Source organism: Micromys minutus, assembly GCF_963924665.1.
Source record: "Micromys minutus genome assembly, chromosome: 20".
Taxonomy (NCBI): domain Eukaryota; kingdom Metazoa; phylum Chordata; class Mammalia; order Rodentia; family Muridae; genus Micromys; species Micromys minutus.
The window spans coordinates 23,563,167-23,685,240 of record NC_137955.1 but is presented as its reverse complement, the minus strand read 5'-3'; the positions used below and the strand labels follow the sequence as shown (position 1 = coordinate 23,685,240).

At 38.6% G+C, this 122,074-nt stretch overlaps 1 protein-coding gene across 2 annotated transcripts; it reads right to left on the bottom strand.

The window, feature by feature from the left end:
• Positions 1–9,640: 9,640 nt before the first annotated feature.
• RICTOR (RPTOR independent companion of MTOR complex 2) lies at positions 9,641–101,526 on the bottom strand (the record flags this gene model as incomplete). Of its 2 annotated transcripts, XM_080933872.1 has the most annotated exons (39): positions 9,641–10,336; positions 10,466–10,604; positions 11,678–11,801; positions 12,121–12,279; positions 16,140–16,373; positions 17,323–17,407; positions 18,358–18,535; positions 20,374–20,445; positions 20,716–21,724; positions 24,781–25,010; positions 25,334–25,440; positions 25,827–25,919; positions 26,744–26,831; positions 27,230–27,339; positions 29,231–29,309; positions 30,194–30,270; positions 30,416–30,580; positions 31,105–31,231; positions 31,593–31,792; positions 32,302–32,437; positions 33,529–33,575; positions 33,683–33,784; positions 34,387–34,552; positions 36,188–36,288; positions 38,195–38,275; positions 38,375–38,441; positions 38,537–38,627; positions 39,052–39,139; positions 40,358–40,440; positions 43,262–43,329; positions 44,010–44,077; positions 49,232–49,401; positions 53,182–53,308; positions 54,931–54,994; positions 59,232–59,363; positions 60,412–60,476; positions 72,653–72,750; positions 101,257–101,304; positions 101,478–101,526. In XM_080933872.1, 39 exons carry the CDS (start codon positions 101,524–101,526, stop codon positions 10,262–10,264), a joined length of 5,202 nt encoding a protein of 1,733 aa, XP_080789998.1. In that variant the 3' UTR covers positions 9,641–10,261. The 2 variants fall into 2 exon arrangements, with proteins under 2 accessions (XP_080789998.1, XP_080789999.1); XM_080933873.1 differs by lacking the exon at positions 20,374–20,445.
• Positions 101,527–122,074: the final 20,548 nt, after the last annotated feature.

Here is a 122,074-nt window from a genome sequence, read left to right as displayed (position 1 = left end):
TTGGCTTTTTTTTTTCTTTTTTTTAAGGTTTGATACTCTGCATTAAGGTCTTATTAGTTACAATGAGCAAAAAGTACATGTAAAACAGGGTGTAACCCCGAATTAGTCAACGTTTTCTTAGTGTGTAAGGATTGAGCATGACCTTTTTGTTTTGTTTTGTTTTGTTTTTTTCTTGAACTTCACACAGTCTGTGAGTTGTTTCTGGGGCAGTACGAGCTTCTGGGGTTAGCATCCCACTATCAGTGACTACATATTATGTCTGTTCTTTTGTGACTGGGTTATCTCACTCAGGATGATATTCTCTAGATGCAACCATTTTCTTAAGAATTTGATTAAGTCATTGTTTCTGATGGCTGAGTAGTACTCCATTGTGTAAATGTACCACAATTTTTGTATCCATTCATCTACTGAAGGACATCTGGGTTCTTTCCAGATTCTGGCTATTATAAACAGAGCTGCTATGAACATTGTGGTGCATGTATATTTGTTGTATATTGGAGTGTCTCTGGGGTATATGCCCAGAAGTGGAACAGCTGGATCTTCAGGTAGTACTATGTCCAATTTTCTGAGGAATCGTCAGACTGATTTCCAGAGTGATTGTATCAGTTTACAACCCCACCAAGAGTGGAGAAGTGTTTCTCTTTCTCCGAAACCTTGCCAGCATCTGAGTTTTGGATCTTGGCCAATCTGACTGGTGTGAGGTGGAATCTCAGGGTTGTTTTGATTTGCATTTCCCTGATGGCTAAGGATTTCGAGCACTTCCTTAGATGTTTCTCAGCCATTCGATATTCCTTAGTTGAGAACGTTTTGTTTAGCTCTGTACCCCATTTTTTAATAGGACTGTTTCTCTGGTGTCTAGCTTTTTGAGTTCTTTGTATACCTTGGATATTAGGCCTCTATCTGATGTGGAGTTGGTAAAGATCTTTTCCCATTCTGTTGGCTGCCGTTTTGTTTCCTTGACAAAGTCTTTAGCCTTACAGAAACTGCAATCTCATTAAGTCCCATTTGTTAATCTTTGACCTTAGAGCTTGAGCCATTGGTGTTTTGTTTAGAAAATGTTCTCCTGTGCCTATGTGTTCTAAGGTTTTCCCTACTTTCTCATCTAATAGTTTCAGTGTACCTGGTTTAATGTGGAGATCTTTGATCCACTTACACTTGAGCTTTGTACAAGAAGATAAGAAAGGGTCTATTTTCATTCTTTTGCATGCTGAGTGCCAGTTGGACCAGCACCATTTGTTGAATAGGCTGTCCTTTTTCCATTGAATGTTTACAGCTCCTTTGTCAAAAATCAGGTGACCATATACGCGAGGGTTCATTTCTGGATCTTCTATTCTATTCCATTGATCCACGTGCCTATTTCTGTACCAGTACCATGCAGTTTTCAGCACAATTGCCTTGTAATATAGCTTGATGTCAGGGGATAGTGATTCCCACAGATGTTTTCTTGTTGTTGAGGATGGATTTCGCTATTCTAGGTCTTTTGTTATTCCATATGAAATTGCACATTGATCTTTCCAACTCAATAAAGAACTGGGTTAGAATTTTGATGGGGATTGCATTGAATCTGCAGATTGCCATTTTTAAAATGTTGATCCTTCCAATCCACGAGCATGGGAGATCTTTCCATTTTCTGAGACCTTCCTCGATTTCCTTCTTTAGAGGTTTGAAGTTCTTGTCATACAGGTCCTTCACTTGCTTAGTTAAAGTCACACCAAGGTATTTCATAGTTTTTGTGACTATTGTGAAGGGTATCTTTTCTCTAATTTCTTTCTCCAGGTTTGTCCTTTGAGTATAGGAAGGCTACTGATTTGTTTGAGTTAATTTTGTATCCAGCCACTTTGCTGAACTTGTTTGTCAGCTGTAGGAGTTCTCTGGTGGAATTTGTGGGGTCACTTAAGTACACTCTCATGTCATCTGCAAAGAGTGATGTTTTTATCTCTTCCTTTCCGATTTGTATCCCCTTGATCTCCTTTTGCTGTCTAATTGCTCCAGCCAGGAATTCCAGTACTATGTTGAATAGGTAGGGGGAGAGTGGGCAGCCTTGTCGAGTCCCTGATTTTAGTGGGATTGCTTCAAGTTTCCCACCGTTAAGTTTGATGTTGGCTGTTGGTTTGCTGTATATTGCTTTTATTATGTTTAGGTATGGACCTTGGATTCCTGTTCTTTCCAGGACTTTTAACATGAAGGGGTGTTGAATTTTGTCAAATGCTTTCTCAGCATCTAGTGAGATGACCATGTGATTTTGTTCTTTGAGTTTGTTTATATGGTGGATTACATTGATGGATTCCCTTATATTAAACCATCCCTGCATCCCAGGGATAAAGCCTACTTGGTCATGGTGAATGATCGTTTTGATGTGTTCTTGGATTCGGTTTGCAAGGATTTTGTTGAGTATTTTTGCATCAATGTTCATAAGTGAGATTGATCTGAAGTTCTCTTTCCTTGAAGGGTCTTTGTGTGGTTTAGGAATGAGGGTTATTATAACCTCAAAAAAAAAAAAAAAAGGTAGTATTTCATCTGATTCTATCTTGTGGAATAGTTTGGAAAGTATTGGTGTTATGTCCGCAATAAATGTCTGATAAAATTCTGCACTGAACCCGTCTGGACCTGGGCTTTTTTTGGTTGGGAGGCTTTTGATGACTTCTTCTATTTCTTTAGGTGTTATGGGATTATTTAGATGGTTTATCTGTTCCTGGTTTAACTTTAGGATCTTGTATCTGTCGAGGAATTCATCCATTTCCTCCAGATTTTCCAACTTTGTGGAGTATAGGCTTTTGTAGTAGGATCTGATAATTTCTTGAATTTCCTCAGTTTCAGTTGTTATGTCTCCACTTTCCTTTCTAATTTTGCTAATTTGTATACTCTCTCTTTGCCCTCTAGTTAGTCTGGCTAGTGGTTTATCAATCTTGTTGATTTTCTCAAAGAACCAGCTCTTGGTTTTGTTGATTCTTTCGATGGTTCTTTTTGTTTCTATTTGGTCTATTTCTGCCCTGATTTTGATTATTTCTTGCCATCTACTCCTCTTGGGTGTATCTGCTTCCTTTTGTTCTCAAGCTTTTAGCTGTGCTGTCAAGTTGATGTAATCTCTCTCCAGTTTCTTTTTGGAAGTGCTCAGGGCTATGAGTTTTCCTCTCAGTACTGCTTTCATTGCATTCCATAGGTTTGGGTGTGTTGTGTTTTAGTTTTCATTGAATTCTAGAAAGTCCTTAATTTCTTTATTTCTTCTTTGACCCTGCTATCGTTTAACAGAGCGTTGTTTAGTTTCCATGCGTATGTGGGCTTTTTGTTGTCTTTGTTGTTGTTAAAGACCAGACTTAGACCATGGTGATCTGAGAGGATGCATGGGAGTATTTCAATCTTCTTATATCGATCGAGGCTCGTTCTGTGTCCAATTACATGATCAATTTTCGAGAAGATGCCATGGGGTGCTGAGGTGTATTCTTTTACTTTAGGATGATATGTTCCGTAGATATCTATTAATTCCAGTTGGTTCATAGTCTCTGCTAGTTTTAGTGTCCTTGTTCAGTTTCTGTTTCCATGACCTGTCCATTGGTGAGAGTGGGGTATTAAAGTCTCCCACTATTATTGTGTGGGGTGAAATGTATTTTTTGAGCTTTAGTAGGGTTTCTTTTATGAATGTGGGTGCTTTTGTATTTGGAGCACATATGTTAAGGATTGAGAGTTCCTCTTGACAGATTTCCCCTGTAATGAGTAAAAAGTGTCCTTCCTTATCTTTTTTGGTAACTTTTGGTTGGAAATTTACTTTATTCGATATTAGAATAGCCACTCCAGCTTGCTTCTTAGGGCTGTTTGCTTGGAAGTTTTTTTCCCACCCTTTTACTCTGAGATAGTGTCTGTCTTTGTCTCTGAGATGAGTTTCCTGTATGCAACAAAATGCTGGGTACTGGTGTTGCCAGGTTGTCTTGGTTTCCTTGGGATATGCTCTTTCGCTTTCCTCTTGCCATCTTGTTGTGATATGTTTTTGCCTTTTCCTTGTATCTGGTCTGTGTCCCTGGATCTCCACTGGTCCAGGTGGCGGATGGTCCGAGCCCTTGTTCTATGCCCCAAAGCCGCCGGGTGGGAACAGAGGTCCCAATGCTGGGTTCCTGGTCCCTGGATCAGGCAGGGCCCACACCTCTGATTTCAATGTATGTAAAGTTAATTTGTAGAAGGAAGCAGCCATCTTTGAAAGTGGTGTCTATTGAGATAAAGCAGTGAGTCAGAGAAAGATCTGATGACAGGAAAGAGAGGTGACTTTAGAGATTAGGGGAAGAAAGGGGGAGGAAGCAGTTTTACAGGGACAGTGTAACAGATACGGGTTGCAGGTGGTGACTGAATCCAGAAGATTAGAAAATAGTGTTAGAGTTAGTTTGAGGCAAAGCAGAACAATTCATTCTGACACCAAGAGATGTCAATTTGAATCAGTCAGCTTGGAAAGTCTTAGCCAGAACAGCTGAGTTAGCCAGCCAAAGTTCAGAAAGAACTAGAAAGGTGAGCTTATTTATTTAGTAGTAAGCCTCTGAGACAATTATATCTGGCAAATACGTTACATTTACATGTCAGAAATAGTACCATGGGTCTGGATTAAAAGAAAGCTGTAAAAACAAGTGCTAGAAACTATGATTACACATTCAATGGAATTTCCATAAAATTTCAAATTGCATTCTTCACAGAACCAGATGAAAAAAATTGCCAAGTTTACATGGAAGTAAAAAGGATCCTGAATATCGGAAGCAATTGACACAAGGAGCAAATGTTGGAGACATTGTAATACCCAATCATAAATTATTATAACTTCCAGGCCATAAAAACAAAACCATATAAAATGGGCACAAAAAGAGACACACATAGACTAATGGTATACAGCTCAGGACTCAGAAAGAAACCCACTCAGATACAGCCACCTAATACTTGACAGAGGTACAAAAATATCCATGAAGACAGACTCCAGTAAATGGAGCCAGAACTGAAATTTCCCATCCTTATGGTTCAAATTACATCCCATTTCGTTCAACCCATTTTTCTGTACAAAAATCAAATGGATCAAACACTCCGATGTAGACCTGAAACTACTAAAAGGAAAAACCAAAATCAGTTTATGATATAGACACAGGCGAGCATTGAAAAGGACTTTTAACAGCACAGGAGACAATCTCAAGAACTGATAGGTTCTGCATGAACTAAACACTCCTGCAGAACAAACAATCAGCAAAGTGAAAAGGTAGCGCACAGAGTGTAAGATGAGATTCCTGCGGTTCACAGGCCAGAGCCTAGTCACCATCCAATTCCATTGAGAAACAGTCCTAAAAGGATGACAAGACACACACGTGATGTTGGCCTTTATATGTGCATAAAGATGTCTGTACAGTCGGACTGCATGTATCAGCCTCACAGTTGATCTCATTTGCTAACTATGTATTTATAGGAAAACTAAGGTGAATTAGACTAAAGGTCACATCAATAAACTCTGTTGACTAAGCTTGCTTTGTCTCAAATGGTTTAGAAAATACTGAAATATTTCTAGAACCCAAAGGGTAAAATAGTCAAACAAGATCCTGAGTTCCATCTAATTCTTAGCTCTAAGTGTATGAAGTTGGCCTAGTGCTCCAAATAAGCTAAGAAAACCACAAAGCTTTGGAATATTGTTTCACAAAATATTCATTAAAAATTTTAGTACAGTGACTTATTTCTCAGCTGGCTTTTGTCCTGTGGTGTGATATCCTGTCCAAGGTGGCAGAGGCTATCTGTTCAGGCCAGTGTGTGCAGACTACTGGCATCACACCTTACACGGCACTGTCTTACTATCTATGTCGAAGTCCTTCACAAAAGTGATCTGAAATTAAAAAGTATATCATACTAAATGTGGAAGAATGCCAAGAAAGTACAATTGGTACAAGACCATCCCCATTTAGACTCAAAAGCTGGATTTACTGAAAATCACACCTGTCAACATCAGCATCATGTGATTCATATCAAGGTCCAGTGAAACACATTGAACTTTCAAATAACGCCAACACCACCAGAAGATTAAGAATTTTAAGTACATTTTATTAACAATGAATCCCTTTGATAAGATTATGTTTCAGGAGGCTTTAATGCCCTTAACATAAACTGTACACATTATACAAAAACAATACAACCACAATAACAACAACAACAAAAAAATCAAAGTGAGCAAAACCATTTGGGGACAAATCTTATTTAAATTATACACAACTCAATGAAATATTCTTAAGGAAAATATATAAATACTTTTTCTTTCTATGTTACAGTTATACAATATAAATCAGATTTCAATGTCTGTTCAGTGACCTACAAACACCAGAACCTCCAAAAATGTAGCAGCGGATTATTAAAAAAAAAAAAAAAAAAAAAAAAAAAAAAAAAAAAAAAGGAAAGAAAAAGGTCATGTGGTCAGAGAGCATTAAGTCTGAGATTCTCTTTATGATCTCTTACCACTTTCAAAGCTAATTTAATTAACATCATTTGTTTCACAATGCATTGTTAGGGTTTTTGACAGGCCAGTAATGGAACATTTTCAACAATCATACATTAAAAATTTTTACCACTCCCACTCTGCCCCAAGACTTTGCATTTTGTGCTAAATCAACCTAGGTAAGTGGAAAAATTGTAAGAAATGTTTCCTTTTTGGCATAAATTAATTGTTCATACTAAGTATTATAGAGTCAAAATGTGCAATTCATGCATCTGTGGCAGAGTTACCCACCTAACTATAAAACTATCAAAGGGGAGGAACCCCTCATTCTGTGAGTCAGATAAATGTACTTTAATGAACCCCCCTAGGGACCTGAAATGAAAAGAAAAAGGCTCTTGAAAAGACTTCGCAGACTTCTGTCTTCCTAAGCACTGCCCTCAGAGTCACTAGCAGGCCTGGAAGTGAGACTCAGTGTAGTGACACTCTCCAAGTTAAGGGAGTTAAGATGGGAACAACAGGCTTTGTCAGTAAGGAGAGAAAGGAGACCTCTCCCAATCCACACTCAGGAAAATCTGAAATGTTCATGCAAGCACTCTTCTGAGAAGTCTCCCAATCTATTCTACTTTTCTTTCATGAATTGTGAATTTGGGACAAAATGGAATTAAAAGGAGGAGTAAAAACGTTACTTCCAAAATGTATTTCTAAAGTGGTCACACGTTCTTACACAAAATTAGCACCTAACTCTTACCACAGAAGAATAATCACAATTATAATTTGCATAACAGACAATTTTGTTTTCTTATTGCTTAATAGTCTGTGCTTTGAATGGACATCAGCGGCATCCTCTGAAGAGACTGAAGGTGCATGGAGACAGCACCAGACAGTCTACACACATGTGAGCATCCCACTGCACACACTGGGCCACGGGATGAATTCAGCTTCAACTGTCTCAAGCTCTGGGTAGGAGAGGAATGCTACTGAGAACTGGCTCCCGGTGACTTGGATACATCACCACAGTAACAGTGCACGTACTTCCTAACAGCCTTGTAATGCCACTGTCTTACGGGATGTCTCTATTCTCACTCTTTATTAGAAACACTTAAGTTAGGGAGAACACTTTCTTCCTCCAATATACTCTAAGCAGAAACAGAAAAGCATAAGAAATTTTAGAGCCTATTTTCTTATAAATACTAAATTTCTCATTTTTTTGTCAGTATTTCCTTAGTATGTGAAGCTGAAATCTGTTCTTGAAAAAATTTCAATTAGAAATGACAATTAGAAATTCACAGTTTACAACCAGCTTAACTGTCCAAACTCCTCCAAATTATTAAATAATTATTAATAGTATAAATTTATATGACTAAGATTAATTCTAAACTCTTGAAAAACTACAGTATTGACCTTTTGGTAATATCTAATATTAATAGACAATTTTCTCAATGATTTCTTTTACCATTGACATCATTCATAACCTTCTATAATTTAATAGTCTTAGACACCTATGCTAATCACTTGGCACTGCATGTAGTTTTTGTCATAAAAGTCTTTTATACATGTACTTAAGGAAATGTATTACACCTGTTGGTGAAACCATGGTTAAACCAAATAGCACTATAAATTTAAGCATGGACAATTTTCCCCCAATACACTGATGATCACAAAGCTCTGATATCTTCCCAAAGTAAGTGCTGTAGGCAGATATAATATCTCTCTCTCTCTCTACACACACACACACACACACACACACACACACACACACACACACACACACACACACCCCTTTCAGAGTAACAGTCAAAAGTCAAAACAAAACACACTAGGGCACAGCCTCAATTTCAGGATGGCTGACTCAGGTGCGCAAGGATGGGCATAGTTTTTTGTGAAGAAAAACAAACAAGAATAGTTGTTGTTAAGTTTTGAGGGACGAAACCACAGATTTTATACTCTGTTAACTGAGGTAGTGTTTAAAATGAATGTCTAAAATGTTAATCCCATTTATGAATAAGACTACATTACTTCCTTTGGAATTGTAACCACTATTTGGTCTAGCATCTCTGACATTTGGTTCTCTGGAAAGGCAGTTTTATTATCCAACCAAAGACCAAGGTGACAGGCATGCTCTTAGAAGCACAGCTGACATTTAAATGAACATGGGTTCAGTGACAAAGGTGAAAACAAAGTTTTACCCTCACCGAATCTTCTGAGAAAATGAGAACTGTGTTGTAACGTGAGCAGCAGCTAAGAGCCCTTGTCTGCTTTGTTCTCATGGAAGTTGCTACACAGTGCACACAAGAACAACTCGCTGAAGTGCAGTCAAAGGAGTTAGGAAGGGAGATGAAATGCTTCATCCCAGTGCCAACTTTCAGTGCCAGCAAATTATAAGAAGAATCTCTGTGAGTTATGTTTTCTAGTTCACAGGGTACTTTACATCGATCTTGTAAATAAGACCATCATGAGAAGGGTGTACAACATGGGAAATGTGGAGCGATGTCTATGACGGTGTAAAGCTGATGTGCATTGAAAGATGGGCTACAGAAAGCAATTACAAAGGGTCCCAGTCAGTCCAGCTGGATGGTTTGTTCTATATATGATCTCAAAAAAGATAACCCTTTCACGGATAAGCATTCTAGTAATGATGTTCATGCTACTTTATGTACAAATTTGCATATCTGTTTAATTCCTGTAAAGATCCCCAAGTATCCTTATACATACACAAATTAGACAGACAAAACCTTGCCTTCATCAACTTCACAAATGTGATAAAGGCAATGACTATACTTTTAACTCACCTATGACTGCAATTTATGCAAAACTGGACACTAACAAAAATTAAATTATCGCTGCTTTAAAATTTAGTAATTAAGGCTTTTCACCACAATTTTTATTCTTAATGAGTCTCAATGACTTAATAGGACATATGGCTCTTCCTTTTTCTCATGGAATGTGTAAATTGAAGACAAACTTGAGTTTTCCTTGAGTAACTGCAGTATCATTTAATGCTTTCCTTTGCTTTGGGTCCAGACTACTAATGCTTGTTCAATCCCTTTAAAGCAGTGACAAGGTTGGAAGGTCACTGGGTATACTGTGTTCTGAACAGAAGTATTTCAAATTTAGTACTTATTTTGATCACAACTGTAGTGAAAAACCTTAATTAGTAAAAATAGCCTTTAACAACATATTGCAACAAACCTGAAGAGGAGGAGAACGAATAAGCATCCTTATGCCGTCTGGCATTGTAAAGTAACTCCTAAGTTCCGAGTGTGGAGGCTCTCCTGCTTTGAAGTTATAAACCTCTGAAGTAGTGTTACAAACATTAAGGAAATGTGGAAAGGCCAGCGTGTTCCTCTAACACCAGCAGTTACAGCCCACAGGATAATAGGATGCAGCCTCAGAGTCAGTGACTCCTGGTTTCCACAAATTAGTTGACAAACAAGGCATCTTTTGTATTTACCCTTGATTAAGAAGCATTCAGAAACAACTGTGTGAAGGATGCTTCTTCATGTCCTGTTTTGTTCCACTGCCATTATGCTTTTAAAATAAAAAAATAGAAAACCTATGTAGGTATTCAGTGCTTGGCTCTTGCATATGATGGTAATGAATTAAAATCGTGGTAATGAATCACCAGCCCTAAGAAGGGCCCAACATGGGAGAGAAGTTGGCTTGGCCGGGACACCAGCAGTTCCAGCTGTTCTGTACCAGTAACTGCTCAGTGTCCAAGATTTTCCTGCCTCACTGTCAGCCAGTCGGTATTTTGTGAGGTTTTTAGGAAATCCACATGTATGAATACATATATAGTATCTAGCTACAAACATCATAAATATGAGGTCAGGATTCGGCAGATTCATCAACTATAAGTTGATTTGGTGGAATTGCCAACACAGCCTCTGCTTCTTCATGCATCTAGGAAAAAAGTAATAAATTGTCAATTTTTCTTTAAAAATAAAAATGGCATATAATATAGATACAACCTTTCAACTTCAAATACAGATAATTCTGGGAGACAAATTTCAGAAATATAGTCTTACTTACTTGTAAAAACTGTACATCCTGAAATAGCTCTTGTATGAACCTCCGGCACTGAAGTCTAAATGTGCAGTGTGATAACAGGTGAGAAACTTCAGAATAAAGGCATATGTCATCAAACGTTTGAGGATACTTCTCTTTAATGCTAAAATGAAAAGAGAGACTATGTCATGATAAAGATAGAACCCATTTATTCATTTTACCCCCCAAAATGACACTTTCTGCTAATTTTTCTCTCCAGATACTTGATTAGATGGAACGCTAGGAATGGTGGCTTCATAGTCTAGACAGAAGTCGGTCTTTCTCTTTTCTTCCAGCCTTGACCAATGCCTCCGTACCTCACACACTCCAGACCCTCCTGCCTGTCCTCCAGTGCCAGAATTACATGTGTGTGCCACCATACCCAGCTCGTTCCGATGTATATCTAGTTCACACTTTAGACAGTTCAAGTTTCTGCTTTCAAAGATTATCAAAATCTGAATGCTTCTTGTAAAGTTATTTTCCAATAACACAAGGAAATTATTAATTTTATCAGACTAACATGACTATATAACATGCTCATATTGTAAGGCACTTAAAGCTCATTTCAAGTTAATAGTTACCTCTGGCTGACCAGAGCTAGCCGTGTGGGTGGGAGGCTGGGCTGAAGGCTCACTTACAGCCCACACGCACACCGCATAGACAACCACTGCTTTAACCATGAAAATAAAGATCATTTGCTCACAATTTTCATTCATCAGATTTTGATAAACACAATCCAATCAGGAAATTCCAACAGTGTATTACCTAAGCACGCTTCTCAAGCATTTGGTCCTTAGGTCTTCAATGTTTTTGAAAAATCTAAAAAGCTTTTTTTTGTTGTTAAGTGAGTTATAGCCACCAGCAATCACTTCAGAAACTAAAATTTAGATTCTATAGGTTAATAAATAGCAAGTTATTTCATTAAAAACCCCAAATTTTATCAAAACAAAAAAGAAAGATGTGTAAAAGTGGCCCTGCTTTTTAGATAGTTTTCTAGTTTTGCAGATTTGTTTAGAAGTCTGGCTGATCCTCACTCACTTTTGCCTTCAATCTTCTCTACAGACAATGTACCACAGCGAATCACCTGTAAGGCCGACCCACAGGTGGGAACACAGCCCGTGACCGAGGCTATGGAGAACAACTATTTTTACAACTTACAACATACAACAAGCTAACAACCTTCATGCAGTTACTCACGTCAAAAGCCCGGTTTCGTGACACTTGGTGGAAACTGAACTACTCAAATTGACGACTAATCTTAGCACTTCTTTACGAAGTAGGATGCGGCACATTGGCGTATCATCTGGAATGGTTTTAACACCTAAAATAAAGACATCAGTGTGAGGTCCCTTATCGAATTACAGTGTAGAATGATTACAGTCTATGGAATTTATTTTCAAACTACATAAGCAACTAAAACTGGAATCTGCTACATATAATCTGCTAATGATCTTGGAGCAAAGTTCTAGAAGCAGCGACCACACAGGGAGCCTGCGAATGCATGATGCAGGTGGAGTATTTAAGAGTCTGCTAAATGCTTCCACTAATTAGACAACTCTAACTTACACTGCATATGCTAGTAAGAAAATCAACTAAAGACTGTTTTATTAAGGAACAGGAAACTGAACCCCAAGACTCACCCAGTAAGAGTTCAGTGCTTTTGGTGCTGCTAGCTGAGCCTTCTTCCTGAGATGCGCCATCACTGCATCCAGAAATCCCTGAGAACTTAGAGGGAACCACTTCTAAGGGATTGTGGATGGTCTGCTCACACCAATCAGAGTATGGAATATCTTGAAGGTCTGAAGAGAAAATTGGAGTAAAAGCTTTACTCTTGCAATAGCACTGCACACATTAAGATAGCTCCTTTCCCATTCTCAGTGATTTCTCTTCAGAAAGATTGTCAAAGTAAATCTAGATTGCTCAGTGATGAGCATTCAAACAAGGGAACCTGCTTGTTCTAGAGTTGGTTTTCCTAGTAACAAAACACTGTAGGAATCTGTGTGACTGAAACTCCAGCAGTTATATAAAAAAGAGAAGAAGCCTTGCTGTTCTCTCTTGAGCCAGCCCATCCTCTCTACCTGTCTGAACACCTTGCCTGATAGTAAATATAATTACAAGTAGAAGGTGACTTCAGAGCTCTTCCTAGAGTAAGTGTCCTTTTAGTTCGTCTGTCCAAGCATGGCTAAGGCCCCCACAGTGGCATTTTGAAGTCAACCAAACATGTAAGATTTAAAAATGTCAAGGGCGTGGAGCAGCTGGATGACCCATGGGTAGAGAGGCGCTGCTGCTTTGCCGCCTTCTCTGAGTCCAACTCCAAGACCGAGAGAAAGGAGAGAACTGACTCCCCTCACTTGTCCTGATCTTCCAGTGGGCCCCGTGGTACCTAACATTGGCACACATGTGCAAGTGTGGTACACAACACACTTAGGAACAAATAAAAAAATGTAATAAATTTAAAAATTTTTCTATCAACTAAAATCAATGAAAACAAATGGAAAACAAAACAAAAGAAAATTGATGATTATCCCTTCACATTAGACATCCTACAAAAGTTACACAAGCTTAGTACTATACAACACAGTGAAAATAAGTTAAGCATTTCACTAGGGAAAAAAGGACATTGAGCTAGAAAGTAAAGACCTTTGCAAAGCTGGCCTTCTTTACAGTATCAATGGAAAAAGGAGGTTCAACTTCATCCCATCTTGGTTCCTACAAGATAAACACTACACTACATCTTATTCCATCTCTAAGAACCGCTAATATTATTTTCATTAAGTCTACTGCACTAGTTTTATGTTAACCTGATAAAAAATAAAGCCAGAATCTCAATTTAAAAAGGAATTCTTCTATAAAACTGGACTATAGGCAAGCCTGTGAAGCATCTTTTAAGCTAGTGATTGATAGAAGGGCCAGCCCATTGTGGCTGGTACTGGGTTCTGTAAGAATGCAGGCTGAGCAAGCCATCAGGAGCAAGCCAGTTGTCTTAGTTAGGGTTTTATTGCTGTGAACAGACACCATAACCAAGCCAAGTCTTATAAATAACAACATTTAATTGAGGCTGGCTTACAGGTTCAGAGGTGCAGTTCACTGTCACCAAGACAAGAGCATGGCAGCATCCAGGCAGGCATGGTACAGGAGGAGCTGAGAGTTCTACATCTTTATCCAAAGGTAGCCAGAAACAGACTGAGCATCCTCAGGCAGCTAGGAGGAGTGTCTCCAAGCCCACCCCCAGAGTGACACACTTCCTCCAACAAGGCCACACCTTCTACTAGTGCCAGTCCCTAGGCCAAGCATATGCAAACCATCACACCAGTAAACAGCCCCCCTCCATGTCCTGTGTGCATCTCCTGCCTCCATGTTCCTGCTGTGCTGAAGCCCTTGTCCTGACTTTGATGATGAACAAGGGTGTGGAGATCCATCCGCCCTCTGCCTCCCTAGTGCAGGGATTCAAGGTATGTAACATTATGCCAAATCTGTAGTTTGCAAGTATTTGTTTGATTTCTATAGGTTCTTTCATTCATTTTTACTCCATAAAAATATCTTACACTTTTTCACTCTTGCTTCCTATAGGATTTTCTGCAGTGCATGCAGCAGGTAGTATGTGGATTCCAAAGAGTCCTCACCCAACTGAAAACTATGAAGCATTTCTTCAGTGCTTTCAGTTTCAGGCTCCCACTTGAGGCTTTAATCCATATGACTTTTATTTAAAGTTGGAGACATGTTCTCATTATTTCCAGAAGATTGTTTTCCTTTCATCAAAAATACTGTACTCCCTCCAACAGGTCTCCTTAGCCTCTGTGCTGAATGTCAGTCAGCTGAGGACACAGAGCTTCACCTCTTGCTTCTCTATTCTGTGCAATCCATCTTTATGTCTGTGTTACTGCTAACCTCATGATATGTTCGTTACTAGAGCTTTGTAAGGATTTTGCAGTCAGGTGTAAAATTCTGGTTGTGTTCTTTAATTCAGACACTTTTGGTGGTTAGACTTCCTGTGATTTTCAGAACTATAGAGAGCTCTACAGAAGGTGCTTCACATATGTTGAGTGTCTAAAGGAAGATAACATGGAGGCCCTAAACCACGAAAATGGTGCCAAATGATGTAAGATGCCCTCCTTTATTTTGTTCTTTTCTTTCTTTCTCTTTCTTTCTTTCTTTCTTTTTTTCTTTCTTTCTTTCCCTCCCTTCTCTCTTCCCTCGATCCCTTCCTCTTTTAAAAAAGATTTATTTATTTATTGTATATGAGTACACTGTAACTACTCTCTTCCAACATACCAGAAAAAGGCATCAGATTTCATTACAGATGGTTGTGAGCCACCATGTGGCTGCTGGGATTTGAACTCAGGACCTCTGGAAGAGCAGTCTGTGCCATCTCTCCTGCCCCAACTTTTTTCTTTTCTTCATTTGTCTTGTTTATTTGTTTTTCAAGACAGACGTTCACTGCTTATCTATATTTGGACCTCACCCTGAACTAAAGAATCTGCCTGCTTCTGCCCCCTGAGCGCTGCAACCAAAGGCACGAGCCACTATCGCCAGCCATTTGCCTTCTTTCCTATGGCGTGTAGTACAATTAACGTTTCACAAATGCTCTAAGATAATCACAAATAAAACGTTTGTAAAAACAAAAACCCATCGCAGTTTTCACAGCCCCAAGGGTCCTGAGTGTGAAAAGCCTCATTTAGGAATCTCTCCAATTGAGGCTGGGCCATGAAACCACTGAAAGAAGACTGGTTGGTTTTTAAGCATTCCCAAACTATCTGTGGCAAGTGACAGCCAGCCCATTGCTGACTAGTGTCTCTCCAGTCTGTCAGCAGACACAGTCACAAGCTGGGAAGTAATGAAATCCTAGGGACACTTCAGCAGAGTCTACCAGTTGACTCTGGTACCACTAGACTGCTCAAGTCTGCTAAGTGATACTTACCAAGAAAAGGCATAGGCATGGACACCTTAAACACTAGCTGAAAGTTAGTGGGTGATCATGTTAAAGAAACTCATTACTTGTATCCACTTACTTCCTTCTCTAATAAGAATATGTGGAAAGCCTCGTGTACAAGATAGCCACTCTTGCCAGAGACATAAAATGAAGAGACGACAGCTCACACTCCAAGGAAACTCAGCATGGGGAGGTTAGGAAGTAACTGAGTGACAATCATAGTTATAAAGGATCTGTCCACAGAGGACAGAGAGAGCAAAAAAAGCAGCTCCCACACCTGGCTCAGGAATCAGGACACTCTCAGATAAGACACTAATGAGGCAGAGTTTCCAGACAAATTATGTGTGTTTATGTAAGAGCGCACACATGTGTGTCTGTGTTTGTGTGTGTGTCTGTGTGTTGGGGGGGCATGGGGAGAATAGCTGGAAAAAGTCTTCATTTACAGCAGCTGTTGAGAACTTAGACATGGTCTACCAATGGTAAGAAATGAGAAAGCACAGTCTGATTATCTGTGGGGCTACAGACTCAGTAAAGAATTAAACAAGAGTAATCTTAAACAACATGTTAAAATAATCAAAATGAAAGGTTGAAATACTAATAGTACAATAGGCAGATGCTGAAGGCAGCCATGTCTGAGGTGGAGAGATGGATAAGAAGGCCGTCACAGCAGTAGTAAGGCTGCTGGCTGGCTTGTGGCTAGAGTGGAGAAAAATAAAGGACACTACTCACCGGAGTGACTACAGATTGAACTTAGCTGGTTACTGGGCTGGAAGCCCAGGATTTCAATGCAGACGCAATAGAGGCAATTGTCATCCGTGTGTTCCTGCAGTCCAGTGTCTTCTGTGCTCTCTAAGAAGAGAGAAGCGTCCGAATGGACAGAGTTCATTATTTCTGTGAGACTCATCTGCTGCCGTAGCAAGTGAAAAGAGTTCTTTACAAGACCGCCAGTTCCAGATGAAAGACCTACATGTTTAATAAGAACACAATCTGATAAAGACACCATTGCTATCTTTCCCATGTCTTAAAATAGTACTGTTTAAAGATAAATATTTAGAATTCTCTGTTACCTAATATCTAATTTTTATTAGGAAGGAAAGAGAATACTGTATTTTAAATTCTGAAAATTAAAACGGCACATATTCCTTTATGATTTCAATATAAGGTTTTTCAAATACAACTGAAACAGATTACTATCACAGTATTTCAGTTACCTCTCATAACTGCTTCAACAGAATCAGTAATTCTAAGAGGCGTAAGTTAAAATGAGATCATAAAGCTATTGAGTCTGTGCTTTGTATGTACATGTTCACTACAATTCACAGCACAGGATGCAATGTGTGACTAGTAAGCAAATCCTCACCTTCTTTCGTTCTGAGCAGCTATGTCTCTGGCCTATAAAACTGGTTTTAACATTTCTCTTGCACTTAAAAAAAAATGGGAGAACTACTGTGGATTTTTATCAACTTTAGAGGCTGGGATCCTCACTGTAAAAATATTTTCTTAAAAAAATGTGGTTTACTGTTTCCTGTACGTGGAATGTGTTCTTCCAGCTGGGCTGCCTTGTCTGGCCTCAGTGAGAGAGGAAGCACCTAGCCCTGCAGAGACTTGAAGTGCCAGGGTGGTGGAGGATACTGGGGGAGGCACCCAGGCATTCACAGAAGGGGAAGAGCGATGGGAAACAGTTGTGGGAGGGGTGACTGGGAAAGGGGCAATGTACAGGATGTAAAGTGAGTAAGTAAAAAAATAAAAAATTTTAAAAATGTGCTTTAATTTTTAGTTGACTGAATTATTTTGGTTTAGTGTTTAAATAAACCCCAGAGCTTAGCACACCTAATTTTTAGTGTTATCTCACTAAAAAGAGCATTTCATTTTTAAAGGAAGAAGTCTCAGGAGCACAAGGAGCACACATTACCTCCTCCATCGTGGGAAAACATTCTTGCACCTCTGTCATCTGGTGGAGGCACGTGCTTTGACTGAAAATAAGGAATATCCTTTACCTAAAATGCATATAAATCATGGTCAGTTTTACCATATGAAGAAATTTATCTTATGACTATTAATAAAATTAAAGGAAATGTAACAGAAATAGAATAACTATAGCACATAAATCTAGAAGACAAAGTTTACTAAAGAAGATTAAAATTACCAAAATATAACCAAATACTAGTCTCTTAATCATGTTCCTGGTAAATTAAGTGGGCATTCAAATAATTTATTGTGTACCCGAAGTAGCTAGAAGGCTGGGGACGGTTCCAGTGGGTTAAGAGTGTTTGGTGTGCAAGTGTGAGACCCCAAGTTTCAATCTCCACCGTGCACATAAGATAATAGGTGTGCTCATGGCTACGTGCTTGTCAAAAAGGGCTGTGAAGGATGGACAGAGCTGCCAGCCATGCTCCAGATTCTAGGAGCAACCCCGTAACAAGGGAGTAAAGCAAAGAACTAAGCAGGATGATTTATAAGTTTTTCTGTTTCCTGCAGGCATGTGGACTTACATATACATAATGCCCCACAGCACACACACTTCTACTGTGCACACAGAGAGAAGTCGACTGAGGAAATAAAACAGTCATCTAAGAAAATATGTATTCTCCAAGACGGTTACATGCAACTAGAAACTGTACTACCTCATGGGAGCAGGGCTACTGCGTGTACATGGACATAAGTGGCTGCTCGGGAAAAGGGTCAAAGCCCAAAGCACACGAGTCAGACAAGAGCTGCTCTAGAGACTGAAGCCTCCAAAGAGGAGCACGAAGAGTGTGGACATAGCAGCTCAGAGTGTGGACGTCTCATCATAATACATTTTTAGATGAAAAATCACATCCAAAACCTATTGTTCCCTTAGTATCCACTATAAATTACAATTTTTAATAAGGAACTCCAGAATATTTAAAAACAGAAGAAAACAAACAAGAAACCAGTTCATAGAAAACAGCAGCACTCTGGATACCTGGAATATGTCATTGATGTCTACTGGAAGAGCAAGTCCAATGTAGTCATCAGAACCTCCATATGTAGCACTGGATACCATAGACCTGACTGAGGAGGATCGCTGAAGGGTATTTTGATTAATAGGACTTAATAAATCTTCTTTATCTAATGATGCATAACTTAAAGCTTTCATAAACCTGTAACATCACACAAAAAAACCTTACATTAGCTTCTTGTTTTACACTAGTAAGTATATTAAAAACAACAACAACAACAAAAAAAAAAAAACCAATTTATACTGCTATCAAAGTAGGTAGTCAACCAGCAAGCAGTAGCACCTTCATCTACTCTGATTACATAAGCACTGTAACATTAGCTGCTATGTATCAATGGCCAGGTCAGCAGTAATGATCACTGTTGCGAAGAGAATAACTGTATGTCCCCAAGTAAAGCTGAAAAGGCAGGCAAAGAGACTATGTCAATATTCAGAAGAAAGGAAACTAACCTCAGACAAGTACAGCTCAAAGACTGTCTTTGCAAGCAGCAGAGATGTATCTACTAACACAAAGTAACATATTTTTGAAAAGTACGAAAGTTGCTTATCAGTTTTGTGTGCTAATCAATGCTATCATTATTACGTATGATCTCTGTGATACAGAAGGTACACATACAGCAGTAAAATCCTATCATTTGTAAATATTACAAAGGATATTCCACAGAACACTAGTCTTTCTTTACAGGCACTCTTAAAATCACATAACCTTGGCATATTAAGTTAAACTCTGTCATACTCATCACTATTCATGCGACAGACACAGTTTACTGTGTATGCCTTGTTAAATATATGAAACACTATTCAATGTCTCACATTACTAACTGGAAACCCAAGTCTGAAAAAATGTACAAATGTAAATCAAAGGATTATTTCACACAAAACATATGAAAGAAGTATGTGTATGAAATAGTAGCCATTGAGTGGGTGAGAGGAAGATCATCCTCACCGAAGCAGAAGGAGGGGGGGATCAGAAAAGGGGATAACATTTGAAATATAAATACATAAAATACCCAATTTGAAAAAAAAAGAAAGAGGAGCCATTAAGTTTATAGAAGCAAAAACAATTTCTAATTTCCAAAAAAAGTACTTGCTTCTGATCTTTATAGATTTTGTGAAAGAGGTAAAATATTCAAGGTTAGGTCGTTGATTCTACAAAAGCTCTTCAGGGATGACTGGAACTGGGAAAATGATGCCAATGTTTCACTTTCCAATTCTAGGTCAAGTTGGAGCTCCATTTTGAACTGCACTATTTATTGGGTTTGTATAGATATCCTTCAGCAACAAAACATTTTTTTTTTCTGCTAAAAAAGTAACATCTTAAAAGTTTAAATCCAATATCTAGCCTAGTCTCTAGTAGCCAAGCTTACAGAGGTCCAGATAACCTAATACCCCAGTTCTGCTGGCTTGGCTGTAGCCCTCTATCCATGTCTCATGTCTGTGTTCTAGATTCATAAAGACAGTAGAGACAGTGACTTCCAGTTATAACAACCATTATTGCAATTGTTTTAAAGAGGGGACAAAATTCACTGTCTGCTACTAGGACCTTCTTTATTCTGACAGAGAGAATATCCCGTAAATGAGGGCTTATTTTTTCTTTCCCAGATAGTGGGGTAACTACTTGACATCTAGCAGACTGCTTAAAGAAGTATAAATCACTTAAATGGATATAATTCAACTATGAGAATTCCAACAACAAATAAAGGTGCAGAGCTTTTTACAACAATCAAATTTCAAAGTGTATCATTGTAAAGAACAAACCTAAATTATACTGTTACTAGCTTGATATAGCCTAAATATGGAATGTTAAATATAAAATTAGAAATGCCTGTTTAGTTTTGAGGACCCAGGAATTCATTTAGTGTTTATTAGGTTGCTATTTAATTATGTGTAATTAAGGCAAATTAAAATAATTTAACTGAAGTTTTCAGTTATTTTAAAAAATATTAAGAGGTCAACTTTTGGAGCTTTAAATTGACCTACCTGAAAAGGTTGTTTGTTATTGTAGGTCTTAAGCTCCTGACTCCCCCGACATGCTTCTTTTTAAAATCGATCCTTGCAGAAGCGAGAAATAAATAAAAAAAGCTTGTGACTTGTGTAACCTTGCAAAACATGTTTATTTTCAGGGTCTAATGGATTTTCCCCCCTCGCAGCTGCAAGAATCCATTTCAAATCCTATCAGGTAATGAGGAGCTCACATCCTACTGTGGTAAATGGGTCGGTTCTTAGACTTGGCTTCTATAGTGCTTAAGCTGACTAATGTCTTGCATTTCAATCTGTTAAAACCAAACCACTTTGACTTATCTTTTAGTGCTTACTGCTCACCTGCTTGGTGTCAGTCTGGACTCAAAGCTGTTGGCCTTCATGGTGATGGTGTCGGTAAAGAGCACATCTTTTGCTGGTGATGCCAGAGCTTCAGAGTGAGACAAGGACGGGTGCATTCTTTGCTGCTGTAATCTTTTCAATGTAGCATAGCCAAAGGCATCTCTAGAACTTGTGTAGCTAAAGTTGCAATCTGCTAGACTTTTTATTGTTGCGATGGAGGGCGCTTTAAGGGACTGTGCTCTTCTTGGAAGGGTATGAGAAGAACCTGGTGGCACCAGGGACACGGAGTTCGATTTGGAGAGAGACAGATGGTTAGACTGAGGTGTCAGATAGTGGCTCGTCTTAACAGTTTTCGTACTTACCACAGTACTCAGACTTCCACAGTCCGTGTCCATAGTTGTAGGGTCTACACCAACTGTCTCTCGGGAGGGACTTGAGCTCATTGAGCTGATGCCACTGGTTGTAGTGTCTGTGTTAAAGCTTTGGCTGCGGATCTTCATATGTGAACTTGCTGAGCTTTCAACAACCAGCCTTTCTCGGCTTGTGTTCTCTCTGTGGTTCTCTGTGCCAAAACTCTTGGGGAATTTTAAGTCATTCTCTCCAATACTTGGAGTGCTGCCAGTGTCTTCAAGGTGCTTATTCCCAACAAAGGAAGTTTCTAGCTGTAACGTTTTCTGTGCTGGAGACACGGTTGTGAAGTCGTCACTGTGATTAAAGTCAACACTGGGCTCTGTCAGCGTTCTTATTCGCCGGTTGCTTGTCTTATGTTCAGATGACAGTTTTCCCCCTTTTGGATCACTGCTACTGCGGTGTTTTTTAGTAGGCAAAGTAAGTGAATTTAAGATGCGATTTTTTACAAGTTTGCTAGAGGCAAAAAAGGGAAATGAATTTTTATCTTTTATGGGCCCAGGTCGGTCATAAAATGCTGGCTCGGCATCTTCATTGATGTCAAGGAAAAACGTACTGGTAGAGCTGCTGCCAAAGCGGTCATCCTCCAGTATGAACATGCCTGTGATTGAACAATCAGCTATTAAAGCATACAAACATGAAGAATTCACCACAATGCTAAGTGCTAACATATCTTTTAACCAGTCTTGGGGAAGAGAGTTAATTGATAAAACTGCTTCCCTGAAGTTCAGAGTTAGGATGTGAATAAAAGAATAAAAAAATGTATTCGTATCATGATGAGGATCTATAGAGAAAAACTACAAGGCGCAACTTGGTATAAAGTGTATGAAGTTTCTATTGATTTTTGCAAACATTCAAGATAAAATGAAAGGACCCTGCAGCACGGACGCTCACTCTGCTGGACAGACGCAGCATGGCGTCTCCTTTACATGGCAGTGGCAGGAGACACTCACCTTAGAAGAGATGAGTTTCTTAAACTCGAAGTACACTGCAGCCTCCACAGCAGAGTTATGCACAGATGGGTTCAACTAACCAGAGACCAAAACTATTCGTGGAAAGGTGTTTATATTAAACACATACATGTATCTTTCTTGCTATTATTTCTTAAGCAATTAAGACCAAAATTTACTACTGAGCATCCAGATCGGGCATTAGAAAGGATCTAAAGATGGCAAACTATTTAGGAGATCTGCGTTAGAATTAGTGGGCTCTGGTTCTGAGGGGGAGCCTGCGATCTCACAGACAGAAAAAAACAAAGGCACACCTGTAAGACTCACTACTTTATTGTGCTCACTGTCCATTTCACCTTATATGCAATTCTGAGTGTCTAACTGTGATAGATCAATTAACCTAGGTGTTTGTCTAATGGTACTTGTAAGATTTATTCTTTTTGTAACTGTTCTGCTTAGTAATTATTAAGAACTTAAAATATACTTTGGAAAAAAAGAGAGTAAAACCCTAAATAAGTGTGCAGATTACACTGGCTTTCCAAATTTTGCAACTCGCAGATACACCTTTCCATGAGTCTCTCAGCTCTCAGATGATACATCTCTTCATATGTGTGACGGTTTGCATATGCTTGGCTCAGAGAGTGGCACTATTAGAAGGTGTGGCCTTATAGGAGAAAGTGTGTCACTCTGGGGGTGGGCTTGGAGACACTCCTCCTAGCTGCCTGAGGATGCTCAGTCTGTTCCTGGCTTCCTTTGGATGAAGATGTAGAACTCTCAGCTCCTCCTGCACCATGCCTGCCTGGATGCTGCCATGCTCTCATGATACTGGACTGAACCTCTGAACCTGTAAGCCAGCCCCAATTAAATGTTGTCCTTATAAGACTTGCCTTGGTCATAGTGTCTGTTTTCAGCAATAAAACCCTAACTAAGACAATATGGAATCTCTCAGGAATTAACCATGTCACAAGAGTATGGAGAAGTGTAATGGCCAACATTTTTTCTTTTTTTTCATTGGAATACAAACATTAGTACAGCTTATAATTCAAGGCATCAGACTTGGGGTGAAATATGGTTCAATAAATGTATGATTATCTTTATTTTTTGAGATTTGATTTTACACTGCAGCCCATCTGGCCTCAAGTTTACTGTGAGCTCCAACTAGTCTTGACAATCTCTGAGCCTCAGGTTTAAGTGCTGGGGCTAAAAAGGTGTACTCACAGACCCAACCTCTCTCCTTTCTTTACTGGTACTGAATACAAACCTCATTTAGTTGTCCAAGAGTGTTGGACTTATCCTGTAGCCTAGACGGGCCTTGTGATCTTCCAGTATGAGCACCTTAAGGCATGTGCGACCAGGTCTAGCTTGTGTTATCTAGTTTATTGTTGCTGCTGCTGTTCTGAGACAGGGTTTCTCTGTGTACCAGCCCTAGCCATCCTGGAACTTGCTTTTAAGCCAGACTGGCATGTAAAACATGGAGACCCACTTGACTCTGCCCCCTCCCCCCCAACTGCTGGGATTAAAGTGTGTGCTACCTTGCTCACCTGTGTTATGATCTTAAAGCAAAGGTATTTGCCTTCACTGCTGTCCAACTCATAACATCAACACAAACTCGGAATCCATCGCCTGTTTCACACATCATTTATTTCTAACATTCTACCTTTTTAAAAAATGTTTCCTTAGGTGGTAGATTCATTTTTTAAGGATTTATTTATTTATTTATTTATTTATTTATTTATTTATTTATTTACTATCTATAAGTACACTGTAGTTGAAGAGGGCCTCAGATCCCATTAGAGATGGTTGTGAACCACCATGTGGTTGCTGGGAATTGAACTCAGAACCTCTGGAAGAGCAGTCAGTGCTCTTACCCACTGAGCCATCTCTCCAACCTGACATTCTATCTTTTTAACACTCCACCAATTTCCTTCTCTTTCTAGTTCTGAGACCCAGTGCTTTAGAGAACAGTCAAGTGCTCTACTACTCACCAACACCAGTGGCTCCCACACTATCTTAATATCTAATAGTGGTATTTTAATTTAATGTTCAAATTAACTAGTACATTCTCAATTAATAAGGAGGGGAAAAAAGTCCATGTAAGAAAAAGCCAAAAACCTTAAAATTAAGATGTGCTAGGAGTAAGCAAATTTGTTTTAGAATGGAAACAAATGCGTAAGGAGACATATGACTCTCTTAGCAAATACGTTCTAGTTCAATTATGAATATATTAAAAAAGGGGAAAAAGTAAATGAAGGTAGGTTTTAAAAACCTGCTAGACCTATCTGTTCTGATAGGAGCTGGATGTATGATCATTTCTGATTACATAATCCCTAAAAGCAATCTAAAAAGCAAGGGAGAGAACAAGTTAGTTGGTGGTTACAGTTGTGAAAAGAAATGCAGCCTCTAGTAGGGTATGACCATCAAGATATTATCTTTGAAAATGGTAGCATTGGATCTAGGTATGGCTACATACAAGTATCCCAGCACTCAAGAGATGGAGGCATAAAGATCAGGAGTTCAAAACCATCCTTGGTTATTTAGCAAGTTCCAGGTCATACAAGACGCTTCCTCCCCAACAGCCCAAAAATTAGTTAGAAAAGAGAATAGTAAACTCAGAATGTAACACATTCATTTAAGCTTTGAAATCAGAAATAAAAGTGCCAAGACTGGCTCTGGGGATCATTTAACGTGAACCCATCATGGTACTCACTTGATGGTGCAGACTCGCTTTCACTGTTATGTCTAGAACTGGTAGACTCAGAGTTCAAGCTCAGGGTGCTTGGGACAGATGAGAGCTCATTGCAGAGCTGTTCCACGTCATCTGGAACCACTGGCCACAGATGCTTGCGACTATGTCTCACAGAATCCCAGCTGTGACACTTTAGAATATCACAGCCTTGCTTGGTTTTAGCTATGAGCCCAAGAACATATACACAAGTCCTGCATGTAAAAATATGTGGTAAATACAGTTTATAATTCCAAGGTGAGATTTCTTAAATAGCCATAAAAAATCTACTAGACGAATATTTATATTTTCCTTAAAAAAGACTTAAAAAATTGTTCAGCTTGTGATTAAATCTAGTAGGAATATGTAAACCACAATGAAAACCATGTCTCTCAGTAAAAATGATTAAAACAAAAAGAAGGCCCTGCAGGAAGGTCCTAGAACAGCAAATTTAAATCAGCACTTAGGGCCTATGAAACACTGCCTTATCTCTGAGTATGAGCATGTGCACTGAGAATACGTGAGGAATGTAACATACCCTCTGATGGAGAGGACCTCACACTGCTTTGCAAGTTTTAGTATATCTGGAATCACATTTTCTTCCTGTAGCAAATTAAGCCCCCAATTTGATGAGCCAATGTTTCCCTAAAAGAAATAATGTTAAATACTTATAAGACTAATATTTCGAAGAAAACTTTAAAATCTAACAAGAAATATATTGAAATATGAGAGAAGAAAAAAAGTCCATGCCAAAGAAAAACCCCAAACATAAAATAAGGTGTGCTCAAAGTAAGCAAACAACCTATGTATTTTAGAAGGAAAAAAAAGTATAAACAATAGTAGTTTAATCCTCCAACATGTATTTCTTCAACATACAAATAATCTTTAAATTGGTAGGAACAACCTGGTCTTTAATTATTAACCTAAGAACAAGTTCAAAGTAAAGTAATTTCAATATTTAGTATTAATGGGAAAAGCCAAAACACTAAAACCCATAAACACTGAAAATACCAGAAAAGTTTACTACAAACCAAGGCCCAAAGAGAGGCTTTCAGCTTTTTAATCTCTTCCCACTTATCCAAGTCTGGAGTGCGAACATTTTGACAGAGTTCTGTGATGATACTCTGGAGAGAGACAGAAGTACCATGTAAGCATCTTATGCTTCCAAAGTTCTATCCTCTGGCACAAGACATCACTTCTGCACACTAAGAACTTTAAGAGTAATGTTACACTTAGCCTTTTCAGCAGGCTCAGGTTCCGGGTTCATATTCTACACTTCTCACTAATCTACACTAAGTTCAGCTCAGCTTTTGATGCAAGGAAGAAACTTAATTTTTTTGTGTGATTATTTTCTTCAGTGAATCATTAAGACCACAGATCTTAGCTGAGACTAAAGCTACCCAAGAAATTAGTTATTCAAGTTACATTCTTATGTCTTCAATTCCTAATCTGTAAGTGATAAGAGAATCTGTCTTACAATGTCTTGTGAGTTAATAAATAATACATATGAAGTACTTACTGAAGTACATAGTACCTATTTATAAGTCGTAAATATTAATGTTTTAAAAACACTGTGTTCGTGCGTGCGTGCGTGCGTGTGTTACAGCACCCTTGTAGATATTAGAAGAAAACCCATGTAAGTTGGATCTTTCCTTCTATTCCATGGCTCCTTGGGAGCAAACTCAGGATTATCAAGCTAGACAACAGCTGTCATTGTACCCACTGAGCCGTCTTGTATGTTTGTTTCTTTTAATTAGAAAATAGCATCTCCTTAAAATTAATGTTTAGATTTTATTATACTATATGATTATGACGCCAAGCAATCTAAATACTGGAAAAGTCAGTTACAAAACAGCTTTTGAGAAATCTTGGCAAAGAATTATTTTAGCATTAGTAGGATTTTTCCTTTTACTCTTTTTACAATTTAGAATGCAAATTACATTTTTACCTGTACTTCCAGTAAATGGCAGCCTGTTTTGTGGTGTACCAGTTGTCCATAAAGGTGTACCGGCAAATAGACATGAGGTCGCTGAAGTCTGGTGTGAGGAAAGAGGGCTGAGAAAGTCACTAGCATACTTCAATGCACTAAGTGAGTGAACAACACTAAGAAGCTAGCAGAACCCTCACCACTGCAGAGGTACACACAGCTATCACGGTTTCTCTGGAAAAACCTGTTCAGGTCTCAAACTTTAATGGTAACAAAGTTGGAGTTAGAAAAGCATACTGGGTTGAGGACATGGAGTGTGTCTAAGTGGGGTGACATGAAGCATGTTTAGCATGCACTCACTACATTCCATTAGAAACTTGGAGCCCCGCACAAGCAAGAGTTTTCCTGTATCAGTGTACAGGAGTCCTCAAGAACGTCCTTTAAAAGCTGCTTTTAATTTTGGCATTTGACAGACAGTAATACATGGACTCACTGACTGGACCATACCTTTGATTACTTCGACGAACATAGTTATCACCATCAACAGGCTTCCTGTATGTAGTGAGGGCTTCGTTAAGTTGTTCCTCAATCAAGTCAACATACTTTGAATTATATTCCTAGAAGATAATACCGTTTTAATTCTTCTGTTTTCATAATGACCTCTACTACATTATGTAAGATATTTAGCAAATATTAGAAACATAAATATAAGAAAAATAAAAGGTATGCTCATAGGTTTTCAGAAAAAAAAAAGCTTAAGTTATGAAGGCAAATGTGCAGCTATCCCATCTAAAAGAGTTCTGTTTAGCTTCTCCTCCTTCCAAAGTGGGCAAATGTTTTTTGGCACATTTGAATCCTCATTAAGAAATTGTCTTAACATTAAATTCTGAAGACATTCAGTAGAAATTAAAAAAAAAATTAACTGAATTATATAATTTCCATATTATTAAATACAATTGCTTACCTTACTAATTTAAGTCAGGTCAAAACGAAAATTGATTTTACACATACCACTGAAAAGAACTGTAGCTCAGTGTTTTAGGGTGAGTGTGCCATATTGCTATCTCCATCACAAAAGATTTCATTTCAAACTGTCAGCAAAAATCAGTAAACCCAACTTGGAATGCAACTTAGCAGTATTAATTAGAAATTAAATTCAAATGTATTTGTATTAATAGTTATATTTTAAAAACATAATCTAATTTATATATTTTCAGAACTATGAAATATCTATCTATATATCTAGTAATAGTAAGCAAATACAATTTATTTAAAAAGTTAGGTGTGTCAGGCACAATCTAAATATATGTATAGTACCAGAATTGGTAAAATTATGTAGTTCTTAAAAAAAAAAAAAGAAAGAAAAGAAAGAAAGAAAAAAAAGAAAAGAAAAGAAAAGGAGGGCTGGAGAGATGGCTCAGTGGTTAAGAGTACGGACTGCTCTTCTAGAGGTCTTGAGTTCAATTCCCAGCAACTACATGGTGGCTCACAATCATCTGTAATGGGATCTGATGCTCTCTTCTGGTGTGTCTGAAAACAGCTACGATGTTCTTACATATAATAAATAAATAAATCTTTTTTAAAAGTTAAAAAAAAAGACAAGTATTTGAACTTTCTGCAGGGTTATTTATTGTCCATGCAAGTATATATACTCAATGATCTTTTATCAGTGACAACTAAAACCATTTCTATACCATTGCTAAAAGTTATGAAATGCTTAAATTTCTGAAGAAAAATGTTGACCTGGAAGGTCAAGGAGACACTTCCATCTCAAGTGTGGATATCTACTGCTAGGAAGTGATACAAACAGGCGGAGGAGATGTAAGGGCAAGAAGACACACTCCTTCATGCCTTTGTAGCTACTACAAGATGCAGCTAGCGGATGTTTACCGCTGCCCTTGTCTAGAGCTGTAAATGAGAGGCCCATGAAAGTAGCCCCCAAGAAAGACTCAACACGAATCAGCTCATTTAGAGTCAGCAAACCCATCTGAGTTTACCAAGAGAGAAAGAATGTTCCTTCTTCCTGTTTCAATTCTGGAACGGTATGAAACTTATAATCCAAATATAGAAGAATGTGCTAGAGAGATGGCTCACTAGGTAAAAGCAATGGCTACTGTGAACTAAGATTTGATTGTCCGCATCTACATGGTTGCTCACAGTCTTTATGACTTCAGGGAGAACAAATGGCTCAAGTAAACGTGTTAGCTACCAAGCCGAATGATCTGAGTTTGAGTCCTGCGATCCACATGACAGAAGAAGGGGGCTAGTTCCCACAATTGTCCTTTTATGTTCATGTGCCTGTCATGACATGCATTATCATACAAGCACACAAAACAGATCTAACATTAAGAAAGTAGAAAATATACAGTGTATAAAAATTAACATAATTTAGCATTAACATGAATGATTTAGTTTCTGTTTGTTTTCACAGACAAGGTCTCATGTAATGAAGGCTGGTTTGAATTTCCAACAGAAAAAAGTTTATCTTATTATTTCATAAGAAGTTACCTTGTGCCATTTTTCCAATTGTTTTGCAACATAACCCCTTTCATTCAGGTAGGAAAATCCTTTTGGAATGGAGAGAAATCTGTAAATTAGAACAACCATAGCTGAGCATTGAGTCCAAAAAAAAAAAAAAAAATTATCTAAACTTGCACAAAGAATATCCTTTAGAAACATTTGCACAAAGAATATCCTTTAGAAACAAAGACCTAGGAATATGTCCTGTATAAAATAAAAAAGTTTTCTGTAATTTATTAAAATTTTGAACACAATGACTTCCATTTCTTCTTACATTTGGAAGTTATGAAAATAAAGCCACTGATGTACTTTGTAATCTTTTTTAGAGAGACCCACTGAAGGACACCCTGACCACCACACCTGACTCGGCCATTCAGCTGTCAGAAGAGATCAGCCATCACACAACTACGTTACTGGATCTCAGGATCATGCAACCCTGTACCTTATATGTCTACCTGATTCAGAAAAGCTCAACAACTGCCTTTCACTTCAATTTCTAAGCACGCCTTCCTTAAAACGTTTGGGCTTTCTTTCTTTCAAGCTTCCCTCCCCAGTACGTGGCTGCTTGCCTGTGGTGCATCTGACCTCCATTCCTCCCCAGGGCGAGGCTATCTGCCCCCCTCTCCTCCACAGTCTCCCTCCAGGCAGCTGTTAAGGTTTTGCAGTTTGTCTGCTCTGGAGTTTTATCTTTTAAAGTCTAATAAAGTAGTCCTTGACCTTCCTTCCAATTTGCAGATAAAGTCACACTATTTGCAACCAGACTGAAGGCAGAAAGTGAGGAAAATGTCCTGACAAGCATGAGCACAACGCTTGCATACAGGAGGCCAGAGCAGCTCTACAGCAAGCATGGTGCAGACATTCAAAGTAAATTCAGAGGATTTCCTACTCAGATCTGTATCTAACATTAATACACATGACCAAGGGGGCGCCACAAATGTACTTCCTACTTACCTCAGAAGGAGAAGCAAGCCCTTGTCTCCAAGGTGGGATAAGGCTGGTTTCATCTGAATGAGAGCATGAAGATTGGCCTAAACAATGGTACCAAGTTAGTAATTATGCAAAGGTAGCATATTTTCTATTCCAAAACACTTATGCACACTGAGCTTTTGTAATGCTGCCAATTAAAATGGAATATTTTAATAAAATTTTGCCTAAAATAAAACTCAACTTTACCTTGTCTTCACAAGCTTCATCAAGAATATCCAGGGCTTCAGAAGAAATTGTTTTGTTTTTATCATGTAGCTGAGTTACTAGTAACTCGATTCCCCAATTGTTGAAGAATTCAACATTAGCTCTCAATAAAACCCTTAAATGTTTTGTTGCATAGAGTCTGCAAGCCTATAGAGATAAAGGAACACATGAAAAGTAATCACAGACTATTTGCTATCATTTTGACAACAAAAAAGCTCTTCTACTTGAAAGAACTAGAAGTGAGGGTAGAGTTATTATCTGATTGATACGAATATATCCCTTCTAACTTACAGCCTCATCCTTGTACCTAAAAAAGTTCTAAATGGAGCTCCTCAGAACTCATTTTTTGTTTTGTTTTGTTTTTGTTTTTTAGAGAATATGTGAATGCAACCCCCAACTATTAATTATGTATCAAATTTCTGAAGCCACAGGGGTCAGCATATGTGACGTACATGGCACCCTAGAAATAACATCTTTGTGACCACAGAATGTCACCTGCCAGGTAAGTACAGAGACGAAAGCTTACGGTTAACTCAATTTTCATCCCATATTTTTAGTTGACTCAGCTTATAGTACTGGCATGGGCTGGCTACCGTGACTCAGCCTACAGTTACTAAGTACTGGCATGGGCTGGCTACAGAGTACAGCTTCCCCTCCTATGTTATACTCACATCTGTAGCTGCCGTGAGGATTTTTGAAAGGATGACTCTAGCTAATCCATCTCTGCTATAATCTAGGCTAGAAACGGTGAGTTTTAGCAGGTGATCTTGGTTTTTCAAGGAACAAAGATTAAGGAGACTAAAAGAGAAGAATTATTATAAATTACTGTGTTGGTTCATTAACATAATTTTTCAATAGCTTTGTTGAAATATGACAAACAAAACGATGTATATTCAAAGCAGAAAACTTAATTAGATATAAATTTAACCCATCAGGTGACAAATTCATTAACAAATCCATTAGCACATATAATTACTGATTTAAGAATGGGCATGTAAAATCAATTCCACATGCATTTTTAAAATCGTACATAAATAAATATTTTTGATAAAAATTATTTACCAAACACACACACACGTAAGACTAAACAACACATGGTGCATCTGGACTCTGAAATGAAAGTTTAGGTTCATAACACAGCCAATCTGACGAGGCTCACCACTGAAAGACACTGCATTTTTCCAGCATTTTGACCCCATGAGGATGACAGGAGAGTGTTCCGATAAATAAGAAGTAGTGCTGACTGAGAGTGGTCAGTAAACCATTATTCTGAAGGCTTCTTTCAGGTTTCATTCCAGAGGAAGCATTGAGCCACTGAACAATATCTTTCACAAGATCTTCTAAGTATCCCTGCCCATCCTGTAATTATAAAATCATCTTTAATAGCCAAAAAAAAAAAAAATGTAGTGATGGTGATCACTGAGTGCCAATTTTAACCCTCTCAATGAAAAACAATGTTACCTGGAGACAGTCTTTATTTCCCATCTCTCCATCTTAACTGAGGGCAAACTAATCCACCTAGAGGGCAGATGGTTCCCTAAGGTTTTATAACTAGGTAGGGACTACATCAGGATTCAGATACATGCCTAATCTTATATTTCAAACAGAACTCATACAAACTAGAAAATAAAAGTAAGCCAGAAAGGCAAATATGGTAGGGGTACACATTAATCCCCATAATCTAGCAGGCAGAGCATTAAATTCTAGGCCACCAAGCACTACGCAGTATGACTTGACTTTTTAAAAAAGAAAAAGTAAGGAAGAAGGAAAGAAAAGAAAGAAGAAAGAAAAAACGAGAGGGAGAAAGTTGTGTGTCACAGAGTAGTAGAGGGAAAGGAGGGTGCTGCTAAAGTCCTTGGAAGGCTTACCTCTTCAGACTCGAGAAGAAATTCTGTAAACTGACAACCAACAACTGTGAGCTGCTTGGACTTGGCAAAGTCCAGATCCAGACTGGCGTACAGTTTACTGCTGGGCTTGTAAAAGTAAAGAAGTCTGCGCACAAACCTAAAATTAAGGTGAAATTAGCAACAAAGTAGGAATCCAAACAATTACTAGACAATAGCTTAGGAAACCTTGGTACTTTTCAAACATTTTGTTGGTTGAGTAAGAATGTTACAGTAAGACCTGGTAGGGAGCATTCAGACATGGGCAGGCAAGGAACGTACACTTTAAGCCCTCAGCACTCAGGAGGTAAAGGCAGAAAGAGCAGTAGAGCTCAAAGCCGGGTTAGACCACATAATGGGTTTCAGGTTAGCCTGGGCTACATAGCACACTCCGGCCTCAAAACCGGAACAAAACAAACCCAACCCAAAAGAGCAACATAAAACTCCACAAAGCACAGAGAGCACAGGCTAGGGAGACTTAAGGAAGCCTCTTAAACACTGGTTTAATGGAATTCATTTACGTATTTCGATAATTTTCAATATTGTGCTCACTAAATATATAGAGTTCAGCTTAACTTCATGCATTACAGTATAACACAGAAAGGGGGCAGGAATTACAAACCAAATTTATTAAGATATCATTCTTTTGTTTCTTAAAGGTTCTCAAGAGTACCATGCTTCTTAATTTCACTGTAACTTGTTGGTTCTGTATTTCTTAAAAACCTGACAGAAACAGTTACTTGTCATTATATATGATTACTATAAGAAATGTCAATGACAGGAACGTCTCTAAGACACAGTAAGGCCTTTTTATCCAAAGAGACTGGTAACAGTGGAGACTGGTAACAGTGGTTACTGTAACTCAGAAGAAGGCACACAGGGGCAGTAGAGAGCAGAGGCTCTGCGTGCTCTGTGTGGTGAGCTGGGAAGAGGAGACTCTCAGAAGACAGTGAGTAGAAGCACCGTGGCCTAATACAACACACACCTTCCTAATGCCATCCTTCATACAACACTACCCCACAGTAACGTATATCAAAAGATCAGAGCTAGAAGCAAAAGAAGTAATGAGAAATTTAGCTGAGGCATTCTGATTATAAAACTGCACATAAAAATATCATTCTTTCAAAGAACATATCAATCATTACTTTTAAACTTAATACAAATTTAAGTTTAATAGATTTAATAATAAAATTTTCATTATATTTTACATACCTGTGCAACTGCTCATCTTTATAGTTTCTTAAATTTATATTTGGCCACTGAAAAAAACATAATATAAAGCATGTAAGTATAATATAAAGTATCTAAAAGTAACAAAATAAAAGGTACTTGGCAATCTCCATGAAATACTCTATTTCTATCATACCTTAAGAATGGTTCCAATCAGATTCCAATTCCATTCAAGATTCTCTTTATGTTGAAGGACTTGGCTATCCCTAAGGTTTATTAAAAGAGCTTCCTCTGTATCCTGTAATCACCAGACAGTAAGGACAATTAGGCAGTCTATGCTCACATCAATTAATTACCAATTTTAGAGAAAAAAAAAGAGTGGTATTTATAATTGATCTTCAAAGATCCTCAGTGATTATTTTCAAGAGGTTAATAAGACAACATCAGTAAAGTGCCTGCCATACAAGCATGAGGACCTGAGTTCAAGCCCCAGAGCCTACACACGCTGGGACTGGGACACACTGGCTGCCCTGGCACTGTGGAAGAAAGGGAAGGAGAGTGAGTGCTGCAGCTGGGCCTCACCTATGGGGAGAGTTTTTTGTTAGTAAGAGACCATGTTTCAAAAACAAACAAAAATGAAAAACTCAAAGCACACGGTCTCTGAGGACAGCATAATGAATGCTGTTGTCTCGTCTCCACATACATATGTACACATTCACACAAACTCCTGCAACACATTCTACCCTCACATCCGCACGTACACTGCTCAAGGATTCCCGTTTATGCTAAAACTTGTCATTCGAAAACCAATCTGCTTGTGTAAAATTGAAAATCCAGATAATCCAGTGGCTGAGAATTTGGGAAACTAATTAAACTTATGTTCATTTCTTATGTCAGTACCTTAAGAACAAATATATCTTTCTGAACTCGAAGGTATTGATCCCGTTTCTGGTGTGTTGCAATTGCTTTCTGAATGATGTGATCTAAATGAAGGCTGTAAGGCTTAGGTCCTCGCTTCTTCATTTCATGGAAGCGTTTTAAACAGTTCAGGGCTGCACTGGCTCGCCTAATGGAGAAAGACAAATCAATGCTGAGTAGGTCTAGCATACTTTTCAAGCAATGGCTGCTAAGTTACTTAAGCTTACATAAACTCAAAACAAACCAAGCAATATTAGGTTGAGCATGGGAGCATAAAGACAGCAGGTCAGTACTGCTAATGTACATAAAGAACCCTATTGTGGGGTCATACTTTTTTCTGCTAAGGTGGTAGGCCCATTTTGTATATTGGTTTTAAGAAATCCTTACGGTGTACTGGCAAGATGGGTTAGTGGGTTCATTTGCACAAGGAGTACCTGGGTTCGGAACCCCTAGTTCTCAAAATGTAGGCACTACAGTGTGCAGCTGTAGCTCAGGGCTAGAGGTGAACATTATTAAATCCCAAGTCCCAAGGCTCACTGGCTACTCAGCCAGCCTAGCTAGAAAGGTAAGGTGAGCTCCTGCTTCAGGAGAGACCCTGTTTCATAATGTCAGGTAGAAATTACTAGAAGGAGACATCTGACTTCAAGCTCCTGACTTCTCCATAGATGGCCAGCATGACTCCCCTCCACATACAGGATACACAAGTGTTTAAGTCAGGAACCCACTTTTCTTCCAAAGTGTTAATGCTTTGTTTCTCACCTGCAGTCTTTATTCTACTTGAAACTGATTTGATGAAGCTGCAAAAACCATTTCACTGTCCATCAGTATCATAAGCCATGATCCTCGTACCGACTGAACTGTCTCTATCTTCTGCACTGATTGATCATCCTAATTAGAATCTTTTAAACTTACTTATTATTTGCTATATACAAAAGTACAGTTTTCAAGAATTTAGCACCAACCAAGTCTCAGCTTTATAACTCATGTTAAATAGTCTAAAACCCTTAGGATACAGTTAGACTGGCAAGTATGTGATCTGTCAGTAAAGACAACTTAGAGAGCTAAACAAACAATTCAAGACTACTACCATTTCAGTTATTTTAATCACAATTTTTAATCCTAATGAGCCCCGAGACTTGTGACCTTAATTTGACAGAGTTTAGAACTACCACCACGTTTTGAAAAAGTATTCACCTCAATCATGGAAACACTAAAATAAAACTGTATTATACTATAAGCTTCTAGTTAGAACCATGATGTTCTGTTAATGCCTCAGTTAAACAATGTCTCTAGTCTATTCATTAGGAAAATTAAAATGAATAATTATTATTTATTGATAGTACACCCATCTATAAACATATACATTACTATAGCAAATTAAAAATTTGAAGAATGTAATTTTAAACAAATGTTCACAGTTCCAAAGAGGACGTGAACTACATTTCGCTTACAGGAGGGTAATGCCATTGACATATATAACTTTTCCCAGATCATAAAAGCAAACAAATTCAAACCACAACAGAAAAACTTTCTATTTCAGCCGTGCAGCCTTGTTGAGAAGCAGAAGGGAAAGACATCAATCTACCCCTTACTAACACTTAGAGCCTCAAATACAAATCATTACAATTTTGAGAACTTTAACTTTCCCTGCTTGGGGTTTCCAAAGGGAAGTGCCAAACACAACCCATCAACACTACTTGTTTTCTGTCCTCGCTTGAAGGAAAGGCTGCCCAGGCAGATGCTAAGTACATCAGGCATAGTTTGCTGAGGCTCGAACACTTACAGTCTCTTTTCCTTGGGGATGTCGAAGGACGCAGCCATATTCATAAGGGTCGGCAGGCAGTGCAAATGATGGCTATGCGAGTGAGGAAGGATGGTGTTTGCCTACAGGGAACATGGTGCTCATGAGACTTGAGGAACAGATAGTTATTTACAGACATAATACAGTGTGCAAGGTTTTCCATGAAAATAGCGTAAGTATTTCTGCCTACACATAACTATAATTTTTAATCCCATCAAATTCATTAAGAATGACCAGTTGGAACAAATGAGACAACTCTGCAGGATAGTTATTTGCCATTAAGTATGAGTTTTATCCCAGGATCCACATGGCAGAAAGAGAAAACCAACTTTTCCAAAGTTGTCCTCTGACCCCCAATGCACCATGGCACAATTGTACATACACATATGTGTGCATACACAAACACACATACACTATAAAGTATTTTAAAGAATAAGAATAAAAATTAATAAAGCTACTAATCATCACATATCCGCTATTATTAAATATGGCTTCTGAAAGTTGCCAATCTCACTTCTTAAATGACCTGGAGAACAATGTAGGAAAGCACTGTGTCTGAGAAAAGTGCAGGGCAGTGCTGTATCTACCTCAGAGCACACTGGTCCCATATAGCACCAATTCTTAAATAGGAACATTATCCCCTGGTGCCAGGCAAACTTCACTACCCAACCAGCCCTCTACGAATAAATAAATTTATTAAATGTAAAAAAAGACAAGATATGATTAAAAACACTAAGTTAATATTACTATCATTTAATCCAGCCTGCTTTTATCTTTCATAGGAATCACAGAATTCTGGTGGTTAAGGAAAAAGGTTAAATTCCTATCAAGACTCCTTCATATAAAAGAAATGAATACCAATGTTTTTATAGGAAATGGTATCTGAAAACTAACATACAGCTCATCTGACCTGAGAGTCTGCCGTAATGTTCAGTGCTTTACCAACAGGCTCAATGAGATCCGAGCAAGTGGCTAAGTCACTGTTTAAAAAGACAGACTGCATTCTGTTGAATACTTCACATACACAGCTCAACCAGTCATGTAGGAGGAAAGAGATGGGAAGACAGGAGACAACACACTTGTTTGGTTTTGGTGTCTGAGATGGTATCTGTTACATAGCCCTGGCCGCTCTGACGGTCACTATGTAGACGAGGTTAAACTCGAAGTCAGAGATTCTCTTGCCTCTGCTTCCTGAGTACGGAGATTGAGATCAAAAGTGCACTATCATGACTAGTCAGAAATACTTCAGAGCAGGGCAGGGGTTGGGGTACTGTTAACTCTTGCCAATAAAAGTAAGCCACTGGGGAGGGGAGGAAGGGGATAACATTTGAAATGTAAATGCAGAGAATATCCAATACAACCAAAAGAAAGAAAAAAGTCTAAAAAAAAAAAAAAAAAAAGTAAGCCACTGATATGTATAAAAAAATGTGTAAAAAAAATCACTTCCTTTGGACTGGAGAAATGGTTGAGTGGTTAAGAACACTGGCTGCTCTTCTTCTGGTATGTCTGAAGCTACAGTGTACTCCTATAAATAAAAATAAATAAATCTTTAAAAAACCCACTTTCTTCTAAACAAGTTTAAAGTGATTTTTACTTAGTATGTACTAACTAGTAGTGATCCAAAAGTTAGTACGAGTACAGAAAGGTCATGGAATCATGGAGCTACCCAAGGCCTTGCCCTAGAGTCTCACTCTGTGAACCTAAACTAGTTTATTGAAATCACTGACAGTCAGGTTAAACAATTATATTTAGAACTTAAAAAAAAAAAAAAGAATCAACATTCAGAATTTTATATTTTCCACACTTTTTCAAAACATATTTACAAAAAAAGTTAATACAGACAACATAGAAATTTATCAGGAATAGGTACCAAAGGCTTTGGCAAAATAAAAATGTGTTCTATGAACTACCAAAAAGTAACACCGTTCAATGGAACCTGTTTTATCATTTAAAACCTAAAAGTCCGACACGGCAGGAGTCCGTACTCACCATATGTAAGAGCTCTCCTAACAGGATAGTCGCCCTCACTGAAATGTGCTTGTCACTGTTCGTTATCACTTCGACCAAGCCCTAGGAAGCAGAAGGAAGCAGCAGTGTTGGAGAGCATTGCAGGTAACACAGTTCTGCACCAGACCTGGTTTGCACTCATATAAGGTTTGTAAATATTACCTCTAAAAGTCCATTACGAATAAATGCAGAGAGTATCAGTGCCAAATAATTGTCCATGAGGTCTGGCCTGGAAGCAAAAGCACAGCAACAATTCAAATGTTTCACATGACATAAAAGCAGTGAAGGTGACAAGTAGCAGTCATTTTTATATCTAAAGTCTACCTGGATCTAGCACGATGGGGAAGAATAGTTTTTGCCTCAGCTGCCACAAAGCCATCTGAAAGCCTCCAACTGTCCTGGAACCTTCCTGGATCTAAGAGAGTTAAAATCAGGTGGTTAGCCAATTAGGCAACACTGAACAGACGCGCATGGGACTATCAAGATAGCCAGGCTACAAACGCTGCAAAGTGGTTTTAAAATAACACTTGGGGAGAGGTGGACATTGTCATGGCTGGCACGGGTGTGGCTGCCTGGACTTGTCAGGAGGCATGTGCCTGTGACAGCAGCAAAAAGAAATGTGTATACCTGCACATGCACGTGCAACACACATACTACTGCTTATGGGAATGTACACAGCTGCAACTTCCTTCATTTGCAGACTTGGGCATCTTATGAATTAGACAATTCTCTAATTACGAGAAAGAAAATGTTCAGATTTGTATTTCACTATTTAGTAAGCTGTTTGCATCAAGGCAGTGGAAATGTAAGTGGCAGACCCAGTACCCTTCAGAACTTACCTACACTAAGCAGGGCTTCTATGAACTCGTCTGTCACAACAGGCAGAGGGAGACGAAAAATATCATAGAGCACTTCAAGCAGACCTCTCTGGAACAACAAATACAGTCCATTTATTTCTACAGGAAAGTCCTTCATGATTTTTAAAAGATCATGTTACAAAATAACAGTAATAGAAATACACCTAATGGGTAATTACTAAGTATTTAACATATATGTGATACAGTTTTTTAATCTTTCCTTATTAGCACTGTGCAAACTCAGAAACAGATTTCAGCCCCTTCTATGTACAGGCATATAAATCAGCCAATGGTCAGAGGGGTGGTTCAGTGGTATGTCCTTGCCTCGGACATAACAAGGTTTGATTCCCAGCACATCAAAAAAGGTGAACAAAATTGCTCCTTTGTTCCTTGACCAGAGAGAGCTGTCAGTTTATCAGCAAACCCTCACACTTCCATGACTTGGTGATGTTTAGTTCAGATTTTTAAGATGCCCACCCGGCCAATGCTTTCTAACAGTGTTTCCTCTTACAGGTACAGCTCAAAGAAAAAATAGGAGGCAAAATAGAGAAACAAAATTAAGAACACTTAAGGGAAAAGATAGCATAAGAGCTATTTTTTCCTCCATATTTAATTTGGTTTAGCTATTTAATAAAAACTTACTAATTATAATAATTTAGAAATATAGCTAATAAATTAACAACTCAGAGTTTTCGTAAAAAGCCACCATCTTCAAGATAAAAACAAGGTAACATGGTATCAAAAGTAGATAAATTATAAACCATGACTACATAAATATAGTATCAACTTTTTTTGGTAAATGTATTTCTACACTTGACTCTAATAAAATCAAAATACCCTTCTGTTTTGCTTGCATCATTTTAATAAACTATAATTAATTTATATTTTAACTCAAGTTTTAATGAAATTATCACTCATAACAGTATTATAAGTTATTTATATATTGCTCTGAAGTATTCAGATACTGAAAAATGCTCTCAACTAAAAATTACCAACTTGAAGAAAAACTTCATCTAAAACGATCTCTAAAGAAGCTCTGCATGTGTGTGTGTGTGTGTGTGTGCGCGCGCACGCGCGCACAAGCGCATGCAAATGACTAAGGAGACCCGAGGCACTGCACTCCCCTGGAACTGCAGTGACAGGTGCACTGATAATTGATATGTGTGCTGGAGCCTGACCTGAGTCCTCTGCCACAGCAGAGGATACCTTGCTAAGAGGCCCTCACCCCAGCCCCTAATATATCTTTTAAAGGTCCAGGCATGTTAGAGTCACAGTAACTGTTACCTACCCTTATTTCCATATTTGGTATGCAAAGTACTCCAATTAGAGATTGAATACCAGAATTTCCAGGTTTACATAAGTTAATAATACCTAAAGAGGATAAAAGTTAAAAAGTTAAACTAAGAAAGAAATTCTACAATAATGTGTCATAATATAAAAATCTGTGATATTTTACAAGTTAAATTATGCTATTTGGTTATTATACTTGATATCATATAAGTGATGGATATGCCAAGTATTCTCAGAATTTTCCTACTAACTGGAAATTGCCATTGTTCTCATCACCTAAACTCCTCAATTCCTATTTCATATGTAGAAACTGATGAACACATAGGTGGCTACAAATGAATGCTTCTCAGGGAGTAAGAATATGAGAGAGAAAAGACAACGTTTTCCTGTCCAATTCTCCTGAAACACACTGAAAAGCTACACAGTGCGTGTCTAATTTAGTTCTATCATCTCCTACACGCACAAATGAGACTAAGCAACAGATTCCAAATAAAATTGGCAGATTCAAGAGTTTCAGTCTTAGAACTTATGAGATGGTAAAACTCTGCGTTATAAAGGATATGTATGTAGGTGATAGGCAAGCACAAAATACTCAGGATCATTTTGAATCATGAAATGTAAACTGCGACAGTGAGACCAGCACACTGGACTAAAACAGCCAATAGCAAAGCCTGCAACAGCAAACAGTGCACGTGCATACCTCCTTCAGGACTACACAACGCTGCATCTGCACGCTTCTCCATGCTATGTTAAAGACATTTAGATGGAATGATGAAGACACAGACAGTAGACAGATAACAAAATCTACACAGTCGAAATACGCACTAACCACTGCAGTTTTTAAAATTCTTTGAAATCTTTTATATTAAAATGGTAGGAAAAATGTTTTTGAAAGTCACACAGGACTCTGAACCTCCTTCTCACCACTACAATGGCTGAGAGTCCATTATCAAACATCCTTAGAACGGAATGTGTTTCAGATTCTGATTATTTTCAAATTTCAGAATTCCTGCATATATGCCATGAGGTAATTCCTGTGTGGGTATAACAGATTCATTTAAGTTTTAAATGTACATTATATACATATCCTGGAGATTAAACTCAATGTTCTTGTGTTATGAGTGCAACTAGTCCCATGAGGTCACATATACAACTTTCTATTCATTTCACTGCTCAGAAAGCCTCAGCTATCATAGCATTCTGGGTTTCATATTAAGCATGTCAATTTCTATGCCTGCATGCATGAACACCTATAAATTTCTCTTTGAACTTAGAGTCAGAATCCAAGTTAAACACAGTAAGCAAAATGTAAGTGTTCCAGTCCTTGAAGTGTACTTCCCCAACTTTGATGTTTGACAGCAGTGTGAGAAACTGGAGATTACGGTAAGAGACGTAAGTCTTACCCAGTGCTATCATAGAAAAAAGCTGTTGACACTTGTGGAAAATCTGTGCTGCTGAAGTTGTCCCTCCAGAAGTTATTTGTGATTTTAAAATGTACTGTAGAATCAACACAGCAGTACTGTATTTAATTTATAAATAGGGCCACAGAGACTAAACACGATTCAGAAAACTACTTCTGTTAGAAGAGAGCTTCAAGGTTGTAACTGAAATGCTATTATTTTTCTTAGTTCAATAGAGCGTAGAAAGCATCTAACTAGTCACAGATCAATATATAAGGCACTAGGAGGAAGTCATTAGTAAGAGTGTATGAGACGAACTTTAAAAGAGGCCGACAAGATAAGGGACTAGTGATGGTGAGCAGAGCTTACAAGAAGGAAGGCTAAGTGTTAGGTGACCTTGGTGGTTAAAGCACAGTGCAGCGTGTGGGTACAACACAGACAGCCATAGCAGCAGTTAGCTAAGGAACTGTACAGGATACCTAGGAACAGTAAATGACATCATCTTGGAGTAAGGGCAAAAGGTGACCAAAGTTGTGTCCATGTTAAAAGAGGTCATGTGGTTTAGTGATTCAGCTTCTCACTCTCAGCTTTGGGGGACCTCGGTAATCACATGGCAGAAACTGAGTCCCATATGCAAGATGATGGTCTCTAGGGGGATGGGGATTAGAATAGGTGAGGCATCGTAACACATCCCCAAGAAAACCTGGGAGAGGGAAGGCTGGTGCTAGAGGACTAGCTTTCTCACCATATGGTGCTGAGGCTACATTTCTGAACACTGAGCCTTCAGAAGTGGGAATCACATAAATCTATATTTTAAAATGAATCATCTATTTCTTGGCATTTTGTTTTGACAACAGAAAATGAATAAAATCAAGTGTGAGATGTTATGTTTACTCTTTGGTCCACACACAGCCTCTCAGTTGTTCATGAAGGTGAAATAGGTAGGGTAAGGTTCTCACCGGGGCACCAAGAGAGCAGAGGAAACACACTGAAGATATACTGGCTGAGATAAAGTAAGTCTTTACTCCACAGGAGGATGAAGCATGTATAATCTTTATATTAAAGGGATCTGGCTCGAGAGTAGAGAACTTGCTCATCACACATAAAGCCCTAGGTTCAGAACCAATAAACTGTAAAAACAAGAAGTCTGAGACTCCTAACACCCTGGTTAACTTAATAGTTAGGACATCACTTTACCATTTTTTAAGTAACATGCTTCAACAATACATACAACTCCCCTTCCCCATTTTTTACCCTTTACGTTGGGAGTCTTAGGGGAGGAGTAGATAATGCTGGATTTTCTTAAAATGTCCAGCTAATACTTTTAGCACAGTTAAGTTGAAAAATGTAGTGTGTGTGTGTGTTCATAGTGTAAATTTTGTGTAAATCTTCTTGTATACATTTAAAAGTACAGTCATGTTTGAATTAGATGCTACAACAATTAAACATTTGAAAAGCCAAGTCAAGTTCAGTTTCATGTGTGAGCAGTACACAGAACGTACCTGCCCACGAGCGGAAGGTCGCAATGATCCCCATTTTACTGGCTAGAAACCGTGCTTCTCTGTCTTCTCTGTTACACACACAAAATTTAAACAGAAATGAGTTTTTGCTGGTAATATATCAGAGAAAACTATCATTAATGCTAATTATTTACACCTGAAATTAAAACGAGATGTTCTGAAAAAGACCAGATCTACTGTAAAGCCAATTATTTAACCTGTAGTATAAAGTGATCTTAATTGTGAAAAAGACGGTATAAACAAGGTGAGGTGGTAGTGCACACGGATGATCTCAGCACTCAGGAGAGGGGAAGGAGTGGTGCTGCGGCTCCAGGTCAGCCTAGACTCTGCGGTAGGTGTTTGGCTAGCCAGGGCAAAGAAATAAATGAATGACTAAAAATAAAACCCACAGCATGAACAACAATTAAGTTATATATCTTGATCTTTCTAAAACTTGTTCTTAGATGTGCTTCAAATGGGCAGCAGAGCAGAGCCAGCTAAGAGAGCATCACCGAGTGCACACCACACAAGCTTTGGTCAACACCGGCACTAAGAACACGAGGGATCCAGTAATGTATCGGTTTGGATATTACAAATTTAAAGTTCTCAATGCTTTTAATTTGTGCTATGTAGCTGTGAGAGACAAACAACATAGCCATGAACAAGGACGTGTGCTCCCATCCACTGGCTGCCATCAGTGCTTACTCTAAGCACAGACACCCCACGTTCCAGCAGATCCCATAGCACTTACTTGAGCTGTCCTTCAGCTGTATCTGGACTGTGTCTGTAGTGGAAATCAGTATAGGGTGCTAAAATTCGCTAATTAGAAAAGGAAAAAGAACACACAAAAATTTTATTATAAAAAGTATTCTTTTTTTAACAGAAAATTAATTCTATTTCTCTGTATCTCTAAGTGGATTAACCTTTTAAAACATTTGTTCTTCAAATTCATTTTTTAAAAATGTAACATAATTTTAAATACAAATTGAATTTTTAATTCATAAACTAAGGTATAATGTACATCTAAAGCAAACCAGGCAAAGGCATAAAGGTACTTCTGGTTTGGGTTGGCTGCCATCTTCCTACAGAGGTCATTATGATCCCTACCAAGCACACCTGATTCCATTTCTTCTGCCAAGAAATCAGTTGTCAGGCTGTTTGTTGTTGAAAGCAGTGTGTCTGTCAGTTTCTTCTTCTCAGGGTGCTTATAAGACTTTAAGTGATCTGGAGTTAGTAGTCTTACGATGGAGTGCCTGACAACTTATTTTATGTTCTTACTATTTGAAAAATGTAGTTAAATCTAGAAATGAAATTTTAGTTGTTTCTTTGCAGCCTTGCTTCTGCCAATCTTGTCTGTCCTGTCCGAGGACTGAAGCTGCTGTCTTCCGTGTGCACCCTATGTGTCCCTTGCCCCACTGTGATCTACTCTGCTTCTTTTTACACCGACCCTTTAGATTTCCTATTGGTATCTCCTTGTCCTCAATGAGATTTTAATTTTATAAAATTCTAAATTCTAGATATATATTTTTCACTCTTTTGGTTTATTTTGTATGTCTAATTATAATAAAATTCTTCATATTTTCACTTACAGTTATCTCCCAGAACAAATTAACTATGGTTTACTTGAAGTCCTTTTTTCTATCTAAATTACTCCCTGAGCAACACATGAAAAGATTCATCCAATGTGATCAAGTAGGCTTTATCCCAGAAATGCTGGGATAGATCAATATGAAACATCTGTCTATGGAATATATAAACAAACTGAAGGGGAAAAAAAAAGGACATAATAAAAAATCCTTTGAGTAAATCCAACACCCCTTCCTGGTAACAGTATTCTAAGAAAAAAAATCTTTAAAGTTTTCGGTACCGTGATCATATCTTTGTGCGGAGTAGAAATCTTATGCACATGCACATGTGTGCTGGGGGTTGACCTGTCTGTACAGGCACTGCCCACCTTACCTCCCAAGACAGTCTCAGTGAACCTGGAAAGCACTGTTTAGGCTAGACCAGAAGGCCATGGAGACACCAGGGTTCATCTAGCTCTGTGTTTCTGCACACTCCACCACACCCAGTTTGTCTATATGGATGCTGGAGATGCCAACTCAGGTCTTAGTGCTCAAACCAAGTACTTTACATACTGAGCCAACTAGGAAGACTATGACTAGAATTTCTGACTGAATAGAATTTCAAAACAGTCATTTTATATTTAAAAAAAAATTACTTGATGTTATCTTCCACCAGAGGTGGTTAATCAATCTTCTCTTCTATGCAAATAAATGAAAGGAGCTACTCATTCAATCCCAACGATGGTGTTGAATAGAAGTTATACCCTAATCTAGTAATACTAAGTATACCTGTCTGCTCTGGAATCTTAGTATGTTTTCTCAGTATTTTTAATGCAACTTAGGTGATTTTTTCCTCCTTACCAGTAAGAATGAGATTTTAAAAAGGTTTCTTTTCAGTATTTTTAATTATGTCTATGTAATAAGTACATGCACATGAGTACAGGTGTATACAGAAGCAAGAAGAGGTGGCTCTCCCTGAAGCTGGAGTTATCAGAGACTGTGAGAGTGGTTTGACATGGGCAGGTGGTAGGATTCTAACTTCCGAAGAGCAGAGACTTGTCTTAACCACTGTACTATCTTTCCGGTCTCAATTAGATTTCTTTATTTTTTTAAAGACAAGTTCTCACAATGTAGCCTTGGTTGATACAGAATTTACTATGTAGACTAGCATGGTTTTGAACTCAAGAGAGATCTGCCTGCCTTTGCTTCGCAAATGCTAGGATTAAAGGCATGTACCATGCCAGGAATTTTTAAGAATATAAGTTGTATGTTTAAACTGAGACCTTTTACCCATTTAAACAACTTCAAGGATTTGAGAATTTGGTAACTATTAAGAACAAGAGATTAGTTACAAAGTATCCAGTTTGTTATTTTAGCACTATATATCTACCAAAAGTTCTTGGTTTTTCTGACACCACAAGAAGAGCTTACTGTTTAGAACACACTCCTCATAGCAAAGTATCCAGCAAAAAGTAAGCAATTATACAACAACTGCATAAACTCACTACAAGTAATTATCAGGGCAAACTCAAATGGAGACACAGAACTTTAAGTTAACACACACCTATTTTTAACAAAAGAAAGGTGAAATCAACAGCACAACAAATAGTTCTTTATAGAAAAAAAGATGCATTGCTTTAGAATAAAAACAAAATTGACTTGATGTAATAAAGAATGTGTTCTCTAGTTGATTCCACAATGAAGACATGTAGATGAAGACAGACAGACAGACAGACAGGGAAGGCAGATTTATTAAGTGTGAAGGACTGTACAACACAGTTTATGTAGACTAGAATACAGGGAAACGCACATAACGAAGTGTAAGCATGTATGCTTGCTAAGTACTGCAGTTACTATTTTAAAGATTTGTTATTTAGAACATTTAACTTTCAAAATAATTATTTTAAGTTTGAAAATCATGACCTTAATTATCCCCGTTAAAAAATCTAAGTCAGGAGAAGAGTTGCCTAAACTAAAGCTAGCAAGGGCATAGTATAAACTCACACCCTCTAGTACAGTAGGCTGGTGCTCTCCCCACTGAGCTACATCCACATCACCCAAACACAGCTTATACAGCCTAAAGTCTACCACCTCAGGCTTTGTTCCACTGGGGTGACATCTTCCTGAGTGAGAAAGATGCTTGTGGCTGTATGTAATAATATAGCAGCTTGCCTAGAAATCTACCATAGTCTGTGCAGGTTATCTTCATTTCCATTAAGAGTTGCTAGTCTGCTTTATAATGCATAGAAATAAAAGAGAGCCTACACACCTAACTCCTTCACTTATAAAATCTTCAATTCTAACATTACTTATTCTATTTAATAAAAATTAAAGCTAAGCATTCTATAAACTATCAACACTCATTGGTATAAGAGTCCAAAGAAGAATACACTTAAAAATCACTAGGAAATTATTGTGCTTATTACATGTGTTAGTAAACACAGTCTGAAGAAAGTTCTAGCATCTGTAATGTTCTTAGAAATGGTCCTAATGCCAGGATCACTGGTGCTACCTATCACTCCACCTATGTGGCAGGCTGACTCAGGAGCCTACATCTGGAGATCAGCCAAGAGACATAGCAAGACCTCATCACATGGGGGAAAAAAGAAAAAGAAATTCTAATACTATCAGATCTACTACATTTAAAGCTAATTCCCTAAAATGGTAAGGATAATAAAAAAATAAAGATTTCAAGTCCTACATAATTTATAATTTAATATTTAAATTCTTGATTGAAACTTATTTTGGATGCTGTCTTCAATAGACAATAATGTAGTGCATTTTCCAAAACAACCTGCTCTTTCTAATGCAGTCTCACTAGTAACCCTGGCTGGCTCCTCTCCCATTACCCCTCCTCTGCCTTGTGAATGCTAGGATTACAGTCATGTGGCGTCATCCTCAGTTAGCACCACCTATAAGGAGTACACAGTGACTGTAGGTTTATATTAAGGCGATACGTGATTGGATATAAGAGAGGTGGGCCGGGAAAGGTCTAGGAACAGAAGAGGAGGCAGAAGATGATTGGGGGAGAGGGGATTCCAGGAGGAACAAAGATGCAGATATGTGTGTTTCTCTCGGTGCACCTCTTCATAAATAAGGTTGTTATGAATGTTTTATAAGGGATGGAACTGTAATAGATCATTTGACTTATCTAGGTTGGCAAATTATGTTATACCTATTGGATCAGAGTAGTTTGGAGTGTTCTTTAATGTGACTACTTCATTGAGTTCAAAGTGTGTAGTGGCGGAACACATAAAGCCCGCCACAGAGTTGGGATGTGTGTATCTAAGGCACCCCTTGGGTGCCAGTACTATCATGAGATAAGAGGTTAAGCCCTTTTACTGCTTACTGAAACAAGTTACCTTACTACTATAAAACACTCCACATGAATTAGTAAAGAAATTTTACATGACATACTTTTAAAATGATACATGCATGTTCAAATACAGATAGTACAAAGTGTGTTGCTTCTTCACTGTTCCTGTTACTTGTTATTAATGTATTATACATGTGTGTGTGATGTTGGGGAGTACAGGTGCAGACATGCCATGGTGTGCATGTGGAAACTGAAGGACACATTCTGGGGAGTCTGTTCTCTCCCATCTTTTATCTGAGGCAGAATTATTCTTGACATTTCTGCCCCTGAAGTACCGAAGAGCTTTCAGCCAACTCTTAAGCTTTTCCAGGAATGCTGGGATCACAGAATTGAACTTCACCCAGCTTCTATAAGGGTTGAGGAATCAAACTTGGTTGTCAGGTACAGTAAGGGCTTTACCCTCTGACCCATCTGTTCAGCCCCCAAAGTGGTTCTTGAGAGAACTTTAGTATCGTTTATGAATAAACAGAACCCACTAGCTGAAGGAAAAGAGTATTAACACGGTGCATTTTTATATCGGTGCATGTCTTAGTGTAATCTTACCCATCCTTTAGTTTGCACAGGAATCTTATTAGGGCTAATACAAAATAAATGATTTTGTATGTTGCTGAAATATTCTTGAGAATAACATTTTTAACTCACTCCTAATCAAATTATTTAACTAAAATAAAGAATGGGAATAAACCAAACAAACATAGGTTAGACAATTAATGTAGCACCTGAATCTACTTTTTCAAAATTTCAAAGCAAAGTTATGTGTTTAAATTTATATTTTAGGGATAGACAGATGGCTCCAACATTAAAAGCATTGGCTGCTCTTCTAGAGGACCAAAGTTCAATTCCCAGCACCCACATGAGAACTTACAACCATCTTTAACTCCAGTTCTTGGTGTTCCGATGCCCTCTTCTAGCCTCTGTGGGAACTGTACACATATGGTGCACAGACATACATAAAGGCTAACACCATAAACATTAAATAAACCTAAGTATTTTAAAATATTTTATATTAGAAGAATACTAAAAAGTGCCTACCTCTAATTCTACATCAGCTCGCACATACTGCCGGGTCTTTGGATGATTAAGAAGGTGCAAAATTGTTGTAATGAGAGCCTCATTTATTCGACTTAATTGGCAATCAATCACATTTTTCAATATGGTGTTTAGTCCACCTCGAAGGGCTACCACCTCTGGGTTCTGAAGTGCTAAAATGAAAGAAAGACTAATTATATTCACAGTACTGAATATTTAAGCCCTAACATTTTTACTTAAGTCTTAAGTTCCCTTTTGTATTTAAAAACTTTCTAATTAACTACATATACAAGTAAAAGATATCAGGTTCATACTAATATCTTTATTTAATTTAAAATCATTTAATATTTTTCCCAAAGTCTGACTTTTAAAATGTCTCTGAACAATTTTGTCATATTTTTTGGATATAGTTTACTGAGTATTTTCTTCAATTTCAGAGTTACTGTGGAGACTTTAGTCCCATAGTCTTTTTTCAAAGTAAAACTTATTTTTAATTTTGCTTTAAACAGTTTGTATTATTAACCTTCATAAAAATACACACCTGCATGCAACACAGACAGACAGATACACACACACACTCTCTCACAAACTTGTAATTTTAAGATAAAAAAAAAAAAAAAAAAAAACTCCTCTCTTTATCTTCCCTTGAAGATGAGGACTGTCCCTGTATGTATTCCATGGTTTTTGCTGTGGGATTTTTATTTTGAAAATAGGGCCTGGAAGTCAGCACTGAGCTCAGGCAGGCCTCTCATACACAATTCTGTCTGTCCAAAGTGCTAAGATCATAGTTGTTTATCACCATGCCTGACATGTATACATCCTTTATTAATTGGACAGTTTATGTATTTACATTTCAAATGTTATCCCCTTTCCTGGTACCCCCCACCCATTTCCCCTCCCCCCTGCTTCTATGAGTATGCTCCCCCTCCCACCCACCCATCCCCACCTCAAAATCCTGGCATTCCCCTACACTGGGAAAATGAGCCTTCACGGGGCCAAGGGCTTCTCCTCCTATTGATACCAGACAAGGCCATCCTCTGCTACATATGCAGCTGGAGACATGGGTCCTCCCTGTGTACTCTTTGGTTGGTTATTTAGTCCCTGGGGGACTAGTTGGTTGATTTTGTTGTTTTTCTTATGAGATTGCAACCCCTTCAGCTCCTTCAAGTCCTTTCTCTAACTCCTCCATTGGGGTCCCCATGCTCAGTCCAATAGAGAGCTACAAGCATCCTCATCTTTATCAGTATGGCTCTGGCAGAGCCTCTCAGACAACATCCATATCAGGCTCCCATCAGCAAGCACTTCTTGCATCAGCAAGTGTCTGGGTTTGGTGACACCATATTGGATGGATCCCTAGGTGGGGCAGTCTCTGGATGGCCTTTCCATTAGTCTCTGCTCTACTCTGTGTCTCTGCTTAACTTCCTGTGAGTATTTTGCTCTCCCTTCTAGGAAGGAATGAAGCATTCACACTCTGGTCTTCCTTTTTAATCATGTGGTCTGTAAATTCTATCTTGGGTATTCTGAACTTTTGGGCTAATAATATCCACTTATCAGTGAGTGCATACCATGTGTGTTCTTTTGTGACTGGGTTACCTCACCAAGGATGATATGTGTACATCTATATGACTTAAGTTCTACTTACTTCACTCATCATGAAGTTGAGTTTTATTAAAATAAATGACATTATTGAAATAATAATCTCAAATTTCCTTCATGAATATTTTATGAATTAACCCTGCATATTCCTCAAATTGGTTTTTATATTTTACCTATTTCTTTCCTTTTTAGAGAAAGAGTTGCTGTTTTGCAAGCTGCCGTTGACATCTGGTCTTTCACTGGCTGTCTCCCAAGGGCTGAGATAACAGGTATCTGTTATAATGCCCATCTTTCATTTTTATACTTAATGATTTGCTATCATGTTTTTAAAAAATACGCAACTTTCAAAAAAATTTTTCTCTTAAAAATGAGTGATGTTAATAGTTTTTTAAAAAATCATATGAAAAGTTTCTTTTCTCCTCCATTCATTTTTATTTCCAAAAATGTTTTCCTCATTCCTTCTGTCACTTTTATCTCCTGGATGAATACAGAACTAGGTTTTCTCCTGTTTTCTGAAATGAGGTAGAGCTGCAAAGCATCTTATGCACAGATCTGAACAAAGGCCAGTGATCTAAGTTCCCGTCACTCCCTCTGCTGCAGACAATGTGCTCGTTCTGTATGCTGGTTACTTGGATCTTCTTGACAATTTGACTCACTAAAAAGTACCCCCCAATGTCATCCATACTTCTACATATTTTATATGCCTATTATCTATTCTGATTATTAGTGCTGAGATGCATCCGATTTGAATTTTCACAATCCCACAGTAATCATGAGTCATCTCACTTAAATCTGTTTTCTCTATATATTTTGAGAGTAACACATAGCTACTTTCTAATCTTGAACTTCATTTAATATTGCACCACTGTAAACAATATTTACTAAGACTGTTGTACCAAAACATAAGGTACAAAGTAACTGAAGAAGATACAGTGTCAACCTCTGACCTTTCCATGTTTGTGCACACACAGCATGCATATCCATACAAGAAGGCTAATAACTCTGCTGACCTGACAGAAACTCTTTCTTGTCTGTTACTTCTTCTCAGAAGTGTTTTCATGGTTATTTAAGACTACTCCCTTCTATGTTTTCAGCAGCACTTAGTAACGACTCTATTACATTACTCTAAGTATAGATGTTCAAATTTTTTTCTGTTAGATGCTTATTACTTTTAGATTATCAATGAAGCAGCCTTCTCATTATCTAAGTATGTTTCTGGATATATTCCTTGCTTCTTTGCTTTAGTACTGTACATACAACTGCATGTTGGTGAGCCTTTTAGAGCCATCATTTCCTCAGTAATTGCGATCACTTCTACGGCTTCTGATCTAGCATGTATTTCTACATTCGCATTTATTTTTAAAACCCATTTATTTCAGTGACTTTACAAGAATATGTATTTTTAAAAAATCTTCTAGTTAAAAGAACTATTAGATTTTTCTCCTTTATTAAGGAATTTCTCAACTCAAGAGTTTTCCAAAGTTTAAGGGTGTTTCTATGTTTTCTTCTTCTACCTACTATGAATGAAAGATAAATAATCTGTCTTTCATCCTAATAAACTAATTTCACCAATTTTTCACCGTTTACCATGAGATTTGGCATTTCCTGTCTTTCCTATTCTGGTTTACATTTACATTTTGTTTCACTTTATGATATGTATCAATCAATATAATCTAGGCATCTCATACGTTGGCATACTGTAAAATTTTTATAATTCTCGTAATTGTTATAATCATATTTCTGATCCTGTTTCTACACCAGGACAAGTTATGGACAGCACGTTGAGTATTTTAGTGGTAGAGTGACTTTTCATTTTTTTTAACTTAAATGTTATTAATTTATTATCCCAAGATAAAATGTGACCCCCACCATTTCTACATTTTGGTAGTACATAAAACAAACATACAAACAAACCCTATCATTTTCTTTTTACTTAAAATTATATTCCATTAATAATAAATTAGGTTAACCTTTTTAAATGTAGTGATTAGCCATGTGGATATTTGGATCTAATCTCTGATCCCTAATAAAAGTTATTAGGATTCACTTTGTGTACTATAGACTATTACTTTCAAACCATATCAAGATACAGTATCATCAATGTCAGAAGGCTAGACTTTAGCAGACATTTATTGTTATTATTATAGACCATCAAGTTTCATAATGAATAAATTAGAAAATTTATATGTCAATATAATTTCTGAATTATTTGATAAATAACATCTAATATTCTATCATAAATGTACATTTTCTTATTTTTTTTAAGCAATAGATAAAGCATTTTTCTTTTAAAGACATTAGGGACCGTTACATGTACGTTATGAAACATTTCTGCATTACTTGAAGAGAATTCTGACCTAGTTCACAGATAATAGCAATGCATGCCCGGACCATTCTGTCTCGTTCCTGAAGTCCATCATTTCCAACTGCAATTAATGAGTTGGCCACAGAACTAGGAAACAAGGAAGCATTCACAGTAATCATCTGTAACAGAGAAGAATCAGAAAATAAGTAATTTAGATTTAGTATATTTAAAATTCATTTTATTCAGAGGGAGAGAATTGAAGGCATAACATTCTTGTAAGATTGAGGCATCAGTTTTAACATTCAGCTTTGTAGACTGAATGCTTTTTTTTTTGTAAACTGCTGTTACAACTAGCAGGGCTTTTCTAATAATTTAAAACAAAACTGACAGCTAGACAAGACTTCCTCTCTCTAAGAGTTCAAGTCCCTCCAGATCGAGAATGGCATCTCACACAGCTCCTCGGTGGCATGAGTGTGGTGACCACACAACAGTGCTGTTCATCACATCTCTGCGTCCCTGAAGCTTGCCTCTGCTCCTCCTCAGCTATCAGGACTTGTTACTCTGCCAGAAGGAAGACTGACTAATCCAGAATTAGTGATGTGAAAAAGTGTGAGGTAGACCATAGAGAAACTGTGATTAAATTCTGGGTGAATCTCTTGTCAAATGTCAAACTGTCAAAAATCCGTATACTAACTCCTGCCACCCACTATTTGAAACATACAATGATTTAAAGATAGCAAGAATAAAAGAAGACAACTAATAAATTCGATCATTAAATAATTTTAAGCTCTGGGCTGGAGAGATGGCTCAGCAGTTAAGAGCACTGACTGCTCTTCCAGAGGTCCTGAGTTCAAATCCCAGAAACCACATGGTGGTCACAACCATCTGTAATGGGATCGGATGCCCCCTTCTGGTGTGTCTGACAGCTACAGTGTACTCATATACATAAAATAAACAAATCTTAAAAAAAATAATTTTAAGCTCAATTTAGTGATACATACCTGTAATTCTAGCATTAGTGAGGCTGAGGCAAGAGGATCAAGAGTTTAAGGCCAACCTGGGCTTTATAATGTATTTCACCAAGCTAATCCACACAGTAAGACCCAGCTTTAAAATATTAGTAATAGTAATGTTGGACATTTTCACATCTACAAATATACACTGCATTAGTTTTATAAATGAGCTTTCCTCAAAGGGAAAGAGATGATATTTGTCTTAGGATGTGTCCCAACCAATTTTACTTTGTTTCCTTTCCTGGTGCATCATGAAGCTATCACAACAACAGACAGTGAAATCTGAAAAGGGAATCTCCGGAGCTTTGTGAACTACCTATAATCAAATCCTCTCCTCAACTTAAACTTTAACATTTAAACTGTAAAGCTGTCAGCCGAATAGTTTATCACGGGTGCCCATGGGCTGTGGCCAAATTCATCTAGAAAGTGATGAGCTCCTGTTTGTGACGTCCATTTAATAGTATTAACTAGGAAGATCTATACATATACACAGACGAAGACAGGTAGGGGCAAATGATGCATTCTCTAATAACTAAGCTGTAAGTACACTTTTATGTCCACTATAGACAGAAATGCTCAAATATTCTAACAATATTGTTCTAGCTATCCCCAGTCACATATACTAATTACACAAATATTCATGCTTCGCGTGTTAAAATTTCATAACAAAATTAAAATGTTTAATGAAAATTTGTTCTTTAAAGTTTACTAAAAATATTCTACAGCAATGTAAATACAGAAGCATGGAACATAAAACACTCCTGCCCTTCTGCCCACATACAGCATACCTTTCTGACTAAGCGAAGGGCTTGTGTCCTCTCCACCTCGTTGCTCTGCTGAATGTCAATGCACCTAAATAAGGAAAAATGCATTAGTCATTGGAAAATCCTGTGTAACAATACCTTATAGATTAGGTCAGATTAATCTTCATAATCCAGTATAGTGTATTAAAACGTCAAAAGTCTGTAGTATGTGGTTTTTCAGTAACAGTGAATATTTAATGATGTGTCTCTAGGATAAGTAATGACAGAAATATCAGCTAAAATCTAAAGGTGGAAAAGATGACACACCTATAAAGAATCACAACATACAAATGAAGCTAAGTATCAGAGATGTGTGGAAAGACTTCTCCAACCTGATAAGTCATAGTGATATATATAAACTCTAAAAAAAATCATTCACTTTTAGTTTGTGATTTTAATCACATGTTAAACTGTATTTATAATGACTGTCTTATTCAATGCAAGATCCTATTTTTGCCAGGCATGGTGCATACCTTTAATCCCAGCACTTGGAAGCAGAAGCATAAGGATCTCTGAGTTTGAGGCCAGCCTGGCCTACAGGGTGTTCCAGAACAGCCAGGACCACATAGTAGTGAGATTCTGTTTCCAAAAAAAAAAAAAAAAAAAAAGAAAGAAAGAAAAAAAGGAAAAAAAGAAAAAAGGAAAAAAAAGCACAACCAAACAAAAGACCCTTAAATTCGGAATTCTCTTCAATAATATTTGATCAAGTATCATTTAGATTGCCATTTCTTTATAAAATGTAACAAATTTTATTTTATGTAGCAACAAGACTACTTCTCAAAAATTATGTTAGGTATATTTTAACCAATATTTTATAATTAGATAAGTTACTATTCAAAGCATTTCTGGTTTATCTAATAAAATTAAAAAATAAATGGGGAAAAACTAGAGTGCTTGCTTGAGACTCAAATCTAGGAACCTGTGCGTGCACACGCACACATGCACAAAATCATGCAGATAAAATTTACATTTTTAGCTATTACCAAAAAGCTTGGATCATACCCAATCCTCTGCCAAACCAACTATAAAGGTTGAAAGACTTCCCTCAGACAAGTGCTACTCAAAGGGAAAGATCAACCCTGAAAGACAAGGCTGAGGAATCTCACATTTCATCTCCATGGGGTCATCTCTGCTGGAAACATGGTCAGCCCAGCTGGAGGGCAGTAGCGCCCTGGTGAGCTGATGAGAGCTTTAACGTGAAGGCAGATAAGTGCCCAAAGGAGGAAAAGACAGGCTAACGAGCTTAAAAATCTGTACCAATGTTCTCACCAAAGCACTGGACAGGTATGCTGTGCAAAGGTAGGACTGGACTCCAATAGGCCCAGTAAAACCCTACTCTGAGAAGCACAGAACAGAGCAGAGATGCAGGAAATACTTCACTAAGAGATTCTTGGACTGGGGCTGGCCAAGGAGGGAAGTCTGCTAAACGCCTGCAGTTTTAGCTTCAGACTCTGAATCACTACTTTTTTGGACATTAGCAAAAATTAAACCAGTGCAGAAAGGCAAGACTCTTGAATAAAACTCTTCAAAGGAGAATGATAACATGATCCAGTGCTGGCAATTTTAAACATGAATGTTTGCACATAGTTGTTAGAAGCCATGGTTTAAAACAAATACCTAAATAAAAGTCTCAAGAACCCCATATTTTAAAAAAAAATTGAAAACAGAAAAAAAGAATACAGATGATTTACATAAAAGGACTTCAAAATAACTGTGGTTGGTATGTCTGTGAAAATAGAGGTGGGGAAATAATGCAGAAACAACTTTTAAAAAGATAATTCACAGGGCAATACATCGAAGCATTAAAGAGAAGGACTTACTGGCATGATAGTCTTGAATAAAATTAAGTCAAGAGTAAGCCTTGAACTCTGAAAATAACAAAACAAACAGCAAACAAAAAACTAGCAAAGGTCAAAAATACAATAAGGGTCCAAATACATGGGTGATATGAGATGATCCAACAGGGCAGATGGAGTTTCATGGAAGGGTACGCCATAACATATAAAACCCGTTCAGCAGTCCCAGGGTGTTACTAAAGCAGCAGAAAGTGAGAGCTCTGACTGATAATAGAAACAGGCAGAAGATACCGACATACAGATGGGGCTGAAGATGGCCCCTCAGTTAAGAGCTGTTGCTATCTTGTAGAGATCCCAGGTTCAGTTCCCAGCACCACACAGTGGCTGACAGCCACCAGTAACTCTAGTTCCAGAAGACCTGGTGCATTTTTCTGACCTCCTCAGGCACCAGGCAGGTACATGGTGCATATACATACATGCAGGCAAAATACTCATATATAGTTAATATCTCTTTAGAAAAAAAAATTACTAGTAGCAAATTAACCTTCAAACATCAGATCAAAATAGAGATGTTTATGAACAAATAAAGGATGAAAAATTCACCTTTTGCAGGCAGGCCTGAACCACAACAAACAGTAAGAGTCAATTAAACAGCAATCCAAGGAAGTGTGCGGTGTGAACACAGGCAGGCATACGGTCGCCTGAAAACACTGAGTGGGCTCAGTAAGCAGCAAACAAGCACAGCAGTGCAGAGGCACAGCAGGAGTGGAGGACTCCAACAGAGCAGGCCAGGGAAGCAGGGGGGCCAGGAATCATGTCTAGCCTGAGCTATTTGACACCTTGTCTTGAAAACAGATAAGAAAATACAAAGAACAGATGAGATAAAAACACTGCATGTAGCAAGGTGAGAATCTTCAAGTTATGTCGCAGGAGAGAGACCAACGCTACAGGATCAGACAAGAGCGGCACTCAGGAAAGAAGTAGCACCAAGACAGACCTCTCAAGTCACCAAGTCACCAAAGGACGAGCTCAAGCCAAACCTTAGTGAGTCCCAAACAGACAAACACACCAATATAGAAAACTCGACAATGTTGTATCCACCAAGGAAAGTAAACCACAATTTAAAAAAAAAATCCAATTCTATAAGATTCATGGGTCTAGTGTAACCATCTAGGAGAAAATACTAAAACCATCACAAGTTTTACATAGTATCTTTCAAAGAAAAAGGAGGATGATAACAGTTATATTCGTAAGACATGATCCTGATACCCAAACCAGATATATGTATTAATGGACCTGAAAACTAAATACCAGTGCCTTCAGTTTATTACAGAAGTGAAAAGCCATCATGAATAAGTATATGAGTATGTTGACTTCAACAATACAAGTGAGGGTCACAGTTTACTAACATCTAATGAAAAGTTGACACATTCCCCCTGAACTAGGAACATTTCGGTCCAGTGCAGTTCTCAGCAGAGGACTAAAGCAAGGTTAAGGTCAAAGGTCCTGGGAGAGATGAGTCATTGTGAGTTAATGCTCATGAGCATGGAAAGCCCAGAATAATCCATAAACTAGTAAAACTATAGTGGTTTACCAAGACTGCTGCAAAAGAAGATAATATGTCCTATTTTTCTATATATTAGCAGCGAAAAACAGGAAAGAAAAAATAATAATACCATTGCCACCATTACAAAATCTAAGGTATGTGTAACTGTATGTCTGCAACCCTAGCACTAAAGAGGAGGTGGAAGAATAGTCATTGAGTTTGAAGCCAGCCTGGAATTTGTACCCTGTCAAAGTAATCCACCAACAACATGAATAAATACATTAACACACAACAAAACAACCCCAAGGCCCAAGTCTAGTAAGGATGAATACACCCACAAACCAGTCAAGGCACTTAAAGTTCTCAGTACCATTTCTTAAGAAAGAAACCATAGTCATATAGCTAACCACATATGTATCACGTTCTGAAATTTTTACTTGTATGCACACATGTAAGAAATGAGCACCTCACAGACATAAAATTGCAGGGCAGATTTATTCAAAATAGTTCAACACTGAAAACTATCCTGAATGAACAGATTAAAATTTGTCCTAATCATAAAACCAAATACTTCCTAGCAAAAATAAATTTAAAAAACAAAGATATGATCAACTTTGGAAGAACTTAATAGATGAGAAAACAATAGTATATACTTACATATGTCTATTACACATATTAATTCACACATAATGTGAAATGCAATGACAGGAAAACTAGTCTCTAAGGAGAAAACTATTTTACAATTGCTTGAAAGTATAAACGAAGTTCCTCTTATGCTAAAAACACCCTTGGTCTTGGTCTCACTTGATCATGTAACTTTGCAAAAATTATCACGCTTCTAAAAATCTGTCAATAAACCACAAATCTGTACAGGTTTAGCTGGATACTAAACTCAGCACAAAAGTTGAAGGCATGGGAAACACAGGCACATCTGGGAACATTACCTCGCTATTAGATAGTCCACTTTCAGTTTCAGCACCTTCTGCAGAATATTGGAGTCCTGGATGAGATAGCGCAGCGCTCGCAGCCCCGCTGCTCTCACTTCTTTCGCCTCATTTAATAAAGCTAAGCGCAAACTACAGGGAAGCAGGAAGATTTTGTTACATGAGTTTCAAAGACCACATTTTCATGGAGTTTACCTAGCCCTCATCTGAAATGCTTGTGAAGAGAGGTATTTCTGATTCCTTATATTTTTAGACTGGGACTACTTTCAAGACTATTTCAAACTGAGTATCTCTTATCTGAAAATTTAGAGCTCCAAATGTTTTGAACACTTGAGATGACTCTAACAACGTCTCAGATTTTGGAGCATGTTAAATTTTTCATACTTCAGGATTTTCTCCCGTATCAAGTTCTTTCTTGGCTGAGATATCCCAAACTGTTTGTTATGTACAGCAATTCTATTTAAGAAAAACCCAACCAACCAAACAAACAAACAAAAAACACTACAAAATAAGTAATTTTATTTGGTGATGTCTTATTCTGTGCTTCCTCTCAATAGTCACACTAATCCAGCCAACAGGGGGTTTTATTCATCTTCTGACATACTGTATAAATGCAAGAAGAAATCATATAATCTCTTCAACTCTATCTTCAGATGTTTCTACAATGTATCTTTTATTTGCGTCTGTGCTTTCTTGAGTCCTGTAGGATAATTAGTTTAAATCAATAACAAGGTATTTAACACTAGCAAACATATGCTACTATATTAATGTTAACTCCCAAGAACATCAAAAAGTGATAATGAAACCACTTGATCACTTACCTATTAGCATACAAGTTTGGAATAGATACAATACTTTCTTAGGTACAATCTAGGGCTTTTTTTTGGTCCCTACTTTTCATGCAAAAATGAGAAACTCAGTCTGCAAATTTAATATTTAACTGTAATTTTTGAAGAAGTTGAGGTAACTCTGAATATTTAGGTTTAGTTTTTTGTATCCAGCAGTACAAAACCTCAACTAAGGCTCACACACAATGAAGTCACTGATCTTTCAGAGGTTTTCTTTCAGCCAAACCCAGTCTCTACAGAACTGAGCATGTGCTGTCCTTACCCTAGCTCTAATTTAAATTGTTACAATATAATTTACTGAAATATGGGATGGAAGAAAAGACTAAACTTACCAAATTATGATGTCTTCATAATTAAAGCCCAGCTTTTCTTCACTATGGCCAATATCACAAAGAAGCTGTTAGAAGAAACACAAAAATACTTTGCATATGAGTTTAGTTTGATATGTTTGTCTATGCACAATTTTTGACTGAAAAAACAGGACATTTAAAAAATAAATTTCTAAAAATTCTGTAATCGTATAATAAATACACACTGCATTATTTCTATCATCTCAACTTTTACTAGACCACAACTTAGACTGACCTACCCCCACAAACATTTTTTTTTTTTAATTACCATCTTTTGCTGTATTTCTCTCCCACAGCCTTACTGCCTTATTCAGCACTGCCGTGGTCGCCACTGTGTTTACAAGCACTGCTGATTCATCCAACAGATGCCATGTCTTCCCCATGTCCTCCCTGCTGGAGGCTTTCAGTACTTGAGCCCATTTACTCTTAGCCTCACTTTTTAGGATGCATGAGATATCACTGTTGTTAACGGGTTATTTTTCAGTTTGCACAGTCAATAATAGCTTATATTCACACCCATTTTCCCTTTATGGTTCTTCCCGAATACCACAGTTCCCCCATTGGTCAAAGGCTCTGTTGCTGTTACTGGTGACACTAAGTGCTGACGTTCTAATGGTTAAGTGCTGACGTTCTAATGGTATTTTGCCTAAGTTTGTACTTAACAATTTTCCATGTTTGCTTTTGTCTGGAAATGATTTTATTTTTGGCTTTAGAGGCAATTTTAGTAAATACACTGAATTTCAGTTAAGTTGGTATTTTTCCTAAAGATTTGGGCTATTTGGTTGCTCAAAGTCTAGCATAAATCTTGCTGTCTGCTCTTTCAAAACATGTCTTTTTTCCTCTGACTCTTTCAACTACTTTCTTTCTCATTACTGGTCTTCATCAGTCTTCCTTTGATTTCTTCAGCTGTGATTGCCTTTGTATCCACTTTGTTTAAGACAATAAATAACACTTTGTGAATCTCTGGTTTTGAGTATTTTATCACTTTTTGTGACATTCCATACATTATCTGGTCAAAACTACTTTGTCCAAATCTCTTCGCTTCCTGCTGGCAAAAAGTCATATACATTTTCATTAAATCATCTTCCCTCCCCCCATTTTCTCCTATTTCAACTGTTGCATATTTATTGACTTCGTCTTCTAATGTCTGTACCTTCTCTACTATACCAGTGGTTCTCAATCTGGGCATTCAATGACGTTTTCACAGGGACCACCTATCACATAACCTGCATATCAGATATTTACATTAGAATTTGCAACAGCATAATTACAGTTCTGAAGTAGCAACAAAAGTAATGCTATGGTTAGGATCACCACAACATGAGGAACTATAGTAAAGAATTAGGAAGGTTGAGAACCACTGCACTAACACACCTAGGGGTTTAAAATTTTTAGATGAAGTACTTTTCTTAAAGTAAATTAAAACTTTCTAATATTCTACTGAAAAATCTTACTTTTCCACCCATTTTCTCAACAGTTCTCTTTATTTCTTTGATACTTACAACATAGTTATCCAAAGTGCAAACTGATATAAAATCTTTGGGGCACTTCCCCCCCCCCCATTGGATATTCTCTGTATTTACATTTCAGATGTTATCCCCTTTTCTCCAATCCCATCTCCCTCACTGCCCATTGACTCCATGAAGGTGCTCCCTCTCCCAACCACACTCTACCACCTCAGTGCCTTGGTATTCCCCTACACTGGGAAAAGGAGCCCTGACTGGCCAAAGGCCTCTCCTCTCATTGATAACAGACAATTTCATACTCTGGGACATATGCACCTGGAGCCATGGGTCTCTCCATGTAAACTCATTGGTTGGTGTTTTAGTCCCTGGAAACTGTGCTGGATATAGTTAGTTAATGATTTTGTTCTTCCCATGGGGATGTAGACCCTTTCAGCTCCTTCAGTCTTCTCTAGCTCCTTCACTGGGGTCCTCATGTTCAGTCTGAAGTTAGCTGCAAACATCCTCCTCTGTATCACTATCTGTCAGTAAGCACTACTTGGCATCAGTAATAATGCATAGGTTTGGTGGCTGCACATGGGACAGATCCCTAGATGAGGCAGGTTTTGGATGACCTTTTCTCCAATCCCTGCTCCTCTATCTTTCCCATTATTTCCTCCCATGAGTGTTTTGTTCTCTCTTCTAAGAAGGACTGAGGCATCCACCTTCTGGCCTTCCTTCTCTTTGAGCTTCATAACTGCTGTGAATTGTTTCTTGGGTGTTCCAAGCTTTTTGGACTAGTATCCACTTATCATTGAGTACACGTCATGTGTGTTCTTTTGTGACTGGGTCACCTCACTCAGAATGATAGCTTCAAGTTCCTTCCATCTGCCTAGGAATTTCATGAAGTCATTGTTTTAATAGCCAAGTAGTACTTCATGATGTAAATGTACAATTTCTGTGTCCATTCCTCTTTAAAAGACATCTTGGGTTCTTTCCAGCTTCTGGCTATTATAAATAAGGCTGCTATGAACATAGTAGAGCATGTGTCCTTGTTAGATGTTGGAACTTCTTTAGGGTATGTATACCCAGGAGTGCTATAGCTGGGTCCTCAGGTAGTACTACGTCCAATTTTCTGAGAAACCACCAGACTGATTTCCAGAGTGGTTGTATCAGCTTCCAACCCCAGCAACAGTGGAGGAGTGTTCCTCTTTCTCTACATCGTCACCAACATCTGTCACCTGAGTCTTTTTTATCTTAGCCAGTCTGACTGCTGTGAGGTGGAATCTCAGGGTTGTTCTGATTTGCATTTCCCTGATGACTAGGGATGTTGAGCATTTCTTTAGGTCTTCTCAGCTATTCGATATTCCTCTGTTGAGAATTCTTTGTTTAGCTCTGTACCCCATTTTTTAGTAGGATTATTTCATTCTCTAGAGTCTAACTTCTTGAGTTCTTTGTATATATTGGATACTGGCCCTCTTATCAGATGTAGGATTGTTAAAGATCTTTTCTCAATCTGTTGGTTGCTGTTTTGTTCTTTTGGTAGTATCCTTGGCCTTACAGAAGCTTTGCAATTTCATGTGGTCCCATTTGTCGATTCTTGATCTTAGAGAATATGCTATTGGTATTCTATTCAGAAATTTCCCCCTATGCCAATGTATTATAAGCTCTTCCCCATGATGTTTTATTAGTTTCAGTGTACCTGGTTTTATGTGGAGGTCTTTGATCCACTTGGACTTGAACTTTGTACAAGGAAATAAGAAAGGATCAATTTGCATTCTTTTGCAAGCTGACTGCTGGCTGAACCAGCACCATTTGATGAAGAGGCTGTCCTTTTACAATTGAATGTTTTTAGCTCCTTTGTCAAAAATCAAGCAATCATAGGCATGTGGGTTCATTTCTGGGTCTTCCATTCTATTCCACTGATCTACCTGCCTATCTCTGTATAAATACCAGGCCGTTTTTATCACAATTTATCTTGTATCTGTTGAGGCCTTTTTTATGACCAACTATATATGATCAATTTTGGAGAAGGTACGGTGAGGTGCTGAGAAGGTAAATTCTTTTTTTTTTTTTTTTTTTTTTTTTTTTTGTAGAAAGGATCTTTTATTGAGGCTGAGGGTTCATCAGTCCTTCTTGGCTGCCAGCACAATGCTCAGCCCACCCTGCTTCCTCTTAGCTCAGATGTGTGGCCACTCTCTTCTTGATGAACTTGAGTGAGCGCTTGTCCTTGGACACGTTGAGCAACTCCATTGCACACCACTCGTAGGGAGTGAAGGCACATACTTCCCAGATATGTCCTGTACAAACTTGGTGTGCTTGGTGAGGCACCCTTTGTGCCGGCTGTGTCTTGGCTTACTGATTTTCTTCATCACCTTGTGACCCTTGTTGAGGCCCTCTGCCGTAGGGTAGCACAGGGCCATGGCTGCTGCTCTATGATGGTATCTGGGACAGAAAATACAGCGCCCCACAGAATCCTGGGATATCTGCCATTCTTCTGTTTTAGGATGAAATATTTTATAGATGTCTGCTAAATCCATTTGGTTCATAACTTCTGTTAGTTTCACTGTGTCTCTGTTCAGTTTCTGCTTCCATGATCTGTCCACTGATGAGAATGGGCTGTTGAAGTCTCCCACTATTACTGTGTGTGGTGCAATATATGCTTTGAGTTTTAGTAGAGTTTCTTTTATGTATGTGGGTGGCCTTGTATTTGTAGCATAGATATTAAGGATTGATTTTACCTGTGATGAGTAAAAAGTGTCCTTCCTTATCTTTTTTAATGACTTTTGATTGAAAATCTATTTTATTTGATATTAGAATGGCTACTCCAGCTTGTTTCTTGGGATCATTTGCTTGGAAAGTATTTTCCCAGCCTTTTACTCTGAGATACATCTTCCTGTCTGCAGGAAAATGCTGGATCCTGTTTATGTATCCAGTCTGATAGTCTACGTCTTTTTATTGGGGAATCGAGTCCATTGATGTTAACAGATATTAAGGAATAGTGACTGTTGTTTCCTGTTATTTTTGTTGTTAAAGGTAGAATTATGTTTGTGTGCCTTTCTTCTTTTGGTTTTGTTGCAAGAGGATTATTTTCTTGCTTTTCCTAGGGTACAGTTTCCCTCCTTGTGTTTGAGTTTTCTATCTATTATCCTTTGTAGGGCTGGATTTGTGAACAGATATCTTAGTTTCTCCATCTATAGTAACTGAGAGTTTTGCTGGATATAGTAACCTGGGATGGCATTTGGGTTCTCTTAGTGTCTGTATGATGTGTGTCCAGGATTTTCTAGCTTTCACAGTCTCTGTTGAGAAGTCTAGTGTAATTCTGATCGGACTGCCTTTGTATGTTACTTGTCCTTTTTTTTAGGGGGGTGTCCTTTTAATAGATGCTTTCCTTTGATCTGACTATGCAGTCAGCCCTGTGCTTTGCTGGGTCCCGTGCTCTTTGCAGACTGTGGCATTTTTCCTTAGTGAGGTCAGCCTTCTCTTTGGCCACTGATGGTACTCACATCAGGTTAGAGGGCTCTGCTCTCTGAGGACTGTTTCCTTCTGAATCTTCCTCACCTCTAAGGCTTCAACTAAAAGCTTGTTATCAAGAGCCCTAGTCCCCAGGATAATAAAGTTTAAATTTAATTTCTGTCTTGTAAGAATAATACAAAGTTCTAGGTCAAATGTTCTGCCAAGCTTAGGCATTAAGTATCACGTCCTAGTTAGCCCAGTGTTCCACACATCTAAGGCGAAATCTGCACCTGTCTTTCTTATCCTTCAACTCAATACTTAACCTTCAGAGCTGCACATGGCCCTGTTTCTTTCTAGGCTTCAAGTCAGTGAGCATTCCTTGAGTATAAGAGACGAAAGCCTACTTCTACAGTAGTTTTTCTCTGCACCTCTGTACTTCTTGATGGCCAAGTAGTTTGCTGTCTTTCAACAATACTCTCTAGTTGTTTTTAATTCTGTGTTTGTTTGGCTTGTTTTGTTTTGTTTTTGGTTGGGGGGGGCTGTCTGTGTAGCCCTGGCTGTCCTTGAACTCTGCCTCCTGGGTGGTGAGATTATGCACAACCACCCAGGTTTTGTTTTTTGGTTCTAGTTATTTTTATACAGAGGACTGTGGACAAGCCATCTACATAGATGAGAACATTGTGGTTCTGATTTAGGTATAAAATTTAAAAACTAGTTTCTATTCAAAACCCTAGAGCAAACTCACAAGTTTACTATCCTTTTGGTAACGTGCACGTAAATACATATATACTTAAAACAGTATGATTTTTCTAAGTTTTAAGACCATAGGAAAATATTCTGCATGTTAAAAAGTAAAGTGTGTTTGTGTGATACACCTAAAAGTGAAAGTAACAAATCGGTCACAAGCACTTACACGGTGGCAGCACATCTGCAATCCCAGTCATTGGGAGGCAGGGGCAAGAAGTCTACAAAGGTGCTACAGAATAAGTTCCAGAGGCCAGCTTGGGCTACATGAGACCCTATTTTCAAGAGGAAAAACAAAAACAACTGTAGCATACATGATAGAAAAACTAAGACTCCTATAGTTTGCCAGTGCATCAGAACATACCCAACAGAAACTTGCTTTCTCATGATTTGCAGGCCTAAAGTTCAGATGATATGGGCAGAAATATCATACGTAGTTTTGGAAAAGGCTTTCCCTCTGGCTTGCAGATGGCTGTGCTTGTATCTTCAAATGGTCTCTTTTCTATGCATATCTGTGTCCTCATCTCTTCTAAGGACAACAGTCATACTGCATTAGATCTACCCATATCTTTTCTAAGAGCCCTAATTCCCAAATAGACTTCTATTTTCAGTTGCTAAGGGCTGGAACATCAGACACTCAGGGAAGACAGCATTCAGAGCTCTAAGGGCTAGGACTTTAAGAAAAACTTTAAAGTAAAACAAAATGTCTTAAGGCAAACACACACACACACACACACACACACACACACACAGACAGACACACACAAGATATTTACTGAAGAAATAAATAAAATCAACAAATAAATACAACATAAAACCATGTTTCCTAAAACCTAAAAAATAGATCTAAAAATTTCACCTAAAACCAAAGTAATGTATAAGATTTATTGTTGAAGAGGATATAAACTAAAAATACTTCAAAAATTTGGAAAAAAGCATCAGAAACAAAATCTACTCTTGTAAATTTATAGGGTCATAAGCATTACACTTACGCTATTGGTTTATAAAACTAAATAACTGTTCTTCTTTCATTTAGGACTTCTTTCTGCAGATGCAGACTGTTACAGAAAACCTCAATGGATTAAAATGCAATTATTACAGAGCCTGTTTCCATGTACCACAACCTCTGCACCCAAGACTCAGAGGTGAAAGGTTATAAGAGCTATAAGAACACTGCTGTTAAGATTGTTTCTCCTAGGAACACCAGACAAACTACCTACAGGATGTTTCACAAGAACAGCTAGCTAAACATGACCTGAACAAGGCAGACACCCACAGATATGCTATGAAGGAAGAAGCCTCCATAGCTAAGGAAGCCTCATTCCCAGACAAAGAATTGTGCAACTAAGGAATAAAAAAAAACAAGTGGAAAAATAGTCTTCACCAGGAAACATGTAGCAACTGTTTATCCAGTAACAAATGGTCAGTCATCCCTGAATGTTGCATGGAGTAGTGACTTAGGGCTAGAGAGATGACTGGGCAGTTAAGAGCACTGGCTGGTGTAGCAGAGGATCTGGGTTTAATTCCCAGCACCATGGCAGCTCATAACGGTCTGTAACTCCAGTTCCAGGGGATCTGATGCCCACTTTGGTTATCTGCAGGCAAAGTACACACATGATGCACAGACATACATTTGTGCAAAGACTTATGCACGAATAAATACATCTAAAACAAACTGAGGGGAAAAGAGACCCAACGATGCACTGTCAACATCAATTGTTTGCTTGAAATTAGGACCCAACATTTCTTTGTCATGACTATGTAAGAAACTATTTTATTCAGGTTACTTTAGATTTGTTAAATCAATACCATTAGAAAGCTATAGTCCAGTCATAAACTTATCAATTGCATAAGCAAAGTAAACGTTGAAAACAGAAATTCACATAGCTAGGGTTCCTACATTGCTGGCTCACCTACTTATAAAAACTCCACACTTATCAATGGTCCACTACTGTGTCGGATAAGATATTTCCTCACATAATCACACCCACAAAGAGCGACTTCTAAAACCCTCAAAAAGAATTTGTAGATCATCTCTAAAGAATATTTTCTTTTAAAAAATGTTTTTATTTAAAATTTTATTTTTATTGTTTCTAATTATGTGTAGGTATATATGTATCTGCATGTGAATACATACGTGTGTCTTCAAAGGCCCGAGGCTTCAACTACCCTGGAGCTGGAGTTACAGAGGGTTATGATCATCAGTGTTGGAAACTAAACCCTGGTCCTCTGGAAGAGCAGCACATGTTCTTAACACAGGCATTTCTCCAATCCTCAATTTTCTTATTAATACAGTCAACTTAAAAATATATAGTAATAAATTAGAACTAGAGTTAAATATTTTCCTTATTTATAACAACACAGAATAACCCGGAATTTAAATTTTTTTCATACATAGGACAATTCTACAGCATAGTCTTAAAAGACTTTTGTTTGCTTCCTATATGAGCATGGTTTGCCTACATATATATGTATGCCCCACGTGCATGTCTGGTGCCCGCAAAAGCCAGAAGAGGGTATTTGATCCACCAGAAATGGAGTTACAGGAGATTGCATGTTTACATGGGGGTACTGGGAGTCAAATTTGAGTCCTCCGGGAAATCAGCAGCCAGTACTCTTAACCGCTGAGCTATCTGTGGTGTTTGAATGAGATGTCTCCTATAAATCTTGGCATTTGAAGTACTTGACCCCCAATGGGAAGGATTAGGAGCCTTGCTAGAGGAACCATGCCACTATGGGAGGACTCTGAGGGTTAAAGGCCTATGGGCTCTGAGCTGCTGCTTCAGTCAGCATGTCTGCTGTTGGCTGCCATGCTGCCCTGCCAGAAATACTCTGCCTTACAGAGGAGACTCATAGCCCTCTGAAACTCAAACCCCACAAAGCTCTTCCTTCTGTAGGTAGCCATGGTCATGGTGTTTTATTAGAGCAATAGGTGGTAACTAAGACCATCTTCCAACCCTTATTTACTGTTTTGCAGGACTGGACCCAGAGCCTATTCATGCTGGGCAAGAGCTATCCTTCATCACTGCTTCCCACCCTTTAACCCTGTGAGGCAGGGTCTGACTAAAGTGCTCAGACAGGCCCCTGGATTTGAACTACATGTATATATCTTACTGTGTGTGTTTATGTGTGTGCGCCCGCATTTGCGTACGCGTGCGTAGTTCAGAGGACAACTTGCAGAAGTCAGTTCTCTCCTTCTATCACAAGGGTCTCAGGCTATTAGGCTTAGCAGCAAGTGTTTTCCCACTGAGTCATCTGACTAGATTCAAGTACTTGAACTTGAGACCTTTTGCTTTAGCCTTTAAAGTATCTGGGATTACAGACTACACCACAACGCCTAGCTCCTAACAGGTAATTTACACGTACATACAAAGCACAGAGGTGAACATGAAAAAACAAAATGGTGTATTTAGAAAAGGAAAGTGTTCTATGGTATACTGCAATGTGAAAAATGAAAATCAATATAAACATAGATAGATACAGGCACATACAAGCCTGTATTTACATACATTGATATCTTAAACTCATCTAGAAATACTTTGTATATGCATAATAAATTACAAGTAAACCTGAACACTTTACAAAACACCATATTTAGTTCATTTAATTCTTATCATATAAACAAAACAAACAAAAGACACTCATAAAAACATATTTACCCAATGTTTGCTACCACAAAAACTAAGTACCTTCTAGCCAATAACCTCTGGATTATGCTAGAGTGAGTGCTTTGGAGGGGGAAGGGTAGCAAATAAGAGAAGGATTTCATTTCTCACTGTAAAATCTTCTATACTATTTTCACATTTTATAATTACCGCACATACACACCCCTTAAATTTAAAAAAGTAGCAAATAAAGATGCTTCCAAAGCTTTGAAAGTTTTAGAATGAAAAGAGCCTAAACTATCCTCATCTTTAGAAAGCAGGTCGTTAGACGGTGAACATGCTGTCTGTTGTAAAAATAGAACACCAAAATTATATTCATTACCAGTCTGCCATACACACTGCCGTATCTACTGAGATGATGTAGAGGACAAGCATGGTATGTGGCAGTCAAGTGATTAAAAGATCACATCACTAGTTTGCTTGCTTCATGGCTTATGAGAAGAAGGTTTTAGGAAAGAAGTTCATCCTATACATTAGCACAATTAACACTAATGGTTATAGTTACACTTAACAGTAAAGCAAATGCTAGTTACAACTAAAGCCCATACTTAAAGTACTTCATGGGTCTCAGAAGCTTAGTTTAAAGGGATAGTACTCTCTAGCTTTCAACCAAAGGCTAAAATTCAGAAAGAGTATGTGTTTAAGTGCAAACAGAACAGAATCCCCAACTAGCTGTCTTCTAGCATTATAATTATTACTTCTTCATTTTCTTAGCCAATCAAGAGATTCTTAAGAGTTTGAGAGTCTATTATACTAAATAGGAACACATACCTGCAGATTGTATAGGTATGGCACTCAATAAGTATTTTTATCCCGGCTCTAACAATAAGGTCTACTCTTACAATCAAATTCAGTATGTGCTTGTGTGTGGTAAATGAGTGAATTTTATGACAAAATCCACACGCATGTACTTGGAGCAGCAGTAATTATTAAATAAAGGCATCTTTTTTTCTCCTAGGGAACATCTGACTATTCTGGAGGACATTTTGCTTATCACAATTGTGGTGTGTTAAGTAGATGTTCCTGTGTTATAGTGGGTAGAACCAGAAGCAAGGCTCAGCCTTCTTCCAAAACAATTACCTGTTCTGTTAAGTCAAGAGTGATAAACACCAAATAACCCTGATCTATCATCTATAGCTCAATAATTAAGCAGGCTTATCTTAAGAGTTAATAAAAAACTAGCAAATAGGTAAAAAGCATAAATGTAAATAAAACAAGCTCGAAATTGCCATGCAGTCTGCTAAAGAGCTATCTTACAAGCCAGCATGACCCTGCAATTAATGGTGTTTACAGTACTGTGAGATTTCCCCAAGACGGGCTTTATTAGTTAGGGTTAGACTTAACTGAAGCTTCGAGTGTCTCCAATATCATTAGCCAAAGTAAATTTTATCAAGTCTAAAGTTAGTGAATTTATTATGGGAGAGCTTTTTAGACCATAATTCGGAACTTAATCCCTCTTACAGTAAGCATTTTCTACCAAGTCTGACTATCTGTTTTCCTAACCCACAAGGACCTGAAGACAGCGAACAAGAAGCCAGCACCAAGACCAGCAGAAAAGGCAAAAGTTCACTTTAAAGTAAGGTTTAAAAATACAAGATACAAAGAGTCTCAAGACTTCACTACAGGAGTTACCACACAGTCTACATACAGAAAGAAGAGAGAAGGGAACAACTCGGTAGAGGGAAGAATATAGAATGGGAGGTGGGGAAGGAGAGGGAGGAAAGGGACACAATCCCAGAATACAGACCAAGAAGCATAGACCAAGCGAGGAAAACCTAGTGAAGTGCTGTGAAAGGAGTTTAGATAAACCCAGGAAAGAAAAGAGAGGGAGGATAATCAAGAAACCAATCTGCTCGCTACAGCCTAGACAAAAGTGGAAAAAGCAAAAAACCAAGAACAGAGAAAGGAGAAACAGTGCTGTTCTAAGAGGGAAGGTTTAAATTAACCCCACTCCAAAATCCATCGTGGAACCATCCAATACCTGGCAGTGCCAGCCATAGCTGGTTATTAATATTGGAAATATATCTAGCATAAACTGGGGCATCTATCAATGTAAAATACTCAATTGTGAAGATTTAGTATGAAAATCTAAGTGATATTTAGTGTTTTATGCTTCATATAACAAATAGCAATTTTAGGACAGTTTGTGAAACCTACAAAAATTAAATTCATGTGCTTCTTTTATCGAGCTCACATGCATTTCTATTAGACAACCCTGTTCTAGAAGGCTTTAGGACTAAGGCTGGTGGCACAGCGTTGGCAACAGCAGTCAGAACCATCCTTACAACTACCCCTAGTTTTCCAACTACAGTAAGACAAGTAGAGCCACACTTGGAGGTGTGCAAAGACAGGTACAACAGCATTCCTAACCTCGTAACAGTTTTTTAACAGACAGTAGCTCATTTGCATTACATAAAGATCAACAAGACAAAATTGATATTTAATAAAAGGAAATAAAACCAGAAAATGCACTCACTTGAGCTCTAATTTCAATGCTGATGACAGGAATAAACAATCGGGATAAGGGAAAGGAAATATAACTGGTCTCTGGGAATTATGTTTGTCTCTAAGATGCATAACAGATTAATAGTCAGATGCTAACAAGATAAATAAGCCAGTAAGACACTGGATTATAGGCTTCTCAGTGATATGCTATTTTCCTTCTGAGCCCACTGCATTTTCTATAGTATGAACATATTTCTATTATTTTAATTCATTTGACAGCTAGACATGGTGATGTGCAACTGTAGTTCCAATTCCTCAACCGGGAAATGGCAGGCAAGAGTCTTCAGAAACTTAAAACAGGATGAAATCAATGAGAAAAATCAGAAAATATTCAAAAAAACATCTTACTGATCAGAAAATGTTCACTGAGTCAAATAAAAGAATGAATCAGTATAGTTTTAAGCTACTTGCCTTAGTGAAGTTATTCAGATGGCCCAGCTTTCTCATATTTGATACTCCTTGCAATTTGGCCACATTTTGGAGAATCTCCCTCAAGTTATCAGAAGGTTCTGGTAGAAAATACAAAACAATTTAACATAAGCTTTAAAGTATTACCATAATCAAACATAAAGTATGCTGTATCAAACCAAATCCACTGTTGGTTCTCAGTTCACAGTATAAGCCTTCTCCCCAAATGCATGGTTGGCTGACTTCTAATTCCAATCCCCTTACATTGTCACTGCACTCACATAAGCCCATTGTCCACCACTGCATCACTTAACACCACAACTTTCATTTTTTGTTATTAGGTGGTAACAGGGACCAAATATACTGTTCAAATTTAAATAACCAAACAGATAAAGCATTTACTGGGTATATTTTTCACAATAGTGGATATATGCAGTAAGAAACAATGATCCCTGGAAACGAGAAGCATGCATACATGCCCTACACTTGTACTGGCTAACTGCCTTAAATACACTTCTAGGCACTGGTAATGGGGAGGGAAAATCTAAGCTAACTGAGTTGAAGACACAAAACTAAGAGTACAAAAGAAACCACAGGTTACTAGAGAAGCTGGACATTGCCTAGAAAAAGTACTCTGAAGATCTGACCAACGAGTTTGTGGCACATTCAGCAGAGCAATGATGACTACAGGAGCGTGAGGAGAAATGGATAAAGCAATTAGAGGGAAGGATTCCCTTCATTACGGTCAGGTTAAAAAGCACCACGTGACACCAGTGAGCACCATCAGTGTAATACAGAGTAAGTCAAGAGATTCAAGATTCCAAGCAAAGAAATATGAGGCTTATTGTAATGAAACCGCTCAGCATCCCTGAAAGAGGCCAGCAAGATGGGTGAGTAGACATGTAAAATTACCCACATGTAAAACCTGTCTTCTGATCCCCACATGCTGAAGCATGCACACCCAAGTACATACACAATGATAAAACTCCACTGAAAGTCTAAAAGTAGACAATTCTTTCACAGTTCACTTGCTTTAGAAGAGCAGGCCAATAACCAGACAGGACTCTGCAGTAGTTTATCAATCCCTCAAAACAATGTAAAGTTTCTCAAGCTAATATTTTTCAATATCTTGTTTTAAATAAAACAAAAGCAGAATCTTTAAAATTATATAATATTGGTAATAGTTTAAGAGACATTGTAATACTTTAAAAAAGAACTATAAGTTGTAATTAGTTTTTCCTTACTAACAAATGAAACTGTCCTGTTCTGCATTTAGCATCTCTTCTACCTCCCTTCACTACAATACTTAGTGATGGCCATGACAATGCTGATGTCCTAGAAAACACAGCACCAAAAACTAATTCCCCTCTGCTTTGAAGCTGACACCTGCTACTTCAAATCATCCCTTTCATTTCTATCTTCATCTTTTGTAAATTACAATTCTATACAAATGAAACTCACTTTAATTTTAAGTGGGTTGACAAAGGTCTACCTTAATGACTTAAAGATCTGCCTAGCAGTAAGAAAGAGCAGGTCCTTAAAAAAAAAGAAAAGAAAAGAAAAAAAAAAAAAAGCTGGGAATACCCAAGATACATTCATAGACATGAAGCTCAAGAGAGTGGATGCTTCAGTCCTTCTTAGAAGGGGGAAAACTTGGAGCAGACACTGAAGGAAAGGCCATCCGGAGATTGCCCCACTTGGCAATCCAGCCCATATGCAGCCACTAAACCCAGACAATATTCCTGATGCTAAGTGCATGCTGACAGGAGCCTGATACAGCTGTCTCCTGAGAGGCTCTGCCAGAGCCTGACAAATACAGAGGCAGATGCTCACAGCCAACCACTGAACTCAGAACGGGGTCCCCAATGAAAGAGTTAGACAAAGAACTGAAGGAGCTGAAGGGGTTTGCAATCCCATAAGAACAATACCAACCAACCAGAGCTCCCAGGGATTAAACCACCATTCAAAGAGCACACATGGACGGAATCATGGCTCTAGCTGCACATGTAGCAGAGGATGGCCTTGCTGGGAATTAATGGGAGGAGAAGCCCTTGGTCCTGCCCAGGCTTGAGGCTGCAGTGTAGGGAGATGTCAAGGTGGGGAGGTGGGAGGGGTGGGTGGGAAGCAGGAGGAGGTGGGGGAGGTGGGTTGGTGAAAACCATCTTAGAAGCAGGGGGAGGAGCGATGGGATAGGGGATATGGAGGGAAATCTGGGAAAGGGGATAACATTTGAAATGTAAACAAAATAAAACCAATAAAATCAGTAAAAAAAAATTCTATGATGAAGGCCATTGCTGGTACTTTGTAAGACTGTTCTGTTGTACTGTATCTATACAATAAAGAGGAAGGAAAACATGTTAATGATTTAATGATGTATGGGAAGTTCACAAAATTTCTTACAAAGGTTTAAAATACCATAATTTAGAACCTATGCATTTTCTAGAGTCAAAGAGAAAAGTCCATCAAAAAACTCAGGAACCAAAGAATTCCTTAAGTGACATTATTCCTATCTGCATAACTCAGAAAGTTAAGCCTTAGCAGAATTGCCTTAGAGAGTCAGGCACAAACTTTCAAGGCCGAAAGTGCTGACATTTAAAAAGTACAATATGTTAAAAGTACAATCTTCTCTGCGTTCATCCGCTCAAGGAGAATCCAGTGACTGCTCATTCTCCTCAGGTTCTGTCTCAGGCCCTGTACAGAAGGCAGGTCTCTCAAACACACACTGCCCATATAAGAGACTGAACAGCAACATTCAACAAGGGCCTCAAACTATGGGAAGTTCAGTTTCTTTATAAGTAGTTATTGAAAACACATTTCCGCTAACTGCATGTCACTTCCCAGGACAACTCAAAACAGTAAGAAGCCCTCTTCAGACACTGAGATACTAATACTCACATGGTACAATGTTGCAATTAGGGAACTCTTACTTTATATTGGGTCAAGGCTCCCTCACTAATAAAATGAAATACTGCTTATTTCTTCTGTCCCTGTTAGACTGGGGTTTGGTAAACTTTTTCTGTAGAAGCATCTTAGACAAGTCTCGTATACACTTGATCGCTGTTATACTAAGAAATTGAAGAAAGCATGTGTGAATAGAAAGTTTTATGTTTTAGCCTAGACTGCTATGAAACAGGAACACATGAAGCCAGAGTAAGTTTGGTAGGGTCTGAATGAAGTCCTCTTCCCTTTAATTGCTCATTTTGTCCTCACACAGTGGAGAAAGGGACTAGACAAAAGGCACTCCCAGTCTGTTCATGAGAGGCTATCCTTCCCAGTATCTTCCCAGAGTTCAAGCTCCTAACAACAGCATCATCAGGGACTAGGGCTTCAAAATACAAATTGGGGATGGATACAAACATTTCATTCACTGGACTCAACTAAAGGCAGAAATTTCAGCCTGCCATCTTGATGGTCTACACCACAATCCTAGACCTATATCAGAAGAACCAGGAATTCAACGCCTTCCAGGACACACTGGGACAGAAAGTAAGAGGATACAAATGACTTAAAAAACAAAGAATGTGCATTCCACACGGCACTGAAGAAAACAACATAACCGCATGCCCATTCCTGTTTGTTTTTGTAACAGTCTTACAAGGAAGTCAGGGATGGTCTTGAACTCAAGGTAACCTCATGCTTCTTGTGTTTGTTTTTTTTTCCAGAGGATCACTATATAGCCCAAACTGGCCCCAAATTAGCAATCCTCCAATCTCAGCTTCCAGATACTGGACTACAAGCATTCCCTACCATGCCCAACTTTCCCACATTGTTTTTGTAAGTAAAAAAAGGTATATTTGAAAGGGTAATTTCAAATAACTATTAATACAATAAATATGTACCATATATTTCACTCTGCTATGTAAGACTCATAGTGCACGCGCGCGCACACACACACACACACACACACACACACACACACATACACAGTAGTACCACCGCATATCTTTGTCACCAGTTGATGTTTGTTTTGTAGAGTACTTATGAATACAAAAGTAACCTAACTTTTGGTAAAAAAAAGAAATACTGGAATAACAAAAGAGGATACAAAAACATACTAACAGTTGCCTCAGTAACCATTTTTAGTTGCCAATTGACTAGATTAAAGACTGAGAGGAGCAGTAAAGTTTGATTGTTCAAATGTGAGGGAATGTGAGGGTATGTATCATACCCATATACAATACATATCCACGAACTGACATGTGACTCTAAGTAGACTAACCAGAAAGTTCTGCTCTCAATGTGGGCAGGAGCCTCATCCATTTGGCCAAGCACTGAGCTAAAACAAAAGCTGAGAAAACATCAAATTAAAATCACAGAGGATTCAGAAGGGCAAAAGTAAAAAAGTCTGACACTACCAAATGCTAGAGAGGAAGGGGACATTGAAGCCCTTATATACTGTGGAGGAGCATAAAATATATATATATATCCCTGCTAGAAAGCTACTGGTATAACTATGATCCAGAAGTTGTACTACTAAGTTGTAGTCTAGTCAGACACTGAAATACTAATCAACAAAATAAGACACCTAGGATACACAGACCAGTTTCAGAATCTTACTAGAAGCCAGCAGATGAAGTATACACTGTGTCATTCCAGTTAAAACACAGATTAAAGTCATGTGATGGTGGGAGAAATTAGACAGTGGCTGCTGAAAGATGAAGTAACCAACAAAAAACAGGTTGGAAGGGTAGACATTTTTATCTAAAGTGGTGGTGCATAAAGCTGTCAAACTTAAAGATATACATGAAATAAGTACCATGCTGGCTAGTTTGACAGCATCTAGAGTCATCTGAGACATGGAACCTTCCACTAAGCTGGCCTGTGAACAAGCCTGTTAATTATTTTCTTGATTGGTGACTGACATAGGAGGGCCCAGCTCACTGTAGACCAGGCTACCCCTAGGCAGGTGGTCCTTGTTTACATGAGAGAACAGGCTTAGCAAGCCATGAGGAACAAGCCAGTAAGCAGCATTCCTCTAGGGCTTCTGCATCACCATCTGCCTCCAGGTTCCTACCTGGAGTTCTAGCCCTTACTTCCTTGATGACAGACTGTGACGTGGCTACAAAAGCTAAAATAAACACTTTCTTCCCTAAGTTCCATGTGGTCATGGTGTTTTAGCACACCAACTAAGACAGGTACATTCTGCTCTCTGTTAACTGGCACAAAGTTCTTCCTGTACCATAACTATATCCCAGACTGAATATCCTCATCTAAAGTACCTGAGACTTGAAGTGATCTGAATTTCAGATGTCTTCAGCTTCTAGAATATTTGCACAATAAAATGAAATCTCTTTGGGAGGTGAGCTCTAAATGTAAATAAGACATTCACTTATGTCATACACACCTTTATTCACATAGTATAAAGATAATCATATATCACTCCCTGTGTTTTGACTGGAACCTGTCACATGAGGTCAGATGTAATTTCCATTTCAAATGTCCAGTTTAGGAAAGTTCAACCTATACCTTAAAAAAAAAAGGATAACTGAATTAAATTAACAACAAAAACAAGAATAACTAAAGAAAACAAATAATTCAGTTATCATTGGTTCTGTAAATACACACAAAAACATATACACACACATCCTATGAACAGATCCACAAAACCACTAGGAAAAAAAATCTGTCAATAAATATACAACATAATCTTATTTTAAGTGAATTTCATACTCAAATCCAGCTTGTGTACTCACAAACTAACTTAACTTCAGAGGGATCTTACTTCTTTCTCTCTTTTTTAATCTACACTGGAAACAGTTACGACTACTCAATAAATACTAATAATTAAAAGTTATTTGCTTAGTTTTTATGGGCCAATTGTGAAAGTTATGTGGTTAGCCCAAGCAAATGTTTCATGTATGTGTGTTTAAAAGATTATATTATACTTTGATGTACTACTTTCATATCTAAGATTTGATCATATTTAAATTAGAAACAATTACTTTTCAGAACTGTAATAGTAATTATACAGCTCATACAGAAATAGTAAAATCACAATGCTACATGAATATTAGAAAATTATTATGTTCTTTTTCTATTTAGTATGAATAGCTTGATACCTAATTCTATCAATACGGTAATTATTATAGTAATAAATCTATCTAAAATAGTTATTATATAATAAAATCTCAAACAAACCGTTAAAGAAACTATGTGTTAAAAAATAACTTATAATAAACTAATATGGGCTTAATGGTGCGACTAGGGTAAGGGCACATGTGCTGTCATTAATGTACCCTCGGCCACATTCAGCAGAAACACTTGCACGATTCAGTTTTTAATCTACTGTCCTACAGTTTAGCTTGTCTTTAATTTCTCAACATTCTTCTTACCTACATTCACTATTTTAGATCAGTTTCTACATGCACTAAAGCATTATCTATATATACTCTGTTTTCTAGTGTTTCCACTGTAGAATAAGAGTAAGAAAATAAGGTGAACATTTACACATGATAAGAGTTTAGCAAGTCTCAGAAGGTCAATAATATCTTATTTACAACTACAAGGGTCAAATACAGTCTTGACCACATAATCGATTTTCAAGAAACATTTTCTGTATTACAGAAGAGCTGTCATGGACAGTCCCTCTGCACGACAGGACTACCACAAGAAAGAAAATGCCTGGGCTACAGATAGCTTGCTGGAAGAGGAGAGCTAAGACAGGGAAGGAGTGGCAGAACAGAGGACACATGGAAGGGCAGAGGAAATAGGGATAAATTATTTTTTAAATAAAACTAGGATGTTGCGATAAAAGTACTAGTGGCAGTGGGGGGTTTAACCAGTATTTGTGTGTCTGCTTATATATTAATTTGACCGAGTACTGCATGTTTTACTTCTTCTGTGAAGCAAGCCAGTGAAAGTGCGGAGATGTAAATAAGTGGTACAAAGGTAGCAGAGACCTAAGAAAGCTTTAGTGCCTCCCACTATCTGGGAGACAGGGAGGAAGACTGCCTGATCGACATTCAGAAACCAGTCTAAGCCACACTGTGGGTTCAAGGCCTGCTTGAGTTACACACAAAGAAACACCTTAGACAAAACAAACAAGCATGTAAACATCACCTCATCTCAAAACCAAACAAGCAACAAACAGGAAATAAAAACAAACACTTAAAAATGTAATGGATTAGCACCACTCAAAATTCTAATTAATAACTGTATATATTACTATAAATAAATTCATAAAAATTTAAAATCCCTCAAGCTGTTTCTGGACTTGCTACTGGTTTCAGATGTAGGATGAGCAATGTAAGAAGATTCACAGATCTGACCTCTGATGATAAGCAAGTGTTTAAATACAAGAGTAAAAGAATGTTTGTTACAGTTTCAGATGCTAGAGACTACTAGTCTCCATGCACAGAACACAGGAATATGCTACTTCAAGCTGACTTTGCAAAATCTGACATTTATAGAACAACAACAACATAACAAAAAGAAGAGAAAAGAAAAGGACTCCAAGTCAGCACTGTGAGTTCAAATATGAATGTACAATGGAGCTTCAAACTCATCTTATGACAGCTATAGTGTGAGTGTGTGTGTGTGTGTGTGAGTGTGTAAAAAGGGACAACTGAAAACTGCTACTTCAAAGTTTATCAATTTTATAAATGAAGAACCAAAAAAGTAAAAATTCCCCCCATATCTAACCACACTTTATTAACTGAAGAAAACATTCCACATCTTTAATAAAATTAAAATATAGTGGGCTTTGCTCAAATTTGTCAAATGTAATTTAAAAAAAAATAACAGCAATTTCTAAGAAAAAAAAAGAATAAAAAGGACTAAAACTTTTTGCCTGTTATCTACCATCAGAATACCTCAGTCTAGGCTTGAAGAGATGGCTGAACTGGTGGTACCTGCCATATAAGTGTGAGGACTCCAGCTTGGATCTCTGGTACACACCTACAAGAGCCAGGTGCGATGGCAGTGTCTGCAAACCCAGAGCTTGAGGGCAGGAAGAAGATGGATAAATCCCTGGAGCTCAGTGACCAGCTAACCTAGTAGATTAAAGACTGTCTCAAAAACTAGGAGTAGAAGACACCTAATGTTTACCTGTGAGTCACACACTTTCTCTCTTTCTTTCTCTCTCTCCCTCCCTCCCTACCTCCTTTCTTCCCTCAGCCTTTCAAATTAAGAGTTACTTAAAAACTGAGTAGAGCTACTGAATGGATGGAAAAAAAAAAAAAAAAATCAAGTCCTTTCTTAAATTTTGCTTTCTCCTCATAATAAAGTTAAGGGGAATATTGTACACCTGCAAATAAACACCCTGGAAAAAAGATTAATTGTCCCAGGTATGGTGGCACATGCCTGTAATCCCAGTACTTGGGAGGTTAAGGTGCAGGTGTTAAAAAAATTAGCCTTGGACACATTAAGTTCCAACCATCTTGGGCTACATGAGACCCAGTTTTAGAACAGAACACAGACAGACAGCTGTAACAGAGGATTGAATCAAACACATAAAGCACTTTTTACTTTGTGTACAAGTATGTACTAAAAATTTACAAAGACTAATTTTCAGGCTACAGAAATTTGTCATTCAAAGAAATGTTGGTAAGACAATAATTTTAATGATATTTTTCTTGAAAAAAAAACTGCAATTTTGCTTAAAGATTACAATACCACATGTCCTGCTATCATTTCTGTTTCAACCTATCATCTTACAATAATTATAAGGCAATTAGGCATCCACAGTCCTCTAATTAGGAGCTTTTTATTATAAGAGAAAAATTGTTTGCCTTTGAAATAGCTCACTATTTAAATGAGCTACATGAAAGAACGAAACATCTGTGTCTAAATGCAAAAACAATTAACTGTGCTATACACCCCAATAATGAGATTCATTCTACACCTAATGAAATTAATTCTAAATCCTCTAGAACTACTTATCTGTGTGCACATCTTGAATATATACAGCTACTTTCACCTTTGGTTTTCTCTGTAAATAAGTCTGCAGTTCAGACCTTGAGTCTAACAAGTGTCAACTATGAATGTAGGGAGGCACACCACACTCAGAAACTAGTAACAGGCTAGAGATACAAATACACCTCAACCATGCACTATACTTCATCTGAGTATGGTCTGAAACCTGAGGAGATAGTACCATGTTACATTCTGTTATTTCCATATATTCTTAATTCCTAATTTCATTCTTACACTTCCCCTAATTATTTTGTCACATATCTTTAGTCTCTTTGACTTTTAAAATCTCCTTTAAAAACTTTTCATTTTCTCTTTTTGAAACACTGCTCTTAGCTGCACTCGTCAGATACAAGTGAATGGCTTCTTTCTTCTCAGCCCCTTTATGTTATCAACCTACTCTCTGCCCGTCTACTGAAGGACCTTCAAGTCATCATCTACCCGGCTCACAGGCTGTCTGCCTGCTTCCCCTTTAGCCTTTCCTGTCCTGGTCACATACATCTTTCCTGGAGTTCTTTTCATACCGATTTCTTCTCTGCTCCCAGTGTTCCTCTCTTAAAGACTGTCCGCCCTCCTCATGGTCCACCCCTGCCTTCAGAGTTCTCTTCCAACTGTCTCCATCAGTTTCAATTGCAAGTCTGATTCTAACACAGAGGGGAACAATGCCTTGAACTATATAAACTGTATCTTCAATTAAAGAAATGTATCTCGGGTATTTAAGTCACAGGATCAGTCAACTTTAATTAAAAAAAAAAAAAAAAACCCTATGATAAGAAATAATTCATCTTAAAATAAAAAGAGCTTCCCAAAATTTCTTTCCTTATGTAATATGAATAAAGAAAATTAGGACTCCAGAGTCTACTTATATCTATACATGTAGTTTGTAAATATCACTGACACAACTTACTACATGTCTTAATGTAGTTAAATCAGCCTTTATTATAATTATATTATAATTATTATAATTACCTTCATATTCTAAATTTTGAGCAATGCCTTGTCAATATTTTTCTATTTAGTCTTCAGTAGACATCTTTTGGTTAGGTATAATCATTAATATACATCAAAGAAGACATGGCATGCTCAAAATCATCACACAAAAAACATATTGGCCAATCTCAAGTCCCACTTATTAAAAAGAAACATGTTAAGCCTTTTTATGACAGTGTTAAGTCAGGTAAAAAAATATATATATATAAATAAAAAATTCAAAATTAATTTGTATAGTATCGATGGAAGTTGGTCCACTTATTTTAAAAATGACTTGTTTTCTTTCTTACATTTCACTAGGAAATTCCTAACAACTTCATGGCATTAATAATCAAAAACTCAAACTTAACAATCCAAAATCTTTGGGCCATTGCAAACAAAATCACTTTGATCAATTTCGACATATAGTTTTCAAGAATAAAAGGTTTAGAACATGATTATTCTGTGTGGTGGTTAAAATCTTTGGGCCATTGCAAACAAAATCACTTTGATCAATTTCGACATATAGTTTTCAAGAATAAAAGGTTTAGAACATGATTATTCTGTGTGGTGGTTTAAATGAGATGGCTCCCACTTATGACCAGTCACAGGAGATAGGCCTTTGCTGAAGTAGCTTTCACTGGGAGCAGGCTTTAAGGTCACCAAAGCCACCTGAATTCCTGAATTCCCGGCTGACTCTCTGCTTTCTGTTTCAGAATGAAGATGTGAGCTCTCAGCTACTGCTCCGACACCCATGCTGGCCTACTCGCAGCCATGCTTCCTGCCCATGATGGTAACAGACCCATAAACCATAACCTCAAAAACAAATCCTTCTTTCTCTAAGTTGCTCAGGTCTCAGTATTTTATCACAGCCATAAATGGGTAACTAAGAAGCAGTGTTAACATGTCCACATGATACATTCTGACAATGCTTTTGCCATATCTGTTTCCCATACTTACTGGTGACTATAAATCTCTCATCTAAACTTTAGTGATTAGACAGGTTAAAAATTCATTTATTATTTATTTATGATATTATGTCATATGTTTATGATATATATATATAGAATTGCTCTGTATGCATGTATACTTACATGCCAGAAGAGGGCATCAGATCCCTTAGATGATTGTGAACCACCATGTGGTTGCTGGGAATTGAACTCAAGGCCTCTCTGGAAGAGCAGTCAATGTTCTTAAAGGCTGAGCCATCTCACTAGCCCCCATTTATCATTTTAAAATATAAGTTATCAGAGTATTCCAAAATAGTATTAGGACAGCCTTGCTTAATAACTTTCTGTTTTAGGTGAAACTTGTAACTAGATACACTACAGGAGATCAACATTAATAATAAAATTCCAGTCAGGCTCAAAACAAATGAATTTAAGCCAGGTGGGGTTTGACAGAGGAAAGAAATAATTTTCAGAAATCTGGGGTTTCTAAGGTTGTAAAGTGATCATGAACCTATATAATTAATATTACCACATTATAGATCTGGTACTCTACTACAAACCAGTAGTACACCAGTAAAAGCTGTAAAACAAAAGATGATTTCCCTCAAACTTTGTGTAGGAACCATTCTTCTAGGACTCCAAGAAAACAACTGTGTTTCAAGTACAGCAGTGTGCAGTGGGTGCAGGTCAGGTCCGAGGTGGGCCAGAACTGTGTGACCAAGACTTCCAAGAGCAAGAAAAAATTACCCTGGAGTTTTATTCAAAATAAAAAAAGTTATAAGAATAAAAATTCTAATTTCACTATGGCCTATTTCACCATATTCCCGAGGTTAATTTCAACATCTACAAAGCACCTAGCAACAGCAGCAGAGCAAAAGGGATCATGTCTGTGTGCACAGAGCAGAGAGGGTAAGAGAAAGGCAATGCCCTCCAGGACGCTGCTTTGTCAGTCTGACCTAACTAGCCTTCCAAAATCACTTTCTTAGAAGAGTATGTCAGCACTATCTTATCTCAACCAGAAGCTGTCAGCATACTCTTCCCTACTTCACAGTAGCTCCCAGTATAAATGAATGAGTGAAGAAATGAATGTAACACTTCTTCCCACAACAGAAAATTCACTGAAATTAATGTTTCAGGTCTTCTTTGATAACTAAAAATATTAAAATATGAAGGTTTACAAATCCATAGCTTACTAACGCAACAACCATTATTCCACCAATTCCATTTTGGTTTGTTTCCATGAGAGACAATATGTAAGCTTCAAGTGATTCAAACTGACAAATCTTGCCTGTCTTGTGACTGAAATAAAAGGATTAATTCATTCAGTCAGTATTGGTTTAGTGATATGTGTTATCCAGAGTGTTCCAAGGACAAGTGCACTTCTCTAAGTCAGATCACATGACTGCCTCAGTGTATCGTTTTATCCAAGTTAATACTCGTCTGCCTCTCTCCTCTGATATCACATTGCTCTGCTTCCCCTCTCAGTTATCACACACCAGCCATTCGGTTCTTCCCTATCTCTGGGCACGTGTTCTTGTCATTTCTTCTATTTGGAAGACTTCCATCCTACAACTTACGGTATCTCCTAAATACTACATCCCAGAGAGCCTTTCTTCGAATCCCCCTTCCCCCAGCCATGAGTCAACATCCTTTCACATACCAAATTCCATATGACCAACAGCATTTAATACTACCTGAAATTCCATGTTCACATACTGAACAGTGTGTGTCCCTCTAGAACAGGGACTTAATTCTGTCATCACTGAATCAAGCATAGCAAAAGTCCATTTCTGGTATATAGTAAAATGTCAACAAATATTTGCTAATTTTTATTGAGGAAGACAAACATAATTATAAGATAACATATAGTATAAAATCCCAAGGCAAGAATTCAACCCTGTTTGGGAAGTTACCACTAACTTTTTAGAAAATGTGCTGGTTACAGAAGAGAACAGACTAGGGAGAGACAGAAGTAGGAAGCTTTACAATCAGCCAATACAAACAAGGGCCCCGCCCGAGTAAGGCTGCAATAGCAGGTAGGAAACACCAGAGTGTATATGCATTTCAGAAGTAGAGATTGTATCACCATCCCAATGAAGATTTGATCTGTGGAATAAGAACAACAAACAAGGCTAGGATGGCTCTAGGGCATCTGATTTGGCCCAATTAAAGCACTGTTCTTAACCCATATAAAAGCATTTTTAGAATAAGAGAATTAGTAATTTTAAACCATTAAGTTTGGTGTACTTGTCTACATGGCTAAGATATTGTAAGCAATACAAAACTGCTCTGAAGCTCTCAAACTGAAACATAAATCTAATAATCACTTACTCATTTAAATAAATATGTATTAGGCATATACAGCATGCCAGAGCTGTTCTATTCATCAATACAATAATGAGCAAAGCAAAATACATGTGCTTACAACATTTACATTGCAAGAAGACAATAAATACATACTATAACATCACCAATGGCAAGGGCTACGAAAAAGATGTGTTATGGTCCAATGAGAAAACACTAGCCTACCGTAAGTGATGTCTTAGGTTCAATCTCAGCAAGACAGAAATAAATGAAGGAAAAAAAATAAGAAAAAAGATAGAGTATCGAAGGAAAGGACAGGAGGGAAGGGAAGGGAGGGGAGTATAGGGGAGGGGAGAAGGATCAACAACATAAAGGGAGATTACCAGCTGAGCACAGTGGTCCATGCTGCTAGTACCAGCACTTAGGGGGTGACGACATGACTGTGAATTGGAGGCCAGCCTGCAACTAAGTTTAACCAAAAGTACAGTTCATTGTATGCACTTAGGATAAAGTGTGACACTGTACTGTTCTGATTACACTGGACAATAAGCTCTAAGAAATCACTGACAGCAGTTGTGGCGAATGTGCCAGATATACCCCAGAACAAATACTACCATTCTCATAAAACATACAGTGGTTAAAAAACGGACCTACTGCATTGTGTCATTCCTAACAGCATCTATCATTTAAAATTCATCTCTAAAAGCAACTGCTGTTTGGGGGCTAATAATCTATACGAATTTATACTTGTTCACAAACAGCAAGGATCTTTCAAGGTTCCTGTTTCCACCATCAGGGAAGTAAAAACATAAATATTTGGGATACCTCAGTTCCCATGGTGCTGCACGCCTTTAATTCCAGAACAAAATGAAGCAGAGGCAGGCAGATCCGTAAGTTCAAGGCCAGCCTAGTGTGCAGAGAGAGTTCCAGAATAGTTCAGAGTTACCTAGAAAAACTCTGGGGGTCGGGGGAAGGAGAGAGAGATAAAGAGACAGAGACAGAGAGAGATAGATACACAGACACAGGCAGAATAAGACAGAGACAAAGGCAGGCAAGCAGAATTAACAGCATTCAGAATGCACTCAATTAGAAACTTAAACTACAATGCAGTTCAGTGTTTTTATTTCATTTGCACATTTCATCTATTGCTTTTGCAAATTTTCTTTATTCTAGAAAACTTAGTCATGCCTTTTCTTCTCAAGTGTCTTAATTTACCTATGAAATTCTTGGTTCTAATTTGGGGGACAGATATCAAATGCTAAACAGCAAAATTTTAACCAACTTTCACCAACTTGGGAGAAATTAATGAAGAACTGCATAAACCAAATTTAAAAGAACTTTAACAATTTAAATTTACTGTAAATCAGTGGCAACAAATACTATAAAGAATAGTGAAGAAAAATGCAATCATCTCTGTAGAATATTTTATTAGACACCAAAATACTGAACAGAAGCAAAAGAGAAACAAACCAATGGAAGATATAGAAAGAAATAAGAGAATAAATAAATAGAATATGAGATCTGTGTGACTTTCATTTTCATAAAATTCTAATATGTCTATCAGAAATCATAGGAAACAAAACAAAACCCCACCAGACTTGATTTATCTATAATCCCAGTCTGAAGCCAGGCTACAGGTCTTGAAAATCAAACAGTAGTAAGGCTGTACGTTAAAAAATCATGACATTACTTCATGACTTCCTGGAATGAGCATGGGGCTTCTTTGAGATTTTAAAAGAGAATCATGTCTGAGCTTTTAAGGGAAGTGTCCTTATTTTGTTCTCTTAACTTTTCAATTCTGATGAGCAATTACAGCTACATGCTATAAATTCTATCATGTTAGCATATACTGTTATTTCCAAAGAAACATACAGTTTGAAAAAGAGACAGGATTACTATTTAAGTCTTCAATGCTAGCATGACAGGAGTGCACCACAGCCAGGGCCACATTAGGTACTTCAACTGGAGGACCAAATGAGGTTTTGAACTTTTTCCTCTTCCTCTGTATAAATGCTTGCATGATTTTTGTAGTCAGCCACCAGTTTTATTAGGATGGGAAGAACTTCTAATTGTTCAACTCTCCAGACAATCTGATCCTCTTTTTCTTTACAATCATTTAAAAGGGTCATTTAAAATAATCATCTCTTTTGCTTCTGCTGACTATTCAATAAGAAAGTTTACTTATTAATATTTATGTGCCAAAACTATAGTATTTTACAAACAGTTTACTCCTCTAATAAGCCTCAGTTTCTAATATGAATGAAGAAACATGTTTAGAAAAGATAATGTGCCTAAAGTTAGACATTACTAGAGGTGGGATCAAATCTTCACCTGCCTGGTTCCAATTGTACACACTAAAGACACTATCCTCCAAAGTGTGCTGTTAGCATGGGGGATTTTACTTTGTCTGGGAGTCATGTTTTTATTTTATTCACTGTTTACATATACGCCTATGCTTCATATTCACATATAGATAAAAACTTCACCTATTTCAAATTCTGCTGTGTGGCAGTAAGTAAAATGCAACCAGAATATACCAGGATGTAAAAAGAACTCAAAAAAATCTTAATCAAATAAAATCTGTGGAGGATCAGAAAATGACGCTCCAAAATATGCCTTGAGACTTGGATGAGAGCATCTGACATACAGCAAATTTGTGCAGGATTTTCCATGGTGTTTGCCTTTAAGTTAGAGAACACATGCAACCCCTTCAGACAGCTGGGGAGGATGGAGCAGTGTACTAAATAACAATCAGAAAACCAACACCAATACCACCACACTCAGAGCCAGAAAATCCTGCCCTCAAGTTACTTTCCTTCAGGAGGACCACTGCCTCCCTGCCCTGTAAGGAGGTACTCTAAGACACCACTACAATCTCTAACCCGCCAACCCTCATCCATCTTGGATAGGGTACATAACCTGTGATACCTTACTAGGTACTAATCGCTAGTAATACTATTCTTTTAAGAATTTATATGCCTTTATCTGCCTATTGTCAGTTTTTTACCTTTTGAAACATGGTCTCCAGGCTAGCCTAGAATCTGATAAATGAAGTAGGCTGGCCTAGAGTTCATAGATCCATCTGCCTCTGTCTCTGCCTCTTAAGTGCTGGGATTAAAAGTGTATGCCATTGTGTGAGACTGTGTTATTTTACAACACTGAGTTATTGAACCACTCAAAGTGGGAAAAAGGTTCTTTGCCCCTACATACTCAAAATAAATACCATTAGCAATTATATTTACTACAGATCATGTGTTCTTGACATCTGTCTTAGTCTCTGTTTTAATGCTGTGAAGAGACACCATGACCAAGGTAACCCTTTAATTTAATTGGGAACTTGCTTATAATTTCAGAGGTTTAGTCCATTATCACATTATCACCTCCACAGGCGGGGAGGGGGTGGGGAGTGTTACATCAGACACACTGGACCTGACATGGGCTTTTGAAACCTCAGAGCCCATGCCTGATGATACACTTTCTCCAACAAAGCCACACCTCTCAGTCTTTCTAATCCTTTCAAACAGCATCACTTCTTAGTAATTAAGATTTCAATATGAGCTGTATCAGGACCATTCTTACTCAAACCACCACTACACCAGGCCCCCTTTATTCTTTGTAATTACTTTTCTTACTTTACTATGTTGTGGATTGTCCTGCAACTGTTTGTATTTTGATGTTAATTCCATTTCCCCAAGAAGGGCTGCCTAGTCAGGTACTCAGGCAACCTCATCAGAACCTTCTTCCATTTTAATTAGTAAGATAAAGGCGAGAGCTGGAGATTGGGCAGAGGAAGTGAAGGTGTGGAGAGAGAGGGTTAGAGGAGAAGGGATAGAGAAGTGGAGAGAAAAAAGATCAAGATGGAGCTCGGAAAGGATGAGCTGGATCCAGGTGGACTTAATTGGCATTAGGTAGCTATGAACATTTTATATGTCCTTTATCTCTTATGAAAGGGCAGTTTGTATCTTTTTCTATTGGATGAAATCTTATTAAACACGGGGCTTGTGGATTGAGTATTGAATATATAAACCTGTATGAAAAGCTATTGGGCCTTAGAGTCATGTTTGTGTTGGGCAGTGGGGTAAAGAAACATGCTGGGGTGGTAATTCCATCCGGGACGGAGGCAAAAGGGCAGGCGGAATGAACCGCCAGAAAAGGGAACCGTGCACAGAGCATGGCTTGCGGACTAAATGACAAAGACCGTGTGCACAGCTCCATACTACTAAGTGGCGCCCTCAAAGTGAGACCTCAGGGGCCGAAACAGAGATAAGACAGATCCAATTAAATATTTACTGCAATATACATATTAGTAACATTGAAAGTCCAGTTTTATAAGCTCACCATTCAGAATGAAAGTTGGAAAACTTAAGCAGCTAAATATACAGTAGCTATAGTGTAGAGTGACTGAAGAAATGAAGTAACACACAGGAAACCAAAAGAGCAGCAGTGCTTCACAGAGCTGGAAATGTACTCTTTGTTATGACGTGAGACTCATAATGATGGACCAACCAGTTAAGAAGAAAGGAAAGCTGAACTATACTTCCTCAGTGCTCCAAATCCATGCTCTTCCAGTGTTAGGACCTATCTTGTATTGCACTTGGTATTAATTTTGAAAAGACAGGAAGGAGTTAAACTCATTCAATTTGACATAGGAAACAATAATGTTTTAACAACCTGTTTTTCTAGTGTAGTTCATATACTCAGTGGCCTTGTCTCATCAGAGCTCCTTATAGTTACATGGCTTTTCTGTGAATGTTTCTCTCATTTATTCACTGCCAATTATTCATAAGCCTGCAGCATGTGTATGTGTATGTGTGTGTGTAGTCACAACTGGAAATCTAGGTATCTACCTCAGAAGCATAGGAAAACCTTCATATTTATTCATGAATTCATGGGTTATAAAGCTTCATCTTCTTAAAGATTTGCTTTTTTATTTATGTGTATGAGTGTTTTGTCTACATGTGTGTACATGCACAGTGTATGTGCCTGATGCCTCCACAGGCAAGAAAAAAGTGTCACACCCCTGGAACTAGAGTTACAGACAGCAGTGAGCCATTGTATGAGAGTGAAGAACTGAGCCTGTGTCCTTCCCAAGAGCAGCGAGTGCTCTTCACCACTGAACCCCCTCTACATCTCATTGTTTTGCAATTCCTTTTCTGTGTTTCACTTTTCTGATATAAGTTCCCTCTCATCAGTTCATAATGGTTCTAGCATTTAACCTACATATAGCAACTAGATGGCATTACATAAGAAATGTATGCCTTAAAAATGGTACGGTACTCAAGGGAGAAAATACAAGGACAAATAGGGACTGAAGAAAAGATCATTAGAGACGGCCTCACCTGGGGATCCATCCCATATGCAGCCACCAAACCCACAAACTATTGCTGATACCAAGTGTGTTAGTGCCAGACATGAATGCTTCCTCAAAGGCTCTGCCAGAGTCATACAGATAGTTGAGGATGCTTGCAGCTAACCATTTGACTGAACACGGGGACCCCAATGAAAGACCTAGAGAAAGAACTGAAGAAGCTGAAAGGGTTTGCAACTCCATGGGAAGAATATTATCAACCAACCAAACCCTCCAGAACTTCTAGAACAACCAATGAGTTCGCACAGAGAGACCCATGGCTCCAGTTGCATATGTAGCAGAGGATAGCATTATCTGGCATCAATGGGAGAAAAGGCTTTTGGTCCAGTGAAGGTGTGTTTTCTCAGTATAGGGAAATTCCAAGGCACTGAGGTAGAGAGGATGGTTGGGAGAGGGAGCACTTCATGGAAACAAGTGGAGGCGGAGAGGGGATAGGAGTGGATGAAAAGGGGATTAACATTTGAAATGTAAATACAGAGAATATCCAAGGGGGGGGAATGAAATGATGAGGTGAAGTTAGTATGTATGAATAATATGTGTCTACTGTCATTAACATATGTATGCTTTAGAAAAACTGATTAGGCGTGTAGCTCAGTAATGGATTACCTACTACAAACAAGGCTCTGGGTTCAAGTCCTAGTACTAAAAAACTAAATAAACATTAGGTTACCCCAATCCAGGCATATGCCAATGCCCGAAATACACATCTCATGGCAATATATGTATTTGTTTACAATATAAAGCTGGGTAGTGGCACATACCTTTATCCTAGTACTTCAGAGACTTAAACAGAAGTCTAAGTCTGAAGTTAGTTCCTATCTCAAAATAATAAAAAGCAATTATACCTTTTCTGTGTAGCATTTTTTCTAATATGAAAACAGGCTTTTTAAAAAATGAAACTAGGCAAAGAAACAATAACAAAAATCAACTGTTTTAAACCCATGCTCTCAACATTTTTTTTTTTGTTTTCTTCTCAACATCTAAAAGCGTCTTTTTATTTTTTTATTTTTGCAAGTAATTTCTTTTTGTTAGGGAAAGAAGGAGGCCGAAACCTAATTAACAGCTAACTCTAAATTCTCTGATAAAAAGGAAAAGGACAAAAGGAGGAGGAACATATATAGTATATACAGTAACCACCATTTTAATGCTAATGTTAGCTTAAATTTAACTCATCAACAATAACTAAAACTGTACATAGGAATTCCATATAATAAATGAAACTTGAGCATGCACCTGACTTCCTTTAAATGACCAGTCTGCATCATTTAAAAATACCACCAGTCTAGTAATAAAACCACAGGTCATTCTAAGCAGGGTATCAAACAGTTCCAGTATTCAGATACTCCATTAAGTCAGAAACACAGGAGACAAATGTGATTCAACAAAACAAAACCACCTCTTACAACACGTATGTGGAATACTGAAGACCACACTATTCCACTGTTCCTTGGTCACACACAGAAACAGTACAATGTTGAAGCTCACTTCACCCCCAACCTAAGTGTCTCTACATTCAACTCTGACTCTCCCCAACCCCCCAGCAGGTGGTAGGGATTGTACAATGTCACACTAGAGGATTATGAATGGGAAAAAAACCAGGGCAATTAAAAGTTTTAATACACCAGGGATGAACCAAGTGTGGAAATAATTAGCACTACTATTTCAAGATGTGATTTTCTAGATCTATGTAAGTGCTGAAAACATACATACATGCCCACATTTAAAGCAGTTAAATATCCTTTTCTCTGGCAAACTGCTCCTTTTAAGTAACTAAGTGACTTGGCAACCTCCTCTGTTTACAGCTCCTGTGCCTCTTCACTCTTTATTCATTACGAGAAACACATAAAATTGCACTGAATTCAGAGCAAAATTACTAACATCTCTGCAAGTGAAAATCCCAGTCTGGGTCTGCTACCCTCAGAGTGGTCATTTCACCATTCCCCAGGGCTGAGTAGTATCTCTGGACTTAAACACTGAGTTTTCAGGATAAATGTTTCTTACGTGTATTCATTTACATATTTTGTGTGTTGGGGGTATGTGTACATGCACATGCTACATCATGTGTGTTACTGCAAGCACGACTGTAGAGACCAACGGGCAGATTGCTGAAGTCAGTCCTCTCCTGGCTTTGGGGTGCCACCAGGCTTGTCGGCAAGTCACTCACTGAGCTGTCCCGCCAGCCCTTCAGGATATTCATTTCAAGTTCTCTGTCTTATCAGTGGGTCTTATGTTTAAATTGTGAGCTCAGAAAATAGTCATTTCAGTGTAGAAAATAAGGAAAGTATTAGCCCTCCCCCCACCCCCGACTTTAGTCCCTTATTTCCAGGCTGCATCTATGCAGAATTAAGTTTTCTAAACATATAGAACCTCTTGAACTTGCACAGTACCCTCTGTCAATAACACATTAATGACAAGGAAGGTCACATGCCCTACACAGTAATAAACAAAGAATCATTTATGACTGAGCTTGAAATGTGAGCAATTACATACTCATCGACACAAGTGTGCAATTATTTCACAGAATGCTTCAAATCTCACAGTCCAGTCCAGCATCACTTCCTATCAAAGGTCAAACAAACCGAAACCTTTTCAACATTTCAGAGGGAAAACACTTGCCACCAACTTCTTCCCAATACTATCTTAAACACTGAATGACTTGCTAGTAAGATGTTTGTTCTCAAATTGAGGTTTTGATTTTTAAAACTGCCCCAAGCTTGCTATGGTGGCACATGCTGACATCAAGAAAAGCACTATACATCCAAATTCTTTAGTATATGGAAGTAAAAAAATGGAACTTATTTACAATAAGCCTTTAAAATCCAAGCTAATTTGGGTTTAAACGTCTTTTTAACCTATTTGCTATTATATTTATTTACTTGGTTCCTTAACCAGCGTATGTTTAAGGCATTAGCATATTCTCAATGTTATTTTATATCAATTTCATTACAGGGTACACAGCACAGTACATGAGTCTAGACAGAAGACTGTAACAAGAGCATGAAGAGTGCACTCATGTTTGGATTCTTTGTGAACCCCATTACTTGAATATTATTTTTAGCTGGTATGTGTAATTATTTCTCATTTACATTGGCAGCTGCATAATTCTATATGCCATTCACTATATGGGGGGGGGGCAGTTCTGTTTGGCATGGCCATACTAACAACAAGTATAATGATATCAAAACAATGGATAACCCAAAAAGCTTAACAGTTACATCTCAATCACTCAGATATTGGTTATCTAATGTTTTAATCTGTTCGCTTCCCTCCACTATTCTGATAGTATCTGCTTAGAAAATAAAAATACAGAAAACAAAGGAACAAAAAACATACTTAAGGAAAAGAGAAGAACATGCCCCCTGCTCAAGTAGCAGATAAAGCATTAGGATTTCACACCATCACTGGCCTATCGCCAGCTTCCTAAGCGCGGGGAGAGCAGACTAATGAGCTGGTGACAGAGGCACAGGCACACAGAGCCCTCTCTTGCTGCACTGTGCTTTTCACGGCCCTATTCTCTGGAGCAGGAGACCAAGGTAGCAAGCCACAGCAGATGGATCACTTGACTGTAACTTAAATTTAAAGTGCTATGAAACACTATCATTCTAACACATACTTGTTATTATTTATGGGAATACTTCTCACCAAGATTTTAACAAGGTTCTGAATGCTTTCTTTAAACCTTTTAACAGCCAGTGGTGACTATCTGAGAATCACAAAGCTGAAGGTGAAAGTGGACGCATAAAGCATTATGCATCCTAGAGGTAAGGCAGCTGAAGGCCAGAGGGTAAGCAACCCACCAGTCACTCTCACACCGAGTCCACACTGCAGCTGTCAGCCCCTCTAACTGGAAAACTCTCAGACTGTAACCTTCATCACTTTCATCTGCTGGCCTTTCCTCTTAAGAGTCCTATCCACAGTGTGCAGCCTCTTATCTTGGAATGCTCAAATCTTTAACTGTCCATGAAGGAGCTGAGGACATAGCTCCGCATCGAACATGTTTACCATGTGTAAGGTCCTATACTCACTCCCAACAGTCACACAAATCTCTCTGTTGTCTGTCTGTCTCTCTCTCCAACCTATACAAAAAATACTCAAGTCATAAATTCAGAGTAACAACTACTAAACATCCACTCAGTTCAGCAGTACTTTTCCATATGGTTGGTGCTATCGATCACATGAAATGTAGTCCACACTGAAGTCCTAATTGTCGTCTCTATTTTTAGCACCATCGCTTTGGTTGTCCCGCAGAACTGCAAACCTCAAAGCATTATTTTATTCCATTTTCTTTAATACTATATTATTCTTTTGCTCACTTCTTTCTCCATTCTTTCATTCAAAACATTGTTTCAGGGGTTGGGAACAAGCTCAGTAACAGACTTCTTGGTTAGCATGAGCAAGATCTTCAGCTCTACCCCAAAGCCTTAAAGAATTTCTTGTTCTTGTTGTTGTTGTTGTGTTGTTTTAAATTAAGAGTACTTAGAATACATTCCTAAGTAAGGGAAACACCTACATTAAGTAAACATAAAATGGAATGCCACACTTCAAAAACAGCATTTTTCTCTGAGTCAAGCAGTTACTCTCAAACAGAAACATAGTTTCCAAGGAGAAAAAACAGGAATGGAGGGAGAGTAAGAGCTTTAGACCAGTGAACTAACCCTAATCTATGAACAGTGCTGTGTATGGAGTTATGCAAACAGGCAAATCCATCTCCTCTACAGCCTGTAGTAGCACAAAAGGAAAGGCATGAATAAATTATAAAGGTCTTGATGCCAAGCTAAGGAACTTGGACTTTAGACTGTAAGCAAAAGTAAGCCTTCTTTTGCTGCTGTTTATTTACAAGTGAATGGCAAGATCAAATCTGGATCTACGAGAAAGTGATCCTGGTAGCAGTAGAGCAGGAATGAAAAAGAAAAGACAGAAACGGAAATAAAGTCTTTTCTTTTCTGCACAGGGAAAATGAGAACTTGAGTGAACAGCAATGATGGGAACAGACCTAGGCAAGCCTTCAAGGCCACTTGCAGCAGTTTATCAGCAGGACTACTCGGATGAAGAGCAGGTATAGAGTTTGAACAACAGAACATATAGATAGTGCCTAGAAAGCAGAAAGTAGTAAGCCTTCAGATACCAAGTTTTACATACTCTAACTTTAAGACGATTATTCAATACATGGCATTCTCTGGCCCTATGACACTGAAGCACATCCCTCTGTCTCCACGCTTTAGAATTTCAAAGCTGTTCTTCTTTGAATAAGTATAGCAGACAGTTGGTGAAAACTGACATAATTTAGTTCTGACACAGCACTATATAGTAATCATTACAAAAGTAGAATGCAAAATTTCAAATGGCAGTGAGTTTCATGAGAGGCTGCTCAATCAATTAAGACAGCATTTTCACTACAGGGAAAAAGCCAAGGTAGAGAGGGCAGCTGTGGAAAAAACTCATCTGCCCAACATCTTCAGAAGTCTTTTTTCCTAGTCTTTATCTCTTTCTACTCTGTCTTGACCTGTGCCCACTCTATTAACCCATCCATAAGGATACAGCAAGTATTTGCTAATCTAGTGGAAAGGGTGCCAATAGGAAGGAAGAAACTAAAGTAAAGGAAAATAGCTGCACAAAGGAACTCATCTCAGAAACAGAGTCCCTCCCAGAGAGGAGCTGCTTTACACCCTGACTCCAGCAAGAGAAGACTTAATTAGGAACTCAGAATCCAGATCTCAGCCTTCACCTTCTTAATAAAGAAGGATGCTGGGTGTGCTAGCACATGCTTGTAATCTCAGCATGGAGGCCAAAACAAGAGGATTAGATTACTCCAACCTGGGTCACAGTCAGTACCCAGCCAACTAGGAACACATGGTGAGATTGTCTCCAAAATGAGAGACAGAGAGAAAAGTTACCAAAGCTTAAAAGTCTGTTTTCAATGGGAGAAAGCAAACCACCTGATTTCCCCATTCTAAAGTATCTTTGCTTCCACTCCTGCAGCTACGCCCCTGGTCTAAGCCTTCATCACTTCCCTGGTGATAGTAGACACCTTCTATACAGCTCCTCCATCCACTGACTGTCCCTTTCCAAAGTGTGCTGTGTTCTCCAGACAGCCCGCATTTCCTTCCTCGCAGCCACAGGTCTTATGGAAGGCTAGCCCTTGTCGAGGCTTCTCTGATCACCAATGCACCAGATGATCACATTCTCCTCTGGCTGCTGCTGCACTAATTCTGTCCCTTCAACAGTCTGATTACTTATTGTTTCATGCCACAATCACTTCTCTATTCAGCTCCAATAAACTTTACAAGGAACATCGTTCACATTCCTACTCCTCCAGAATTTAATTCAGTTTCTGATACATAATAGATTTCTGTCAATGTTTGTTTGGTTTAACTGAAGTGAGCAATTAAACAAATGAGTAACCTCCCAACTAAGAAAAATTAGAAAACAACAAAAAAAAATGTTCAAATTCATACTATTGCAGATAACCATCCTGCCTTTCTAAACACTGAACAGCAAGTTGAGCCATCAACTTCAGTGTAATCCAACACACTGAATTCCAATAAATATCTAATCTGCAAAGACGTTTCAAAAACTATACTGTGTCTTTCAAGCCTGAATCAACAAGACCAGAAAAGGATGCACTATTTAAAAAAATAAAAAAAAAATTTAAAAAAAGGAAGAAAGAGTTCACACTTGATATGGAAATAACTAAAGAAAGCAATTGAATGTTTGTACTTTCTTTTGGTGTGAAATATAGGGAATATTTAATGGTAGCAGTAGCAAACTGGGGACTTTCACAAATTAAGCAGAGTAGACTTCTGAACAAAACTGAAAGCAAGAATTACTAATAAATTTACTCTAAGATTTACTAAATGGGCTCCTAGGTCAAAATTAATCTGTCAGTAGTTTTTAACACAGGCATTCTGTATGAGCCGCAGCAATAAACACCAGTACCAAAAACAAAGGCCCCAAATCCTCCTGGACTTCAGGAGTATCACAATTCAAGTCAATCATCATAACTAAAAAACTTTCTGGTGTGAGGAAAAACAATTCAAAAGGCTCACAAAATGTAGTATCACATCTTACCCTAAGTAAATACAACAAACCAACAAACTGTACTTTTGTTTGAACTTAGTTGGTAATCTTTTTTTTTCTTTTTTTTTCTTTTCTTTTTTTTTTTTGGAGACATAGACAGGTCTCACAGAGCCCAGGCTGGCCTCCAATTCTCAGTCCTGTCTCAACCTCTTAAGTTCTGGTACTAGCAAAAACATGTTATCACTAAATACTCCATCACAGATGTATCTGATAAATCGGACTATCTCGAAAAACAACTCTAATTCCTTGAATACATGCGTAACAGTCAAAACAATAATTTGAGGCTTGAGAAAATAGCTCAGTCAGAGAAATGCTCTACCAGAGAAGTGCTTGCCGAAAGCTTAAGGCCCTGAGTTCAAAACCCAGACCCATTGTAAAAAAGCTAGGTGTGGTGGCATACACTTTGACCCCAGCACGGAGGAGTCAAGAACAAGTGTACCCCTCAGCTTACTGGCCAGCCGGTGGATAAGGTTCAGGCCATTGAGTGTTTCTGAACAGGGTACTGATCCTAACACCCTAGATTGTCTCTGACTTCCATACATACATGCACACATTATCACCTGACATACTTCTTAAAATATGGTTTAAAGAATCCCAACTTCCCAATGCAGGGAAGTGACGAACACTAATATTGCTTATAAATGATAAGACATAATTTATAGAGTAATTAAGAACTACTTTCCTTTACCTTTCACAGTCTAACATTTAAAAAAAACTTTTCAGTTGGAGAAACCAGGAGGTAAGCAAGGTCAAATAACTTGCTCCAAATCCCCCAATTAATACTGTCCCTGAGATTACAATGCAGAACTATCTGACTTTACAGTCAAAGCTCTGATATGCATGGATGTCTCTTTTACAGATCCCTATGACCATGGTTGTCCATCTACACAGTAGACTTCACAGAACAATTTGCATGAGCAAACACTGCTTTAGAATGAAGCAAAACAAAAATCTGGTTGGTCAAACTTTATATTTTTCTGTACTGTAATCTAATCTACAAGCAGCTGCAACCCAGACTACCTCATGGGATCATTACTATAGTTCAATTTCTCATGAACTTTCCTCATGTGTGATCCACAAGCCTTTAAACAATGAAATGTTTGTTAAAGGAACACTTTCTTTAATCAGCTGTTTCACTGTATATGACTCTACCTTGTAACTGTCTTCAGCTAACCTTCCTTAGGCTGAGGCCCACACTTCTCAGTAACCTCTTTTGCAATCAGGTCAGCTGGAGTGAATACTTACTTGGAATGTTAGTACATTTTACCAGGGCAAGCATGTTATATGACCCTAGAAACAGCTAGCCACACTACTTTCAACCATATCCATAGATTTTTGTCTTACTCAGTTAGTGATAAGGTCAAGCAAGTTTCAAATAAACTTGTATACAAGTTTTTTTACAATCCCAAATTCGGACAAACGACACAGAAATATATAGATTAACAAAATCACATACTATACAATTTATTTCCAATCCCACATCTTAACAGGTTTTTACTGTAGGTACTATGTTCAAGTTTACCAAGTGATCTCTTGACACAACTGCTTGCATACAAATTAAGTCACTGACCAAATACATGGTTAGAAAAGCACAATGCTTAGTCTCAAGTCTGTATAACGCTCGCTGAAAAATCTCTGTATAAAATTCTCATGCATATATTAAGTTTACAATTTTTCAAAGAAAAAAGTCAAAAGCTTGACTTTTCTGTAATATTTTTCAAACCTAGCTAATGAAAAAAAAATGTTCCAAATCACTGATTTAATTGCCATTTCTAGGGCTTACACAGGACTGTGCCATATCTTTAAACTTTCTCACTTCGAAAGGACTAGTTTACTCAAAACAACTTCCTACACTATCTGAACCAAATACTAAATAAGAAACATGTGCCAATGTAATTAAATCAAAACTAGTCTTTCAATCTACACAGGATTCTTACAATACAAAAACCGAAACAGAACTGAGTATGAATTATGCTGTCAATACAGAGGCGGGTCTCCCAAACCCTACATCCACCAAATACTTTATACGATGGTCACTACATACGGGGGGGGGGGGGGGGGTGTACGCCATGCAGAATGTTTACAACTGTTTTCCTTTCTTTTAACGTCCTAAGGTGTTTCACGGATCTCAAAAAGTGATTCCACACAGCCGAACTAGTAAGTGCCACTCAACTACAGCGCTCCATCGGAATCTGCAGACCAACTCCTGTTTGTGGAGGAAGAGAAAAGGAATCTTGCAGAGAACTACCAACGCTTCGGCGTGACGTTGGAAAGAAACGCCAATGTGGTGGCCAGTGACCGGAGAAAGAAATACCGATCGTTCCGGCGCGGAGACGGTTCTTAGAAAAAAAAACACGCGCCGGGCTCGCCCTGCAGAGAAGGTGTAAACAAACCCATCTCCACTGCAGGCAAAGTACACAATGAACCTGCGGCAGAGTGAGGGGGCGGTCTCTAGCCAACTACAGCCCCAGCGGGCCCGGGAAAGGGAAGCTGCAGGGAGACGCGGCGTACACCAGACACTCAGCAGTAATCACGGGCTCTCCATGGCACCGCCGACTTCTCCAAGCTGCGCCCCCCCCCCCCCCGCCCCGGAGGACCCCACGGACCGAGGAGAGCAGTCACGCAGTCTGCAAGAAGCCAGCGGCTCCAGCATCTGCTCCGGGGGACTGGGAGGGCAGGATGTGGTCGCTCTTCCCACAAACATCCTCCAGTAACCTAAATAACAACCTCTACCTCTCCCCTTCCTCCCCGTCCAAGGCCGCCCCCGGGATTCGGGGGGCCCCCGGGAGCGGACATCGGGGGCAAACACGCTCCCGCGGACGTCCGCGCAGCCCCGGGTCCCCGGCTGCACCGCGGTCCGCCCCGCGCTCCCGCAGCCGCCCGAGGCCCCCGGAGGGGGCTCAGCCCGGGGAACGGGCGCGGGGCAGGGGGATGGGCGCGGGCTCGGCCCCTCGCTGCCCCGCGGGTCGCGTGCCTGCCCGCCCCGGGCCCCCGCCCCGCTCCCGCGCCTCCTCCGCGGCCCGCGTTACCTCGGGTCAGATCCAGCGGGACGTTCTCCTCGCCGCTGTCATTCCGCCCTGTGCGAAACAGACACACAACCCCAGTTAGGAACACATCGCAGGCCGGCGGCGCCCCGACGCCAGGCTCGCTTCCCCGACCCCCACCATCCCCCAGGCCCCGGGCAAAGCCGAGCGCTGCGGCGGGCAGCGGGCACCCGGTACCGGGACGCGAGGGCGGCAAGCGGCTTTACCTCTTATTCGGAGGTTCTTCAGAGAGCGGCCGCGGCCGATCGCCGCCATATTGACGGGTTTCAGTCACAACACCGGAAACCTCGCCCGATCGCGCGAGAACCCCTTCCCCTCCCCGCGCGCCGTTCCCGCCCCCCCACCGCCCGCCTCCCGCGACAGCGCCCCCGCCCCTCCGCGCGGAGGCTCGCCCTCGGGCGCGGAGCAGCGAGGCAGCGGACTCGGGTGGGATGCGACACCGGCGCGTGGAGACCGGCAGGGCGTCGGGGCGCAGGCGTGGTGGGAGGCGCAGTTCCCACGCGGGGGGAGGGATTCCCATTGATGTGGCTCGGGACCCGGGCGCGCGCGGCGGCGGAGGCCAGGATGCAGGCGGGCCACCTGCTGGACCGCCCCGCGTGGCTTCAGAGCCGGCTACCTTACTCATCGGCTAAAACAATTTATATCATTTTTTTTTAATTGAAAGAGAGGGTGGGGTGGGGGCGAGGCGCGCGGCGCACAGTTGGGAAGGTCGCTTTGATCCTTGCCCAGAACCGCGGTGCTCCGAGTGAACACGTAACAAAGTTTGTTTTCCCACCCACGCTCTGACCATTGAGCTAAGCGGCTTCGCGCTTGATCTCAGGCAAAGCCGCTCGCCGCCCAGAGCAGGCGGCAGGGGCGGAGGTTTGCTTTCGGTCCGCCTGGCATGGGACGTGCAAGCAGGGCAGAAGTGCAAGGCGCTCGCCCGGGCGCGGGACTCCTTCCCCGGCGCGAACCAGCGCCTGGAGGCCCTGGACAGGGTTTCTTCTCCGCCTGGAGCCCGGGGAGGAGGCTGGGCGCCTCGTCCTGGCTGATGCAGATGTCGTGGCTAAACGTTTTTAATGCAAACAAGTAACAGCGATTGCTTTACGGGTTTCTAGCTGTTTATTACGTACTCATCTGGCCCCTCTCTTAAACTAGATTACTTTAATGAGTGTATTTTGTTTCCTCCAATTCCTCACCTCTCTATTCCAGACTTAAAAGTAAGTCGAAAGTGGAGATCTCGCCTTAACCACTTCGTTTTTTTAGTACTGACGCCAAAAAACAAATATCTGTTGGTAAACCTTGAGTTTCTTCTGTTCTAATAATGTTGTAAATAACAATATTGTTCTCAATAAAAACAAGCAAACCCAACTCCTCTAAAACCCCAAAGAAAAACAAAAGAAATATTGGGAAGACTCCCCTTGTTAATAATAGTGAATAATTGCAAACTGAAAAGCACAAAGGTAGAAATTACGCAAATGTACTAGTCATTTAAATTGACTATGTTGGTCCAGAATATTAAAATGGTATTAAGTAAGCAATTATAGACTAATACATATAAAATTCAAAGGATCCATTATAAAATAGTTTTACAAGCATGTATGTAGAGGGGGAAAAAAATCCAAGCTGTGCATCTGAATGTAAACTACTATTCCCTTTTCAATAGTAGGATCATATCTGCATTTTTGTTGTTGTTGTTGTTGTTGTTGTTGTTGCAGGGTCGCCTGCACCTTTTAACTAATAGTTGATCTATGGCAGTTGTAGAAGCAGCAAACGTTTTTAAAGAAAAATCAAAGAACACCAAGAAAATAAACGTGGATTGCTGCTCTGTTGGGGTACTACCCCAGATCCACACAGTCCTTGTCTGCAGTCTGGCATCTGCTGCCCCGTTGCACTTAGATTTAAGACTCTAACACAATTACAGTGCTTTAAAGAAATACTTCCTGACACTATCAGTGCAAGCCTTGGTAAATAACAAACGTGCTTCCTTTTTTCTAGCTTTCGAGTCTTAGTGGAAGTTATTTACTCTGTTTCCTGCCTCAGATGAAGACCACAAAATTTGAGGTCTGGCCAGGACATTAAAAAGTTTATCTTGACTCCCTTCACACATCGCCACATCACTAAAAACAACAACAACCAAAAAAAAAACAAAAAAAACAAAACAAACAGTGAAAATCTGTCAATGAAAATACTAACAGATTTTCAAATGTTTATTCTCCCCTATTTTAAATGATTTCCTAACCTGCTCTAAGTTCCTGTAAGTTCCGGTCTTGAATGTTGGTCAAGAAACTTCTGAGCCTTTCAGTTCCATAGCTGTGTGTGCACTGATTTAAAGACCACTATAATCCCATCTCTTCCAGGGACACACATTCACACACCTTATTTTCAATCTAGCAATCGCATTCTTTGCTTCCTTCAGTTTCTGTTTCATTGAGGTGGGTTCCCCACGTTTGCTCTGAAAGTGAGAGGCTTTCTGAGCAAAAGAACAAATGACACTCAGGAATGAGGACTTCAGGTGAGTTATAATAAAGAATACAGTTTACAGTGTTATGTTTGAGTTTTAAATAATATCAATCATAATTGACCCCAGAAAACAAGCTTCTTATTAAGAAAAAATAAAGCCTGGTTGTTTTCTGTGGTGCTTGTTAAAAATTTTCCTTGAGACTGGTTTTCCCCTTGTTTGTTTTAACCCGCCCCGAAGACTTGCTCACTTGGTTTACTACTTCTGTATTTTATTTTGGCTCCCCTCTAGCCTCTGTGAATGTGACTTCCTCTTCTTACTTCTCATTTCCCAGCTCAGTTTCATTTACTGTGTCAATGAATTTTTTTTCTAATATTAGTCATTGATAAAAAATGTTCTGTGAGGTTGAGTCCAAGACCACACCTCTGACTGACAGCTCACTCCGTTTTGAAGATGCCATGACTCCACTGTTGGTCACAGGCTGCTTCAATCCCTTATCCTGTTGCACGCAGTTCATAATCCTAAAACTGTATTTTATCAGTTCAAGGCACACTTGTAATGCTGAGCAGAAACAAAGCCTCTTTGCCAAAGTCTTGGTTCCCTTTAGTCTACCTGCTTTGCTACATGGGCCATATGGAGACACAACAAACTGAAAACCACAGCTTTGGGTGATATCATCTCTTGGTAACTTTCTTTGCTGACAAGCCACACATTTACCATCTAGATAAAAGCCAGTAAAATGACAGACCATGGAGTCAGTGAGACAACGCTACCCCCCCCCATCAAAACAAAGTTAGATTTAAGGAGGATTTAGGCACTTTGAGGATTTCTTTACATTTTATTATGTACAAAAAAATAATTAAGATTTAATTTAAATAATTCTGTAAGGTAGAAAGGCCTCTATGTAAATACACTTAAATGAAGAATAAACTTAGCGAAAGGCAAATATCTGTACATTCATCACACCATCTAGAAGCTGTGCACTGTGATTTCGATTATGGTTTGGGAGTGTTAGCAATCTGACTGATGTTTCTTCTCGCTCTATTTTAAAAACAATATTACTTGGATAACCTTTTATAAGGAAAATAGAAGAAAATTTTTTGGCTATTTTAAAGTCAAATCACAAATACTTGTTTGGTATAATACTAGTTTGGTCAGCACTGAACATACCAAAATTGGCTTTGTACCACTGTATTTAAAATGTGTATCACAGGGCATACATTTTCCATTTTATTAAGTTAAAAGCAAAACATAAAGATGAAATAGAAATAGTAAAAGTTACTGCTTTACTAATGGAAGAGAGTAGTAATAGGACCAAAATAGGCTTAATTCTTTTCTATATTTTTTATTGAATCTTGTGATATAGCAATTCAAAAGTCTGATTCTAAAAATGTAATTTAATATGAATAAAATTTCACAACAATTAAAGCTAATAGCAAAGAACTATCGCCTGCAGTTTTTAAATCCTAACCTCTTTTTTCCAGTCCCATCAAAACTTATATGAAGATTAAAAAATTAATTTTACTAATATATGTCCAGCTTTTTTTAAACCAGTTTCCCCAGGAAACTAGAAGAAAGAAGATTTAGAAAATTTCAGTGAAAACAACACGCTTTCAGAACAATTCATCTGAAAGATACTTACACAGATAGGAAAATTCTATTTCCAACCCTTGTAAAAGTGAAAATATAAAAATGCGTGTGACATATTCATCTTTTAATTGTTTCTAGAAGAAAAATTACAGCACTGTGAAACCTAAGTCTTCTTGACTTAACCCAAGTCTGTTGAAAGTCATAATGTGCTTTAGTGACTGGTGTCACATTTTTCCCAGGAAGGGAAGAGTTTAGTTTAAGAATCTTATATGTTGGTAGGTAGCATGCTTTCGGCAGCTACTAGCTATCACGGCAAAGTATTTTCAGAGTCACTCTGTTCTCATCTTAAACAGTGAAGAAATTAAAACATAGCGAAGGTTTTGTTTCTAGAAAATGATTAGCGGTTAAGCCAGCTCTGGTCTTCTGTCTGAAACTTGTTCTTTTAAGTTTTCTTCTGCAGGCTGTGCTTTACTGACTTTCACGGAGCACTGCTCTTCCGAGGGAAGTTATTTGGTGATAAGGGTGCAAATGACTTGATTTCTGTTGTACTTTGGTGGGCTGGGACTGGGAGGAGAAATGACTTAGATAATTTGGTACTGAAGAGAATGTGGCTGATTCCTTAAGATGGCAGGTTTGGAAGCAACTATGCTTCTTGCCAACTGCACAGAAAAAAAAACTACCACAATTGCTGTGTGTTTGCTTGCCTGGTTTACCAGTGGATTTACCAACAGACCTTATGTTTGCGCGTGTGTTTCAGTCATTTAACTGTAGCAAGAAATACCAGTAAAATCCCTGAAGATAATACGACTTTCTGTCGATGGCTAGAAAGAAATATTTCATTTTGGAAAGTACTGAATTCAATATTGTGTAACCGCTAACGTCACTAAAAGTATATAGATATTATACTCATAATGTGCTGACTTAAAAAAATATTTTACTAATCAGCCAGCGTTGCAGCATCAGTGGTTAGTGTTTCCTGGGACCGTTTATACTTCAGATCTGAGGAATAGCGGGTAATGCGTGTAAATTCCTATTTCACATAATGGCAATAATTCCAATCTTCAGACACAGCATCTTGTTGTGTCATTATTGCTTTTGTTTTCTTTTTAAATTTTTATTTATTTTTATTTCATGCGCATCAATGTTTGAGGGTGTCAGATTCCCTGGAAATGGAATTGCAGACAGTTTTGAGCTGCCACGTGGTTGCTGGGAATTGCACTCAGGACCTCTAAAAGAGTAGCCAGTGGTCTTAACCACTGAGCCATCTCTCCAGCCTGCTCTTGTTTTCTTATACGAAAACTTTGAAAATGCTAAAATCAGAACCATCGGATCGACTCTGGAAACTTTGGGCTTTGCTTTCATTTTTCTGTTATATACAAATACATAGTTTCTTTGCAAGATTTTTTTGGGAGGAGGGGGTAGGTTCTATGTAGCCCACGCTGGCTTTGCATCTACAATCCTTCTGCCCAACCTCTTGAATTGCAGGCAGGCATGGGCCATGTGGTTTATAGGCATGTGCTAAAGTGAAAAGCTGCTCTCCTGTGATCCGTACAATTCCTAATCCTCCCCTCCGGACACCTTATACTGATTTAGCAAATGGTGACCCTTCAGAACATCGATAGACTGTCTTTTGATCTTGGAAGAAGGAGGCTTTAAAAACCTCCTCAAGGGCTGGAGAGACGGCTCAGTGGTTAACAGCACTGACTGCTTTTCCAGAGGTCCCGAGTTCAATTCCCAGCAGCCACATGGTGGCTCTCAACCATCAGGGGGATCTGATTCCTCGTTCTGTTTTGTCTGAACAGCGACAGTGTGCTCCAATACATAAGATAAACAAGTCCTTAAACAAACAGACAGACAGAAAAGATAGAAAGCCACCTCAAAAGTCCAACACAACAAAACATAAAACCAAAATAAGAGATGTAAGAGATTCACAATATATATCTCAGTGGTACAGCACTTGCTTGCTTGAGAAGCAAAGAGCCTGTGATGGATCTTCTGTAGGGAATGGGGTGTACAGAACAGTAAGATCAGAATAAAGAATTAAAAAGTGGTGAGTGGTATTACTCTTGGGAGTAAATGCCACGCGTTCAGCAGAGAGAAGGCTCATATTGGAGAGCCAGACTCTTGCATTGCGCGAAGCATCAGGAGGTGAACCCAGGTTGGTTGCGCCCCCTGCCCTCCATCAGCAGCAACTACAAGTTCTTTTAGCAGAAAAGTATTGGCAGTAATGGGAAATTGAATCATGACATCCAATAAGGAATACTTTACATTACCAAAACCACAGGGAAATGTCACCACTACTAAGAATCAGAAGACAAAACTGAAGGAGGTCTATTATTTCCGGGAAAATGCATACTTACAGTTGAGTGGTGCTGGGACTTTGGGTAGTGATCGGAAACAGAATAGGAAGTACCCATTGTGCAGTGGAATGATTTTTTTTTTTTTTTTTTTTTTTTTTTACTCCATCCCGTTGAAGACATGAGTATTGAACTTTCCTTTCCATGGTACATAACAGTCAGTCTAGATAGAAAGGTAAAGCAACGGTTCTTAGGTCTGGACGATGTACACATGACCCTGTGACCTGGAGATAAAACAAGTGCCACATTCTCTGCCTTTTCCCTGGGATTAAATAAATAAATAAATAAATAAATAACACAACAGCGGTACCCCTGGCACTGAATGACCGAAGTTCAGCTATGTGTGATACGCAGAATACCGAAGATGAGGGGCAAGAGACTCCGAAATTTGCACATGGGTCTCTTGCTTATTTTTGGGCATTTAAAGTTTAACAACCTTTGGGCAGGGCTCTGGGAAGCTTTGCAACTGTTATCTACGTTTCTGAGGGGTTCTTAATATCTAATGTTATGGTATATTAAGGGGAGGTAAAATGCCATGTTAAAAAGAAGAATTTGTTCTAGGGAAGCAAGATTTAATGATTTGTTATCTCCATGGAAAATGGTATGGTTTGTTTTTCATTTTCTTTCTTTTGTTTCAGAGGGGGGTGGTAAAGAAGGAAAGGGTGTCTTTGTGTGGTCCTGGCTGTCCTGGAACTGGCTCTCGGTAGAACAGGATGTCCTTCAACTCAGCCTCTGCCTCCTGAGTGCTGGGACTAAAGGTGTGCACCACCATCAGTGTGTGTGTGTGTGTCTGGGTTTGTGTGAGTATATGCACTTATAGCTGGGCCATATCTCAGCCCAATAATTTTGTTTTAAATCCAGAGTGATGATTACTGGAGATGGGGAAAGGATTAAATGGAAGGTAGATAAGGAGAGGCTGAATCTGATCAATCCATGTGTTGAAATATGACACTAGCTATTATTAATATTTACAATACATCCATGTTAGTAAAAAGGTGAATAGAATAGACACACTGACACACTAATCCAATGGAGGCTAATATGACTGTATTAATATGAGACTAAATTCAGAAGAACACTAGTGAGGGATGTAGAGAAGTGGTTCGTTAGTAAGATTCACTAGGGAGACAAAAATCAGTCTAAGTGTATATGCAGTAATAAAAGTTTCCAAAGCACGAAATAATAAAACTGCAAGGAATTACAGACAAATATCTAAGATGCTGGAAATTATCAACTCCCTTTTGTCAGTAATCTATAAAAATCATTTTACAAATCAAAGTGTGGTGGTGTGAATGGAAAACTGGCCCCTAGAGACTCGTATATTTGCAGCTTGGTCCCCAGTTGGTGGAACTGTTTGAGAAGGTTCAGGAAGCGTGACCCTTTTGGACAATCACTCAGTTTCCAAGCCCATCACTCTCTTCTTCCGGCTCGTTCGTTCCAGATGTGAGCTCTCAGCTATTCCTGCCTCACATGCCTTCATTGTACAATTATGGGTTCTAACCCTCTGGGACTGTAACGCCAATTAAATGCTTTCTTTTATAAGTTACCTTTGTCCTAGTTTTCTATAACAGCAATAGAGAAGTAACTAATGCCCAGGACATAGAAAGCATAAGCAATACTGTCAACCATGTTACTAATGACATGTAGAGAGCAATCTGGCAGATAATGACTGTACCTTCCTTTCAGCCATCATACAGTATTTACCAAGGAAGGGAGTAACTTGGACTATCAACCAAACTATTCAATTGAAATAATAAGAAGCATGTGTGTATGCCCTAGAATAATGAAATTAAATTAGCAAGTGGTAATATTTTTAAAGCCTGACAAATTCCCAGACTGTAGAAATCAAACAGCAGGCAGCCCCCAAATAACCCATCAAGTAAAGCAAAAACCAATGGGCAAACTAGAGCATATCTGGAATTAAATATAAACGAAAGCACAGCAAACCAAAATCATCGAAATGGCTCTAAGCATTGCATAATTAATTTGATGACTACTTTTTTTCTTTTTAATGAAGAAAGGTCTAAAACCAAAGGTCTGTGCTTCCGTGTCAGTGAAAGAACAGCAAATGGAATCAAAATCAAAGGGAAGAAAGTTACTAATGAAAGTAAATGTAGAAATTCAAGAGAGGAAAACAGTGAGATCTGTTTTCTTGGGGCTGGGGAGATGGCTCAGCTGTTAGAGTGAACGCTGCTCTTCCACAGTGGCCGGGGTTGGCTCCCAGCACCCACGTTGGCGCTTCACTTCCCCTGTAAGCCCAGCTCTACTGGGACTTGACTCCTCTGGCTCCAGAGGCATCCTCACTCACATGCTTAACCCCACACACTTATACACATTAGTTTTAAAAACAAAAAAGTCTTTGTCTGGAAAAAAAACCCCTCAAATTGATAAATCTAGTCAGATTGATCAAGAAAGTAAACGTATTAATTTAAAAACATCGGGATCAAAGGATAGGCAATTATGACATAACTAATACTCAAAGTAGAGAAGGAAATATCAATTTCTGCCAATGATTTTGGCTGCTTATGAAATGAGTCAACTCATTGGAAGATAGAAAATGCCAAAACTTGCTCTCAATTTATTTAATAGATATATCAAACGACTCTCATATTTATATAAAGGGAAAGGTCCTAAGATAGCCAGCACACTGCCAATGAGAAACAAATTTAGAGAGCTCACAATTTCTGGTTTCAAGACTTATTTAAAGCTACCAGACAATTTTAGATGAAGGAAATCCATATAAATTAATAGGAAAGTAATAAAAAGCTCAGAAAAAGTTACATGCAATTAAATTTTGATGAATATAGCAATGCAATCCATTGTCAAGAGAATAGCTTTTTCAACAAACAGTGCTGGCTCAACTGGATTTCCATCTATAATTAATGGGTATTGATCTGTACCTTAAATCTTACATGGAAGCTGAGTCAAAATGGATCATGAGCCTAAAACTTCAGATGTCTAGAAGAAAACAGAAAATGTGCCTGATTCTATGAGAAGCCTTTCTGGGTATTATATCAGAAGCATAATCAGTAGAGGAGAAAATGATGAACTGGATGGATTTTTATCATAGGCAAAGCATCCCTACTAGACACACTTTTGGAATAAAAGGCCTACCCTAAGACTTCTAGAAAATATTAGTGTGTGTTTGTTGTGTCTCTTTTATTGTATTGGAAATTAAACCTGGAGCATCACATGATTAGTTATATCCCCAGCCTGGAAAAATATTCTTAATCATGTATTTGATAAAGTACTTTGTATACAAGCTGACCAGAGATCTCTCAATACTTGTTTTGGTTTCTTTAAGAAAGAAATCTATGGAAAATAAGTACACCATTAATTACACAATAAAATGAGTTATTTGAAACATGGTCATTAAACCACACTAAGCTACCACTACACACTTAATATAATAATTTAAGCAATGATGAGATACTATAGCAACTAGAATCATCTTACTTTGTTGGCTGGATAGGGATATAAAATGATTTGGTGGCTTTGAGACCTAGTGGGTAGTTTCTTGTGAAGTTACATATTTTTTACCTAAAGTCAAGCAAACACTGTGTCTAGCTCTTTACCCAAGTGAAACCACAGCTTAACATGGAACAAAAATTCTCAATGTGGATATTTATAACGGTTTTCTTTGTAATTGCCAAGTAAACCAACAAAACCTAGAAACATGCCAATAACCCTTTATTTGGGGGAATAGATAGTATTCAATCAAAAACGATTCCGCATCAGAGAGGACTACATTAGCAAATCGTAAATCGATATGAACAAATTTTATACATGTTCTTCTAAGTAGAACAATCGATGCCCAATTATGATTTTATTTAATTGACATCCTGAGGAAGGTAGGACCAAAGTAATCGGGAAGCCCCTGGGAGGAGGAGCTGACACAGCATTGCTTCTATTTTCTGAGGATGAAATGTAACATTTACAGAGCTGTGTGTTAGAAGAGGCGAGTTCCTCGAAATGTAATTCATATACATTAAAAATTAGAAATAACAGAAGTCATTAATGCAAAGGATGAAAACGAGATGGTAGGAAGCCCGAGAACACTGAGCATGAACTGACAAGGAAAGCAGTGAGAGAGGGAAGAACATGCGAAGCTCCAGGAGACGGCTCATGCCTGAATTCCCAGGACTTGTGATGCTAGGCAGGAGGATTGCCTTTAGTTTAAAGACAGGCTGGGTTACAGAGTGAAAAGACAAAAACAAACAGAACGTGATATTTTAAGAGGTTATGTGTCACATTTGCTTAGACTCATGATAGACACAATTTAATAAACATCAGAGAGGTAATGTAAGCCAAACGGGATAACTGTAATGAAATGCTACACTTAGCACTTTATAGTGAAACTATAGCCCATCAGAGGCAAAGGGATGGTAGAGAAGTTGAGAGAAAATATAAGGAACCCACAGAATGTGTACAACTAGAATCATTACAGTTTCCTCAGAAGAAAGAGAAAGAGCTAGAAAACAGAGGGAATATACCTTTAAATGTTAAAGAAAACCACCATCCATCAAAAATTCTTCACCTAAAATGATACATCTCTGAGGCCAGTGAGATGATTGCCGAAGGACTTGCTGTACAAGCCGGAAGACCTGACTTCAGTTCCCAGAACCTACCCGTGAGTGGAAGAGAGAGGCAACACCACAAAGATGTACTCTAACCCTGATGTGCACACATGGTTTATGTACCCACATGCACGTTGTCCACACAGGTAACCTCCCACACACACAATGAGAACTAAATGGTTATTTAGAAACCTCATCTCTGGGAAAAATAGACTAAATAAAAAGAAAAAAGAAAGAAAAGAAATGTTACCACTATGGTAAATTTAATATTCTCACTTCTTAAAGAAGAAAAGTTCCTTGGGAGGATAACACAAGATACAAGCAAGAAAGATCAGCAAAGAAACCGATAAAGAAAATTGGGGGAAATTTAGACACATAGTTTTCATTTAATATTCTTTAATTTTAGAAATTAAAAGACATGTAATTCCAGACAGTAATAGCATCTCAGTTACTTTTCTAGTACTGTGAAGAGACACCTGATCAAGACAACGTTTTTCTTGGTTATGGTTTCAGAGGACGCAAGTCCATGATCACAGAGGTGAGAACCATGGCAGATGCCACTGGAGCAGAAGCTGGGAGATTTACATTAAGACAACAACCATGAGACTGAGAGCCAACTGGGAACTTCTGAAACCTCCAAGCCCTTTGAATGACACACCTCTTTCAACAAGCCACACCTCTAAATCCTTCCCCAACAGTTCCACCAATTGCAGACCAAACATATACACATATGAGCCTATGGGGGCGGGGCATTCTCATTCAAACTACCACACGGTGTCTTATCTAGGATCCGCTAATCTTAGTTAAGTTCTTCTGAAGTTCTGACATTGTTTTGAGAAAAGGGTTAGCTATCTGATCAACCTCAGATTTCCTGAAATAGAGAAAAAATTATAAGGTTAAGCATCAATGGTAAATTTGTCTATGAGTAAGGGGAAGGTAGGATGAATCCTGCCAGTGAAAAAAATAAACCAATCTCCAGAAAAAGATTAGAGACCAAAGAGCAGAGGAAGAAAACAGGAACAGAAAGCTCCACAAGAAGCAGAAGAGGAGTCCTGACAGGAACATGTTACTTGTATTCCACTATCTTCCCCTTCCTTCTTCCCCACTCATGGTCCTCTTTCATGAGTCATGACCTACTATTGTTTTGATTTTTATTTTGAGATAAGATCTCATAGCTTAAGCTAGCTTGCTTGTAACCTTGTTTGTAACACACAAATTTCTTCCACAGCTAAGGATGGCCTTGAACTACTGAGGCTTCCTGCCTCCTCCACTTCCCAGGGCTAAGATGGTAAGCACTCACTACCATATCTGGCTTTGATGTGTTGTTTCCAGTGAAGTGATGATCAGGCTTTCTTGTTAATCTCCTGATGTCCAAAGGTTCATATTAATGAATTGTACTTAAAGATCTCAGACCTGGTCTTTCAATTAAATCATCTTAATGAAATCTGCAGTAGCTTCTTATCTCAGATGCAGATAACCCCCAATAACCAACTCTGTCTCCCTATAATAGATATTTTCCTCTTAGCTGAGTTTATATTAGCAATAACAGACACTGTATTTACTAGCCTTTCTTGCATGTGGGCGTGGTCAACTGATAAGTTTTTGATCACTGGGAGGGATAGATAGTTAAGCATTATGCTCAAAACTTCCAGGGAATGTCCCTTTTTCAAAAATGAGGGTGAATGCTCACCTTCATCCTTCTTCCTTTTGCATGGAATTTGTACCATAAAGTACACTTGAAATTAAAGTTATGTACCATGCCCCCAGCCGTGATTTGTAAAAACATGTGTGCAAAGGAAGTCACTAGGATAGCTTGTTAGAGACTCAGGTGTCCAAGATTTTTATCAAGGTTTGTTTTTATTTGTACCTAGTATGCGCCAAACTTCCAGACTTCCAGAGGGTAATAAATGCTCATAAGTCATATTAGCTGTATGAATTTGGGAATAGTAAGTGATGCCTATCTGTCCTGGAAAAGGTTCTAGAATTCTCTCTAAATCTAAGTCCTAACAGCAGCCCCAAGCCAGCTTTCCCAACAGTCTTTCGCGCTGACACGCCTGGTTTGTAACACTCCCTTCTATACACAGCCTTAACTGGTGATTTATAGTCAAACTTAGAGCAGACACGGGGCTAAGAAAAGGCGACTGAACACTGTAGCAGTCGATTTTCTCACTGCTGCGATGAAACTATCCCGACAAAAGCTACTTAGGAGGGAAGGAAGGATTTGTCTTCTCACACTTGGCAGGTGTAGTCCATCATTTCTGGGAAGGTCACGGTGGCTGGCGCCGGTCACATGCCACTGGCAGTTAAAGAACACAACAACCTTTGCTTCCATACTCAGTGTCCCCTCTCCGATATGTTCCATCCAGGATCCACTTGTCACGATTTTTCTCACTTAAGTCACTCCAATGTAGAAAGTTTTTCTCAAGCCCAGCCATAGGGTAGTAGACATAATCTCTCACAGAAGCACCATTACACATTGGTTCCAGAGCTCATTAAGTAGACACTTTAGGTTAAGCCATCACAGTTGCTTAGACAACTAACTAACATACCCACCAGTCTTTACAGGGATGGTTATACACCCACTAAGTTTCAACCATTGGTCAGATGCCACCATTTCTTCTGAAGGTTATAACCTGGACATCGTATTCGGTAGGAAACACGCTTTCATGTACCTTTCCTTCTCCTACAAGGCTAGAAGACAGAATTTAGTTATTGGAAGAAAGGCTGAGGCAACAGAATCTGTAGCTGCCCTTCCTATCTCAGTGTACTGTGACTACAACCAACCCTTTGGAAGGCAGCGTGTCCTGTTTGTAATCCACACTTTATGGGTTTAGCGTTCTGTACGGGTTTGAGTGAAAATGGTCCCCAATTAGGAGGTGTGGCCTTGCTGGAGGAAGTGTGTCACTTGGAATAGTCTTTGAGGTTTCAAAATCTCAACCTAGGCCCCGTGGCTCACCCTTCCTCTCTGCTGCCTACAGATCTAGATGTACAAATCCTAGACCCTCACCAGTGTCGTGTCTGCCTGAGCTTTACCTGATGACGATGGACTTAGCTTCTGAACTGTAAGTCACTCCTAATAAGTTTTTTTTTTTAAATAAGAATTTCCATGGTCCTAGTATCTTTTTACAGCAATAGAAACCCAAACTAAGACACATACTATCAACCCTAAATAGACATCAAAAAAAAGGTCTGGCTCAACCTTGATCTAGTAATAGTATAAACAGTTATGAAACCTTCAAACATGGGTGCTTTTACCAGGTAAAGAATTCTATTTAGTTCTCATCTCTTTTTCCTTTTTATTTATTTTTTGTGTGTACAAAAAATACACTCACACACAGCAACCACAGTGCAGTCACACATGCTACCATACATGTGGAGGTCAGGAATAAACTAGTGGGACTCTCTTCTTTTATTCCACCATTTGGGTACTGGGGACTGAACTCAGGTTGTCAGGTTTGGTGACAAGTGCCTTTTTCTGGTTTTTTTTTTTTTTGTTTTTGTTTTTGTATTTGTGTTTGTGTTGTTGCTTCTTGTAGTCTTGAAGGAAAGAATTTAGCAGAGACAGACACTTTAAACAGAAGTTTATTTGACAAAGCATCATGCATACACTCTGAAGGGAGACTAAAGAAGATTCACACAGATGTGGGAAGGGAGGGAGCTAGCAGCCCACTGTGTATTGTGGTATAGATTTTTAATATGTCGTTATGAATATTTATGAGCTCTGTAGAACATTCATGAGGTGAAATGACCCTTTTCCCACACCACCATACAGCAGAGCTCTTTTAGGGTATTCATTCCCATGATCCTCTTGAAAAGTGTGTAGGGAAAAGTGTGTAGAGAAAAGTGTGTAGGGCTGGAGGAGAGGCTCAACCATAGTGTATGTATTAAAATGGCCGCCTTTTTTTTTTTTTTTTTTTCTAGAATACGCGTCTAGAAGCTGCTTCAAAGAGTTAAATCACAAAAGCACACTCAGACGATCAAGGAACATGGCGGGCAGGGTAGGAGGATACAGGGCAGTTCTGTAATTATTTATTCTCTCGCTCCTTGCCTACCAATAAACCCGAAATTATCATTTATTTAAAAGAGGGCTTTTAGAAAAGTTACAAATGTGTTTTATCTTGGAGTAAAGAAGCGCCAGGTTCTTTGGTAGATGTAAAGCTCCCACCAGCTCACAATGTGCTACATTCTCGTGTTAGAGCCCTGCCTTTTATAAGTCTTTCATAGGTAGTTAGTTTTCATAGGTAGTTAGTTTTTTTCTCTCTTTCTTTATGATTTTTACTTCTGGAGGGACTTGATTTGTTTAAAAATTGTTATTTATTTTATTTCATTGGAAAAATGAAAGTCAGTTTTAAACATGTTATTGAAGAAACAATGCTATATATAAAAAGGTCCATAAAAATTAACTCAATCCATGAAAACAGATCTAGAAGTACCAGAACAATGAGTATTGTATGGGTCAGGCTTGTGTCTTATTGTAAAATGTGCTAATGATTAGTTTTGTATTAGCAGATAGACTGCGATGGCTGCTCATGAATCTTGTCAGAGTTGCATGTTAAATACCCGTGAGTTGAGCTCTCAGAAGATAAGGAGCCAGTCAGGATTCGAGGTTGTGTGCTTTGGTGAACCTAAATGACTTTCTGCTATTAAAAAACAAAACCTAATCATTCAGGATAGGAGACCATCTTAGTTACATTTCTACTGCTGTGAAGACCCACCATGGACCAAGGCACCTTATAAATGAAAAGCAATTTTTTGAGGCTTATAGTTCAAGGGGGCAGAAGAGCCCATCACAAGCATGGCAGAAATCATGGCAGCAGGCATGGCTCTGCAACAGTTGAGTGCTTCTGACCTACAGCATGAATCAGAATCAGAGATAGATAGATGAGAGATAGAGAGATAGATAGATGATAAATAGACAGAGAGACAGACAGGTAGTCAGACAGATAGATAGAGGAAGGATAGGGGAGAGACAGAGAATTAACTGGGACCAGTGTAGACTTTTGAAATCACCAAGACTAACTCTCATACTTATACCTTCTCTAATAATACAGTATTTCCTTAATCCTTCCCAAAAAGTTTCACCAACTGAGGACTTATTCATTGTCATTAAAACCACCACAGGGTCCATAAGTGTTTCTTTAAAGGCATAGCTGATCTTACCAAAAAAGGGGGCTGAAATCCCCTTAACAAAGCAAAGGATCATACACTCAACTCTGGAGGGAGATCAGAGAAGATTCACTCAGATGTGGGGAGAGAGGGAGCTTGTAGCCCACTCCATATTCTGCAATAAATTTTAAATATGATTTCATGAATATGTGTGAGCTTGGTAGACTATTCATGAGGTGAGACAACCATTTTTCTCTTCAAATTCCATACTATGCGGAGCTCTTTTAAGCTTTTTAATTGGTCAAAGGGCGATAAAGCTGGAAAGCCGAATGGCCAGTTGCAGCTCACTTGATTTCTCAAGGTCATTGGACAATACTGATGGCCCAGATATCTTACAGAGTACAGGGTTTTGCTCTTGTTTGTTTATTTGACTCTATTTTCTTAAAGATTTATTTAATCATTTAATATATGAGTACACGGTTGCTGTCTTCAGACACACCAGAAGATTACAGATGGTTGTGAGCCACCATGTGGTTGCTGGGAATTGAACTCAGGACCTCTGGAAGAGTAGTCAGGGCTCTTAACCACTGAGCAATCTCTTCAGCTCAGGCCTCAAAGTCTTAATTCTCCTGCCTCAGCCTTCTGAGTGCAGAAACTACAACACCGCACACAGCTGAGGCTTGTGTTCTAAAGGTGACTTAAGAAACAGGACATTAGGCCTATGCAAGGGTAAAGAGTTCAACTGAGAGTGCCCAAACCGACTCAGTCCCGATTTTGTTTCTTAGTTGATGTTCTCCCTGAAATGCTTTAGGGATGCTGAGAGGGCCTACCCGAGCCAGGTAATGCGGCAAAGAATGGATGCCAGCTCTGGTGAACCAAATACACATGGTTATGCTCGGTTTTCTACTGAGGAATAAAACTCCCTGCAGACATGTGCAGACTTATTCTTGATGATTGTCTCTGCCCTCTCCCTGATGTCCCTGGCAGGAGACCTGGTCCCTCAGTGGCCGCTAAGTCTGTTGCCCCTGAAGATATCTTGGAGCCGTGGTTTGGGCCCAAAGGAGCACCAGAGCCTAGTGGTCCATAGGAACTGGGGCTGGGGAGGAGAACAGAGGCAGCCAGTGACTGAGATGGAGCCAATGCCCTGCTCCCTGAGCACACAGTGCATTGTCAGTGCTGTTCTCGCTCCCGGATGAGGCTGATGGGAGACAGTAAGTGAACTTGTGTGTTTGTTCCACTCCGTCCACCGTGTCCCCAACGTCCTGACCTCAGAAACTGTTGCTGAGAGCAGCTCTGTCAAGAAATCCTAAGCAGTCCATGTAGTCACAGACCTGCTAACAAGGACCTTCCTATTGGGTTAAATCATGTCTCAGTGGCTTTTCTGGTAAATACCCCACAAGTCTGAACAAACCTTTTTGTCCTTAAATTAGGTTTTTTTTTTTCTCCCCACTTCTCTCTCTCTCTCTCTCTCTCTCTCTCTCTCTCTCTCTCTCTCTCTCTCTCTCTCTCATTCTCATTCTCTCTTTCATTCATTCTTTTCATTTTTATTTTTTTCAATACATGGTTTTTCCATGTAGCTCTGGCTGTCCTGGAACTCGAGCTGTAAACGGGACTGACCTTGAACTCACAGAGCCTGCCTCTGCCTCCCAAGTTCTGGTAACACCACTGCCCACCTCTTAGGTATTTTTTCATAGCAAGAAGAAAAAATAACCAATATATCCTAAGGTTCCTTCCTAATATCTACTCCTCTCAACGAAAGAGAATGTCCCTGTTGTTTCTTTTCTGAATGAATATACAACAGTCTTTATGTGCCTATTACTACTGTGTGGTCTGGTTTCCTAGCACTTCATATTTATTTATATCTTGGAAGTTAGGTAACCACTGTAGTTTAGCACATCTCTTTGAGATCTTTATATGTTAAAGATGAGAAAACGCTGGTCCCTTGAGGTACGTAGGAGGCAACAGGATTTCAGCATTTCACTTAACATAGCTTCTCCCACTTAGGGCGAGGCTCAGCAGTGCATTGTATTAGCGGATGGATTGTAACGAAACTCTCTCCTAACTTTAGAAATTGATTTCACATAGATTGCTTAAAGAAGGGCTCTTGGAGATAGGGTGGGATAATGCATTTGCATCTGATCACAGATGGACTAAAATTGTTGAGTTAAAAAGGAAGATGCAGCTCGCAGATCTAAGTAAAACTTATTAGATAGTTTTTGGAAATCATCACAGTATCTCAAAGACCCTATTCAAGGAACTGAGGTGAATGAAGGAATTTCTGTCTCTCTTTTTAAAAGTTATTTATTTTATGTGCACTGTTGCTGTCTTCAGAAACACTAGAAGAGGCAACAGATCCCATTACAGATGGTTGTGAGCCACCATGTGGTTGCTGGGAATTGAACTCAGGACCTCTGAAAGAGAAGTCAGTGCTCTTAACCACTGAGCCATCTTGCCAACCCCTAGAAGGTATTTCTTTGTACTTCATCGGTGAGAACTTGGCCATTAGCTACTGAGCACTATGTTCAATAGGACATGTCTTAAGCGACAGCTGTCCTTTAGAATTCTTTTTTTTTTTCTTTTTGTTTTATGCTTGTTTTTTTTAATTTTTGTTTATTCAGACAGCGTCTCTCTGTTATATCTTCGGGACTCACCATGTAGAACAAGCTGCCCTTAAACTCACAGAAACTCTGCCTTTGCCAATAAGTGTTGGGATTAAAGGCATGTGAATTTCTATTTGGTTTCAAACCATTGTATTTGCAGTGTCTTAGAAAACCGAAGAATCGGAGACCAACACTTTTGTAAAAAAATAGTTTTAGTTTTAAAAATAGGTTTTCTTTTTTTTTTTTTTTGATTGATTGATTGATTTTGTGTGTGTGTGTGTGTGTGTGTGTGTGTGTGTGTGTGTGTGTGTAAGTTGTGTGCAAATAAGTTCAGATTGCAGAACAGGGTGTCAGGTTCCTTGGAGCTGATGTTACAACCTGGGAACTGAAGCCTGGAAACTGAATTCTGAAAACACTTGGTGACATGGGCTCAGACACTGTTAGAATTGAGTCATGTGTCCTTAGGGCTCAGGTGGAAAACAAATGGTTAACTGAGAAGCCGGAGGAAACATTAAAAGGCTTGTTTACAAATGCATAGACAGTCTGTGGAGACTAACTGATGGAGAGGAATCTCCAGGCACTGGGTGTGTCTGACATCCTGAAGGAGCCGAATGAGGAAGAAGCAATACAATGAGAGAGCATTCCTGTGGAAGGGTCAGTTTGAGAGAGCTGGAACTTCAGGGGAGCAAGGACATACCGAGCAATGATGACTCTACAGAAAGGACTACGGTCTTTCTCCCTCAGGTCACATGAACCCGGAAGCTGGACATCAAGTGACCCTCTGCTGGGAGCTGATAAAGGTTAAGCTCAAAGGGACAGTAGCAAGGTAGGAAAGGGGCATTTGAAGGATCTATCAAAAGTGAGCAGAGAATGCTAGAAGATCAAACCATTTGAGAAAACAAAGGAAAATGACGTAGGAAAAAACTGGAGTTTGAGCTTAATGTGTAAACAAATACATTTTGATTTTTTAATGTAGTTTTAGGGCTGGAGAGATGGCTCAGTGGTTAAAAGTTCTTGCTGCTCTTGCAGAGAGGAACCAAGTTCGGTTCCCACACCTACACTGAGTGGCTCATAACCTAGAATTCTGCCTGTAATTCCAGCTCCAGAGGGAATCCAATGTCTCTATTCTGTACACATACAATTGAAAAGGCAAGAATTTTGTTTCAACTTGATTTTAACCACTAAGTGTGTATTTTCATATTATATAAATACAAGATCTTTAGGCCTTGCGAAGTTGAGAATCTTGTTTAAGGTTATGTGACTTAGTTTACTCACTCCTGTAAGTGAGCAGGGTGTGCTGGCAGCCTCTGTCTGTCACTTCCAAGTCTGCCACGCAGTCACAGGCCATGCCTCTCCTCTGATAAAGAGGCTCACACACCAGTGACAAATGTGGGAGGTTCTGTTGAAAGGTCTACTACTTTTCAGTAGAAAGAGTCAGCTGATGAAACATTTACTCAAAGACCTCCCTGTTTGTCCCAAGCTTTCCCAGGCCTGGATCACATTCAACCTTTCCCCCAACCCCCTCAATTTTGTTCTCTCTTCCTTTCGAAGATACCAATCCCTAAGAGACAAGCTGTAGTCTATACTCTTTCCCACCATCTGTTTTCAGAAAGCCCAGCTTGGAAAATGACTGTGATCAACATGATCTGGATTGCAATCATTTCAGTGAATGTAACGTGCACACTGACCTACGTTCCGAGGCAAACGATAGACATAGCAGCCAATTCCTTGAAGTGCTTAGCGTACTTGAAATAGCAATTAGAATAACATTGCTGCCTTAGCACATTCTTATAGACCCATCAGCCACTAATTCTTCCATTATCCAATATATTAGTTAGAGCTTCCAGTACCACTTTATGCAAGAATATAAACGCAAGTCTGGCAAGAGCCCTTGTTTTCTTGGAACTTTGTGTCTCAGTAGACGAGCATAAATAAAAAGTAGAAACAGACATGTGGGTTTCAAGCTTGGGTGGTAGGACCATCCAGATGCTGATGAGAAGCAATGTAGTAGAGGACAAGCCTAAGGAGCCTGAGGTCAAAAGAAGACTTCTACTTGGAGTCTTAGGAGGGTGATATGGATATTTGTTTTTCTCATTGCTGTATGAGATCTCAGGGAGACCCTGGTCCACAACC